We start from the raw sequence: 101593 nt of genomic DNA on the forward strand, positions 1-101593 counted from the left end.
TAAAGACACCGGCAGAGCGAACGGGCTTTGCATCCAAAAAGGATTTTTGCTGAACATGCGACACAGTTGCGATGTTTAGCTTCTGGTGCCACAGTTGCCTTTGCTGGCACAGACGAAAACTAATTTGAAAACATTTTAACACTTGTTTGGCCATTTTTGCACCGGTTTCCCTTACCCACCGCTTTAGGCATTATTAGTGGCTGGTGTTGTCGTTATTTTATTAGATTTCATTTTAGCTGCTACATTTACTTTTTGCCAGGCGTTATTAGAACGCACACAAACACCAAATTTCAGGCGGCTGCCTGGTTTTATATCGCAAAAACATTTGTTCAAATAACGAGCATAATAACAATAACAACAAGGCCGGCACCAGCAGCAACAGCATAAAATATGTATCCACTTTTATGGAGTTTTAATTTGTTTTGTCGCCGAGAACACTTCCGAAAAAGGAGGAGTGCACCGAAGTTGGTAATATCCGTTTCACGTTTTGGCGAAGCTAAAACACTCAAAAAGTGTAATTACCCAAATGGTGTTATAATTTAGATGTGTGTTGGGGGACGAATTGAAAGGGCTCGGCAAGAAAAGTTGAAGAAAGTTTGTCATGACGGCAGATTTTCCGATTTTTACCCAAAAGGGGGAAAATGCATGACAAAGTTTTGTAATGGTTGGGATTTGCGTTCTTGCATTTTAATCACAGCAATTTATTTTAATTTTTTCCCTTATTACAAATTTCACATGAAATCATGTTGGCATTTTGATTTTCTTGATTTAACATAAAAAAATAAAATTCCAATCAGTCTTTACAAGAACATTTGTTGTTTGCATTTATATGAAAGCCATTTCCAATTGCACTTACAAAAAAAAAAAGGAAAACCATTTCATTTAGTTAATATCAATTTCATTTATGAAAAATTGAGACATGATCTGTCATAATTTTATAACATATTTTTTTTAATTTGATATTGGATGTCAATTTATTTGCTCACTTAAAACAATTTCATCTGTTTTTTGTGTGAACTATCCTCTGGCAGATTTGCAAATAAATTACATTGAGGGATACGTGAGTGCAAGCTAAACTGAAATATGTTTTGTGAAATTCCGCCGAAAAATTGCGCAAACATTAAATTGGACAACATGTGCGCGCCTTTTGCTGTAGCTTTCGCAATAAATTTCACTGATTTACGAGAATGCGATGCGAACGAACAAGGGGGAAAATACGAGGAGGAAGCAAGGCACACGCTTAACTAACTATATAAATGTTGCAACTTCGCCCCATCTGGCTGCATATAAAATTATTTGTTGCACTTTAATAGTGCCAAAGTGGAGCGCTAAAACTTTGCCGCTCCCACTTTCTGGTACGCCATTTTACTTGCTATTTTTTCCCCTTTCCAAATGAATTGCACATTTGACATTTGCCAAAGCATTTGAATAATGCAACGGCCCCGGAGGCCTTTTTTTTGCAATGCCAACAGGTGTCCTCCAGCGAGTTTGTGGCCCGGTGGAAAGCTTTTAGCATCTGGAGGTATGCAAATCACCAGCTTCGCCACAAAGTTGCCAGCACTTTCAGTTTGGCGGAAGGAGAAAAGAACCTGTCATTAACCCCCCATTTTCACTCACCTCTGAAAAAGGAGCACCTTCCCAACTGAATTCTCGACCTTCTGCATTCTGGCCACGCCTTTTGTTGCAATCTTTGAAGCAAACTTTTCGCATTAGCTGCCGAGTTTGATACTCCAAAAACTATTATAGAAAAATATTTTTGTAACCCGAGTGCGGCTGCGGGTGGCAATTGGGGGGTTTTCTGTGGAAGGTTGCTATTCGATACTGCAGCTGACTAGTACATTCTATTGGTTTGCTGAGCGGTGCGTGCCGCCATGAAACAGTGGAGAAAGTTTTAAGGTCCACTAAGGAATTGGTTGCCAGAACGAGTTGATAAATATCCACAAAAAAAGAAATTGAAAGAGAAAAAATAAAAAACCCAAAAATAATAACATATAATCGAAAATAAAATTTATAAATAATAAATATAACTTATTTTGCTTGTAATCTTTAAAATGGAATTTAATATTGTATTGTGGCATTTTCTTAAAGTAAACCTTAAAACTAGGTTTCTAAAAACACAAGTATTTATGAACACAAATTTTGAAGTATATTTGCATGTACATATTCACCACTTCCTTTTTTCAAAACGCTTTCAATCCTCATGTGGAGCATGTCCTGGCAAACTTTCCTTTAAAATTGCCGAATGCTTTTCCTACTTTTCACGTCATCAGGGTATGTGCTGGATATAGTGTGTGTGTGTTTGGGTTGCATTATGTGTGCAGGAGCCGTCGTCGTCGACATCGTCTAGATTGGCACTCGATATTCGCAACTGCATTCCTGCAACGTCACCAGGCTTCCCCACTCTCCAAAACCTTTTTGTATTTTCAGCTTAGTTAACACAAAGGCATATTTACTCTACCCCCACAACCCGAAGCCAAAAAAAAATGAAAACCCGAAAAACTTACTTGCATAAAATTTGATAAATTCCGGCTGAGACTTTAGCATCTCCCGACTGAAGGCAAATCTAATAAAAAATACCATTCAAGGCTCGCCCTGTCTGTTGTGCCTCAGGCTTGACTGCGGTCAAAAGTTAAAAACTTTGAGTGCCATAGCTCTTGCTCGTCCAACTCTTTTCGGCCAACCGAGCAGAGTTCAAGTGGAGCATCCCAGCCTTTTGGCATTTTCTGGTAATTCCCAACATTTTGCATATGTTCATTGACCCCTTCTCCGTTCGTTCAATTACCTTTTAGGCTTCAAAATTCCTGTACATCTGGCCAAACATTTGCTTTTTGCTCTGCACCTTTATGCTGAAGGCTCACGACTGCCTTCCTGCTGAACCTGAACCAACTGTTGCCGTTCCCGTTTTCTGCGTTCTGTGTTCTGTGATATGTAACTTGTCAGAAGTTTGCTGACGTGCAGATTAAACGGCGAGTAGTCTGCCAGTAGCAGTGGAAACGCTACTGGAGCTTCTGGGATCATTTATCATAAGCTGCGTACTCGAAACATTTTGTTGACACTCCTGACGGCTTGCAGTTCATGGATAACGAATTTCGTGGGCGGCGAAAGGGCTAAGCCAACTTGTGAAATATTATTCAATTTTTTTCTCAGTCCTTAATTGGCACTGCGAAATATAAGAAATTGTCGAAGGGAAAAAGGTAACAATGTGGCACAATGTAGAATAGCTTTAACATTTAAATCATTTACCAAATAGTCATGAAAAGTTTTAAAATCCTACCATGGCTTCTGACCAAACTTAATACAACCATTTAACCACCAACCAGATCGACGCCCATTGTGGCTTACCACAGCTGCTGTGTTGGCCCATTTAGATCCATCTACGCGACCGCAACATGAAATGGTGGGAAGGATTAGTAAGTCTGTCCCTGCCGATGAACAGGGACATACATATGAGGCAGGACACCGGCTGTTCAACAGAGCATTACAAATCACAACAATCATGCGCGTTCAATTGCGCATATTGATTGTGAATATAACGCCCGCTGCTCGTGTTGATTGTGCACACAGGTCACATAACAGAGGTTGTGACCCATGGGGCAAATGCCACCGCTGCCGCCTCTCCTTTGGTTAACTAGCTCAAGTCCCCGGACGAGAGGCGTACTTTTGCCACTGACTGTGTCTTGTCATTTGTCTGCGTCGGCATCTGTGCGCTGGAGCTTGTGTTTTCTCCGTGGACACAAGGACAAGGGGTTCATCCGTCGCAGCTTGTTGCGCGGTTGTCCTAAGGTCGACCTTAGCCACATTCACCCGTCGTGCCACTCAGCGCTACAGAGACAAAAATACCACAAAAATATTTAATTGAATTGTTGATTTATAACAAAAAAGTACCTTTAAATATGAGTTCCTTTTCAAAGAAGTTTCCAATATATTTTGGATTTTAGCTGAAAATTTATTTTGGACCTAAACAACATCCTTAATTAATGTACTTTATCAAAAATAGATTAAGAGGATGATTTAACGTAACTAACCACATATAAATCTTTAATATTTTTCTCAGTGTATCCACCCAACTACTCAACGCTGTTTGTGTAATTGTGCGCACTCGGAACGACCTCGTTTGTCATTGTAAATTATGCGGTTTAATCGTTCGTGGGCCTAGTTCTGTCCTCTATCTGCCTCTTTAAAATAATATTTTCTGTTTCGCTTTAAGGCTGCCTGGAAGTCACTGTTAACCCACAATGAATATTCATATTGCTACCAGAACAAAACTTCTCGCAAACTACTCCTGTACTCCAGTGCAAATCACTCAGCTCACGGCCACAATTAAAATACATTTCATATATGCATGCAAAAAAATGCCGAAGAAACAATTATAGTTTTTTTTGCCTTTAAAGCCAATAAGGCCAAAACTGAATTTATAACAGAAAGTGAGTTAATTTAAAAAGGTCCACCGGAAAAAAGTATAAACAGAGTTAAAAGCGGATTAAGTTTTCTGCGAAGAAAGTGAGTAACTCTTTACGAAAGTAACTGGTCATATAAAATGGAAAATAATATATCATAAATATGGAAGATATGATTTATTGCAAATTTTATTAGGAAGAAAATCGCTATGCATATTTAAACCGCTTTCTAAATTAGGGCAATTTAATGGAAAATGAATTCCTTCTACAATTATAGAACGCCGCAACCTTCAACCTCCTTAAGTGAGCTTTGACTTTTCAGGAACGCATAGCAATGAATATTTGTGTTTATAAGCAGCGCAAACATTTACAAATGCTGAATAAAAATATATCAGAAAACAAGAAAGGAAGCAAGCTTCGAAGAGCGGAAGCTTGCACTCATCTCAGGTGTCGAGCTAAATGCACAAAGGCTAAACAATATTGAAGTAATGACGATTTCTCCACAAATTGTTCTATATTTTCATTATCTTATGTCAGCTATATGATAGAGTCCTCCGATTTTATTATCAAATCAATGAAACAAAATTATTTTTAGAGGTATGCCACTTCAAATTTTCAGCAAACCCATTTTTTAGAAATTTCCAAATTTTTCTTTGTATTAGACTTAATTAAAGTGTAGTCTTTAATGGAGTTTTCTGAGAGGGCCCTTTATGTTCCCCCTCGAGCCCTTAGAAATTTAGCATTGAAGATTTGACTAAAGCTTGTTACCATCTTTGTGTGGCAGCTTCCACTTTTCCGTTGATGGATTAATCTTTATCACATGTAAACAATTCACGTGCTGCGAGAGTTTGCCCTTGTTGTTGCCGCTGATGTTGCTTTTCAGCACTTTCCTTCTTTTTTTTCGCCAGGGTTCTGCGTTGCCGGGTTGCATCATAAAGTCATTTAAGCATATAAATTGCACTTTTATGCTCCGCGCCTGTCACACAAACACAATTACTCAGACACGTTCCACTAAAGCGGTAAGTGTGTGTGTGCAAGGACGAGGAAAAGGGGTTAGTGAAAAAGAAAACTCGCCTTACTGAGCTGAGCCTTTAAAGACACAAGCCCTAAAAAAACAGAGTTTTTCGGTACTTTTTTCCCTTCTTATATGCTATTTTTCCCAAAAATATTAAACGATATTTAAGAACTGGAACTGGAATTTAATTAAAATAAAAAAAAAATACACGACTTGACTTTGGAAGTTTAATATCTTCAATCGCATAACTTCAAGAGAAACACTTGTATACTTTGAATAATTTTGGAGTGTTTGCATAAACATTAACTAATTAATTTAATTTTCTCTGTAGTTCATGCACTATAAGGAATTGACCAAGTAATAATATGCCTAATGGCCATACATTGCGTATTTACATGGAGTCATTCGTATCTTCATCGCCGATGGCCTTAATTACACTTCTTCAGTGCTATTGTGAAAGCAACTTTTGGGGCATATTTCAGAGCTGCAGGGCTGTCCAAACAGCAATGGGCTAATTAACACATGGGCAGAGTGGGCGGTTTTATGGGGGCGTGGCATGGCTGCAACGACGGCAGTGAAAGCGGGAATTCCCCGGTGCCACAACAGGCCAGAGTTATGCATTAATAATGCAATCGCAAAGCAGCCCAAAAGCCAAAACGGGAGCAAGCTCATTTGGTGGCACACGCATCGCCGCAGGCTTTTGTCAGCCACTGTGTGCCGTTGTGTATGCGTTGCATACTTTTTCGAACAGGAGCAACAATAGCTGCAGATGGCAACAACAAATTATAATGCAATTGCAAATGCTCGTCGTTTGTTTCATTCTGTATGACTGTGTCCGTGTCCGAGTGCCTGTGCGTGGGTAAATTTATGCGTTCTCTCTGCATTTCCCGCATTGACATTTACTTGGGGTTATTACCAATGCCGGGGGCCGGTCGTTTCGCATAAATGCAAACCGGCAAGCTGAAAACTGAAAACTGCAATTGTTCCGAATAACAGTATTCATTCCGCACACCTTTCGCCCCTTGTCTCTCTACTGTCATTGTGGTTTTTGGCATTTTTCCGCCAATTGTTTTTGGGCCGGACATTCAACACTTTTGTTCGGTTTCTGTGGACAACCGCATCCTGCACAGCATTTCCCTCATCGATTTCAGACAACGAAGTCTTGATCTCTGCCATGGCTTTTAACTTTACTTTAAGCCAATAAGTGGTGCAGCAATTTGATATTTCCTTTTCCATTCCAGGCCTTAAAAAGGCTGACATAAAGATTCTGTAATGGCTTAAAAAAAATTTAAAGTTGAGAGGATTGTACTAAATTTTAAAAAATAAAACCCTATTGGAAGCATTTAGTATCACTTTATATTTCGTTTAGGGCTTAACCAGTTTTATTTTAAATATAGAAGGTTTTAGTAAGAGGAAAAGGAAAATGAGTTCCGCTTATGCAATTCAACTAATTCACAGTTTTATCAGAATTGTGAACACATTAAAGTGCAGTTTATTGCCTAAGATGTTTGTCGAGATATATTATGAAATATTGAATTGTGAAATGAAATTGAAATTGAATTTCGTTTCGAGCTCAACAAGTTTCATTTTAAATAAAGAATTGCTTATGCAATTCGACTAATTCACTAGTTATGTCAGAACTATGAACACTTTATAGTGCACTTTATTGCCTAAGATGTTTGGCGAGATTTCTTATGAAACACTGTATTGTAAAATAAAATTGTGAATTGCATTCATTTTCCTGCTTTCAAGTGTTGCCGAATCGACTGCACTTTATTTACCATTCCGCCCTGAATCCATAAACACTTCTCAGCAACTTGTTGCAATTACAATGCTGTTGATAGGAAAACTTTTAATCGGCTTAATGCATAGCGAAACTATATAACTAATTTTTCGGTAGGCAAACCGATAACAGCAACAAAACAGCCATGAGCAACCGAAATTCTGTGGTTCGAGCTCGATGGCACTCACACTCGCGTCTTCTATAAACCCATAAATACGTTCTGCAGATACAGTAAAGGTAACATTAATGACAACACATACATGGACAAAGAAGTGAAAGGAAAACATGACTTTTGAATAAAAAAATTAAAAACAAAAATAAAATAAAAAAAGTTAACACTTAGATATTACAACAAATTAAAAAAAAAAAACCAAAATAAGTTGATAAAAATTATTTTATTTTTCTTATGGTTTGAAAAAAATAAGCTACATGCGAAACTTCTATCAATCCTATTTGGTTGTCTACATCTGTATAATGATTCTCATCAGTGTCGCACTTAGCTGAATATGCATAAAACTGTAATGGTACATAATTTCAATGCCTGCACAAACTTTAATTAAAACGAGTTTGCCGAGCGGTAAACATCAGTGTCCCGGGCGACAACCACATACACACAGATACGCAACCTAACGGATACATAGATACCCTGCCATGCCGCTTGACACGAGGCTCCTAATGAAGTGCATGAATACCTTGACAAGATGGTGGAGCCACCCGAAATCCGTGCAGCAGTGTGTGTGTGTGTGTGGGTTTATGCTCCCCCGGTGTGTGCGTGCCCATAATCATTTTGATGGGCACGTAAAATTCAAACTAAAATCACTAGAGCGTTGGCAAACAACGACGCATCTGCCGAAGGCAAGGAAAAATACGGGAAAAAACACATCAAACCGAGCAGGAAACTAATATACAACATTTGCACGTGACTTTGATATTGAAAATGCTTAACACGACTCGAATATATGTGTGTGTACACAACAAAGCCAAACAGCAGGTCAACAACAACTGTAGCCCATTTCGGATGTTTAACCGGATTTATGTACAAACTTTTGTCTATTTTTAATAACATTTATTTTTATGGCTTTGCCGGAAGCTTTATGCCATTTACCTCCTTTAGCACAAGTCAATTTATGGCTCCCTACTTGTTGATACTTACTTCTACAATAGTTGTCTGCCATGACTTCACACAATACCGACATTAAAGTGTAAATAGTTTTGCTATTGATCAGAGAGCAAAAGGAAGAATAGTTTCTGCGAACGTGCTTGGAATTTCTGGCAGGAAAATGCTGACCTCAGCTATTGGGAAATTCCTTGACCTCAAACCTGAATTGAAAATCTATTGAGTTTCGTGGTTTGGCTTGCCCGGTGATTAAACGGAAACAATAAAGCCCGATGGCCGAGCTTTAACTTATAATAGCCGCAGCTGTGCGATAAGCTAATGCAATAATTAGGTAATTAATCATATCAGACACAGATACCCACACGCAATTGCCCATTAAGTCGGCCCACTCCGGCGCATAAGTCCTGAAACACAGGCGTTGGCACAAACGGCTAATTAAAGATAAACAAAACACTTTAAAAATAACAACGAGGCGGCGAAAAGAAGGGGATGCAAACCACTCAGAAACTTATGAAAATTGAAAAGAAAATATTTAATTAGAAACACGAGAGTGCAGACAGAAAATTAAACGCAAAACGTTTACCTGTTGAGGAGAACGGTAGAGCAAAAAAAATAAACCGCGAGCGAATATGAACGAGGCTAATGGAACTCATTGTTCGCCTTGCCGTGAAGAAATTTTATGGTAATGCAATAATAAGCCATTAAAATAGGCCGTAGATATTGTGTTCCAATAATGGATTTCTTCTTGCTTGTCTGTTTTAAAAAGGTCACTTAAATAAAACGTGTTCAAGAATCAGTAATTCACTTAAGATTATACAAAAAATGTGTTCTGCATAAGAACCTTTAATGTGATACAAAGAAAATTAAAAAATAGCATACAGTATTATATGAATTATTTTACATTCACTGTTAACATTTTTTTGTACAGAAAAAACTGGTACAGATGTTTAAGTTCCGAGAACGCCTGTAAAACTAAATAAACGCCAACGGTTCGCCTGACATACCAATTAGGCTAACACTCCTGATTATGAATAAATTGCAGCAATGAGCAGGGGAACGTGGCCGGGAGTAAAACGATAAAGCCAGACGGAGTGAGGATTATAGAAAACAAAAGAGGGCGCCGAGGTCCAAACAATTTAAAGCTCATCAATTCAGGACAAAGCAGCGCGTTGAAAACAATTGAGCAGTTAATGTTTGTTTACCCCACGTCCGCAGAATAAAATGTGAGCAAAATGAAAGCAGATACAAGAGGGAGGACTCGAGTGAATTTAAAGGAAAAAAAAACCATTGTCGACTTTGCTTTTTCTTTTGCTTCTTTATTTTTTATTTTTTTGGTAGGCATTTTTGCGGGCAACGTGCTGGCGGCCGAAACTTTTCATAATTGAAATAAATAAAATACAACCAAGACAAAATTGGAGAATATATTTTGGGTCCGCTGGGGAAAGCGCCCAAACGAAAGCGGCCATCTATGTTTGTGTATCAATGGAAACTCATTTATTCGGATATTTTATAAATAATGCGGATTCGTTTTATGCCCGCTGGACTCGTTTGGCCAGAAATTTAATCAAGCTTCGGCCAGGCGGGCGGCGCAAATAATTTTCGCAAATTCATTTACGCATTTTCATTCGCCGACTCGACTTACCGACCTAGTTCGATCCCCTACCCATCGCCTTTTTCTCCGCTGGCATGCAAAGCGTTTTTTAATCCCCGGCAACTTCTGGACGCCCGAACAAACGCATTGGCCAATTTGCGGCTAGCTGGAAAAGCTGGGAAAGCGGAGAAGAAAATCCGGGGGCGATGGGCAAAATGAATAAGTGAAACTGAAGGTTGAAGGCTGTGCCACAGCCCTGTGGCAGTTGCAGGACCGATGACGGCGAACATTGACAAATGGGGCGAGGCCACTGACCGGTTTACTCGGTCATCTATAAGTTCCAGCTGACGAGCAGAAAGTTGCTCAATTTGGGCCGTCCTTGCCAGAAGCCACGGCACTGTATTGACAATTATCATAATGAGTGCGAAGGCCGAAAGTATCAGTCGCAAGAAAAGTATACACATTTTAAATATTGATGAGGCAAGCGAAAGTAAATGAATAAGCACTTTTTTGTTAGCATATTTCGTTACCGTAATCTCGTCAAAGAAAATATTTATTTCATTCGAATGGACTTCATTAGAATCCCAGATTTACCAAGAATTTCTTTGGTGACACAAAAACACAAAAGCCATGCCAAAAAACGATGGCTTGTATGAATTTAAACAAGAAAAAGAAAAATTAATTAATTTGGATTTAAATTTTTGTAGGGAGACATGATTTTTCATGAATGCTTTTTGTATTTATTAACATAAACATTAAAAACAAACAGACAATTTTTAACTGATTTTCATTATTTACTACGTAAGCAAGTGCACCAAGTTTTATCATCTGACTTTTGACGTTCGCTTTGGACGGCCTTGTGGTTCTGTTTACTTCTTTTTTCATCGCAAATATTAAAATCGAACTGCGTATGCCGTGTTGAGGCTTGGACCTTTCCTATGAGGTATTGGCATACGAAACAGATTGTCATTATTATGACCAAAATGCAGCCAAGACAGACCAGTATAATGGGAATCTTCCACAATTCATCTTCTTGTATTATGTGTTTAGGCTTTATGTTCTTTTTAATAAAGCTATAGCACTCATCCGTGCTTATTAGACCATTATTTGCTTTGCGCAGAACTTTATAAGCTGTTTTGCTTGGGAAAAACTTTGAACGACTCTCGGCACAAATAGTATCCAGCCAATTTATGTTGTTTAGAATAGGAATCATTTTATATTTTTCAATTGGAAAATATAATATACAGTTTATTTGATTTTTTGGAACAAGGTTGATCTGATCCCAGTTATTTACAGTTTCTAATACTTTATGTTTACTTCGTTCTCTTTCTTTTTTGATTTACCAAACAGTGTTAGCAAATAAAATGTCTTTATTGAGGGACACCTTTTAACCCTTTTCGAGCCATTTAAAAAACACAAATTCCAATAGCCGGATAAACTCTCATAAATCCTGGCTTTAAACTTCTTGGCTTTTATAAAGTCCGGACCGAAAGGCAAAGGCAAATGTTTGCGATAAACTACCTGGGCAACTTAAAGCAAGAGTCGAGAGCATTCCCATGACTCTTAGCGACTGCTTGTTGGGTCTTTTGCCAACACAAACTAAGTATGTTGATCCAATCAGAGGGAACAGCGACAACCAATCGTCGCAACAGCCGCAAAAACCCGGGATTCGGTGAATATATTTTCCTTGGGATTTGCGGCGGTGGGTTTTAGATTCGGATTCGCATTCGGTTTAGTCGTCTGTCAACTGTCGTCAGTCTGTCGGTGGTTAAAGTTTCGACCTCTAACCCTTGGTTATTATCATATTGCCGGGACTGCAGCTCACGACTCGGTCTTACTTTTTATTTATTTTCATATTATTCGAGAGCCGCGCGCTTTGCTCTACTTTCAATAACTGTGAATAAAGCCGAATGAATGAACTGGCTAACCTTGCCGTCGGCTCAACGCGCGGTGTGGGTGGAAAATGAGGCGCTGGCTTTTGCCACTCTGCTTTGTGTTCGGTTTATTAAAATATACATTTTCCCTTTTTTCATTTGGCTTCCCATCTTCTATACAGAGCGTTCTATCTGGCCGTGTCCGTGCGTTTTTCCATGGCCCGCTCTTTACTCTTTAGCTTGGTAAATTTTGCAGAAAAAATATTCTCGTTTTCTTTTTGCACGACGCCGCAGGTCAAAATGTCAGCAAAAACTGGACAATATACTAGACGTTCCGTACAGTAATTACTCGCAAATGGAAACATATTTTAAGGAAAATTCCATGCTAACTATAAAAAGAGAAATGGTAATAGAATGAATCACAATATTACAAGTAATTTAACTCGCTTAAGAATTTTTAGTAGTAACGCTTTATATGCCTGGCTGTAAAAATAAAAAATTCTGTGTTCCACTAAGGGGAACAGTATCCCTTGTTTTGATTTCCAACTGACCTCTGTATATCTATGGTCGTTGATTTAATTTTTTCATTCATTTTGAGGCTTGCGGCTTTTGCATATTTCATGCGCATTTGCATGTTCTTTTTTTTGAGCCCGTTTCGCCCTCGAAGATTTATTTGTCAGATACGCTGTTGTATTTGATTTATGAAGGTGCCCCCATATCCTCCATCTGCCAGGTTTTCTGTTCACCGATAAGCCGGAGGCTTTGAGCTGCCCAGGAGAATTGTGTCAAGCCTCTGAGCTTCTAATTCTCCTCTCGGCCAGGATTCCCCCTCCGCCAACAATGACTGTTGTTCGTCGTGGTCCGTAGATTGTTCAGGATTCCCACCTGATTTGCGTGTCCACCTGTTCGTCGAGATGCCCGACAAAAGGCCACTGGATCCACTGCAGCCGGTTCTCTACATAGAACACTGTCGCTATCGACAGATATATAGGAAAAGGGCTCTGCATCTCCACTCCTCGCTGGCGGAAGCTCTGAGTGCCATCCAGCCAAAGGTTAAGCTCCAGCTAAGGATCAACGACAGAGGCCCTCCTCAGGATGGATCCTTTGAGGTGGCGATTGCACCGCACCCCACTGAAGATCCTTCGGGGCGCCAGAGTGTGTGGACGGGGCTGAGGAGAATGCCAAGTGCATCAAAGGTTCCACATGTGGATGACATCATCACCCCGGTTTGTTTCGCCTTGAAACTTAGGGACCCCCACAAGGAATCACATCGAAGGATGTTGACCAATCTACGGCACAACGAGGGCAGTCGGGCCAGGAGAAGGGAGTTCCACTAAATCTTTAAAGTTATTCCTGTTAAGACATTAACTGCAGTGAAAAAAAATTTTTTTTTTTTTTTAATTTCGTTAGCCAGCAGAAGCAAATGCTTATTAAACTGAATAAAGAACTTAAAGCAGATTTTTATTGGTTAAATAAAAGAACTTTGCAAATAAGGTAGATCATAACAGTCAGTGACCTTGCCTTATAAAATTTCTAGTCAAATGACATCTATCCTTTAATCCTAATTAGAGTCGTACCACTCAACCAAAAATAATTGACTGAGCTGAACTGAATTTCTGCTTTTCGCCCCAACGAGACCTTAATAAATTTGGCGTCAAAAGACCACCAAAAGGTCAAGATTCACCATCTTGTTAATGTGAAAGTTCATATCTAAATTTGGCTGACTGAATTTCGTTATTTCGCAGAAAGAGAACGCTAAGATAACACTAAAACCCGAAACTAATGAAAAGACAAACTGTGTGCCGGCGGAAAGTGGCACTTGGCTCAACTAAAGTGTGATGTGTAACTGCAGACTGGCGGCAGTTATGGTAGCGCCAAAAGATGCAAATGAAAATTCCAACAGGCAGTCCTGCTCCTCCCCCATCCCCCTTCCCCCTTCACCCTTCCCCACCTACCCCTCCTCCCCATTTTCCTACTCATTTTCGCCGGGGGAGTTGCCCGTTAAGATTTTCGCCTCGTTTCAGGGATCTTTGGAGGAGCGGCAGAAGCTCAAGTTGAGTGCTGCATTTCGGCTTCATTGCATCTCGGTGAGCACACAGTGAGCGAAAGAAGTCCTCGCCGGGGGAGAGGAAAATAGGGGAGGAGGGGGTTCGGAAAAGGACAACAAGGAGCGGTGCATTGGCAAAGGCAAAAAGCACAATAAATCCCCCTCCTTAAAGTAGTTGTGTAATATTTTCCTTGAGAAAGTATTTCGTTGGCTGTCGACCCGTCTTTTTGCCAAAGAGTCTGCTTTCGTGACTTAAGTTTTCAACACACGCATTGTACACACACAAGCACACACACGCAGAAGGAAACACACGCACACTCATTAAAGTTAGGAGCACATACAGTCAGCGAAGGATATGCGGAAACCGTGGTGACATTCAATTATTTTTAATTATGGGTTCTCTTATAAACCAACATATATGAATTATTTGTAATGCAAAATCAAAAAGTTGAACCTGTTATTTTCTGAAATAACATCAAATTAGCTTTTAAATTTATTTCTTAGTTTGAAAATGAATTACCCATGTTTCTTTATACAATATTATTTATATATCAAATATAGTGCATAATAAGCAAGCAAGGTGTATTTTAATTAAAAGAAATTCCGAAGAATTCTCGTTGAAAGGTTACTCAACCAAATAAAGATAATTAGCTTTCACCGCCCAACAGGCAATTAATTCAAAGGTAGAGGCATTTAAAAATTTCCAAGAACTTGCAAAATATTTTTCTGAGAACTCGTATTTGCAAAACTCTTCATTCACCAGCATCCACTGTGCACTCCACTGTGCGCCGTGTGAGTCCTGACAGGACGTGCTGGCCTGGTCCTGAAAGGCAGCATAAGTAGTGGAAAACGGCAGCATATTAATCTTGCTAACAACAACAGCTAAAACAATAGCAACAGGAAAGGCCGCGAAGACATTGCAGCAGTACTTGCACTCCTTTCTTTTTCCTTCCGGCAGCCAGCGGAACATGAAACTAAATCGTTTGTGAGCCCTTTTTTATTTTTGCACAAAGTAAATGAACTTCATTATAAGTAAAACGTCTCTGGAGTTGCTTTTCCCAGCTGCCGGCTGCCATTTGCTTTTGTTTTCTTTCAGTTTTGCATTTTTGGCTTTCGGTTTCAGTGTCAGTGTTGTTAACACAAATGGCGCATTTTGTTGGTGTCTGGCTGTTTTTGCCGTTGCCAAAAAAAACTGCTGCAGACTTTTGAGAAGATTGCGCGATTTTTGACAGCATAAGAATCACGTTTCGCTTAAAGTCTGAGCCATGATTTATGTCTGAATTACTGTTTTTATATTCTTAAAGCTTAATTTGTCGTATATCATATTAAAGTACATAATTTTAGGCCTTAAGGGCTCAACATCCTTTAATCTCGTTAACAATGAAGTTTCCAGCAGTGCTTGCCTTGTATTTTCTTTTTCTTTTCATATTCATTTATTTCTTCTGCCCTTTTAATCAACTTTGTGTCATTTACATTTTTGCCGCTACTGCAAATATTTAAAATGGAAGTGTAAAAAATGTAAGAACTGACAAAAGAATAGCTGTTTACGCACATTTTGCCAGTCAGAGCTAACACCCTTCACTTTGCTTGGACAGCAGCTCGTTTCCAGAGCCATGGAAAAAGTGCAGAGTGCATGTAAAATGATTTTAATCATATTTCAAATTGACATTGTCGTTGGCCCTGATGACATTCAATTAGTGAGCAACACTTTTTCGAGCTGTAGCAAACGATAAGTGATTGGTTTCTGGCTTGGACGTCTCTGCTCTTCGATTTTGTTACATTGCAAACGCTCTTTTTAGCTGACCCCATTAATCAATTTACAAAATCCTTGATGAGTGGTTATTATTCTTCTTGTTCATCTTTCAGCTTTATCCTTGCAAAATTAGTGATGATACACTCTTATCCTAGCATTTAATATATCTAGTGGATATTTTAGTTTGGAAACACTCTCTTAATTAAACAACTGCATGTATTTTCATTTTCAGTCCAATCACTGACCTCGCCATTTCAAAAAGTTAATTAAATTTTCTTCTCATATTTATTGATGTACGTTGAAAATAATACAGCAAAGCTCTGACTGCATTTTAAATAACTCAACAGTATTCGATTGTTGCTGGCTTCAATTTATATTTGCCAAATTTTTTTAAATGCGTGGCTGATGTGGAAAGTTTGAATAGGCTAATTGGCATTTTGTTTAAATAAATGTTTGTGTCAGTTTCAGTGCGCATTATTTGTCTGATATTGATATTATTTCGACTCCCCCGAATTTTATAATTAAAAGAGTTAGTGGTGATAAATGGCACAGGTAAGCTGCAGTTATAATACTGTTTTAATAGGCGTAATATATAGGCTTTGATGGTTTTGCAGTCATAATTTGCACTAACCGCTCATCAAGCTTAGCCAAAAGAGAACAAAAAGTAAAAGCACTGCGGCAGAGTCAATTTCGATATCAATTAAAAGGCAGAAGAGAATACGGAATATGGCTCGAATGCAAATTCCGTTTTTGACATTTTTCCAGACCAATTGTGGGCGGTTGGGTGTTGTCAAGGTGAGCGAAACGAAAAGGTCAATCGAACACTGCTGACGGGCTGACAAGTCTCGCAGTGCCTGGCAGTCAACCGTGAGTCCTTTCTGATGGCCAAGACATGTTCGGATGCATCGGAACCGCATGGGCTCGCCCTTAAATTGGAATCGCTCAGGTGAACCTGGAAAATATGGCATACACTGCAAAGTAAATATTCCCTTTCAATTAAGTTTTTATAAAGGGTTGAGTGCAATTTACATTTAAGTGTATACTTAAGGGTAAAATAATTTCTGGGTCAGTTACTAAATTAAGAGTAATTAATATTAATTGCTGGTTTTATGTGCGGTTCATAAATGTATGTGAAATTTGACTTAATATATGACCTACTAACAAAATAAATGTGTTTATTATTTAAATTAAAATTTTAAACTTCCTCATGCTTACAAAATCAGTATGATTTGCATGTACTATGATTAGCCTAGTCCGAATTTCCACAACTATGCTAATATGGTTACCAAGGCTTCTCAGCCTCTGGAGCTTCTGAATTGTTGTCAAAAAACCAGTCACATATAACAAGCAATCCCAACTCCAATCCCTTATCGCTGGGAGAGATGTGAGTCCCAAAGAGACACCCCACACACACACATCGCAAGCAACAACAACAACAACGAGGACTGGTCCTGTCCAAGTGTCATTCCGTGATGATCTATGGATGGGAACATAAATTTTGAGAGCTCAACTCTGGGGGCGTGACGGCAGCGACCAACGGACATCGATGCCACCGACGAGAATCGAATTGAAATTTGGAAATTTCAAAAGTGATTACAACTATACTCGGCTTTTTGGCTCGGCTGTTGGCGAATTTCAGGCGCTAAAAACTGATTGCCGGAAATGCCTGTAATTGGTTGCACATGCAACCACCAAAAGCGGGCGGTGTAGTTTCTGTATTTTGGGGGAAATGGAAGTGGTTTATTGCTGATTGGGTGGCCTCCACATGGGTATTGTGGCAGCAGCGGTTTCGTTGCAGTTTTTAGCATTATTGTTATTATTTTTGCGGCGAGGGCGGAGAGCGTTGGTTAATGATTTATGCATTCATTGTGCATAGAAATGGCAATGCAGTTGTGTGGGTGGAGAATGTGTGGAGTCGAAAAGGGGTCCTCTGCTAATTTAAATGCACATTTGGGGCACTTGCAGCAGCGGGCGATGTTTTTTGGGGGAGGATGTTTTTGGGTCGAGGTGGTGACATCGCATTGCAACCGCATTGCCGTCGACATCCTCCACTTCTGTGATTTATGCTGCTTTTCAGCCATTAGCCTAACATTCTTGTGCCGTTAACAGTGCAGACTTACCACTAACATGAAAAGAGCCAACAGAAACCTTTTGAAAAGAGCAAGCTGTGTCCTTCGTAAGAGTGAATTTCCCAAAGAGCGCACTCTGTTAGACAAAATTGTGTCTCTCTTAGCCACTGTTAGCCATTTTAAGAGCTTTTCCAGCTCTTTTGCCTTCAAATTTAACATGATTTAGTCGGCTGAGCTCTTCATTTGCAGCACAACATAAGGTTCGTTGGTCTGCTAGTTCCATAGGTCAGTAATTTTGGCTAAAAACAATAACAAAACCAAAGCACGTGATGCCATAAATCATTCGCTTTCGACCAGAGTTTTTCCTGTCCAGAAAACACAACTGCATTGAAATGCTGTAAGACCATTTTACCAAAAAGCAAAAGTAAATAGAAGTTACAGTTTGAAGTCACTTATGTTTTTAATGGCTTAGCATTTTTTAAAATAAATATTTTTCTTATATTTTTCTTACTCTGTTTTGTATCTCTTAGTTTTTTTATAGATAATTCTTATCCAAAATTTACAATCATGCTGCAGAATGCTCTTAATTATACTTCGATTTCATTCTGCTATTGTTCCGATAATGACTTAATCTAAAATATGATTTAACGGTTATGTCGTTGCCCCTTTTAAGTCACTTCCTGACCGAACAAAACACCCGAAATCCCAACGCAAACTAAAAGGCATTAAGAATTCAGCTCAGTCATCGAAAGATCTAAGCAAAAAGCCACCGACAAAGGGAATCAGGGAGTCAGAATGAAAAGTCCAAGAAAAACCCAAAAACAAAAGAAAAAAAGGATACTTTAAATCTGCTGTGTGTGTGTGTATGTGTGTGTGTGTGTGCGTTCTGGCTTTCGTATCCGTGTGATGCTCACGTTGCTATTTAAGATTCATTTAACTGCAAAACAATGGCAGCAAATGGCTGGGATAAGAGCAACGAATGTGAGATACTCTGAGTGAGGCTTTTGCCGCGGAAAAGTCAACTTTAGTGCACACGCCTAATCCACTTTGCCTGCAGTTTTTCCGGCGGGGTTTTCTAGTGTATAATAGCGGCACGACATGACATTGGCTTTGGCTTTGGTTGCTGGCTCTGGCTTTTGGCCGTTGTCGCCGCTGCAGTCGCGGCAAATTACGTGAATCAGCGAATTTGGCAGCAAGATACGGCCAACGATAGTGGCAACAAAAACAGTTACCGGCAGCCACATAACGACGCCGCGGCCAATTGCCGATTAGCATCACTTTTGGCCAAGGCAGAACGGTGAGGGAAACTCGTTCGGCAGCAAACAGCAGGGAGCGAAACAGGCAGGAACAGGAGCCACAGGATAAAGGGCCGAAGGATATGCGAAGCGGATATGCAATTGCAAAACAAAAGAAAACAACTTTGGCATGGGCAAAATGGAGGACGTGGCGTGACTGTAAGTGATTGTAAGTGAGTGAGAGTGTCTAATGAAGCCATCGTTGATGCCTAAACGAGATGAAGAACCCAAACACTGAGGGAAAACTCATTAATATGTATGAGGATTTCGAACAGAAAGTGTTGCCTACTTTTTAGGGCAGTCTTTGGTCTGTGTTTTCTTATCAAGTTGTATATTTAAAGAGAGTAACCAATTATGTCCTGTATTTTAAAATAATATATATTTTTGGTTTACGAATTAAATAATTTATTTTTCATTATTTTTAATTTTTAATTAAGGTTTTTCTTAAATATACATTTAGAGAAAACTGTTTCTGGAAATGTTCCTTTTTGTTGGGCATAATTTCTTCTCAGTGATTTTCCCCACTTTTCCTTACATTCATTCCAATTTTTTTTTGGCAAGTCTTTAAGAATGACAACCCAAGAGGGAAGCGGAACGTAGGCCAGGCGTAGACAAAAGGACATCGGCCAGGAGACAATGATGTCGCCAAAATCGTTGACGAGGATCTGCCATCGGGGGTGCCGAGCAAGGATTTGGAGGACTCAATGCCCGCCGCGACGAGTGTCAATATGAAAATGAATGCGTGTGGTTTTCCTTCTCGTTTTTATTTTTTTTCTTTTCCTGGCGCACCACCTCACTGGTAGTTCTATGTGTGGATATGAATTATTCATAAAATGGCAATGGCACTCTGAGCAGCGACAAGAACAAGAGCAAGTCGTGACGATGCCATTGGAATGTTTGTGGTCCCAAAAAAGGAGGAAAAAACACTTTTTTGTTGCTGTTTGGGTTGTCGGTTTTTTAATACCCTCTTTTCTGAATGTTGGAATTTTAATTTAATTCGATGCAAAACCATCAGCTGATCCAACAGAAAGATAAGCCCTTAAATTTAGATTTTCATATTTGTAATAATGTATATATTTACATGTATTAATATGTATTAAATTTAACATAAAGCAGGTAAGTTTTTGGTTCAAGCATGGTAGAGTATTTTGCAAATGAGTTTCCTTAAATCGCATTATGTCTCCTGATTTTTGCCGGCGCGACAAGTGCACAGCACGAGGCAACAACAATGAGCCGCCATTTGAGATGCCTTCCGCATAACACATACACCCACACATCCACCTTTATGCATATATGCAGGGGTGTGTGTGTGTGTGTCGGAAAACTATGCGACATAAAATGTTACGAGAATGGCGGAAAAGGCCAAGTTGTCGAGTCGCCGAGATGGCCGAGGCCTCTTTGTGGCAGGTTAAAACCAGCCAGGCACCCTCAACTTTAACCCCCATTTGGCAAAGTGAAATTAAGCGGGGATCTTGCTACAAACAACTCGCTATCTTTCAAGGAGATTGAGTTGCAGGTTGTTGAGCTGCACTCAGGAACCTTGGAGCCGTATTTAATCTTCCCCCTTGCAAATTTTACCTAAATCCGCAAGCTAATTAGCAAAATGGAAAAGCTTATAACGCCGTTTGCAAAACTTCTGTATGCTGCGTAAATCAAGTGCCTGGAAATGTGGGTGAAAAGGGAAAACTTACCTGATGTTTTCGGTAAAATTCTCGCTATCGACCCGAGATGAGAAATGGGAAAATATGCATTAAGGGCCACGTATTCGACAGCAACACAATCGTAGTCATCGTCGGCATTAGCGAGTTTCCCTTCTGGTTAACCCCCCCTTAACAGCTTAACCCCTTATCCACTTGAATCTGCTTGCATAACAACAACGACAAAATCCATAATATTTGCGCAATCAAATGAAGCTAAAAAAAATTAATCGAGCAGCGGCAGGAGGAAAAGGAAAAAAATCCCAACAAAAGCTGGCAAAAAAATTGCAAAAAAGTAAGGAAAAAATGAGTTGCGTGTGCTCTTTCTATATTTGCATATACATTTGCATATGCCTCTGAACAGTGGGTTAGAAAAGGATATTGGAAATATTTGTTTCAAAAAGAGATAAATGTCTTACATTTAAGAAATAAAAATTTAGATGGAACTTCATTAAAATCTATTATTAAATAGTATGTTGTGAAGTATATTCAAAATAAATATTAACTTGTTGAATTCTGAGAATTTTTTTTGATTTCCCACTGTTGCAGACATTCTTGCGTGGCTGCTGCGAATTTATATGTGTTTTGCGGGTTAGCATTGCAAATTCTCGTGACTTGGCTAGAGCTTATTCAAATGATCCGAAGAGTGTTTTGGCCAGATAGAGGAGGAAAACGAGAGCAGGGAAATGGCAGGGAATGTTGTACATTGTAGGCTCAACGATGAGTTGACTCAACCTTGAGAGTCAGCCTAGTAATTAGCTCAGTGCTCGAAATTATTGTGGCAATACATTGTGGTTCACCGAAACTTTTAAAACTATGTTCAGAATGCCTCTCGCTCCAAATTTAGGTAAGTATTCCACGCATTCACGCCCACTTTCTGCCTAAGCACACTTCATTTGCGCGGTAATAGTTATTTGCGGACAGTAAAAAACAAAAAGAACATAAAACAATTATAGTCCCGCCGCAGCGCCGCATAAAAAGGAGCGGAGCAAAAACCTTTGACAAATTTTAGTCGCTACTCCGTGGCAAGAGCTTTGCACTTAAGGACCCATACAGCCAGGAAAAACAGTCAGACCCTACATATTAACCAATTTGGTTTTAGAACTTGCTAAAAAATATTTAAAAAAAATAGATTTTTGGAACAACAGCGTAAAGTATTAAAGGTAAGAGGCAATCAGTTTGGCGTTTTAATAAAAAGCTTTTATTTAATTTTTTAATTTCTTTAATTTTGCAAGATACAATTTTGTTGCTTCTAGCTTATATTCCTCCAACATTTTTCGTAACTTTTCTCGAACGACTACTGTACTTTCCGAAGCCTTTTGTCGCGGCAAACAACAAACTGACTTGCTAATGAAAAGTTTATTGCTGCGGGGCTGTATGTACATAGATCCCTGGCCCTCCGAGGCTGGGATGGTCCGTCATGGACTGACATCTTGCGGCGTGGCTTGTCATGGAAATGGAATGGCTGCATGTATGCATACTTTTGCCCAGCCTCTCCTGTTTCGCATTGTTGTCGTCTGTTTAGTGCTAATATTATTTACACCAAAGTATACCGAGTGGGGAGGCAAATGACAAAGCGACATAGACGCATAAGCACTTTATGTGAATGACGCCCCCAGGCATAAACTAGAATTATAACGCACACACTCAGAGGCGATGTTATGGAGCCGGGAAAACAAAGAACTTTGCCGAGGGGCAAGACAGCCGCAAAAGTATGCAGCAACATTTTGTGAAACTATATTTTAAAGGCAAGCCAGCATAACGGCAACAGTCGGTGGCAGCATCAAATGAGCATTAGATATGGCCCAAAGCCAACCAAAACGAACCAAAGGGGTATTCAAGGAATTCTAAAAACCATTCTTTGTTTGTTTTCTTTGGTTTGCCTTTGCTGGCTTTTTCTGATTCGACGACGTGTTTGCGCAATAAACCTTGAAAAGTCATTAGAAATTTTTCAATTATGCAAAGAGAATAATAAACATAAAATCTTTTATGAAACTCACAGGTAGTGATGGATAAATCAAAGAAAAACCAGTTAGCTTTAATGCAATCAAATTTGAATAATCCAGCTTATTAAAAGCACTCAGCGTTTAAGCATCAAAATAAATAATTTAATTTTAAACATAAGTACGCTTTATGTGTTCAATAAGCAGCAAATCAGTTAGCAATCTTCTTAACATAATCAGGTAATCTTGAACGGATCTCACTTGATAAATGTTCTACCATTTTATATTTTGCCAATAACCAATAACCTTTTGCTCCATAAATCGCGCATCTCTAGCGAGTACACACCGACTTATGCCCCTGTTTGCTATCCTGTTCAGGTATTTTACGAGCTTTATATTGAAAAACAATAAAACCACCCATCGCACCAATTCACACACACGTACACACATGTGGCAAACAAATCCCACATCGCCCACATCCACGCCTACTGCTACTGCTTTTATAAATTTTTATTTTAATTTTATTTTTTTTGTTCGGCATGGCTTTTATGTATTTATGGGGTAACATGCAAATTGAAAAGGAACATGAGCAGCGACACGGAGATGCCTCAGCGAAAAATGATTACAGGCATTTGTGCTTCCCTCTCGTTTTATATTTTCTTATAATGCAATAAATAATTTTATTATGTGCCGAGACCAATAAACACATTTGGGGCAAACAAATAATCGAATACATGCAGATGCAAGGAGGTCTGGGCGAGATCCGCATATAAATCAAGGATATGCAAAGGGTGTCCTTACGCGAATTTCCATCTCCTCTATATTTCATTTCTTTATGAATCCAAGAAAAAAATAAAGCTGAATACCTAGTGCTCTAACATTAATTTTAAATGTTGTGGCAGTTTTTTTTAAAACATTAATAAATTTATAACACAAAGAAATTTATTGTCAACTACATAATTGTTTTACTCTTATAGACATGGTTTTTTAAGTTATTTACCAAAAAAAAAAAAAAAAAAAAATTGAGAATTTCTTATAATTTTTTCAAAATCGAAAGTTTAATTTTACTTGAAAGAGCATTTCCCGTTCACTTTGACCCATTATTACCCACTCAATCTTTTCATCTCACATTGACATTACGAAATGAGTTTTGCAATACTTTAGCAATTTTCACAGGCCCTCAAATGCAGACAACACAGACACAACGTATGAATGTGCGGTGGGGAGGCTACTTAGCCACGCCCCCTTAGCATGCTTTACGCCTACATGCCAGGCTGTAATGCTGGAAAATCCACAAAATCCTGTTAGCTTAAGCTCATTGGGTAACTGGCGAATAGAATGGGGAGTACGCAGATACGGAATGTGGGGTAACTTAACTGCAGATGGGTAAGAAATTTCCTCTTATGGCAGTACAAATGATATGCGTATTTAAATGGAATGGCAGTAGCTTATCCAACAAGGCTAAAAGGGGAACAAGAAAGCACCGAGCAAAGTCAAACTCAAAGTGGTAAGGTAAATTCAAGGAAAAGGCACGAGGTACAAAAAACTCAGAAAATATTCGAAATAAAGGAAAACATGAAGGATTTTTAAAGCCATAAAATGAGTTGGCTTATGAAGACTTAACCTTGTAATCGTTTAGCGCATGATAAAAATCTAAACAATTGGTGCCGAGAATGAAATTGTTTTTAAATCATCACATCTATCCTAAAAATCTAAGAGGATAAGCTCTGCAAACTCTAGAGGTATCGTATGCTGTACAAACAAAAGGTTTAGGATTTATATAATAATTTGTGTCGTTTGCCTTTTGAGATTGAGTCCTCACCCGTATTTAACTATAAGCCTCCGCATGAGTTACTTTTGAATTTCAGTTGGGGCCAGCCAAGCTCCTGAAACACACTCTTCATCGCCAACTCCGGCCCAAAATGGTAGACACTTTTTGGTCATAAAGCATAAATCTGCAACACAACAACAGCAGCCACCAAAAAAAACCAAACATAGAAAAAAATGGGAAACAACCCGGAGTGCAGTATAAGTTCAAGAGCTCAAAACGGGCTGGAAATATATCTATGTTCGTATTTCTGCTCGCCCGCCCATTCTGTCGCTCGTATAATGATGCCAAGTTATGTTGCCATGTGTTTTGTTTTGTTTGCTTCTGTTTGCCTGATGCACAATTTTTTCTCGTTCAATGTTTGCTAACTTGGGCCGATAGTCATAAATTCCGAGGCAACAAGAAATGTTTTTAAGTACGAATTGCTAGGAAGAGTATTTCATCCAAACATTTTTATTGAAACAAGATTATAAATAATAATAATAATAAGCTGGTTTTCGGTAAATATTACAGCAAATAAATAATTAATATTTGCAAGCCAAGAACTTTTAAGAACTAATAAATTAATAGAAATTTTAAGTTCTTAAATTAACTTTTGTATACATTTTGCTTGTGATTTCTTAAAATTTTGTTTCTGTTTGTCTCGATTTAATATTTATTTTCCTTTTGACCTCTTTTACATCACCCTATCATTTCTACAACATAAGCTTAAGCTGAACTTTTCTTGGAGAGGGTATTAGGCCTTCTGTTTTATTGGTAAAAATAAATTTCCCATTTTCGGGCAGATGCAAGTTCAGTTACCCGAGTTCAGTTGGCTCTTGGCAAGTGGGCCATAAAACATAAGCCGGTGGAGAAGACGCGAAAAGATGAGAACTCCACTAATAATTTTGGGCGTTTTTCGCTTCGTTTTACTTTTTTTTTTTTTTTTGTTCCAACCAGAGGCCACGCCCCCGCAATTTTATCGTCGGCCAAGGCATAAACTAAAAATTGAAAAAATTGGGCCCCCGCAAAGCAGCAAACTAGAAATAAAACGGAGGGCGGTGGGTGGCAATGGAAAAGTCCTGGGAACTGCCAAGAGATTTTTCCCGCCGTAATGATAATTCTGGTGGCTTTAGTTGCTCTTTTTTGGATTTGTTGTTGCTGCGGCTCGGACGTCGCCACAACAGCCGCAAAAGCCGCAGACAAACGGTGAGGAGGGGGTACCAGCTATCATGCATTTTTGGTTTATAAATTCAGTTTTGGTTTGCAAGCGTTCAGCCGGAAAATGCGAGAATTCCGGCCAACCAGACCGAAAGGAAATGCCGACGCATTTTTTGCGCTTATTTGTAGCATAAAAATTCAGTCTTAAGTTGTTGATAAAAACTTGTTTTTATTCAGGCTTGCAATTTGTTCGCCCATTAAAAGTGTATTGGTCAAAAAATTTTCTTTGGTTGTTGTGTTTGCCCCACTCTTTTAGTCTCGGCATGTCGGTCTCTGTTTGGCCAGTTTTAATTGGCCTTGTCTACTTTGTTGTGTGTTTGCAAAATGTTTGCATTAAATTAAATAATTAATTTGCAAAAGTCAAACAAGTGGTTTGCTTATATTTGCCCTGAACTTTACTTTGTAAATTTCAGTTAATTAGTTGGGGCTTCAACTGCTTTGATTTTAAATTGGCCCAAACATCCGACTAAGGTATACATACTTTTCCATTAATAAGAAGTGAGTAATTAGGTGTCGAAAACACAGCATTTGAGAATGAAACATTTTCTAGCTTAATTAAAGTTTTGTGTGTATACAAAATAAATCTGTGAGGGAACATCATGCAACAAACCTAATTAAATTCTTGTTTAATTATTCTTTATATTATTGTCTTGGAATTATAAGAAGAAAAGTATTTTATAAAAAGAAGAACACGATTCCAGCTCGTTCTTTACTTCACGGTGAAAACTTGAACGCGCTCTGCACTTTTTCATTTATACCTAACATTGCTTTCATTTTTTTCTGAAGTTGCACGGAATGGTTGGAAAATTCTGCTCACGCCGCTCAATTATGGCGCTAATATGCACTTGACAATGTAATGACATTTATTGAGCGGCATTGGCATTCCCTTCATGGTTGTCAAAAGGGGGGGCAAATGGCGAACGAGAATCCTTGGCGGACTGATTGAAAGTGTCAGAGTCGGGAATTCGGATTCAGCAGCCAGACATTTGTCGCAATGTGAAAGAATTCCTTGCATGGCGCCCTCCAGGCTTGAATAGCGTTAATTTCATGTTGCTGACAAGGCTTATTGACAGGAAATCGCTCGCTGTGGTGGTTGCATGGGTGGTTTTTTGGGTGGCTTTGGGTGGCTCTGGGCCAATCCGGCGATATTTGTCAATGGGCCACAAAAAGCGCGACATTTATTAATCAAACTGGGGAAGATTGCATCGCCTTAGGTCGCGTCTAATCAAACCATTTTCACATTTCCGAGCTGATTTTCTGCATCCCCCTGCAGCGCATCCAATTAAAATCTGTCCTTTGAGTCGGCAAGGCAAAGTTGCTATTTATCAATATGAGTGCAACGAGTGGGATCACAGCTTAATATGAATTTAAAAAAAAAAAAAACTTCCAGCTCACTAGGAGATGCGAATGATGAGCCTGAAAAATGTAAGCTAGTTAAATTATTTTGTAAAACACTTTGATCTTCAAATTACAAAAACGTTAAAACAATTTTTTGCCATGACCCCACAATTTTCTACTATACTTATTTGCTTATTAGTTTACTTACATTAGGGGAGGGTGGTCCCATACCGACCCCCTAAAAGGCAAAGGCGATAAAGGTGAGAAAAATCACTTTTTCAGTTCAGTTCAAAAATTTACTATGTAGAGGGATCAGTTTACTATACATCTAAATGATAAGTAAGTGCGTAGGTGCTTTGAAGCGTTAGATATTCAGGCAAATATAAAACTCTACTTTTTGGTCGTACTCAAAAGTAGTGGTCCGAAACCGACCCCCTATTTCTTAACAGAAAAATTTAATAACATAAAATAGAATTTAATGATTTTGACGTTTATTAGGAAATATATTGAAGGTTCTTTCCAGAAAATAAAAATTAATGTATGAAATAAAGGGCACTGTAGTCAATTGATGAAGTCTGAGTTGTCCTCTTTCTCATAGTAAGTTTTCGCGTTGTTTTCGCGTTGTTTTTCGAAAGCCGCTCGCTGATGACTGTCTCTTCGCTGTCTTCTGATGTTTTTGCTGTTTCTGTTACTTTTCTTTACTGAATCTTGTTTACTTTTTCATATTTTCCCTCAAAAATACGCTATGACATATTAAGCTGCCAATAAATGGGGGTCGGTTTCGGACCATCACCTAGCGGTCGGTTTCGGACCACCACGACCTTTTCTGATTAACTCCTCGGAATTAACTAAAGACGCAAAGAGCGATGTAATTCTAATTATGTGAGTGAAAGCTAGGACTATCAACGATCAGAAAAATTTACTCTCCGATTTTTATGCGGAGAAAAAAATTTAAGCTCAAGTTCAGTAAAGCTCAAAAATAAATGTCACAGGCGTTGAAACAAAACAAACGGAAAAATTGCAGTGAAACAAAATAAGTCAAAGTGGCTATCTATCTCCAAAATGTCTGTGTTATAACAGCTTTTCACTGAAGTTACCGACAATTCGGCTAGCATCGCCATCTCTGAGAAACATGGGGGGTCGGTATGGTACGACCGGTCGGTATGGGACCACCCTCCCCTACCTGTTTAAATTCATTATACCTCTTTAAAAAAAAGAACAGAGTGATACTCACACCCTGGAAAAAAATATTTATAGGTATGTACATATTTTCAACATTTCTAACAGCGAGTGCAATGTTTTAAAAACATTTTTGTCTGTCGATAAAATTGTTTTTCGTGTTGAATTTGGAACTGTGTTTGCAACAGTAGCCCCGCAGCCCTGTCAAGCTTATCTTTAATTTTGTATCTACACTAAAAAAAATTCTAAAATTTATGTTGTCAATTACCTTTATTTAAATGTTTAATCCATCATAAGCCACTAAGAAATTCAAAGCAATTTAAGCTCATGAAAATTTTATAATTCGTTTTTATTTTAATTACCCTAAAATGGATATATATATATGGAACAACATTTTACACGGATTTCTCCCTACATTCAAAAATGCAAACTATGTTAACGCCAATTTCTGCATATTTAGAACATTTTAAACAGGGGTTATTTTGCCGTGTTTAGGAATTGTATTTGCTTGTTTTCACGGGAATTTCCGCGTGGGCGAGGCGCGATAAGTGAAATCAGCAACGCTCGCAGCGACAAGCAAAACACGAACTACAAATTGTTTAACACAAATCGCACTGCCATTGTCCCATTGTGTGTCGCCTGTTACGGCTGTTTGGGTTACATTAGGTGTTAGCCCGCCCAAATGTGCAAGTGTCGGCCCGATAACAAACTGGAACATGTCGGTGACAAGTCCGAGGGAAAATGCGTGGCGACAGGTGCGCCAGTTGGTTAAATTACGATAAGGATGGGGGCCAGACTGGTGCTAATGTGCAGGCAGGTGGAAGGATTTGCGGCGGATTTGACATTGAACGAGAGCCGAAATGTAGGCAAAAGCTAATTGGGGATTTACTGTACAGCACTTGGATTGTGGTCTTCTTAAATATCAAATCGCGGTTACAAATCTTGACTCCAGTTATTAGGCTACATAAAATTAAATTAATGCCGGTAATTTAAGATGTAAAAGTTTTTTATTTAATTTACTTGTAAATAGTTGATAAATAACCTTTAATTTTTAGTATGCTTTCAACCCATCGAACTGACACTAAAATTCAATCCAACTTGGCAAAATTAATTAAGTATCTAAAACGCTTGACAAACTTTTGAGCCAACTTAACTTCGACATGAATTCGCACTTCATTACACAGCCAAGGCTGAATCTTTCGCTGGCAAAACCCAGGTTTTGGAGTGCCTGACTTGGAAAATGGGAAAATCCATCGGGCAATTGAGTGCTTTCCCTGACTGAGAAAACTTATCGCCTGGCAGAGTGTCAGGAACACCGCTGTCCACATTATCCGCACCGCTCCTTGATCTCCGTTGAATGATGTCTGCGTGTCACACTTTTGCCCAAAGTGCAATTACCTATTTGTGTCACGTGCAATTTCAAAGGAGCACCACCAACCGATCTGAGAGGTGGGCGTTTGGAAAGAGGCGTGGCAAGCCAGCCCAGCCCGTTCATGGGTATGCACATAAATAGTGAGTGCATCAAAGTCAGAGCGGTATTGCATGGCTGCTGCTGATTAGGGTACTGAAGCAGTTTGGCTGCGATTCGAGGCGGCAGCTACCACTGCAACAGCAACAGCTACAACAACAGCAACAGCTATTGCAACTGCAACTGCAGCAACAGCAGCAGCAGCAAAGCGACAACAGCAGCAACACCCCAATAGCCAACATCAGCAGCAGAGCCATTGTCAAAACATCAGGCAGGAGTTAAGCAAGTACACCAATAAAAAATACCCTTTCTTAAAATATATCTTTTATACAACTTCAAAAATTTTAAACTTGTTTTTTACTCGCTTGCAAAGAATATTAAATATTTTTTTTTAATAAAGAGAAAGAAGAAAAAAATAAAGAAAAAGTTGAAATTGCTAAATTTACTAAAACGTTCATATAAAATTCATAATAGTCAAACTTGCATTTATCTTTTTTATTCCTTTTAAGAATTTATTTAAAAAGTTTTAAAAGACTTTGTATATGTTTTTTTCAGTGCATTCGGAGGCAGGCCATCCTGTCACTTTCCCTTGCTCCTTCTTTGGCCGCAATGACGTGCCAATTGTGCAGCCACCAAACGCCAGTCCTCCTTGCTTCTTCTGGCTCCTCCTTGCACCCACCTTCTTCTGCCCCCTTCTCTCCATCGTCCCTGTCAACAGCAGGAGCTCCTCTTCCCCTCTTGCCCCCTTTCGCCTCCTTTCACCCCCTTTCACTCGCACTCAGACCCGATTCACTCCTTTCCCCCAATTCGTGGCTTAAATCACGTTAAGATTTCCAGCGCTACGACTTGGCATGTTTGCTCTCCCTGCCCATCCACATTGCATCTGCAAAATGCAAACATCTCACTGACTACAAATGTTCCCCGGCCACCCTCCCTCCCCCCAAAATCTCGCCCACCAACTTCACTTTTGAGGGGCGTGTCGTCAAGCGAATGTGACAATGATTTCAGCTTCTGCTCCAAATGTCGGTTTGCTGTGGCAAGCAAGACCAGGATTAACTGCACAACAAGATGGGCGTGGAAAGGGGTCATTTATAATTAAGTATCCATGTTTAACGAAAAATTAACTCTTCCTCACATTTAGTAAAAGAACTTTTGGTATATCATCCGAAATAATTCCAACAAGTATCACTAAGATTTTCCTTTTTTCCGCATTGATGTTTTTCAGATTTTACCTGGACTCCTAAATATTTAAAAAAAAACAACTTTTATTTGATGGGGGCTGTATATAATCTTGGGTATCCAGCTTAAAATTTACGTATTTATCCTTCCTTTTCAAATCCTATTTCGGCACTCACGTGAAAATATTTGGTACTTCAGTCAACTATGTACTTCCTACCAGGGGACAATTTTCGAGTCTGTTATAGCCACACGATTCCCGCCATAAACCACTCGAAACTCCAATATCTGCACTCGAACAGTGCAGCCTGACTGCGGTATTGAAAACGTGCAGCCCCTTTATAATAGCCAGATTTTCTTCCCGGCCCACGACAATAATATTTACGGCTTTTCGCCTAAATTCCAATTAAAATTGGATGGCTTAAAGTGCTCGCCTTGACTTTCTGCCACGACTTATTTTTACCATAGTGTTCGGGCTCGTCAGTGGTCGAAAAAAAAAGCGGAAAACAATATTCCGGCGATTTGAGCGCTTCTAAAAAATGGATAGGCCACCTTCGCATGTGTTGGCCACTGCCGAGCAATTAGAGTTCTACAGCGGCTGACCGCTAGAAATACACGAAAAAAATGCACATCAGGAAATAGAGCAGGGAAAAAAGCGGAAAAATGGAGGAAAACAGCATGAATGAAAGGAAAAATGCACAGCAAAGTAGAAAATCGCACAATCAAAACGAAACTGCTGACCAGCATCGATCTCTGACGACGACGACGAATCGGAATCGAAATCGGAATGGCAATGGCTATGGGAATCGGAATGGGTGTATGTACACTGGGAATAATACATACAATATATCCTAATTAGGTAAACGAATTAAAATATTTTTATGATTTATTTAAAACTTAGAAATGGATTTGTTTTAACATTTTTTAAGGATACTTAATTGAAGTTGTCGCCAAAAGTCTGAACTCAAAACCCACTCTAGCATAAGTTTTGATGTTTTTTTTGAATGGTTTGAATACATAGTTTAAACTTATTTTACAACGACTGTGCTATAATAATATAATATTATTATTATATTATATATTATATAATATTATATTAATATTAATATAAGTAACTGATATGATGAAAGCTTATCCTTCTGTGATTGAATAAATTCAAATTTAACCGATTGCTTCCAAGGAAAACAGTAATTAAAAATATGTAATAGTTAAGCAAGTAAATCTTTAAAATATATTTTGCACTGTGCAAAGAAATGGTAGCCGATTCTAGAGCGCTGTGGGCCATTAAAGTGTGGACGTTGTAGCCATCGGGAGCTGAAAAACGGGGAATTCGAAAAGGAGGCAAGGAGCTATCGGGTGAAACCCGCAGCCGCAGAGTCACCGACATGGTAAAAATTCATGTTTGCCAATGTGTCCTTCCAACGTTCGATTAGAGTGTGAGTGTGAGCGTGTGTCTCTGTGTGAGTGTGTGTGGTGTCCTTCTAACTTGTGGTGCGTTGTCCTATTTACGTTGTCGTACTTCATGCATTTCAATCACCAAACACAACACAATTTAAATATGCTGATTGGGTGGCTGAAATTTCGGTTGGTCGCCAGCCTCGCCAGGGACATTGTTTAAGCCCGATCCGCTGGGTTGAGGCCATCTTTAATTGGCTTTGACCATCTTTTTTTGTTGCTATATTCGCCCATCACTGCTGTTTCGGCGGTGGCCATAAATTTTGTTTATTGATGAGCTGCATTGCACCGCCACATGTGACATTGCTTAGCCGAAAATAATTTAATTAATTTTTGTTTGCGCTTTTCAGCTTAAATTCCTGTTGACATGCGAAATGGCTTTTTATAATTGGCTTACTTCGCTACGATGTTCGTGGTTTTCCTGTGCTCCTGTTCCATGAAAATATATGGTTAAAGTGCTTTCAAGCGTGCCGAATTTATTAGCTAATGGTGTTTATGGAATAAAGTAAGATCTGTGTGTAACTTATATTAAAAGTTACCTTAAAGGTACAATTAAAAACAAAAGTAACAAGAACAAAATTATTCTGGAATAAATTTCGAACTCCTGCATCGAACTCATAAGATAATCATTTAATAAGCTCTGAATTTCAATCAGCCTGAGACAAAGAAAATACTTATTGAGTAATCACACTAAATCCATCGAATCCGAATCCGATGAACTTTTTCCCGTTGGTAATAGAGAGTGATCCGAGTATACACCTCTGATTTCCCCCGACGATTGCAGAAGGGGTTGGAAGTTGGCGGAAAATTCAGTGGAGGCGTCGCCGAGCTAATCTGCTCGCTGTCAAAAGTCATTGGAACAATTCGAAATGACAACAAATATGGGAGTCGCGCAGAGATACAAAGCACCTACATCTGTATGGAGTACGAAATCTGCCAGGGGGCGGGTCTAGGGATTGGAAAAACTTGGAGCAAACGAGAAGCGAAAACTGCTGACAGTTGCATAAACAATAAAGGCAGACCCCCCCGAAAAAAAGCGAACCCAGCCAGCGAAACGAGCCAACGAATGCGGTCAACATCAAAAGAAAGGACACAGGAGGAAAAAAAAAAAAAAAAAAAAAAAAGTGGAAAGGAAAGAAAGGAAAGGGGTGAAATGGCGGAAGAAAGGGGCCGGCGAAAAGAAAGCGAAACGAAACTAGAACTATTACTGCTACTGCAACACACATGCAACGAGTGGCAAGTGTGGGACTGGCTTCCATAACATCCACCTACCGATTCCGCCCATCCACCTCTCATCTCCATGATGGCTAGAACAACAATGTGACATTTTTTCCGCTTTGACGACAATTTCCCTCGCGGCACAAACGGCAGCGGGAGCGAAGCTACAGCAACAGCAGCAATGCAACACCATCGCCATCGTCACTGCCGAAACTAAAGCTATATAGCTATGGCAACTTAACGATACAACGGGAGTGGAGGATCCCAAAAACAAAGAAGGAATTCCTGATCTCAAGTTATAGTTTCAAATACCCTTATGGTTTCGGCATTACTATATAAAAAATATATATTTGTCATCTATTTCTTACTATGTTTCATGCCTTAAAAAAGAATGTGGTATAAAAGCAAATGTACAATTAATAATATTTTTTTAGTTTGCTTAAAAAATAAATTCGTCTTATTTAATAAGCTTCAAATTATTATCATTTATGCTTAAAATATTTATGGTGCACTAATTCAGCATTCAGAACTATTTGTAACATATATTTCGATCTTGATCAATTAAGAAAATATTCGGCCATATGCAAAACTATTCAAAAGATATAATGCTCCAAGGAAGAGTAAGATAAAGGGAAGTCCAGAGATATAGTGGATGTATATCAACATGTGCAAGGAGCACTGGCAACAGGATTCGCAGGGCTCTTCATTTCAGCATTCCCTGCCTGCCTTTGCCCGTGGATCACAAAAGCACGAAATTGATTGTGTAAATAAGAAAACGAAAATGTCGTTAGTTTACGTTTTCCGCTGACAAGCTTTTGAAACTGGCCAAAACCCAAAACCCAGAACCCAGTACCCAGAGCACGGAAAAGGGGAAAACGGACTGGCGACTGGGAATGCAGTGGCAAATAAAAGCGAGATGATGCAGAGACCAAATGGCGTTGAGATAGACAAAGAGTGCGACGAAATTAAAAATGGAATTTACTCGTTAGTCGCATTTCCAGTTTATTGCCAACTGACTTTGATGCGAGGCATTATCGGTGAAAAATTGATAGCTGCCGCTCGAAAGGAATCTTAGCGATTGCAAACGGATAGAGTGGAAAATTGCACAAAAGCATTTTGCAAGAAGCATCGACAATTGGCTGACAGAGTCAATGAATGAGTCAAAAGTGTACAAAATGTTGAATAACCATTTTCCTTCTAGAAGCCTCCTTTTGATTTTAAATAATTCATCGAAGATTGTAAATTGACCTTGGCCACAAGTTAAAAGGCCAATACAAATGGCTGAAGAAACTATATGAAATACTCTAGAAGGTCTAAGGAAGAAAATAAACATTGAAAGTTTGGTGAGTGCGAAAAGCACCGGAAACAAAAGGAAATAGCAAGCAAATAATTTAACTATCCTTGTGGTGCTTTTCTAGCCGACTATCTTTGAATCCATTTTGAACCGACTATCGGTCAGTTGGCATTCCACTTGCCTTCCTAGGAAGTTAGGAAATGTGGTTGTGGACCTTTTTAAAATTCCAAAAGAGCGTTTCCGGTGTCGTTTTGCAGAAACACACAGAAGAAAAAAAGGCTTAAGACGATATTATTTTAATATTTGGGATGTCTGACTTAAAAAAAAAAAAAGTTAGTAAATTAAAATATTATTTATTTTTTATTTTACACTGTATTCCTATGTTAAAACTTAGGTTACAGGGAAGGGGAAACAGCCATAGCTGCTGGGGCAAAATTAAAATATTATATTATACAGTTTTATGGAAACCTAAAAACATTTTCATTTGTAGATGAAACTATTTTATAGATATTTCGAAATATTTTTATATTGTTTCAAAATTTTGCAAGCCATTTTTTTCTTTTAATTTTTTTAAGATATTTAAATGAAAGCTGAAAGTTTTTCTTTAGGCAGCTCACAACCCACGTTCTATTCCCTTTTGGCGCCACCAATTTCTGGCATCAGTTCAAAGACGCCTGTGCAGCATTTCCCCCTTGTTTCACACAATCCCCGCAGCCCCGCCTTGGGCTACTTATGCCCATCGCTGGCTTCCAAATTGAATGAAAGCACATTTTGATTGAAAAGGAAATTTACGGTGAACTTATATAGACTCGGACAGGAACCGCAACAGTTCGAAGGACTTGGGGCACCTCCTGCATAGTCGCTTCAACAGCCAATGTAGCGTTGGCCGTCGCACCTCCCGGCGGATTTATCAGTCAATGTTTGAAAATTAGTTAACGGGTGTGCCCCAAAGTTTTTTTGCACGCCAACTTGGCCAAGAAGTTCGTTTCGCCCACCAAAATATTTAAGGCTCAATGTCCAACGAAAAAGGAAAACAAGGCCAGGGATTTCTTTGGTTTCGTTTAATGTAAAACGGAAAACCTCAAGCGTTTGAAGTTTATGCCTGAAATTAATTTAAGGTTGGTCAGGAGAAAGTTTGGTAATTAACCTTGAAGAAATACGGATTTCAGCTAAATACAAATTTAATTTAATGTTATAGATCTAAAAACTTTATTTCACATAGATTAATTTAGATAGATTATGATTTTTGAATACATAGTGTTTTTAAAGCTACTATATAGACACAAGTTCCTTTATTTTTATAGTCACTACATTATGTTTTAGATTAATGCGTATAAGAATAGATTCATTTGATTACAATTATTTCTACTCGCTGTGCAATATATACTTTAACAAATTTTTATAAACTCGAAAGTAAAACTAAAGCTGTAATGGATTTGTTGTGCCCTCTGGTCCAGAAACCTTTTCATAGAAATTATAAAATCAAGGTATTAATTTTGGCTTGTATAAACTTTGTTTAGGAGTAATTAATTTGGGTAATATGTATAGTTCATAATTTGTATTTTAGGTACTTCTTGACATTCCTGACACATACAACGTATACTAAATATATATTTTTTGATTAATTGATACCATTCAAAGCACATTCATTGAGATATATTTGATCATATTTGCAAATATTTTGTGATTCTTGTTTGACAATCGTTTTCGACATTCTATCCTGCTTAAAACGTATCCCTGCAAGTTCCCTTATTCCAGTTAATTATATTTTTTAATAAATTGTCACTGCAACACACATGCAACGAGTGGCAAGTGTGGCAAGAACGGCCTGGACCGAAGCTTTTGCTTCAACCATGTTTCTACACAAAATTGCAAAAATGTGCTTTTCCCACTTTTACATTTACCCAATACATTTGTTTACCCAAGACAACCACCATCGCCGCCTCCACTTAGACACGAACCAAGTGCAGCCGGCAACTGTGGAAGCTAATTCTTACTGTTTCCACTTTTGGGCGTGTTAGCCAAATTGGTTGCCGGTTCCTGCAGTGGAACCCATTGGGCTGTAGCATTTTTAGCGCGGAAAATTTCTTCAAAAAATATTTTTTCCTCTGTACGGACCTCGGGGGAATTTCCAATCAAAGTGCGACCCAAAATTTCACTTGAACCTGCAATAAAAATTTTACGAAATTTCGTTAAAGTGATTATCTCAACTAATTTTTTTCATTTTAATATATATCAAATAATTTTTTTCTTACCCAACAAACCATCGTGGACCACGGTGAATTCCAATACACAATTTTTGAGCGTTTCCTTGGCCACATCAAAAGCAAGGGCTTCATTGAAAACTGGGTTGAGAGTGCCCCTTTGAACGCCCGTCTTGCGTTTCTTCATCTTTTTGCCACCAGGTCCAAGGAGAGTAACCTTTACATACGGATCCGAAGAATTCCGGGCATCGTCCACAATTCTCAGATTTCGAGCCTTAATCAAAACCACCATCAATCGTTCTGCAGATGGCAAGTAGGCCAAGGACACCATAATATCTCCCAGATCGACTTTCATATCTTGAGCAGAGGCAGAACTTAGTGGAGTCCAAAGTTTCAGTTGCTCACTCAAATCCAAATTGGCCAAGTGCAGCTTGGCTCCTCCAATGCAAACGTGACGGGAATAGGCATCAAAATCGTACAGCAAAATCTCCACAGTTCGTTTGTCAATTACTCCGGCTGTGACCTCAAAAACGAATTGTTCGTCGAAAACTGGAACAGGAATTATTTGTTAATTTCAAGCACTTTTTAAGTTATTTAAATATATAAAAATATTCACCTGGGTTCAGAGTTCTCTTGTGTATGCGCGTCTGCCAAAAATTCTTTTTATCCGGAAGCAACCTTACTTTAGCGTAGGGATCAGCAGTTCCGCTGAATTGCCTGGGCTGAAGATTTTGAGCCTCCAGGAGTCTAACATTTAGCAAACCTCCAACTGGATCGTAGCCAATGCTCACATGCAAATTACCACGAACTTCATTAAGGGAAACCGGATTAATGGTCTTTGGCTGAGAGTGCTGCAAAATAGTAGGAATTAGATATGAAAATAATATTTTAATTAAAAACTTCACCCTTTACTTACACTTCTATACAAGGTCATATCGATCTTCGTGTGATCCAATTTGGCATTCATGGAGGAAACTCTTGGGCGGCTGGGATGCATGGCGAGAACCACATGTTTATCCGATCTGGCAATGGGAACCGAGGTGGTTGAGCAGTAGGACAAGGTGTTGGACTTCAAACTGCCGGTGGGTGAGGTTGGAGTTGGTGGTGCCGACTCCTCGGTGGTGTTAGACACCTGTTGCTGGATGGCAGCCGTAGAGGTCACCGATGCGGGTACCCAAAAGGCCGGGTCATTGTCCTCGCTTTTTAGAGAGGTGGGGCTCAGGTTGCCGGCATTTCCACTGCCGAATTTCCCACGCGGCACCTCGTTTATGTTGTCCACATTGTAGCCCACGGCTCCAGCTACCAAAGCTTCCCTGCTGAAGTGAAAAGAAAACAATTGGACACATTTTATATACGGTTAGTACCACCTGGGGTGCCTGCCAATTTCGAATTTTTGTTGAAAAAATTTAAATTACCCTACACCGGTTCCGCATTTTCGCAACGAGAATTTACCCAATTTACGCTTCTTTCCTGCAGGTTATTATTGAGTTTGACAATAATAAAAAGTTGTTCATTTGCTCATTTTTATAGGATTACTTTTTAAATCGAATTTTAAGAGTATTTTTTTTCGTTTCAAAAGGCGATATTATACTCTTTGTTAAAGATTGACAAATTGTAGATAAAAGATAATAATTATGTTTCTAAGCTCTTACCTCTGCTGATCTTCATCCTTTTCGTTGGCCGACTCAAGGAGATTCTGCTCAAACCAATTTAGCCGATACCTTTTCGAGCAAGTGGTGTAGAGGGCTGCACCAACTGCTGAAACTACCAGAAAAGATACCGAGGCGTAGACGCCAATCTGGGCCAGCGAAATGTCCTCCTCACGTATGACAATGTCCATTTCTACTGTTATGGGTTAATCTGCAAGAAAAGAAATAAAGGGGCTGGGTCAAGGAATGCACCAAACTCCTCACACAAATCACATGAGATGCCAACGTGGGTCAATTACACGTCATGACCCCATATTGACATCCCACCACCTGGCTAATGACACCCAAACTAGCCATAAAACATTCATTAGCAAGTCAGAACCCTGGGTTGTGTGTGCTTGTTTGCCTCATAAATAAATCAAAGCTCGGCACCCCACGTCCGAAATTCATCTTCTCCGTTCGCAGGCTTTGTGGGTTATTAATTGAGCGGCTTAAGGCGGCTTGTGGGTTGAGGTTGGGGCACCGCAGAATCCTGACCAACGGCACGTGCTGACAGTTCCCCACCAGCTTCATGGGTGCCACCATGTGGATAATGAAGGGGGTGCGGGGCATTGTCTTTGTTAAGCCGCAGCCACACAAAATTGCCATAAAGGCGCCTCGGCCTCGGTTAGTTCGCAATTAGCCGAGCAAACTGCCAGGTGACCCTCATCCCAGGAGCACCTACAAAACCTACAAAACCACCAAATTACACCCACACTTGAAACAAAAATACAGAGGGTAAGTGTTTTTGCAGTACTTTTAACCACTGCGACAATTTTTGTACCTCTTTAAAGACAGCAAAATAAATCTATTTTCATTAAGGAAATATATAGTTTAAGCTATGCTTTTTGCGCTTGAATTAAGTCACACCTGATATCCGTTGAAGATAAAAACTACAACAAGAATTCCTTCATTTATTTGTTGCTATTCCTTTTCCTGTTTAGTTTTTTGCTGTGCAAAAGAAATGTAAAGAACGCAGTGAGCTGCCAACAAAATGAAGTAATTTCTGTTGGTGAAGCAAAAATTTATTACCGACTTGTTAATTAATTAGTATATTTATATTTGAAAGCCTCCTTTGGATGAGTCCCGCTTTTACTCTATTGCCTCAGAACCTTTCCCCAACCATCCGCACCCTTTTTTCTGCCCAATTTCGGCAAATTTACTTTTCGCTCATTATTTATTTACGGCCAACTTTTGTTTTGGGTCTACGCTTTCTTTTACGGCAATTGCACGAGGTGAGTGTGCGGGTCCAATTCCCTGTTTCCCTCATCCTCTTTAGAATTCTGGCGAAATCTTGGGGCAATGATTTATATGCCCTTATGTGCAAATAAGACAGTTCGAGGCTAAGTGAGCGAATTTTCTGGCCTTAATGTGGCTGCGCGGCAAATTTATGAAATTAGTTCTTGTTTAAACTTTGACAGTTGCGAAGATAAGCTGCTATCACATAATTCTTCTTAAACATAATGAATTAAATGCAAAGAAGAGGATCCACATTTAAGCGCTATAATGGACTTTGCAGTGGCATTTTTTGTTACCAGTCAATCGCCTGTAATCCTTGCGAAATATGGCAAAATGCCATCGAACTGATAGCGCCCACCTTGATGCCAGCTTTTGTGCCGCGTAAATCACACATAACCCAATCAATGTCAAATTGAGCTGATCGCACAGCCACGCCCCTCGTCATCAGTCAGTTATTCCGCCTCCATATCCTGTCAGTCATGTCCTGGCACTCGCTGCTGGCAAAAATGTTTGTCCCGGCACATGTTGCGATGTGACTTAAATGAAATGTCATACCCTTTTTAGAGTTTGGGGATTAAAGTTTTCAGTTGAATAGAAAGATGTACTTTTAATTAAATTGGCTCCTTCTAAGTAAGGCAGATAACCATGGCTGCTAAAATGATTCATTCAACGTTAATTTAAACTTTCAAATTATATCTCTCAAATAAAAGTTTCAGATGCAAAGTTGCTGCTAAGTAAATTATGAAAAGTGCATGTAATTTTTAAATGAAATCCTGAAAAAGACTGCACAATCAAAGCCACAAGCAAAAATCCCATCCTAGCTTGACTTCATAAAAAGCCCATTCATATCTGTTATCCAGTTGAAAGGCTTAGATGAGGTGAGGGTATTTTAAAGAATCCGTGCCACGCTTTTCACTCCGTTTTCCCCCTGAATTTCCCCGGTATTTGCCAACATGTATCATCCACACATGTGTGGGCTTGTGGGCATAGGGATTTATTGCTCCTGTCATAAATTTTAATACAAAAACCGCGCTTTGGCCCTTTTGGGCCGTCCGCCTGGCATTCGGTTGGCTTTGTAAATCATTTTGCGGCTTTTATCGTGCACATTTTCACTTTTCGCTGGAAAAGCTAGATAAGGCCGCACTACTTCCGCCTGCTTTTGGTTTGGTTTTTGTTGGCGTCGCAGCAAAGTCAAGGGCAGCAATGCGTCCCGCCAAGTTCCATAATATGTTGTCAGAGTGACTAAAATTAAGTTTATCTAATCGATAAAATCAACAGCATGGTTCATTGCCTGCCTGGGAAAACGGTGAGTGTGTGGGAACAGCGAATTCCTGTGATTTCACTCGACTTCAGCCGGCGATTTCATCATCCTCGCTTAAAAAATTAATAGATAAAGATGCCTTTCAGCGGTCGCAGCGCCTTTGAATGGCACAATTATGGCAAATTATGCTCATTAGTCTAATGAAGTGTTTTGTGACTCAAAGACCCGTGGAATGCCCCCAGTTGGCATTCCATATCCACGCCAAAACCACGCCCTGCTGTCTCTTACAAAAGAATGCGGACAATTGCAGTTGTCAGCAAAGTAAACACCCTATTATCCTGTTGCCGGGGAAGTTTTGTGATGTGAGGTCCGTCGGACAGTCAGATAAATCAAGAAACGAGAAGCAGTCATTAAGAAAATTCTTCTTTTAATCTCATTGGGAGAGGCTCTTTTTACGTGTTGAAAAAAATAACTTAAAGCTGGCTATGTATATTTTCCCACTATATTATTTTAGTAGATAGTTTCTTTTTAAAGCCAACTTGTTTTGATTGAGCGGAAACAGCTCTGCTCATGAAAACCAGCTTCATTAATGCACCAAACAAATTCCATTAAACTATCACTTTCCTGGATAATAGGAAGCACTCTGCTCATATCCTTCCTGCCTTCCGCCGGCATTGTTTGGCTTATCCTGCCGTAGAGTATTGCAAAAGCATTCGCCAAGTGCTGACTGCACACCTGTCCTGGCAACAGTAATTAGATTACGACACCGGGTCCACGAGGATGCGCGTGTTGCTTTCGTCCTCTATTTTGCTGGACAAAAGAGTGACAGAACAAAAAGGTGGACTTGTTTCCGTTGGTTTTCTCTCACCAAAAAAGCGTATTTATGTATTTAAAACAAAGAACTTGCAAGGATAATTAAACCAAAAAACCAACTCCAATTTAATACAACTTTGCTAATTTATGCGAATACTTTCTCGTTCTTTTTTTTTAGTTTTCATTGCAAATTGGTTTGCTTGTAGGCGAAAACTTATGAAGGCTTCCGCCAACCTGGAACACCTTCAACTCCTACCCTTGTTTAGTAAAGCACTAACTCATCTATTGCAGTTTTTATACTGGGTCCCCCCGACCTACAGATGGAAAAACCTTCGGTGTGCATAAACAAGCAGATGAAGTTTAGCCAACATACGCGGTCCGAGGGACACGATGGCCTCCAGAAGGCCGAGTTGACGGATGCGGAGGTCCTGGCCGTCAATAATCAGGCATCAGCAATTTGTAATACTCGGCGTAATGGCACAGTCGAGGTGCAAGTTTATCCACATCGGCAACATCATTATCATCTACTTTGTCCTTCGGCTGGGTCTTCGTAATGTGTCTGTTTTTGTTACTCGAGTTGATTATCCCCCACCAATGGCAGCTTCACTTGTTGTTGGCGTTGATGTTGTTTTTGTCCTCAATGTCAATGGAATCAGCGGGGCAAATTGGCGACTGACCCCATCGCAGTCTTGGCTAATTAGCCATCAATGAATATTTATGGCTTAGGATAGGGATAAAAGGGATAGAGACTGTAAGCAGTTGAGAGCTTTCTGGAATCAGTTGACAAACACAAACTGAGCGAGAAATGGAAAAGGTTACATTAAAAAGCTAAAAAGTTTTGTACCCAAGAATATTTAACTATTCAATCCTTCACATAGTTCTAAGCTTAAAAACTTTACAAAATTCAAAACTCTTAGGTCAACAAAAGAATTCCATTTAGAAGCCGATTCCCCACAATCCTTTCATTTTCATTTGAGCCCTGAATATGCGATAAAAGCTGAATAAAAGATCCCATTAAAATCAACAGCCATATGTCAATTCGCCACAGGCCATTAAGCCATGATACCCAACCAGTGGGACACAGAAAATATTGAAAATAAAAAAAAATATAAGAGAGAAAGACTGCAAAGGCAAGATAAACAGCAATTTAATAAAGTGACCCAGGGTTATGCGCCTCAGTCTAAGGGCGAGAGCATAAAAATAAACAATAAAACGCTCATTAAAACGCTGAAAATGCCCAAGGAGTAAACAACGGAAAATGTTTACATGCGAACTCAGGACTCAGGCGAAAAAAAAGAAAGAAAATAAATAATAAAGGAAAAAACATGTTCTGTCGTGGGTTACGGAAATAATAAGTGTGATATTAATACTCGTTCTTGGAACAAAAGGAAACCCAACCACACACACACACACACCCACATGGCGAACCCACAAAAAGGAGCCCACCCATTGGTGTGCCAGAGGCTAAGGAGCTGCCAATAACTCAACAAGTTAACAAACATGGCCGACTGTGAGCTCCTTTATGGCCTCGTCAATGTTGGATGCGGGTTCAGGCGACGTTTTTGCATTAAAAATGCATTAATCTTTGGACACGTGATAAATATTCATGGCTCCTCGGCACCCAGAGATGACTATAATAAATGCATTTCTTTACTGCAGCCTGTTGACTGACTGGCACGCAGTATCCCAAACAGAATGTTTGACGAAGGTCGCCAGTAAAGAGCTTCGCTCGGTAACGAAATGGAGGTCGGGGGTCACGGCCAAATGCGGGTGATTCAAGGACATGCTTGTTGTGTTTGAGTGGCTCACTGGCAACGTGGCCGAGTCCTAACTTCTCCACCTGGCCAAACAGCCCGCGGCAGAGAAATTTCGAACGAAATCCTTACTGCAAACGGAATGCGGAAAACTGCGGCGAAGGATCCCGCATATGTTCAAGTACACACATTCGCCAACGTTCTCGACTAATTAAATTCAAATACCTCCGCTTGGAGGAATTTATCACAGTCACTGCACACAGCGTTCCACGTGCCGTATACGCAATGCAATCACTTTAATCAGTAATCATCTGAAAAGTGGGTGAAAGGGAAACTCATTTTCCAAAACAAACAATTATAATGGATAAGACGTACATTGTTATAACTCAAATTAATCATATTAAACGATATTAAATGTGCAGTATCTTTAGATACTTGTATCGCATTTTTTGATAAAGGATTTATAAATTTAAGTTTAAAAAAAACCTAATCTTTACGTATCTTATTTTAATTTGATTCGTACTGACTGAAAAAGTTGTTGTTCAGCGAAAGTTAAACGCAATTCCCTAAGTAGACTAATTTTCTTTCAAAGAACATTACCATAATGTTTTTTGCCAACTCCTGTGAGAATACATGAAAAAATTGTACTTTCTCTCTCATCTCCGATTTCACAAAAATTTCACTTTGAATCTTTCTCGAGAAAAGGAAGCGGAACTCTTCACAAGAAAATTCTAAAGAAAATTCACCAACTTAACTTTCACAATAAAAGTTTGCCAGCTTATATTTCCTTCCTTCTCTAGAAAATCAATTTACTTGCTCAACAAGTTCGAATTACATTGGCTCAGCAGAAGCATTGTCCCATAAAGACAACAATCAGACATCAAAGCGATAAAACACATCAAATATGGAGTGGCTTGTTTTCCAAACGTGCCTTAACTATTTGTCAATTCATAACACAGAATTTGTATGCAAATTGAGTTCACAGAAATCAAACAGCTGTATCAGCACTTACCCGTTGAATATTCGAAAAACGGTGACACTGAGCCGAACAAAACTGTGCCAATAAGTTTCTGATTCAAATTGCTGCGTGCAATTTCTCGCAACAATATGTTTGCGAAATCCTTTTGGATGGTCCAACGTGGCGTATGCGCAATTTGCTCTACACCGAGCAGCGCATACTGTACGTATGTTTTGGGTCCTTAACGAGTTTTCGAAACAATTTCCTTATTAGCGGGCTTTCATTTATTTTTAATTCAATAATCCCCTGCGCACACTGGTCAATTATTTCAATAAATTCATCCAAGCGAAGAGATAAGTGGAAGCGGTTGAATTTTTCCTATTTGCTCACGCGCCTCAACAACTTGGTTGGAGCGTTGCTGAAACTCGACTGTGTTGTTGTTCACCAAAAATTACACGCAGTTCCCCGATGTCATGTTCCATCACACTCACACTTTCGCAAGCCAAAACACAGATGGGCCCATGGAAGCACACAAATGCAACTCGGAATCTTCGAGTCCTCAAAGGGCAAATTCAAAACATTTTTCCAAAGAAAAATTTTTTTAAAGCTTATAAATACGGTTCATTAATTCTCAAACTTTTAGTAATAGTTAATTATTTACTTTGGACCGGCTACTTTGGCCGAAATATATGCTACGGGCGGAAGTAAAAGCCAATTTTACACAAAAGCTTTCTAACGAGCAACAGCTGGCCCATTTTGTAAAAACGCCCGCCAAATCCCAAGCGGTTTGATTTTCAGAGCCTTGCCAGAAAACTCAAATTTTCACAAAGCTTTTCAGGATTACAGTTACTTATAGCGTTGCCACTTTGTTTTTTTTTTTTAATAATAATTTGATTTTTAAACAAAAATATTTTTCCAAAATATATGACCAAAAGTCAAAAGTTCAAAGCGCCAATTAAAATGAATTTAATACAAATTAATATATCACGATGAACTGCACTTTTAGACACAATCAGCAGAGGTATATTATATACATTTTTTTCCAAAAACAAAATTAGATTGTGGGAAAAAATCAAAGAGCGTGTAGTATTTTAATGACGTTGTGATGGCCTTGATTATGGCGTATTATAAGAATAATATTCGTATTATATATAATTCTTGGGAAATATTTTTGATTAATCTGCAATACTTACATTAAAAATAAATCACACCATATTTTACTAACTGAAATTCAAAGGGAATTAATGTAAAAGTTTTAATAATTGGGAAATCTTATGTATGAGTAATCTAAATTCCCTTTCTAGGTAGATTACAAATCGAAACATTTCCGACCGTGGACTTGACAGCACTTCTAGAGGTACATAAGTACTTGTAGTTTTCAGGCTTATCAAAAACATTTTGCAAAAATCCGGCACGAAATAATTTTTTCTTGTCACAATCGCGTCTACACTTTTTTAGACTATTTTAGAAGCACTAAATTCCCAAAAAAAATTGACTCATGATCTGATGTCACGTAAAACGAGAATGATAACCCAATATAAGGCGCTCACGTTGTGCACGAATTTTAATTTTTTATTTCTGTTCAGCTGTTCTTAGGCTGTTTTTCTTTGCTTTACTGATATTTGATACCATTGTATCTACTCAAGTTTTACCTCAAAGTCAAAGTCAAGTTACCTAACCCAGTTAAATAGCTCGAAGTACTTTCGATTACGACTGCGAACATTTTTTGCGGTTTTAGATTGAACATGATGATGCTGATCTTAACACTGAACCACTGCCATATAGAATTACCAATCGTTGTAAAAACCACGCATTAAACTTGAACTCAATTGAAAATAATAAATGTTCAACAACAATTAAATGACGTCTTTAGAAATCATTCAATAATATTTTGTTGTTTTTATTTCAAAAATATTTTTGTTGTATATGGCGTAGTTAAGACAATTCCCTAAGCTTTGCAAGATTTTTATTTTACAATACTAAGATGGGACTTTCTTTTGCGTTTTGCGTTTTGTCTGGCGCCCTTTTTAATGGTGAATTAAATAGACAGACAATTTCATCAGCCCTTTTCTTTCGTAAGATTGTCTGATTAAATATACTGACATTATAAGAAACACTTACTTTATTATAGTTCAAATAGTTCAAAAGCGTGTCATCAATTTATTCATTCCAATTTCAAGTTCAAAGTTGTATTCAGCGATAATATTGAAGTCATTATCTCTGTTCCCATTTAGAGCCTTCGCAAATTTAGAGCAAGCGTCAGAGGATCCAGACTAATTTTTGTTTTCAGTAGACTTTTAACGCGTTAAAATTGTTTTGAAAAATAAATACAGGCTATTAACCCAAAATTTATTTTGATTGCTGTAATGACTTGCGATCAAACGGTTCGAATACGTAATTGTTTCGCCCGATGCACGTTTGACTTGTGCCAATAAATCAATTGTAATGCTGATAAGCTCGTTAAACGATTCCCTTTTAAATAATTGTCGGCCCATTAAAATTGTAAGGTAAGTATTTAGCTCACAGAGCATCCAGTTCATAGAGAGTATAGAGCATCTTATGCTCATCTTCCCAAACATGCTAGAAAATTGAGTCACACGCATATGCGAGTGTCCAATAAAATAAATGTTACCCAATCTCCCAATCTCAGTGCACCGACTAGCCCTCCCATGAATATTGATACAAACAAGTTTGCCTATATGTTTATATAAATAAAAAACGATCTGGAATCACTTCGTTTTTCCAAACCCGAAGTCTTATCACCGGCGATCGGCTTTGGCGATCGATTCACGTGTCGTCATTTATAAAACGATTACAATCCAAGGCATGAATGACAATCCAGTGCCGGTGGCTGCACAAGACACACAAGACCCCAGAAAAACTGGAACTGAAACCGATCGAGCATAACTCAACTCGACTCCAGACAGTCTGAAGTGATCGTGCGGCATTACAAATCGTTGTATCAAATATTCGCAAAAGTGAAAGTAATTACTCGCAAAATGTCATCGGCGTTGTCGAACCTCTTGCAAACGCTGAGGATTGTGCCCTTGGGACACGGAAAATCCAGTAACCAAGTTGTGGTTGTTTCGAACCAAAAGGAGCGCCTAAAGCTGGAAGATCTGCCGGAAATTAGTTTGGAGGAGGTGGCCCAGCACGATAGCTTCGATGATTGTTGGGTGGTGATCTACGACAGAGTCTACGACGTCACCCACTTTTTGAGGGGATCATCCTGGCGGCGATGATGTGATAATGGATCACGCAGGACGAGATGCCACCATCGCCTTCCACGGAACAGGACATTCGAGCGACGCCATCGAGCTGATGAAGGATTTCCTGATCGGGCAACTTCCCACCAAGCAGCATATTTTTCGCACTGGCAAAAACAAGGTTTTGTCCCTGGGCATACCGGAATAATGTCAGCCGATCCCGCTTTGATCGCTCTCGCCGCCGTCCTCTACGTACTATTATGTCTATATGTCTATATGTTTTAGAGTATTCATCGATTTTGTGTCTAATTATAATCAGCTTTTTTCGCACTTGCAAAACGGCTTTTGCTTAATCATCAAAAACCATTCAGCAAACTATGTATATTTATATGGTGTTGTATACTTTTATCAAGACTTGAAACGGAACTAAGATTAAATTATTTTAATTGTGACTGCGTATTTTTAATATTCGCTGATTAAAAGTGGTTGGGTTGGAATTGTTTTAGGTTCTTGAAATATTAGAGAATTATTTCTAAAACAAATAATTGAATTTTGTAAATACGGATGGCTTAAATGTATTTTCTTTAAATACCTTTTCTTTTTCCATTAAAGGTAGCAACTTATCTAGTTTAATAATACTTTATTTGGTAATATTCATCTTACACATACTGGTTGACATCATGCAAATGCACAAATAAGAAATGCTTATGACAAAAATAAATATCACTTAACAGATTTTCACTTGGCTGCTCTGATAAGAGGCTCCTTTTCAACCTCCTTTCGTCTGACTAGTACACAACATTTTGGCGTTTTTCCAATTGACTTAAAAATATTGCTTGTTTATGGATTGCTTATCAGGAGAACCATTTTTTATATTTTTTTTTTGGTGTCTCAGACTCTTATTTAACTGCTGCTGGAGGGCGGTTCGTTGTGAGGTCCTTGGAGAAGGGCCTGCAATTTGGCAGCCGCTGGGAAGGCACCCAAATCCAGTGGTGCAGCTCCCGTGGTGCTTTGTATATAAGCCAGAAGTCTGAAATTTAAAAAGAATTTTTAATAATTTAATTTAGGTATGGTGGAACTTTGAGGTTGAACTACCCATCATTTTCTTCTTATTCTTACCTCCTTAATTCCTCCAATGCATTTTGCTGCATAAGAATATAGTTCTTGGCCAACAGCAAGGTGGCTATTTTCGACAGCTTCCTCACAGATGGTGAATGAGCATAGGGAATCACACTCCTCAGTTCATCCAGAGCATCATTTAAATCGTGCATCCTTCGTCTTTCCCTGGCATTTATATTCAACCTCACAGTTTTTCCTTGGCGATTTTTCTGCTTGCCGCTGTTTGAACCACTGCCACCGGCTGCACCACTGGACACAGCCACCGTGGTGGTACCACCGCTAATTGCAATGGCTGCAATAGCAGCTGCCGTGGGACTTAGTGGTTTTTCCGGAGCACTGGGTCCTGGTTTGTTCTCATCCGTCGGTGGCTGTTGCGGCATTCCCATTCCCTGGGCATAGAAGCCACCCAGACCCACCGATCCAAGTGGAGTTCGACGGCCGGGGACGCTCTGCGGTGGACTGGCGGCGGGTGCTGGATGCTGGGCGCCCAGCATATTGGCGGTGGGTGGTATCGGCATATGTCCATGGTTGGGAAGACCGGGAAAACCAAAAGCCAGGTTCGAGGGGTCCATTTCTGGTTAATTTTTTTTTTTTTTTTGAGTATTTCCAGCTCTGAAAAAATAATGTTGAAGGGATGTGTAATCTTTTAGAGTAGTCCTTGCATCTCAAAATGGTATCTTACAGGGTTGCAATGGGGATGCTTAAATGGGGGTGAAAACTCTCAGCTGTTTGGTGGCGCCAGCTGGCGGAATTTTAACAAACCACAAGCTTACCAAAGCTATTGATAGATGGAGCGTTAATATGTTTACAACCTGATAGTTTAAAAACTTTATATATGGAGGAAATTTGTTTAAAATAAAGACGTATTTAATTTAAAGTTTATTAATGAAGTAAATACTAAAAAAAATTAAGAAACAACATTTTTTAAATACACAAGGATTTAGATTTTGAAAATTTAATTAGCAATAGATGTGAAATGTTTGATTTTATTATAAAATTTTGTTAACTTTTAAATGTGTGGAGCTTTTAAGTAGTCAAATTTAAACAGATAATCAAATTGTTTCACTAATATGTTTAAATTCTTCGATGCCAAGCACTATATTTTAAGCCAAAGGTTATTAATTGTTTTGAAAATATTAAACCAGTCTTTTTCGAAGTTGATTATGTAAAAAATCGCCGCAACACTTTATTTATCAGGTTGTTTATTTATGGCACACTTTAAGGATTATTTATTTAAATTAACCACAAATCACAAGCTCGCTGATGTATGAAGGAGATGCAAGCACTCGAAAGAAATTGGGGATTTAAACATTTTTAAAAATCGCACGCACCACAAACCAGGAAAAAAATTAAAATGCGGCTGCTGTGACAGTGGATTCTGATTCTGATTCAGATCCTGAATCGCAATCGGATTCGATGCGCGAGTGTGAGGTGCCCGGCAACAACAGAGCCGACCGCGATTTTGTGGTGGGTTATAGTAGTCGCATAACGATTTTCCGATTTTTCACTCCTCGCTCTCTCTCCTTCTCTCACTAGCCCCGTCTCTCTCCGACTCGCCGGCGTCTGTGTCGATTATAAATTTTTTTGCCACCGACGCCACCGTCGCCGCTTGGTGTTAATCTCTTTCTGCAGAGGGAACATTATGTGGCACTATATAAAAATGTGGGTCGGGTGTTGACGCCGGTGGTTGACGTTTAGTGGTTGTGCTTCGCATAATGCAGCATCCCCACCAATACTTAAAGCAATACTATTACCAATACTCTCAAAGTTGAATGAGTCATAGTCGAAACACTTAAAAAAAACTTTTAATAAGTAGAAAAATGTATAAAAAACATGATCATGAACAAAAACTTTCAACGAATAAAATTGGCAACTCAAAATAAAAAAAGTTTTTAATGTTTAAATAAAAAATTGTTACGAGCTATAAATTGAATTGGAACGAACAACAATAAACTTTTTTTTTTAATTTATTTAAAAGATTAAGTAGATTTAATACCTATCATAATTAGCATTTTTAAGCATTGTGTTTTTTTCTTTTCAAAGACGATACATATTTTGGAATTTCCTTATTTGTTTGTTTATACACCATTTCTTTTGGTGTATAAACTTTTTAATGCCTTTGCCCTGGCTGTCCGAAAATTCATTTCTCTTGTTGTTCAGGATTTTTATCGTTTCGCTCCTTTTCAACCCCGATGCCCTGCGCCACCCCTCTAACCCCTCAATCCCCGCACCCCTCATCCCCCTGGCCAATTCCTTTGTCTGTGATTTCAATTTCCATTGAAACTGAATCTAATCACATGCTCACTGCCTGCTGATCCTGGTCCGCCTGCCTAGTCCTGGATTCCTGCCCTCCCCCCGTTGCCCTCGGGGGTTGTTGAACATGGAATACGGCCATAGCCCGTGCATCATAGCACATCGGCTATAAAGCATACAGCATAGCTCAGAGAACGCCGCATCTGCATGGCATTCTTTTCGGGAGCGAGTGTGTGCGTTTGAGAGTTGCCTGGAAATTATGGTATCGCATTGTTCAAAGTTGGAACAATGCCATAAATGGCACATGCCAAATATTTTCGTTGGCAAAGGCATACCCTAGAAAAAGGTATGGAAATGCTCGGGAAACCTTACTATATTCTATGCCAATCATATAATCAAGCTTATTCTCAAGCTGGTTCCAGTAATTGCACTTATATACTGGGCATATTTTGTGTAACTTCAAGGGATAGCATTTATTCGAAAGAAAAAATTTAATAAATTTGTTGTTTTAGAATCGAAATATTTTGTATAGTTTAAAAATTATTTTTATATATCTAACATACAATTTTTTTTACTTGTTTACTTAGGGGAATGTTGTCAGGGTTGGGCCATGTTTTGACCTATGTCCATAACTTCTGAACCAATGACAATTCAGAATAAGTTTTTACATTTTTGGAAAGGTACAAGCAAGAGGAAGTGTTCACCAAAAAAAGAGAACAAAAAAACAAAAACAAAAAAAGTTATAGGCGTTTGAAAAAAAAAAAAATGTAGTCAGCGTTGGGCCATGTAGTCAGGGTTGGGCCACCTTCAGAAAATCGTTGACAATATCGTAACGTGGTGGAATAAAATTGAATTCAGGTTTATCTGACATTATTTTGTTCATTTATTTAATTATTTGGGATTTTACAGTAAATAAAAAATTATTCAGAGTTGTTTTTTCGTTTGTAGCGAGAAACACTAAAGAAAAGATAAAAATGATTCATCTTCTTTCAATCCATCGAAATATTTTTTTAAGAAAATCTATTTAATTTATTTTGCATATTTTTGCTACTAAAAACTTAAATATTACAACAAAAATCGAAAATACACGAATAAAATGTAAAAATTATGATGGCCCAAGCCTGACTACACAAGTGGCCCAACCCTGACGACATGCGGTATTAATCTATTATGGTATGATATAGCCAAACTATATCTCACAATGAAACTATATCTTAGTATTTTGTAAAAAAATAACTATATAACGTATTTTTATGCTCACCTTGCGGATGACATGTTGTTTTCTTGTGATATTCACCTTTTTCGGCCAGGTAAAAAAAACTTTTTCGAGCACTTTTTCTTCACGGAGCAACGACGCGTAGAAGAATGAAATCCCGAAATAAGTAGTCACGTGGAAAGTTTCGAGTGACCGATAGAAGTTTCTAGACACCCACAAACAGATTGTTCTAGAACGAATATTCGAAATATTGAGATGGCCCGACCCTGACAACGGCCCAACCCTGACAACATTCCCCTACATATTATAAATGTGAACTGTTTGACGAACATAATTTTATTTATGATATTTAATAGGGTGCTTTGTTTTACGGTCCTGTCTAAACTACTAATTGCGTGTATTTTTTCGTTAGTGCTGTGCTGCTAAAAATTTAAAACTGTAAAAAAAGGCCAACATTAAATTTTTAAATAACTTAAAAAACATATATTGGAAAAAGCCGATCAGTAGAAAAGATCTTAAGATTATGCTTTCTTATTTCCCCTTTTTAAACAACAGCATAATATCTTAAGGGGACCTACATTCGTATTATCTAGCTGGAGACAAAGTTTAGAAGCTGTAGCTTAGCATCTCTATCCTTCTGTCAACTGCAATACCCACTAATGACTTTCCACACTTCAGCCATCGCAGGATATTTATGTATCAGTGGCTAAGTGTGTGTTTAGAGCTGCCTGCAGTCGTTTAGTCCATAGAATAAGTCAAACTATGAGCTCAGGCGACAGACCTAATGACTTCGCGCATTATAAATTTAATAATTTGCGCTGGCAACTTTTCCATTTTCCCCCTTTGTTTGCGCTTCCCTCGTTTCGTAGGGGAAAATTATTGTGTCAGATGTTCGGGGCAGCAGCCACCGTATGCCATTATTTTCAATGAAATCCGGAATCTGGACAGCCCCTCTAGGCAATGCACCATTTGCTCCGTGATTGTGAGAGTTTTTTTTTTCTTTTTCGGTTGGGCTCGGTTGTATTTGCAATCGCAGTGCACTCTCCCTTATTGTAATTGTTCTGGGACTAATTCAGTTTATATACAGCATTTACATTGCAATTTACGGCATTCGGGTCCGGCCACCAAAAAATTATTTCGACTTTTCAACCCCGGCCCGCTCGAATTTAAATTTTCGGTTTTTTCATTTTATGGCCACATTTTTATCAATCCATATACATATAGATGAGTATTTGTCGTTGGTATCCGGGTCCCCAGGTCCGGCAATGAGGAATTTCATTATAATTTGCATAATTTATGCGCGACCGTGATTTGCATAATTAAGATTTGTACATTTGTGCATGCCAGTCATCATTAGCTTAGGTTCCGCACTGCGGACCAATTGTAAATGGCCGGCCCAGGGATTTTTTGGCCTCGTACCTCGCGATTCGTCAAGGGGTTGCCAGGGGTTAATGTGTGGCCCTCGAACTATGTCACTAGTATGGTTTTAAATCGCATTATTCAAAGGGAGCTACAATTTTCAATTTGACAAAAAAAATAAATAATAATACTTAAGCAATAGAATAACCTTGGGATTTAATCTGTATACATTCAGGATACAATCTTTAGTTTTTAAATTTATATTCAGTCAACTTTTGTTCTGAATGGTTCCCAACACTAAATTTAATTTAAGGTAACTAAAAGTCGAATTCTTATGAAAAAGTCAACCCTCAATTGTTCGTTAGAGGAAATTACAAATGCAAAAGCGGAGAAACCCAAACGAAACCCCAATTTAATGTTCGGGTATGCGCAAATTAGACAAAACCATCGAATCCTTGGTTGTACGAGGCTTTGGCAAAACTAACGGCACTCCATGGGGCAATGTGAATCAATCATTAGCATTTTATTGTTGAAAAACCAATTTGGCACATTTATGAACCGGCTTTCGACCTTTCGGCCGGGCATCGTTGTTCTCTCTTCGGAGATTCAGTTGATTTTTGGGCTTTATGGCTTTCTAACCTTATTATCGATGGGCTTTCGTTGTATTGGCAATATTTATGGCAGCCCATGACTGTTGGCCTAATGATTCCCAAGCGTACAGTTTTCAAGGTAGCAGACTCGATCCCAAAGCCACAGGAACACACGCACACCACTCTTGGCAGTCCCATATTTTATTTCGTTATTTTTATTGGCAGACGTCAACGAAATACAAAAATGTGTCAATTGTACGCTGGGGAAATCGCTGCCGACTTGCGTTGGAAATAAGACCCGAATGAAGATATATTTATCGCTCATTTCCGGCTTGACAAGCTTGATGCGCTTTTGCCATTAGCCGAAACTTCTTCATGGCAAAGATAAACTTGGCCCATTTCGGCTAACAAAAAGAAAAAACGAGAAGCATTTAGAAGATTTCTTTTTATTGGTCTCAAAAAGCAGGGAAGATTTTATAAAAGTCGTGGGTGGAAACACGAAAATATTTCTATGAAATAAAAAAATTTACATCCCAGTATTGTTGTCTTTTTCCTTTAGCAAAATTTTATCAAAATTTAGTGCTATCTAGTTGCTATTCAAATTACAATAATAAATACATGTTTGTAAAGCAAATAGAGCTAATATTTACAGGCCAGTTGTTGAATACTAATAGCCCTTGTTTAGTTTAGTGCATAGCAACACGAAAAATATTTCTATGAAATAACAAAAATACATATCCCAGTATTGTTTTCTTTTTTCTGAAGCAAAATTTTATAAAAATTCAGTGCTATTTAGTAGCTTTTCAAAATACAATAATAAATACATGTTTGTAAAGCAAATATAACTAATACTTATAGGCCAGTTGCCTAGTTGTTTAGTTGCCCTTGATTAGCTTAAAATATTTTCCGCAATATGGTGTTAATATAAACATTTTTGGCAGCCGGAAATGTTGTTTAGATCGTTTTCTTTAACTGCAACCCCCGCTCAAAAACATCACACTCTAAATAATTACCAAATCCCACATAAAACGTGCCACGAAAAAGGGAAACTGTAACGCACAGAATTTGATTTCGCCATTTGATAGGATTTCTCATCCATTAGCCGAACTGAATGGATTGCGTCGAGCTTTTATTGATTACATCTAATGCTCATCATATGCGCTCTTCCAAGCCAACAAAAAAAAAAAGACGAAATAAGCAAAACCGAAAAAACAGAAAGCGAAATAATAATAATTTCAGACAAAGGGAAAAGCGTGCAATATTTTATCAAATTATGCGATGTATGCAACTTCCTCTGCAGAGCGAATCTTTAGCACCCCACTGCCCACCCGGGCGTACTTACAATTTATCAGCATCAAATGGAAACCAAACAGCGAGGGTGAACCTGAACCCGTGACTCGTCGAGGGGGTAAGAGCGGAGGGTTACGGGGGAATGGTTGGAGGGTAAGAGGGGTAAGAGGGGGGTGGTAAGCCAGCTACAAAACAACAATAACAGTGCCGGAGCAATACCAATTCGAATTAAAATGCTGCTGATGCTGGGACCGAGATGAGAATGAGGATGAGGATTCAGCACCACCCCCAAGGGTGGAAAAAGGGGTTGTTTGTCGGTTTCCCTTCGGCTCGTTTCTTTTGTTTTTTTTTTTTTTGTATTTTTGCTTTTTGCGCGCGCGTTGTTGCAAATGGATATGGAATGTTACACAAACAAAAAGGGAGTAGGGTGGCCGAGTGGAAGTCGAAAAAGAAGAGCTCGAATCAAAACCGAACACCGAACAGCGAACACTGAACACCGAAAGGAGAAACAGGATGGAACAAAAACACAAAAAACTTGCAGGCACGGACCAATACGCACAGGACACAGAAAGGACCACGCAACCAGGAACAACAAAGGGCCCAACGATAAGAGGGACGAGGACGAAGGACCAAGGGCTGTGGGTGGATCAGCCGGAGCAGGGTGCAAAGTGGCGGAGGGACAGGCTGGATGGACCCAACAATGCCCAAACACAGCTCGATAAATGCCGGCTGAGTCAGCTGTACAGGAAAAAAAAAAAAAACAAAAATAAAAACTAAAAAATAAATAGTAAACATTGAGGAACAGAAGTATTCGAAGCAAAAATATTTTTGTTTATAAAGATTATCTCCAAACAACCAAATTCTCCCTCAAAAGAATTGTTTTTTATATTATTTCCAAGGGGCATTTAAAACAAGAATCATATATGTTATTCTTCTAACACTTTTTGAACTTAAAAATATTGAATTTTATAAGAAAGTATAAATAAGTTCCAAATTATTTTAAATATATAATATTTGTAGAAATATTAAAACGATTAACTAAATAAATAAAACACAAAAAATTTATTGCAGAGTGCAACTACAAGTTAAAATAAATCTAGGTCTTCTAAAATTATTTTTTATATTCAATTCTATAAAAAAAAAATATTTTTCTCAGTGTACTGACCCCTAACCAGACTCTCTGTCGATGCTCTCTGCTATGACGACGCTGATGCTGATGCCCCTTGGTGCGTTTTGGGATTATGCGTCCTTCGGCAGCGTGGCACACGCATTTTTGATTATGCCCCTAACCAAAAGGCAGCCATGGTCTGCAATTACAATCGTAGTCCAGGTAACGCAGTCCGGGCAGAAGCCATTCGATATAGTACACTTATGTACACCCCCGGCACAATCTCCAACACCCCAGTCAGTCGACTTTTGTTCGGTTCCTGTTGCTGATTTTGATGAATTATGCACTCCCGACTCTGTTATCCTTGTTGCCGGGTGGAGGATGTTCGACGGCGGGATGACAGTCTGCAGCAAATGGCTGGGCTGCCTCTAATGATGTGTCCTTATTCCTAATGCTTTCAGCGCAGCACTCCGATTAGGCCAAACTCCCCATCTCCCAGCCAGGAGGTGTGTACCGCCGGGTGAGATTTCTGTGCCGAGATATTGAATAATGCATGGGTGAGGGAAACTCGATTCCCCGTTGAATTTCCTGCCTTCTGGCTTCCCATGGGAATATTTTCGAATTAGCTCTCGCAATCGAGCAGAACTTTAATTTGCACTTAAAACAAAACCAAGCCTTACATATGTGTTTGAAGTTACGTTTTGCTTAAATACATTACCACCAATACATTTCTCAAGTTCTTGCTTCAATGTTTAACATTTTGTTTGCTTAAAATCGTTGAAATTTGCAAAAGAAGTTACAGATTATTTTAATTTTTTTTTAAATAGGTGGCGTTTTTTTCTGCAGTGCAGCTCAGCTCTAAGCGAAGTCCACTCGAAATTGCTTTTTGATTCTCTGGCAGCATGAAACTCTAAAGTCCGATTGAGGATCACAGTGCGTCCATTAATGGTCAGCATGCAGCTGAGTCTCGACTTGACAGCGTTTTAGCCGGGGATTCATAACAAATTGTTGCGCTGACGTTGATTAGACGTGGGGCGAATCCACCCCAGCAACCACCAAAGCTACTCACAGTAGTGACCAGTGGATCAATACACTAAACAAAAAGCATTGAAAATAAATAAATATTTAAAATAATGAAAGGTCTTTAAATAACAAAAGAGAACTTGTTATCCAAGATTATATTTCCACAGCTCAAAACTCGAACTGTCTGCTTTAAATTTGGCTTCTGTTTAAAAAGTTAAGAATATTTATTTCCTCCGTTCAGTGCAGTAGTTCCCCTTGGTCGTTGTCCAACATCAGTCACATCTTCAATTGAATTGAGTGTACGTGTGTTCCTGACGGCCGGAGCCGCCTGAAATTTTGTTTAGTTTTCGTTTTTGCCATTTTCTTTTTTTTTTTTGGGTTTGAGGGGAACGCTGTTAATGACTGATTGTGCGTTTCTCAGCGTTTCACCAAATGGAATTTTGATTGCATCCGCTTACGTGCCACCTCCCTGGGAGATCATTAAGGGAATCCATCTTGGTCTAGTTAAATGTGTCACGTCAGCAATTATTTGGCCACATGAGGCATACAAACACGGAATTTTCTTCGCTTTTCGCTTTCTCCCATTTTTTTTTTTTTTTTTTTTGGGTTTTTGGGCGAAGAGAAAGGAAAAGACATCAAAATAATTTCGGCATTTATGCGCAATTTCTTGGGTTCCATTTTTGCATTTCGGATGATTCTCATTTATTTTATTGTGCAGTCGAGCGCATAAAATGTGCAATAATAAATGCTGACTGCCGACCGGCGACGACTTTGTCCTTCTACCGCTTCACCTCACCCATTCCTCATTCTGTTCGGACTTAAAACTTTATGTGCATATAACATTTTTTGCCCCACACTCCTGGCAGGACTTTCGGTCGGTTGGACGGATTTTTGGTCGCTGGCTGGCATCGTTAACATCATCAGTGAAGCAGTCAAATGCTAATAGCTGCCATTTCCTGCAGGTCCGGCATCGGAGAAAAGCGGAGCCGGGAGCGTTCAGGAAAATTATGCGCACAAGCGAAGTTGCGTTCTTCTCGGAGCTTCTCCTCACTAGTCGTTTTTTTTTATGTACATTCTTCTTCTGTGTGCTTTTCTCGGTTCACTCAGTTTGTTTGTAGCCTCCCCACTGATTATGCTTTGGCATCAGCAAAAAAAAAAAAAACCAAATACAAAATGAAAGAGAAAATACTGCAAAAGTGGGGAAAACTACAACGAAAATGTTGCATTTTCATTGTAAGTTCGCAAACGCCATTTACATTTTAGAATATGCAGCAAATTAAAACAGGAAGGAACTTTAACGAGGGGTGGAATATTTTAGAATCTCAAGTGAACTTTAAGATCATGACCAACAGTTTAGTTTATTGTGTTCTTCAACGAAATGCTCTTGCTATATTTTCAATATTTAAATAAAAAGCTGAGGCGCAAGTTTTCTTTAATAACCCATTTAAAACGTTAAGAGGGAATTTCCTACATGAACAGGGGTCGAAAACCCGACCATCTAGAAATGAAAAAACCCTGAATGCAGTTTGTCAAAAAAAGCGATAACAAATGTTTAGAGGTGTGTCACTTTGGAATCGGATAACATTTGGAAAAGGTATGGGTCCTGGGAATCCAGTTTTCGGCCACTTTTTCCAAACCATTGAAACGTACATTTCTTAAGAATCTCGAAGAAATACGATAAAAGCCATTAAATATTTTTCTAACAAATAACAAACCTTTAATAATCCAAAGCTATACAATTTAACCTTTTCACTTGAGTGGATAAAATTCAACAACTTGTTTCAAATTGTTTCTTTGTCAGCAATAAAACGCAATGACATAAATTATATAGCGAGAAGAAGTTTTTCCGAAATAAGCGAAACAAGAGCAAGCAATCATAATAATATTACTCCGGTTTTGTATGTCACTGATAGATTTAACAAGCCACAACACCCAGTCATGCAAAATGTTCGTGCAATAAAGAAATTCCACAAATCATTACGACACAACCGCAAAATACAAAACCCAGCGAAAACTTTTCGACGTTCGAGGAAAAGAGACAAGAGAATGACGACATAATGCCAACGTCAGTAGGGGAAAATTGAAGAAAAATAAGTTTTGCAAAAGGACACCTCCTCATCCTTGAATGTCGCTCTTTCTTTTCTTTTCGTCGTTCTTTGACAGCGGCAGATAAATTGAATCAAATGAGGAACGAGCGAAGATGTCGGGCAGCCAAACTTTGCATGCGTCGAAATTCAATTCTAATTAACATAAATTTTCACAAATGAATGTCAACCGCAAGAGGCAAAGTCGCAAAAAAGCGAAAGAAAATTCAATACTCAGGCTTTGTTTATGCGCGATGACTCTTTATAATATTTTAAAATAAGAAAATTCCTTACTCTGTTTAGCCATTTTTATTATCTTAAAATAGTTCAAATAATATTTATAATAATTTTATTAATCTTTTTACTTGATCGTGTGTCTTAACAATATTCCAAATATTGAAGTTCAAGAACTTCTGAATGTCATAACATAAACGTAATACCAGTCCACACGTACTCCCGGGCAACTTGTAATTTAATTTATGTAGCGAGGCAACTTTTTCAGCAGTCATAAGTTAAGCCGCCCTCCTCGAAGACCGAAAGACACACGCACACACATTTGACAACAGGTGTGGAGGAAGGGATCTGGCGCCCAGGAGTGTCCTTAATGCAAGGTCCCAACTTGATCCCGACTTGCTCGCACGTGTGTGGGTGAAACACAAAGTCTTTCCTGGATATCCTGGGTGTGGCATCTCGCCCACAGTTTCCGGCTTTTGCCGCACTTGCACTCCCGTTGCTTTCCCTTCCAGTTTTCCTGTCTGTTGCTGCCAGCTACTAATGAGCTCCACAACAAGCACAAATATTATTTGAGTGGAATTTATGTATTGGAGCGGGAAAAAGGGTCTTCGTTTGAATGGAATTCCAAGGCGGAATTCGGCAGGATTCCTCCTGCTGCGAGTATGCCAACTATTTCAATTAGTTTGCTATGCAACGGGATTAATTGAGCTTATTATTAGAAGATAAATAAAAAAGTATGCAAATATTTCGAGCTTACAACAGCATTTGCAGAAAAAGTTAAAAGCTTTTCCTCAATTTATTAATATGTAGGCAAATAACAAGCTTGTTAGAGCCAACCAGCATTCAACCATGGCTTGTTACGCATTAGTTGCTAACTACATAATTATGCAAATTTTAGGCATTTTCCAAATTAAATGTAACATAATATGAACTCTGAAACAGTAGTTTTAATTGCAATCGAGTATTAATTTACAGAATAGTTTAATAAAACCTTTACAGTTACAGAGTTATTGCAAGTTTATTACCTTTATTCAGAATCCTTGCAAAGAGCATAAAGCATTCGTTTAGAACCTTTCTTTGCAATATTTCTGTTTCGCCCTTCGCTTTGTTCTTGGGGCAAAAGTTGCCGGAAACGGAAATGGCATTTTGTGTTCTTCTCGAATTCGAAAAGGGACGAAACGGGACGGCGCTACAAAAAGTTGACTTAACTTTTCACTTGAAGTTGCCGAATAAACTTTAAATTAAGCAGTAGGAGCAGAAGGACGCGGTGCAGCGATGCAGATGCACATAGCACAGTAAGTCCTTTGGAGGCAGCAAATTTTGGCTGAGGCCGTCAGGACGAGGGATGTCCCTTTTTCCCAACGGTCGACGATAACGGAGCGGCGCATGTCAGGATCAGAATCAGGAAGCGCGGACGATATGCAAATTAGACACAAAATAATAGTGGAAAAAAAAGTGAAGGGAACAAAGTGCCGGCGAATGTAAATGGGAAAACAAAGTAAATTCAGCTCGAGTCCTCGAAGCCTCGAATCCTTGCACGTAGCACGCGGTGAAGGTGGTGGTGCGTTTGCGTTTCGCGTTTTCAATAATAAAGGGTGCATCTGGAGCAGCCCGGGTCCCTTGGCCATTTGATATGCACAGCGTCATAAATAATGTTCTCCGTTTAATTTCATTTCCATTTTACGATATGATATTCGGGCGAAGGACTTTGCCGGCTGCTGCCGCAGTGCCTCTGCACAAATTGACAGAATGGAAAGTGTGTAATAAAATTTCCAAATTGTATTTTTCTTTTGCGAAAGTTCTGCGCCGAGCGAAGCAGCATTTGATTTTATGATTTTTTGACAACAAACAGTTGGCAAGAACTATTGAAGAGAAGTTTCGCTCTTATATTGTTATTAAATTGAAAAAGTTTTCGTAATTGGGAAATATATTTACATAATTGTTGTTCAAGAATAACGCTTTGCAGATGGCAGCCAAACTTTAAAAGTCATGCAATTTAAAAATGTCTTACTTTATATAGAGACATTTATTTTCTATTTAAGTTTTATTTCCGTAATAAATAAATCAATGGCATTTAATAATCTTTTCCAAGTCAAATTATGTAACATCATACCAAACCCAATACAGGCTTATGTTTTATTTCTAGGAGCTTGCTAATTAAGTTCGGTTTAATCCTATTAAGTCTCGTAACCACACAAAATCAATTTGGCTTTAGTTCCTCACTCTTCAGTCGGATAATTGAGAATTTATTGTTGAAGGAAATCACTGGCTTGAGCGATAGTCGGAGTCATTTACAAAAGAACAAAGGAAACTGCAAGTGCAAGATGTCCTGTGCTCCAACTAATTTACGTGAAACGCATTAACAGCATAGCGATAAAAAAAAAAAAAGGGGAGGCCTTCGAGCTGAGAGGCTTAGGCCTAATGCCAGTTTATAAATACCAACTTGGAGCTAGGCCAGAACAGCCTGAAGATTTGCATGTCTGTGTTCGCATTTATTTATTGATTGATGCTGACGTGTGCGTGGGCAGCTAACAAAGGACCCAAGAGCTGGCCAAAAGGACGAACTGGTAGGGGAAACAACCACACCTTTGCCTTGGCAATAAACACAGCAAAAGCCTCGAGCTTAGCAGCAGTCACTCAACAAAGAGCACCGCCCATCTATCCCAGAACCGCATATATCTTCTATCTTCGCAGTTGCCATGACAGCGATTCAGCTTGGAGTGTGTTGTGGGCACTGACAAATAAATATAGTATCTCCTATATACATATCTTAATATTTGATAAAATTAATGCAACTAGATAAAATCAGTTTTTTATTTAAGTACATTTTAGATTTTAGTAAATGCATTCCCCCTATTTAACTAAACTACACAACTTTGTTACCTCCATTATTATTATTATTTAAAGCTCAAAGTTGAAATAAACATTTTCGTTTTTCCATACATTTTTTGTCAGTGCATTTATGGTGTTGTTATGTATGTGGCAGCAGTTGCTTAGCCATTGGTGATTTATGTCACAGTGCGGACAAAGCTGATGAAATGCGCCCACCTACCAACTTCCACATACCTGATGTCAGTCCGTCCATCTATCCTGTGTATTTGTCTGTCGCTTTGGAATACCTGCCATGGTAGCTCAAATTATTATTGCCAAGTGCACTCGGGCGTATACGCAATGCTTTTTTCCACTTGAGCATGCCAGTTGCAAAAACAATAACAATGCATGTCTATCATTTAAAGTCTAAGTAGGGCATGATTGTTTTTTTGAGAAAGGTTGTTACGCAAGCAAGAACAACAATATATAATATTTTACAAAGAAAATATTATAAGTGCTTTGCACGACAGCTTGATTTTTATTTGCATAAAAATAGTACAGACTCCGTATTTTGTTTCTTTTTTAGTACTCATAAGTTGTATAATTATTTTTCTCTTTGTTTTTAGAGTATCTTACCAATCGGATTGATAATTTGAACAAGCAACCACTGCCCAACTCATGTAGAGATTCATTTCTTGACTGGCTGCAAGCAACAATAGCAATTTGTGCTCCGACACACAATTGTGGATTATTCATTTGCAAAAGTTTTTCTCCGCACATCCCACATATATTTCCCCAGCCATTGTTCTTGTTGTCGCTGTTGTCAACGTGGATGTTGCTGCTGCACCGGCAACAGCAACAGTAGCAACAGCAACATCAACAACAGCAACAACAACAGGAAAAACAGCAGATGATGATGATGGCGATGTGTGCCGATGCTGCAGATGGGATTCCTGGCCCTCTGGCTGTTGTGATTCAGTTTTGCCATTTTCTGCGAATTAAGCCAATTTATATGCAGTCAGAGTACAAAGCATCATTGAGAAACGACAAGCAAAAAAAATAAAGAAAACTCAGCTATGGAAATTAATAATTGTTGTTCAACGATTTCTTTTTTAATAACTGTGAGGAATTTCGGAGAGCCTGCTGCCGCACTTCATTAGCGCACAAAATTCGCAATGTTCGGAAATTGTTTTCCATTAGTACAGGATGCACAAAGGGGGCTAAAGGGGTTAAGGGGGGATATTGTTGCTAAGCCTTTATGCATTTGATGGCTTTGTGATGGCAGCCTTGCCACATGTGGGCTGGCTTATGGGCAAAAAGTTTTTGCCCTCTCCAGCTCGTTAGACAAATTGAAAATGTTGCCGTCGATTGGCGCTTTTAGTTAAGCACAAAAGTTGTCCGTGTTAAAGAGTGAGAAAATTTTCTAATTGGGCTGAGACCAAAGCTGTAAATTTCTCATTCTCCCGTATAAATTTCTTCCCTTAAAAAGGAATTAGTTTGGCCACAGCCGGGAAGTCTGGAATTAAAGCTTTACTTTAACTTTTTGCAAAATCTTTTACCTATTGTTTAAATAAATGGTGGCTTGCAGTGCTTCAGAAAACCTATTTGGGGAAAATATTTAAGCCCGAATATGTATTCTCACAATGCCAGACTACTAAGCCATGCTCTTTTTTCGCCGCCTCATAAATCCTCAAAGCAAGCCAATTTAATATTCCTTGTATCTTTGCATCTCACAAACGCCAGCTGCCGGAGTCCTGCCTTGTTGCTCATAATTCAATATTTATTTGCGCATATTAAAAATACTTCTGCTATAGAGTTCAAACGGCAAACAGCGAGCCAGCAAATATATGAACAGAAACTTACTGAATAAATATTTTTGCAATAAAGAGCATAAACTTACACAGCTGTGTGCGTGTTTGCATGTCCAATAGAAAAGGGGGGAAAATGGCATGAGACTCGAGAACAGAGAGTGCACATGTCAGGGCCAAGATGGGGAATCTTTTGTATTCTTGACCAGGCTTATTTATTTTGTTGCATGTTTGCTCTGCTTAAGCAAAAGACAAACAAATGAATCTCAATTTTAAAACAAATTCTATTTACAGTGCCATTCAAGTGAAAATTGCACACTGCAAATAAACACTCATACACTCTTCTCTTAAATATTGTCTAAGCTTCAGTTGGCCACTCACTATCAGTTAAAGTTGTTTTAATACTGGGCGATGCTTTGGTAACCAGCTAACCTACAAAATTGTTACCTGACCGCATCTTGGCAGCCGACAAAATCTAATAAGCAAATGCCTGTCAACTGGTGTTGTACATATATACATACATAACACTCCTGGACATATCTTATCCTATATACCAGAGGGAAAAGAAATAAATGATATATATGAGAAGCCCTTCCACAGCAGGAAAACTTTTAGGGCCCCAAAAAACCAAAAAAAAAAAGGTTGACAGGCCACAACCAAGCCAACCAGCCAGCAGAGCACTCATCGATCCATTAAAACCCAAAGTCTGCACACGAAAACGAAAAATAGCAAATGGCAGCAGGAGCGGCAGATGAAGAAGTAGAAGCAGAAGCAGAAGCATCCCAAAAAGGACTCAAGGACTCGTAGGTGGATGCGGCATATTTGCAGCTGCGACCGCCGAACGACTGATGAGGTTAAGCTGTTGGGGCATGAGCACCAGGTAGTCAAGGTTGCCATGCCAACGAGTGTTTTTGCACTTGTGTGCGTGTTGCCCATACGCCATGTTGTGCGCAGACCGACAAGTGGGCCGATGGGCCGATGGGCCGACGGGCCGGGCTGTGGCAGCTATAAAAGCCGTTGCCATGTACAGCCCGCCGCAGAGATGCTTCGCCATTGCCGTTGCCAGGTAGCTCTTTATTCTATCCAATCCTATCCTTGCCTATCCTTAGCTATCCTTTCCCTTCCATTATCCTGTCATGGGTCCTGGGCGACTCTCAAGTGGTTGCCGGCTTCAACATTGTTTGCCCAGCTCTGTGCAAGTTGGCAAAACTGTTGGAAAAGGTAACATTTCAGTCGACCTGGGAACGAGATGTTCTATTGGACTGAGGAGCGAGCTCAAGTGCCAAACAAGATTTAAAGTTTGATTAGTTGTATAAAGAAAAACAGAGCGATTCGTGTTGCTTTATTAAAAAACTATTTAATTGTCAAAACTAAAAGATTACAATTTTCAAAAGAAAACTTTTAAAGGATTTCTATAAAGTTTTTTGTTAGTCCCAAAACTTCTTAAACATTTCTATTGGTTTTAAAATATTTGTGATGAACAATTTTCATTTTTATTTTATTGTAGATTGTAAATATACAAGCTTAGCAATGTTATATGCATTATTTTTTTGTTCGCCTTTCTTTATGTTACAACAAATGTAATTCTTTTTTTACAACCGGCAATTACCAAAAAAAAAGTATGAAGTTAGACCTACTTTTATATTAAAATCTTCCAATTTCTAGCAGTGTATGCAATGGCGCCTGCGCCATTTATCTCGCTGGAAAAAACATGGCTGCGCTCACGGCCAACACACACACACACACACACATATAGACGCACTGGTGCCGGCCCTACATTGCACCCATACACCCGCACACACCAGCTGAAGACAGACAAAGGCCATTTCCCCTTAACAAATGAGCAAATACACTCGCACACACACACACACAAACAGCAAGGCGGCCACCCATACATACACACACAGCAAGAGAGTGATTTCTACTCGGACGTGTTTTGCTCACAGTTGTGCAAACGATTTTCAACACATTTACAATTATTGTAAATGTGTGCAAAATTTCAGACCTTACACCCATACACCCAGCGCCCAGTGTATATATACATTGTGTGGGAGTGAGCCATAAGGGAGAGTCTATCTGTGTTTGTGTGCAAAGTGAACATTCGATTTTACCGGTTGTTGCTTTTTGCCGGTTTTTTACTACCACTGGGATGGAGGTCGATAGGGGGGAAGGGCGGAAGTTGGGCCAAAAACACTGGGTTGAGGGTGGCTTAAAGGAGGGGCAGCGACCCCAAGGGTTTGGGGCCATTCACAGTGTTTCCCTGAGTGTTTCTCCTCGTCGTTTTGGGCATTTGAATTCTCTGCGTTGGGGCTGCTTTTTGGGTCTATTTCCTATTCTCTTCATTTTTTGCTATGCCCCGATGTTTGCCTCTTGTCCTGTTTCGATTTCTGGCCAAAGCCACTTGGTCAAGTCGAGCCTTTGTTTGGAACGTTTCGCCTCTGGAGCAGCGGCGCTGGTCCATCACAGTCATCTATCTAACTGCTGGTCAGGTCCGGGACATCCCCACGGAAATACGTTTGCGGCATGCTGATGTCGAGCGATTTATTATGGCCAAGATAATGATGCTTCTACGAGGGACTTGCTTAGCTGGGAAAACGGAAAAAATTCTAGATTCAAAACTATGAAGTAAGTGACTAGACAACTTACTATGTTTGTTAAAGAGACTCACAGGGATATTTAATCACGATCTTGCCATATGTTAAATAAATTCCAAGGTATTTAAAGGAAAAACTTTTTTGGGCAGCATAGGGGCTCTATTACGAAAAGATAAGCAATCAGATGGATTGATTCTCAATCAGCAATAAATAATTTAAGAACATGCTGATTTATTTATAAATAATTTTCCACAGACATGTTGCTCTGCCAATCGATCTGTGCCTGTGTGTGTTCCGTGGGTGTGAAAGTGTGAGGACCTCCTCTCGATGTGGTCGTTGTTTCTGGCATACTAATGGCCGGCCAGACGCCATTGGAAACACCAATACAATGGCATTTCAATCGCTACGGCGATGGCCGCCATTGTTGTGGCCATTGCGCGTAACGTTTTCGCGTTGGAGTGGCGCGAAAACAACAAAAGCAGCAAAAAAAAAGCGCCGCATATAGAGAGACAAATTCATACACTCTGCAAATAATCGTTTAAATATTTGGGAAAAATATTTACAAAGCTTTGTATCTTTGTAGTAAAAAATAAGTTTATAAGTTCAAAATTTCAGTAGACGGTCAAACTTATATCATTAGCGAAAAAGCTTTATAAAGCTTATAATTTTTAAATACTATCATCTTTTGCATGACCTATTCTTCTTTTTAGTGTAAACTTCACATATAGCACTGCGATGGCAAATAACAAATACTCAGACAAGCAAATACAACGACAAAAAGCAGCATTGAGTCGACTAAATGAAATGAAATCAACATGGCCACCCCAAGGATACGAAAATGGAAATGCAACGTTGCCAATTTTTCGCAGAAAATTCGTTTTGCCTTTCATTTGCTTTGGCTGCCATGTGATATTGGTTGTCCCTCCTCTCCGACAGCCTCATTAAGCTTCGCAAAATTTAATTGCCGTGTTGCTGTCTCTTTTTTTAATCATTTGTAAATGAAAAATAAGCGTTTCATTGTCGTCCCTTTAACGGCAGTTTAACTATAGTTTTGTTGCTCGGCCTGGCACTTTCATTAAATTAAATTATTTTTGCAACGTTTTTGCGTGTTTTTGAAAGGCAATTAATAAAATTGAAATTGTCGAATTGCCGCAGCAGAACTTTTAGAAAAAAATGCAGCCTAGTTGCGGCAGTTAGTTGGCCAATTTTAATAAATTGAATTGTTGCATACAGAGCCAATATTACATACATTCTGCCAATTTGTAGTTGTTGTAAAAGCCTTTCATGAATTTTACTGGGTTGGTCTCTGGCAAATTGATTAAAAAATATCTATAAAAAGGCAGGAGTTTCAATGAACTGTTATATATATATATAATACATTTTACTTTGCAAATTAGTTTATTATAGGTGGAAATGAGCGAGGGGATACTTAAAACTATAACGTGGTAATGAAAAACGGAAAATTGTTTGTACAATAACAGCTTATGAAGTGGTTGAAAATGAAAAAAAAAAAAGAATGTAGCTTTTTGGCTCGCAAATGATACATTATGTGTAATTAACACAACATCAAACATTAAAACGTAATAAATTGTTAATTGTAAAGATGTAACTGCCCATATTTTCCAAAATTTCTTGACTAAAAATAAAATCTGAAAAAAATTTAAAGAATCGCAAACTTTATACTGAAAATGGTTAAGATTTTTTCGGTACTTTTTAGCTACACATGCAGCTCAGTTTTTTATTCTTCCCACCGGACTTCCGCCGATAATAAAATAATAATAAATTTCGGTATGAACTTTAGCGTCCAGACCGCGCAAGCCAGTCACATGTGAAAGACGATGTCGGCGTTGGCGTCACTGCTTTAATTTATAGCAAAATTGTGAAAAATATTCCCACACTGTTCGGTGTTTTCCTTCTATATTTCCAGCGGTCCGTGGCCAAGGCGTTGCCAACATTTTCTAGTATTTGCGCGCTCCAAAAACCACTTTTCATGCCCGTCAGTTGCAGCTGTTACTATAAAAGCGAACCGAGAGCCGACAGCCGGGGCCAATTCTTTTTGGCCCTCTCCCCAGCTGCCTTTGCCTGCTTTTCGTGCCTGTCTTTCTACTGAGTGGTAAAAAGGAAAATTTCCAACACCAAAACTAAAGGCATTTTTCCAGTGGCTGCCTTTGTCTACCGAACATTTGATAGAATTTTGTGCCGAAAGAGGGAAAAGCTTGTTATCACTCGGTGCCCACATCTGTCACCTTCTATAAATCAGCCAAGCACACATGCACTGCTGTTCATACATATATAGTCATTTTTATATAGCGGAAACGAGCGTCTTATATTGGGTGTGCATTTTGCGGCATTTGGAGACAGTGTCTTGGCCGCTTTTATTATTTTACAACTAATTCCCTTAATGGAAAACTGCACAATCATGTTAAGAAGAAATTGTTGTTGGAAATAAAGGAAGTGGTACATCTGCAAACTACAGACGGAGAAATTTATACTCTAAAATTTACTGCTATTTTAAACAATTAAATATCTTGAAGCTTAAGAGCTCACATATAAAATATTGTTCAAATGTTTTATAACTGCAAAGTATTTATTTATCCCCTTCAATAAAAAACAAACCTTTTAGGTTTCGAGTATTAAAAACACTTTTAAATGGCGAATGTATCGTTTAAACATTGCGGCTTGCAGGATCCACGTGGTTTTAATATGCAAATGCTAATGGATTGCGAATCCAGAAACAATCCGATGGCAAAGTAAACCAAGCCAGGGCTGGGAAAGAGTATGCCCGAGTGTTCCACATCCATTTGCTGAGGGATGGAAAACGGAGGTTGCCGCGTTTGAATTGCTCTTACGCATAAAATATTAGATGCTGCATTGCAATTGTTGCCTCCTTTCCATGTTGCGGGCGTTGCATTGTCTCTGGGCTTTCCTCCACAGCCTATATATTCCAGCATTTTCCTATATTTTCCGCCATTGTAGCAGCCAAACGAAGCCCATGCCTGCACCCTTGTCGCTTGTCTGTTGTTCGTGCTGTCGCATTATTCTTCCGCATTTGCTGCCACTTTTCTTTATCTCTACGGCAGCAGAAGCAGCAAAAGCAGGACTCAGAGTCCTTTTTGCCCTTTGGCCCCCTCTGCAGAATTCAATATCTCGTGTTACATTTCATTGCATGCACAGATTTATTGTAGCGTAATGGGAAACGCAGCTTGTTACTCGAAAGCTGTGCAAAAACTCCCACTTTTCCCCTCGTCGAATGTTATTAGAAATGGGGGTTACGAGATACATTTCGGTGTTTCTGCCAGTGCCCAGAACAATGTCGTAAGCCTTTTTAGCTTAGCTTGCAATTCTGCCTTTATTCGACTACTTTTAATGGCCACGGGCTGAACTTTTATGATTTCTTTTTCGGAGCTTTATTGGCTTTATTGTTTTGAGCCACACACATGCGTTGGGCTTACATTTTGATTGGGCCTTCCGCCTAATTTGATTGCCTTGAACATGTCTTATCCATTTATATGGCTTAATGGACTCAATCTGCTTTAATTGAAAAATCTACTTAGCCAACAGCTAGGAAAATTTATATTAATTTGCCAAATTACTTGCTTTGAAAGAAAATACATACATATTTATGGATGAAATTCAGTAGACTGTCTGAGTCAGACGGAAAATGGTAATTTTCTCTTATGCAAATATGCGATTTATTTTGTTGGAAAATTTTAGAGCTACATCAAAGAAGTTTCTCCTCCTGCCAATTTGAATTTGCTGCACGTCCTTTCGATTAAACCGAGAATTTATTCCGAAAAGTCTTCATTATTCGGGCCTGGCACACAGATTTCAAAAGGAATCTCCGCCTTCGCCCACACACTTGTAAGCCATCTTAATTATAGGCACATCGAAATGGGATACTTTTCACATGCAGCCAGAAAATGCAATATCCAGCATGCTTTATGTGCCTGTGTAGAATTTATATATTTTCAATTTCCGCTTTTATGAGTGTGCATTCTCATGCATGGCCAAATCAAATGGCCCCAGCACTCATAAACGGCAATAACCATGTTGGCTGTGTGCAGGGCTCCCCGGACTATGCAAACACTGTACTGTTCACTATGCACCCAGCACATATGCTGCCGGATTCCATTGGTTAGGGCTATCCAACCGCCAAAGACGAAGCCAGATCCTAAACCATTCTGCGATGGAATGGAAATGCATTGAACTGCTTATGCAAATGCCAATCAAAATGCGGTTGCCTTTGGGCGTGGGTGGGTTAAAGCGTACATAACGAGCGGGAATTCAGGGAAATGGGTTGGCAAATCCACCTCAATTGCCAGTCGAAAATTTTCAAAGTGTAGTACTTGGAAACTTTGTGTGGCCCAACTTCGATTTTGCCTTGCAATTGTTCGTAAAGTACTTTGATTAACCCAAAAGTCCTCCATTAAGATGAGTGTGCAAAACAGGGCTAAACCAACTTTATTAAAGTATTTTGCAAAATTGCTGAATAAATTGCTTGGTTAAAAAAAAAAAAAAACTATAATTTAACCTTTTCTTAACCCTTAATTTCCATACCACTGTAGTTCCACCGATTGCCTGAATACACAAAGCAATCATTTCACTTGCTTAAAGGATACAAGCCATCCGAAACTCATTCCTTTCGTAATCTTGCGAGTAATCTGCATTGAACAGTTATTAAGTTTTCACAACCCGAAACGAGAAGCCCATAAGGCGCAACATAAGCCAAAGCCATAGGATCCCCCAGGATCCCAGAGACACAAAGGACCGAGTCGAGTTGCCCGGGGGCCAAAAACAAACAGAACGAGAATGAGAACGAGAACAGAATAGTGGGCAAACCCCCAAATGCTTGAGCATTTTATGCATATGCGAAATGGGACGCACACGCCCGACTGCTCAGCGGGTCCTGCCAGTGGCAAGGAGCGGAAGGGAGCCAGGATTGGGATCTGTAAACTGAGAACTAAAACCGGAGACCGGCGACCCGGGAACCGGGGGAATCGGGGAGTCAGGGAACCGGGGAACCGAGAAGCGAAAAGCGAGGCAGCCTTCATTTTCATGCAAGCAAATTTGCATGCCAAAGCGGTAGGGCCCAAAGAAAAACAACAACAGCAACGACGGCTGCAGAAATCCCTCAGGCAGGCATGCATACACGTATAAGTGTGCATTTGTATGGGTGTGGGTGCAAATAAATGCACCGAAAGAAAATGAGTTGATTGCGAATTTGAGATTGCCAGAAATACAAATTGCTTTCCAACATAAAGTTAATTTTTCTGTTTTCAGAATTTTTATGAATAAAGCCAAGTAAAATTATTTTAAACATAAATAGTTTTGAGTTTTTGATTTATTTCCTAAAAATCTTTAATTAAAGAATCTTCACACCTATTAATCTGTTATCTTCAATTAAAATGTTTTCTAGCTTTTTAGAAGAATTACTGTTTGTCTGTTAGGCAATTTTACTCAATTTTTCACTTTCGACGTTTTTATAATCTGAATGTTTTATATAGTGTGATATCATTTCAAATTTTCATACCAGTGTAATAATGCAGGGATATGCGATGCTGAGAAGCGCGTGGAAAAGCGCAAAAACTGTTTTTAAAGAAGTGAACAAATTGCACGGATGTGTGTTGCAAATGCGTATGTGTACATTAGACGGTGTGTGGGTGTAGGTATGGGTGTGGCCCCGTGTGTGTAACTAAGTAAGGCTCTGGCATAACACCCATACCCATTTCATACATCACCCACTAAGTTCCGGCACTTTGGCAAGCATGCACATGTTATTTTTACATTTTTATAATCAGTTTGTTTAGGTTTTTTTTTTGGGTTTGCATTTTCGCAGAGATTTTTATGTAAGGGTAAAATATTTTCTAATAAATTTGCTTCTGCGCTTGCTCCTGCCTTTGTGCCCTTTAAGTAGGAAGCCCTCCGGAAGAATATTGCAAATTTTCTACTTACCAACTTTGTTGGTTCTCCTTCGCTTCTCATACCTTTGACAACTTAGAAGCTTGACAACGTCATTCGTTCGCTTTATGTGCGGGGTGGCAGGTGGAACGAAAAGGGGGCGAAGGTGCCACGCCCTCTTCCACCTGACGTAGTCCTTGCACGGTCGTAGATTCTCATCCCGTCTTGTCGCCCTGGCAGCTGCACTAAGCCCCTTCTAATGCATATTTGTGCGACGGCTTTTGCATGTAGCTGACGTTAAATTAATTTCCGCTAAAGAAATTATAATCCCGCTTCCTCGTCTCGCTTCGTTGAGCTTATTGGCATTTTTAAGATGCCATCCTCTAAGTTATGCGAGCGATTTAATAAAAATCTAAGGATAAAGGAGGACAGGCAAAGTCTTTACAATGGGTGGAGGAAACGCTTTCCGGAACTTTAAAAAGTGTTTGACTTTCTTAATTAATACAAGCTGTAGGTAGCATTTATCCTTTCTTGAGTTTTACAGTTTAACTAAAAGTTCCTCTTACAGTATTTAATTAAAGAGTTACGTTAAACCTCTTTCATGTTTGTAGGAATATATAAATGCAAACCATTTTTGAAGAGAATTTTTCTTAAAATAAAGCAATTCAATTTTGGCAAGCTTCATAGGTTTCTTTACATTTTTTATCTCGCTTAGTTGTTTTATTTATTTCATCTAATGCATTAGAGCACTTAATATTATTGGAATCTGACTTTATTAATGATATAATTAAGTTATTAATTTGCAGGGGCGCACAGAGGGGGGGCAAAAGGGGGCAATTTTCCCCGGGCCCCGGGCTTATGGGGCCCCGCGCGATATGATATATGATATATGATATATGTGATGATATGTAAGGATTGACAATCTCCCAAAATTGAATTTTTGCCCCAGGCCCCAGACTACCTCTGTGCGCCCGTGTTATTTTGTGTAATTTATTAAAAACTATGAAGTTTCACACAACAATTTTAGAATTTCCTTACTATATAAATTATGATATAAACTATTTGGACGAATAAATAAGTTTTATAAACATTATTCCCCTGCTTTGGTAAAATATTTCCCATTTCAAAATTGATTATATCGTTAAATTTAATCATAAATTGATAGACTGACTTTTCGAACACCTCAGCCTTATCCACTGTTTGAATCTACAATCATGGTTTTGACACTTTTACAATAGCACTTCATATCAATTATCTTCCTTGGATTTGAGTAATTTGTAGAACTGCGTTCGCTCTTGGCATTCACCGCGTGCCTTATGGTGGAAATACATATAGGCCTACAGTGGATACCAGGAGAAAAACGTACCAAATGATGGCGAACACTTGGGCTTTACTCATTGCATAACGTCGTCACAAAAGCTGGGCAAATATATCCAGGGGCGAGAATATCCTTGACCGAATCGGAACCGCATGAGGTCAGCAAACGAAAGTGAAACCCGACAGACGAACCGGTTTGAACTCTCACGTTTCCGAGAGTTTATTGTCTTCCGTTTTAATTTGGTTTTGTTTAAAAATTTATAACGTTGCAAAGGACCCGGAAGGGAGATCCGCTCGACACCAAAGTTACGATCGAACTGCCCGAATTGGCGAATGCGCTGCGATATAAGAACACCGATACCGGCCAGGTCCTTAAGTACTCACGATCGGGATGCGAGGCCCGTGACATTTAGGGGATGATCGGTAACAGGATCACGCTCGCGATCCTTTTCAGGGAGATCACAGGGCTAGAGAGAGAGAGTGAAAAGCACTACAGCTCTCTCTCTCCCCGGAGTTTAGGCCAGAAATCCGGTTTCGGTTCACTCTGGGTTATCCTGGCGGGCCAGCTGCCCGTGGGTTTCATTCACCGATTGTGTTTGTTATCCTTGCCGATTTTACGATTATGTTTAGCTGTGTGCGTATCTGAATCGGAGTCGTGTGTATCCTTTTGCGTTTCGTTTTGTTTTCTTTTTTTTTATAGCGCTGCCAATGCACTTTTTATATCCTGTTTATGCGCTCGTCTCCTTATTGAATGCGTACCGCGATTTACTCCCCGTCTCCAAAGGTGGCAGCTGTGAACCGGCAAAGGTGATTGAGCCCACGGATCTCGCGATGTCATTATGTTTACTGTCGCATATTGTCGGCTGGCAGTTAATAAGGCTTTCTGCTGATTGTAATACCTTGATAAATCTAAATTGTTGGGTTGGAAATCAAACGGAACACAAGCTTATTTTTTACAAATAATAAAAGCTCCGATAAAATCATTTTGTATAGTTTGCAGATTCTGATTAAATTCATAAGTAACCCTTGTTTAATAGTATGGGTATAATATAATTTTGGTTTTAATTTTCAATACGGGTATTAGCAAATATTGAAACCATCCATCTCAGTCTTTTTGCTAGCTAAAAATAAAATTTTAAATCAATTTCAATCGACAACAATTGATTTTTCCCGTCAAAAATCAAATAAATGTATTTCTGAAATGACAACATTTTTCCACAAATTAATATAACTTAAATATAATAAAAATAAATAAATAAAAATGGAACGTTTCTAAAACAAAAATATGTGTGGAAAGTCCTTCTACATAAAAAATAATCTAAAATTTGTTATCTCCAAATTTGTTTTCCTTTGATATATAATTTGTTCTAAAAAGATGAAAGCAATATGTCAATTTATTAATCTGCTGGCTTAATTTACTTAATATAGTTTCATCAATCATATTAGTAAGTAAAATATAGCGAGCAACTATAAATCAATATGTAATCGCTTTTCCGATCAATATCCCTTTTTCTAATGCACTCGCACACATCGAAACGGCGAATCAGTCATAGTAAAGTAAAGAAATCCTGCCTGCATCTGGAAAATGCACAACAGAGGAAAATCGCACAGAGGACAGGGGGTGGCTCAAAGGGAAGATGGGGATGGAAAAACAAGCGGCATTGTGTGCATTGTTGTCTTGCAGCAGCTGATCGGCGAACAGCGGAATATGGCAAGCTGAATAGGCCGTAAAGAAAACGGTGGCCCAACCCATGAACGTGGACCCGTGGCCCGTGACACACATTCACAAAGGGACAATAGGGTGAGGGAAAATCTGCCCCTGAGCGTTTTCCTGCATCGCATTTGGCGCCCAAAGCGGCAACAATGAAAATTGCATGCAATCAGCTGTGGAAAGTGCCAGCCAGCTGCCTCCGTGCCGATGAATGGAAAATAAAACAGCTGACAAACTCCCAGCAGCCTTGGCTATATTGATTTTTCCCTATGTCATCGCTGTAGCTATTTAAATTTCGCCTCGTCTGTCAGCGACACTTCATACTTTTTTGATGGCTATTTATCGATTGCCAACCGCCCTAGAATGCGCTTCATTGGGCACCGCAGATACAAAAATAAAATCTGAAACTTTAATGGTTGTTATACACAACGGGACAACGGATGCAATCATATTGTCAAAAAGTATGTAAGAATTCTACACCCTGCGAAATATGAGAACTATGCATTTTTTTTATAGAGAGCCAAATTTGGATCGTAGGTAGGTATCAAAATACTGCTTAAATCACAGAGCAATTATACTAAATCAATGTTAAATAAATCGAATAAAAACTTTTTCCCTTCTTTAAAAAAGCATCAACAATTCGGTAAAAAAAAAAGAACTTGAAAAGGTCTTCTTGAACACTCAAATATTCTGTTTAAAAAGAAATTGTGCAGCCTCGAATGTCCCACTATCTTTTCCATTATTCCATGATTTTTTTTTTCTTTTTGGCTTTTATGGCATTTATAAAGCGGTGTCCCCTGTCTGTTCTTCTGTCTGCCCCACTGTGATTCTATTTCAATGCCTGACAATTAGCCGCTTTTTTTGTAGTTGCTGCATCATCAACGCTGTCGCATTGCCGGCATATAAGCACTTATGCATGATTTTAATGTCAATGGTTTCACTTCTGCTTTACGTCCTCTTCGGGCTTTTATTGCCTCAGACAGGAGCAGGACACCCAGAGGAGCAATGTCTGAAAGGAAAGGATATTCACATATAAAGCAGCTTGTTTGCTGAGCAAAGAAGATGAAAGTGTTAAAGGTCATAGCACTTTTTTATAGATTTTTTTCTTGGCTTTATTTCAAGCATTTCAGCGAGTGTAAATATTTGCTGACTTGGCTTTGAAGGTTGCATTTTAAATTCGGTGAGCGTTGTTGTCTAAAAAAACTAGAAACAAGAAAACAAGAAAAAATGTGGTACGTAAAAGTCTTCATTAAAATGGATATACTTTCTTTCTGTATTTCAAACATTAGCATGTAAATGCAAGTTCGTTATTAAAAACTATTTCAGATTTAAGTGTTTTTCACAAGTTTTTTCTGAACTGCACTCACATAATCTTCTTTTAATCTCCCAACCGTTTTTAAGTCTTAAAGCTCACCATGAAAGGAAACGGAGCAAGAAAAAACTTTTAAAAAATGTTGTTAACAGCGAACTGAATGAAACTATTTTCTACATGACATAAAAGCCATTTGCTGCATTCGCACAAAGCTAAGTCCTAACAAGTGCAGACAACCAAAAAGAATTCGGACAAAAAAGGAACGCGAATGAACCCATAATGGCGAGGCACTCATAAAAACCAGCTCCCAGGAAAAAGGGCTGAAATACGTGCAAAAAAAAGGAGCCAACAAAATTTTACGCCAGCCGAGCGTAAGAGATAACGAAAACCCGACTGAATCAAGTTGTTTGTGTGTGCGGGATAATAAAACACGGGAATCTCGCATTTTATGCAAAGCACGTTTCACTCTTCTTTTTTTAATGCTAAGAAAAAAGTTCTTCAGCTTGGGAGACGAAGGCTGAAACACATAAAAATTTCATTTCCTTCCGCCAGGTTTAACCTGCCATAAATAATAGCATATATAAATATAGATCACAACAAAAAAATCCTTTTAAAATCAAGAATTAAATAGCGAAGAACTTGAACAAAATGATGAAATTTACGACTTAAAAAATTGTATGCTTGAATATATACATAAAACAAAACCAGCTGGTAAATTTTTAACAAGAGTTTCCTTCAGTATAAAACAAATTTTGTTTTCTAAGCCCTGTGAGTAACTCCAGAAAAAGTTACCTGAATCGGAACTTTAGACCAAATTTTTCGTCAGTGTACACTTCGCGAAAAAAGAAGCTGCTCCTACAAATCATCGGCAGTCGACGGGCACCCAAAACCCATCCAACCGTCCATCAAAACTCAGAGCTCGTCAGAAATTCGCGTTGCGAGAAAAAAGTTTTTTGGGTGCGGTCCTTGACATCGCGTACGACGCATGACACTCGCCTGTGTGTCGGTGTGTATTGGGGTGTGTGTGTGTGTTGGTCTGTCGGTGTGTGTGTGTGTGCTTGCGAGGATAGCCAGCATCCTGCGAGTGCTTGAGATTCGCAGGGTTGCCTGCCGTTTGTGGCTTCTCGTTTCGAATTCACGATGAACTCGATTTTACGACTGCCTGCCCGCCTGCTCCTTTTCCTCGAGAAGGACTCGGCGTTGCCGATGTCCTGTGCCGTCCTTGCTGGCCCTGCAGTTGCCGTAGTTTCAACACACGCCCACACAGGCCCCGGCTAAGGAATATTTGATGAGTTGTACAAATTCAGCTCGTTGAAACTTTTCTGTTTGCACTTTTCCGTTTCTGTTTTCCCTTGGTCGTACACTTGATTCCTTTCCCAGTCTGTGGGACAACATTTGATTTGTAATTTCAGCAGCAAATTGGGTTTGCCCAACCAACTTTTTTCTTTGGGTCATTAGAGATCTCTATTCCCAGGAACCCTAATTTTGTTGCATAAGTTCTTGGGATACCTTTTTAGGCATCTACGTGACGATTGCCCCAAGAAGTAAATCTTTACAAACTATTATACTATCTAAAAATATACATCTACATCTCAAGTGTTTTATATTCTTAGAAAACTTCGGACCTGAAGTTATTTTCTTTTTTATTTCAAAGCATGTTTCTAGTTAAAAACGTAATTCTTCTCAAACTTAAAATCATTTACATAAATTAAAAAAATACTTTGAATACGGTTGATTTATTATATAACAAATTTGTATACTCACTCAAAATATTAATGTTTCATCATTATTCTTTATCGTGGTTAAAGTTTCTTTATTTTTTTTTACATTGGGCAATAACAACAACGACAATAACGAAAATGACATTGACATCAAAGAACACATCAAAAATTTTTGCATGACATATAGAAGACGTATATTCCATTACAACATCAAGTACATACCCATGGAAATATTTTACATAACGCGCACACTTTCGAAAACAGCGTTAAAATCAATTACTGATTTGATCATTTAGTAGAGAGCTCTTGGCCATTTCCATTTTGGCATTGGGCCTTGACACTTTTTTATCAATTTATGTTTAATTTTTGGCACAGCATTATCACTTTTCGTTTCTTTTAATTCTGTATATATTTATTTAGGATGGTTTAAAAAATAGTGTGGCTGTCGAAATGGATGTTTCTTTATTGTTTGTCAGTGAGGCGAGTGTAATTTGAAATATATATTTTTTATGGTCTTTGTCTGAATGAAGCTTTTCTGGTCAGTGTGGGTCCTGGCGTTTTTTGGGTGTTAGTCGTTCGTTGTTCAGTGGTGTAGGAGGTCCTGGCAGGACTCAGTCTCTGCCACAGCTTCAGATTCAGCGTTCTCCTCGGCTGAGCGTGCTTTACGTGTAAGCGCAGCACCAAGCGCACTAGTTGACGCCTAAACGTCTACTACGAAATGCGTTTGTTGTAGCGAACCCCAATTTCGAAAAATTCCAAATGGCGGCACACTCACACTCTTGCACACACACACTCAAATACACACACACACACAGATGTATCCTGCGAGCAGAGCAGAGCAGCAGCTGCGCAGCAGCATCCTTCGTTCTCAGCCTCAGTCTCATTTCGCTGCTGGTGATTTATGTACAAAATGGCAAAAGGCAAAAACAAAATAATACAAAATACACTCACAGCATCCCACTCACATACACACACACGCACACAAACATACATGCAGACACAGACACAATCGTATACGCATATAAAAAACACACAGTGTACTGCTGCCGCCGTCGACTTAATCCCAATAGTGTCCTGTTCAGCGGGGTGGTGGCAAGCCCTCCCATCCTGCTACTCGTCCTGGGCCCGGGTCCTCTTTATTACATAGATACTTATATACTCCTCCTGATGCTGCCCATCGGTGTGCGTGAGTGTGTGTGTGAGGCTTGCATATACACAGGCAGACTGTTGCTGCCGGCTTTCGATTTGAGTGGAAGCTTCTTGGCAACGAGACTTACTCAATTTTTCGAGTGAAAAATTTTATAGAGCATTTGCCGGATTGTCGATTTAATGATTTTTTACAGAGTTTCATGAAAAACTTGAAAAGATTTTTATGTGTTTAAGAATGCTTGTTTATATATTAAGAAATTTCAAAAGTTTCAGAAGAACTTAAACATATTTATGTTAAATGTATATATTTGAGGTCAAGACCTTTGTTTATTTAAACATAATTTCTTTAGTTTTTTAAAAACCAATTTTAACTTTAAGTTGTTAGTGGGCTTAGCCAAAAAGAGTTATAAAAATAAATACTAGAAATACCTACTTTTTTTGCAAGATCCTTTAACCCCTTTGATATTGAGTTTAAACCTTTATCAAAGTGTATTTCAGCCTCTCTAAAAACCACAGCTTAAGCAACAAACTTCTGCCGAAGGCTTACTGCAAACAAGCACTCAAAAAAGAGCGCTTTGCCGAAACTCATACACATATTTACCGGGATAAAGCTGGAGAAACAGAGTAAAGTTTCTCTGATATCTCTGGGTTTTACCTCCAAACAGCAAGGTGAGAGCAAACTCTGCCAACAGAGATAACAGAAGCAACATCAACACACAAACAGCAGCAAAAGCAACAGCAGCAGTAAAAGCAAAGGCAAAAGCTACGGCAGCAGCATAATAAAAATCCATTTTTATAGTCCCGACAGAGGCTGCGGCTGTTGCCTGTGGGACGCACCGCAGGAAAACCAACCCCACTTCTCGATAAGAAAAAAATAACAGATTTTCTGGGAGGAATAAACGGGGAGTGGTTTTCAGGGTGATGTTGTTGATGCTTCAGCTGTGCGGTGGTTGTTCCCGAAAATGTTGGAAATTTTACTGCCTGTTCAAGCTTGGTTGTTGCCGGTGATGTTGCTACTGCAAACTGCTGATGTTGCAGATTCTGTTGCAGCTGATATTGTTGCTGCTGTAGCCGATGTTGCTGCTGCTCTTGTTGAAGTTGTTGCTAATTTTTATTTTTGATGCAGTGACTTATTTCTTACATTATATTCCTATTTAGCTTCTATTTTTAGTAAGAGATATTATAATACGTTTACCTTTACTTAGATATCTCCTTTGATGTTATTGCTGATGTTGCTTTCGCTGTTATTGTCGCTGTTGCTGCTGTTGACTTTAATGTTGCTGATGTTGCTTTTGGTGTTGCCGGTGTCGCTTTTGCTGCTAAGTGATTTTGAGGGAGCACATGGAATGTTGCCATATGCCGCCATTACCATCTATATGTATGTACATCGTTACATACTCTCTACTCTCTTTGTATGCTTGTGTGAGTGTTGTTTGCGTACTACGTTTGGTACAGTCGCTGCCAGCAGCAACAACATCGACTGCTGCGCCAACTGAGGCTGCGACTGCGGCTGAGACGCAAACGGCAGCAATAATGTCCGTCCAATCTGTCCAGACGAGCAGACTTTTGACTGTGCGGGGTAACCACTTTTTTGTGCTTCACATTGCTCAGCCATCTTGATGTTATTGTTGTTGTTGTTGCTTTTGGTGTTGCCCTTGTTTGATTGCAAGCGAACAGGGTGTTTTTTAATTATAGAGAGGGCTTTTAAAAATATATGGCTTAGAACTGGGATTGATAAATAAAATAACAATTTAATTAATGGATAATTAATTGATCATTCCATTTTGTAAATTGTTTTTTGGTCATTTTTGTTTCTTACATTTTTAAAAAAGTGGCATTTATCTTTTTTAAACCTATTTCATATGTTTTTTTTAATCTTTTATTTTTATGAATATGATACCAATATTTTACATATAACTTTTTAGACTTTTATATATTTATCATGTAAAAATAAAGTCACCCTGCACTTGGCTATTTTAAAGTTGAACAAGTGTGTAAGCACATAAACAGTGAAATGGAATTAAGTTTGCATAGCAAAAGAAAATAAACTGCTAAAATTATAATAACACGGCGAGCGGCGAACGGGGGACGACAAAAAATGGAAACTAGTGTAAAGCGGCAACAACAGAAACAGCAACAATAACACACCAAATTACACACACCCACACACGAACGCACACCTATACTATTAAAAGCGCACACGGACAGGCGACAAAGCTGAAAGAAACAAAACAGGAAAAAGAGAAAACTTGGTATGTAATTTATAATATCCTTTGTCCTCTGCCGGCTTTTGTCCGCTGTGTTTTGTGAAAAGTGAAAATGTGTCTGCGTGTGTGTGTGTGTAGTTTCGGTTTTTGTGTGTGAGGGAGCTTTTGTTTGTGTGTGTCAAATACTTTGGCCCAAACACACAGACACAGTTACAGATGCACCGACTTTGCAATGTCCCTCGCATTACTTTTAGCGTTGCTTTTTCGCCGTTTGCCGTTTGTGCTGGGCAAATAGTTAAAACTAAAATAAATTTAGTTGTTGTGAGCCAACACGCACACATACACGCTGGAAAGGAAGCGGACAAAAGATAGCGCGCGACGCCATCTTTGTACTGCTTCTTCGCCGGGCGCTGATAAGTATGCTATGCTTTTCGGGCTGCTACTTCTCTTTGGCGCTTGCACTGGAAAAAATAGAATTACGCTTTAAATAATTTATCGGGAAGAAACTCTCACAAAAAGCATTGCATTTTGTTTCAAAAACTTTACATTTTCTATATTCTATTTTTTTAAAAATATATATATTTTAATGGGATAAAAATTGTAGTTTTCTCTCGATTATTGTAGTGTTTTTCATCTGCTGCTCCACCCGCTGCACGAAATCTCATTATATTTGTTTTATTTTATTTGCTGCCACGTCTTCGTCGTTTGCAGCAGCTTCTTTGCTACTTGTGCTGCTTCGTTTTTGGCTTTTATGTCTATTTCCTATGCTTTTGGGCAAAAGTACTTCTCTGCGCACGTAACTAACTTCTTTGGCCGTTCGGCCACCAATCCCGTTAACTCATCTTGCGACAGGAGACCCGCCAACCACTCCAACTTTGGAGCGTCCCGGCATTGTCATCTACTTACTTACTACTTAATGCGTGCTTAGTTATTGTTTTAGTGTGGCCTTTTGTCTTGAAATTATTAACAATGGACGTTGCCAAGTGAAAGGTGCTTCTGTCTTTGGCGAAGGGATTTGGTTGGTGGGTTGATGGTGGTGGAGAAAGCGGAGGGGGAAAAGCGGTGGAAAACAAGAGCAGCGGTAATAGCATTTAATGCACCTGCCCAAACACACTCAAACCCACGCATACACACCTGCATTTAAGTTGCTTTGTTCTGCCAGGGCATTGTCTTCACTCACACAGACTCAAATCCCACCCACACACACTCCCGCACTCACACTAACAGCCAGCAACACAAACACTTCAGAGACACCATCATCATCATCATTATCGTCATCATCAGGGGCATGATTATTTTGATTGTAAGCGGCTTTATAAATGCTTCATTTTGCGTGTGTTTGTTCATTATTTATTTACTTTTAGTACCGCTTAATTTTCACTCTCTGCCGAACCACTTTTCCATCTTTCTTTCTCTCCGCAGAACACTAAGCTAATGATCTAATTTCATATTTATATCCAGCTTATTTCCATTAAAATGGTGGCGCATTTAAATATTGCATTTCGCATTACAACATGTAATATTTCATTTCCGTTTTTAGCTGTTGAATGGTTTTTGAAGCTGAGGAAATAAATGCTTAATATGTAAGTGGGAACTTGTATTTTGTTTTAAAAAATGTTTTACATTTATTTTGAATTTATATACTTATTGTTTAAGTAAGATTTTTAAGTCAAACGAATTTGAAAAATTACCAGAACATGAACGATTTTTTTTAGTCCAAGCCTTTTATAGGCAACAATGCCTAATACGTCAAAATCGGATTAGTAGTAGAGCCCCCATAGAAAATTATAAAAAAACAAAAGTGAACATCTCGTTGGTAATAGCAATAACCGCACTCTCGATTCAAGGCGACAAGATATCGATTTAGGAATCCAGGGGGCGAAAAGATGGACCAACAGACGAAATCCGCGGGTCGAGTTCGTAACACTTCGCTGAATTTGGAAAACCAGCTAATCGGCGGCAAATATCGGGTGGTGAGGCCAATAGGATCTGGTTCCTTCGGAGATATATATCTTGGATTGAGCCTGAAGGATGCCACTGAGGTGGCCATCAAGGTGGAGACGACCGACACCAAATATCCGCAGCTGATGTACGAGGCGAAGGTTTACGAACAGCTGATCCGCAGTCCAGGATTCCCAGCACTTCTTCACTATGGCAAGGAAAAGCAGTTCAATGCCATGGTGATAGAGCTTTTGGGTCCTTCCCTGGAGGAGCTCTTCAACGTTTGCAAGCGCCGATTCTCACTGAAAACCGTCATAATGCTAACCGACCAACTTCTAATGCGATTGGAGTGCGTTCATGACCACGGATTTATCCATCGGGACGTGAAACCCGATAACTTTCTTATGGGTCTGGGCAACCACTGCAGTAAGCTGTACCTCATTGATTTTGGTCTTTCCAAGAGGTACAGGGAACGCGAATCGGAGGTACATATCCCATATCGCAGGGATCGCAATCTTACGGGCACCGTTCGCTATGCCTCCATAAATGCCCAAATGGGAGTGGAGCAATCTCGACGCGATGATCTGGAATCCCTGTGCTACTGCGTCATGTACTTTAATCTGGGAAAATTACCCTGGCAGGGAATCACAGCTGTCAACAAGAAGCAAAAGTATGAAAGGATATTGGAGAAAAAGAATAGCGTTTCGATTTCAGAACTATGCAAAGGATTTCCCTCCGAGTTTTCTCTGTTTATGAGCTATGTTCGAAATCTTCGCTTCAAGGAACCTCCAGATTATGTTTACCTACGCCAACTTTTCCGCATACTCATGCGTTCTCTTAAATATGAAAACGATTCCATTTTCGATTGGACACAGCTGCAGCAGCAAAAGGAGCAGTTGCGCCGAAACAAGGAAAGGGAGCAGGAGGTGAATCGGGATCGAGATGTGGAGCGTCGCCGGGAAAAGGAGCGTCTTAGGCAGCGGGAACAGGATCATGTCCGCAGGACATCCACCCAACAAGCAGAACGATCCTTTGGACGCCTCACAAGCAGATTTGATCGCATTGGCGATGGAGCCAAACGAAAGTAAACAACTATCTGTATCATATATCAAAATTAGTTCCATTTAAAAGTTATGCGGTTCACGTTGGAATCCCAGTTTAGGTGGTTTTATTTTGCAAGTGGAAATTCAAGTGCCAACTCCAAGGGGATTTATCGGTTAAACAAATGATAAGCCGTACATATAAAACATATATTTTATATTGGATATTTGGCATTTTTCGAATTTTTATTAAAGTTTTTTTCTTGAAAGTTGTAATAACTATTGAGAAATACCTACTTATATTCAGCCAGCCTACTTACAGTGCTCATCTCATGTTGATTTATATTCCTATTCATCTTCACGTTAATTATGTAGCAGTTAACGCTTTACAAAATACTCCTTAGACACTCAAGTCAATTGAATAGTCCCTGGCCAAGGTTGTTCCCCTGGGAAGGCGTCTTTGTAAGTTTTCCATTAGGATGGAACCCCTCCCACGAAACCGGAACTCTGGCAACTTAATAAACTGTCAAATTGTCATGTAAACGGGACAAAGCTGCCAACCTAAAGTTTTTTACCTCTCAGCCAAATAGAAGGTGGGTTTACTTACGCTACTTATTTATTGAGTGGCGGCCAGAAGAAGAGTGGAGTAAAACATTCTCAAGTTATGCGAAAACAAAATAAATTTCATAGTAGTGAAAACCGCAAAAAAACATTTTATTAGTTTCTTCTCTTGTCCGTTTTTGTGGCAGCAAAAATAAGTGGAAAAGTTTCGTTTTATTTTCTATATATAGTCTTCCTGCGATGGCTTTGCTTAAAGACAGGGTCGCGACTTGGCACCTGGTGCCAAATTAAATTCCCCAGCTGCACAACTGAGACAGAGATGCAGACAGAGACAGAGATGGATAAAGAGAATGAGAGAGAGAGAGAGAGAGAGGAATGCTGGCTATGAAAGAAACGGAAATAAAACTACATGGCTATGACAGACTGGCAACTTCAATAATTTATGATGCAGCAGCCAAAGGAGAAAACAGCGCCGGAATCATTTTGCCATTTGGAGTAATTTTTCTTTTAGCACTCATCCTCCGATTTCCTCCTGTTGCGAAACTTTCCCGAGAAACAGAAAACATAATTAAGTGTTGTCTTGAGTTGGGTGCATAGTTGACATGACAAACAGTTGATTCACAAATAAAAAAAGGCGAACTGAATAACGTTTCGAAATCAGAAAATTGGGAATTCCCTTACAGAAAATAGTTGAAAATCCAGGAGAAGCGGTCGAGAACAATGTGGCTAATAAAGCGAACCAAATGGCAAAGTGGAGAACTGAATGCCAGACAATGTGGCTCCTTGGTGCTCCGTCTACAGCTTCCATCACCTTTCGCGTATCCTGGCAATGACAGTTGGCATGTCAGCATATGATAAATTGTTCAGCCGACAGGTGACTCGAATGTTATGGAAATTTCAAAGCCAGGACCTGGCAGCAGCTCTCCCCCTTCTACAGGGCAAACAGATACTTCGAGTCGGTAATGTAATTGCACATTTCGTTGTGTGAATGCTAAAAGAGGTGTTTATTTAATTTGCCGACTGAATGTGTCTACGTGAATGCCATCCGCCTGCTCAAAGTTTGTCCAATTTGATGTGACAATTTCCAGCATTTTGCACTCGAAAGGAAAATAGTTGGAAATGGCGTGGCGTCCATGGAATATAAATGGCCTGGACTTGAATGCAAATTTTCGAAGCCTTGCTAGATGTGAACTGAATGGAGTGACATTCCGAAGTTAAAATGCAAACTCGAATGCCTTCTGAAGGACCTTCAGCGAATGTGACGCCATTAAAAAGGGTAAAGTGACAAATATTAAAAATAACAACTCGGGAATCGCAATTCTTTCCGAATAAGTCAGAAAATTTCCCTTTAAAATGCATTTTCAAAAGTAAGAAATTTAAAAGTACCTTGTACGAAAATAATATTTTATTGCAAGTCCGCTCATAATATTTATGAAAAAGCAAAGTGGTTTTCAGCGTTCGTTGGCAAAGCTTTTGAAATCTGCTAAAATCCGCTTTAATCCATATTTGAACTATGTTCGTTGCCGTCGTTGGACATCCATTAGGAATTGTTGTGCCGCACAACCCACTTAATCCTTGCAAAGTGTTGTGCTGAAAAATTGCAAAACTAATCTATCGAACAGCCCTGGTCCTTTCGTCAACCGCATCCGCACAGGTAAACCATTAACATCAACAGTGAGCTGGTTAAATACAATGACGCAGAGGAGGTGGAAAGTTGTTGAAGCAGCCGTACTTTAGCAGCGTTTATTTTCAGCATTAACTAAAAACGTGGCAGCGAGATAATGGAAAGCCAAAAGCAAAGCCAGACACCGCAGCAGCAAAAGCAGCTCTTAACTTTTAGCGGTAGCCTCAAAGTTTCCACTCAAATAATTGCTTTTACTGGCACTAATAGATGGGGATTCCCAAAAGTGGGCGAAACACCCACACTCTGCCACTCCCCCTTTTTTTGAGCTGCCCCTCAAAAAGAGCTGCAGCATAATCCATTTGCCCAGATAAGTCGCAAACACGAACCGAAATGCCTCGATTCCCAGTTCCTTTTGTCGGGATCTTAACTTAACTTTGTTCTGTTTTTAGTTTCACATGCGCTCTGAATTATTTATCGGTTGTTTTGTGAACAGAACCGAAGTAATTATGTGCAACGCAGCGTATGCGCAATGTTAAGACACGGAAAAGACATGAAAATTAATTAGTTTACCAACAGCGATTGGTTGTCCGCAGGTGTTCTATAATCGATTTGCGGCTTACCTTTGAGTGCACACTAAAAGCAAATCCAGGCGAAATTAAAATTGATATTGACTAATGGAACGTTTATTAAAATTAATTTAAAATGTACATGTAGGTAAACCAATTCTTAGTGCTGTGATTGTAACTTTACTTGTCTTTTAAAATATTTTTCATAAAGCTTTGGATTTATTTTCCTTAAAAAGTATAAAAACTTATGCTTTAAAATATAATAAAACAAACAAAAGCCGCCTTGAAACAGTATCAGTTTAATTGTATCAGTCTGTCCATATTTGATATTATTTCGTGCTGTGCCGACACCACCCAAACAGATATTTCCTTAAGCAGATTTCATCGTCGATTGGTCGAAAATTGCACGAAATGAAATGAAAAACCCATCAAAGTGGTCGGAAAGGCTGAATGGGAGATCCCCGAAACGGAGCCTCCTGCTGTCTAAACAAAGGGCAGACTCAGCATGGGATGTACACACGAATCGAATGTCATTAAAGCGATGGCCCAGGGAGTCGAGGATGACTGACTGACTGTCTAAAAAATATAGGAATCGTTGGGCAGAGTGCGGAGGCATCATGTTGAGAGCTCATTAAAACGAATACGAATTTAATGGTACTTAAAGCGGAAATTGCCTGGCAAGTTTCCGCCATGGTGAGCACACAAGCAGCCGCAGCAACACACAGATACGGATTCGCCGAGGAGCGGTGCAGGAACTAAGCGGCAAAGCAAAGCTTAGCCAAGCCGATTCCATCCAGTTGCTTGCCAACTTAGATCGAAGTGCCAAGACAAGGAGCAGCAGCAACAAAGCTCTTACGAGCTGGAAAACTATTAGTGGCAACAGCATCAGCAGAAGGTAAACCATCCAATGCACACAGAAAGGAAAATGTTTTGAATACAAAAAAAAAATATAAGAGCCTTTTTCTGAAATTTTATAAATTTAATTGTAGTTATTTTTAAAGTGTTATTTTTTAAGTATCCTATTAACAAATAAAACATTAGATTTTTCATAATTTATCGTTATAATAAACAACAAAAGTCTTGAGCATGTAAGGGGTATCAAATTATAATCTAAAGACAGCATAAAAATACACATATTTTTTTTGGTGCAGAAAACACCTTTCTAACTCTGAAGCGAGCCAGACCAGGTGCTCACCTATGAGTGGCTCTTACTTTTAACTCGACTTATTCTCCTGCTACTTTTTTTGAGCAGAATGAAGCCATTGAACTGAGGAAAAAACAAAAGCAAAATGTAAGCAAAATCCTTTGTTAATTAAAACGCCCAAAAATTTGTAAAAGAGATACGAGGATGAAAAAATGCTACCCTTTGTTTACATTTGTAAAACGAACTTGCTATATTAATTTTTTCATTGCAGATTGTTATCTATTGTTACAACCGGCTACATTAAATGCATAAAAAGTATGAAGCCCAAGTCAAGCGTAAATTGGAATTCATTTAAAACTTGTTATATTTGCGCTTGTTGACTATAAACAAATTTTAATAAAGTTCAAAAAGAACGGCAAAACCTTTTAAACTTTTTTAGTAATACAAAAGTTATGAGTTTTTCTCGCATTTGTATTAAATAAATTTCAAATATTAAATATTGTATTTGCTTACCTAAAAATAATAAAAAAAAAACCTGTACTAAAAATAAAGAAAATTTATCAAAGAAAGGCAACAGTGTGTGAATACTGCGACGCCATTTTGAGAAGCACAAAAGTATGCTTTAATTGAATGTTTGTTAGCCCGACCCACAACATCCTTCTACTTCCTTCCACTCTCCTTTAGCACAGGCAACAAAATGTTTGAACATTTTCCGCACATATGCATGTCAGTGGCGCCCATAATGGCAATACCATTCCATGTACTTTGAGTTTTCAATTTCAGCTTTTTGCCAGCCGAATTGCCGAAACAGTGGGCGGTGGAAAGCATACAAGTGGGAGTGAGCAAATGGAGACTGTGTCCTAGGAGCTTTTTGCACCCATCTGCCTGAAGTTCTCATGCAAACATATCGAGTGTTTAAAGAATTTTTGATACCCATGTTTTAACCAAAAAAGGTTTTGATAAGAAAAAGATATTACGACAGAAAAGGGATCTTTCAAAGAAAATAAAACTACTTTTATTTTAACTTTAGTTTTTTTTTACTTTAAACTAGCGTTTATTTAAAATATAACTTTAATAAACAAAAACTCAAAGCTTATTAGTGTTTTTATATGTTCCTTTGCTTTTCATATATTTTCGAACAAGGTTTTTAAAACTAAGACCCTTTTACTCCCATTAAATCTGCAAAGACTGAGTATTAAAACGAAGCCATCATCAACTTTCCTGTGAGCATTACAGTTGAGGTTACCTGATAGCGCAGAGGTTGCTTTCTGCATAAGTCAGCCAAAAAACTTTCATCGATATGAAGCACGATTTTTGTTTCCAGCTGTAGCGTTTTGCTTGCCTAGGCAACTTTGGCTGCCAAATCAACGATATGAAATTTTCCGTTTGCCACAACATTGTATACATAGATTGATGGGGAACGAAAACCAAAATCAATCTTCCTACAGCAAACTAATACATACCAGTTTGAGTTTTTTTTTACAGATAGCGCGGCTTATGAACTAAACTTGCGAAGTAACACACAACACTGTTTTTAATTTAAAATCATTTTGGTCATTTCCAAGATAAAGCCTCTACCAAAAGACAAGAAATACACATGGCAACCTTCTTTTCAACGCACACACACACACACACTTCCAGGAATACAAGCGACTTTCAAGAGTACTTGGTTGCCAAAAAGTTAATAAAAATAAGTGCCTCTTGGCCATTGCCTAAGAGCCCTGGAGGAGATGAAGTCTGCGACCCGAACTCCATTCTGGCCATATGAAGTGCCCGGCCGACTTCGCTAGTTAGTGGCATTAGTAATTTAGATTGCTGGCGAATAACTTTTGCCGTTTCAGGCCAGCTGCAAACTGCTACCGGGTCCCTTCGTCCCGCCTTTATTTCCAACTTAAAGCCCAGGATAAGAAAATACCACAAGCTGGTATACAAGTAATAACAGTTTCGAATAGGAAGCCCTTGAAGGCAGTCGAGCGAAAATTTTTTATGCTACGCAGGATGTTGGCCAGCCATTGACAATAATTGTTGTTGTCTGTTGGCATATACACACACATACAAATATTAAGAGAAAAGTTAAAACTAGCCAAAAGCCAGGAAAAATCTCGTTAAAGTATGCAAATAAATAGGAGTTTTTGAATTGCCTCCTTGGGTACTTTTTGGGGACCGTCTCCTGTGGGAGAATATTTTGAAATTTTATAGTTGTTCGGAGGAACACTTTTGGAAGCAATACTAAAATGTTTGGGAACACAAAAGTTTTTGATGGTTTGACAAGCCAAACTAAATTATGGCAGGAAGTTTTAAGTAGCAATTTCAATTTTTGGGAATTTTAGAAAACTTCCAGTGAACTTCTTTTTCCTGATTTTTATGTTGCTGTGTATAAATATTTCTATACTGACATTCACAACGAGTTTTAATTTATGTTTCTTTATTTATTTAGAATATAAAATAAATGGTTAATGACTAATTTTACAAACTTCCTAACGTACTAAATTTATGTGTGATAAGTGTCACCAAAATGCGCAAAGGGGCGCAGGAATTTAATTTACTTAGAAAAAAATGTGCCAACCAGCGAAGAGTGCACAAGTCAGCAGCTAAGACCCGGTAATCGCATTTCTAATTAAGTGCGAATTTCTAGCACACGCAGCACCCTCTTCCTGTTGGAAATTGTGTTGTCGCCTAGTTTATTTCTTTTTTCACCGCTCACTTTTTTTTTTTTTTTTGTCCTTCGCCAGCTGAATTTAATTAAATTTCCACACTTCAAAGAGCTGGCAATGTGTAAAATGTCCTCAAACCCAGACCCAAAAACGTAAACGAGAAAATCCAACTTGAGCAAGAAATAGAAATGCTGTGCGTGCGGGGCTAAAGACGTGGAGGCGATGGGGAAAAATGGTTATAATAAAAAGGAAATCTTAATTTTTCGTCCTTCGTTATTTGCGCTTGAAGTCGGTTTCCTTCAGGTTACAAATTGTTGCAGCTTTCTAGTGAATTTCTGTTTTATTTTTTTTGCCTTTCATTCTTTTTGTGCTTTGTTGGCCTGCCTTAGCTTCCCTTACTAATTAATTTCGATTCATTGAGCACTTTTACAAGAAATTGCACACCCACTGGAGGCGTTGGTTGGTTTGCTTTATCTGGATACACAGAAAAAATCAGTTATATGTTTCCTTTTAACTTATTTGAAACAATGGGGAAGCAATTTCAGAATTTGTTGACCGCTCATTAAATTGAAAAACCTAGTTACCTTAGTAATTGAACATTTTCTATTTTACCATATTCATTTCATTTTTTTTTTTTTTTTTTTTTTGGTGTCGCAATGTATCTTCTACGTGACCCATTCCGAACCACTTGCCATAGCCAAACCCAAACCCAAGCCCAACCTCATTCGCATTCCAATTCCGATTGCCATTGCATTACGTTTCACCATGGCACGGCAGGTTCACTTCTGCCATTTTCCATTTTCCGTTTTCCCTTTTCCATTGCTTTTCCCTGCTTTCACTTGCAGCAGCTTCAAAGGCGGTCTCTGAATGCCTCGGCAAATGAGCGTTTCAAATTGTTGGCAACAAATTTGCTGCCATTGAAGAAATTGCTTTCAACTTCTAGGAAAAAACAATACAAAAAAAGTAGAGAGAGTAGAAAGCAAGACGAAGGATCCGTCTAATGTTAACAATGGTCCTCTGTAGGTGTTACTTGCCACTTTTCTATATCCTCTCGGCTTGTCGATGTGTCAATTAAATGGTTTTAATGTAATGCATGTGCTAGATGCTGGCATTAAGCTGAAAGTATACATATCGCAAGCTGGCAGGAATCTAACGAGCTTAGCACAATCGACTCAGACATTCGCTATCACAAGCTGACATTTCGAAAAGAAAATAGAAAAGAGGGAAAACCCGTGGACTCAATTGACAGGCTGATAAAAAATCAAACAGAAAAGCCGTGTAAATCAATTAAATTCATCTGAAGGGTCCCGGAACTGTTTACAACTTAATTTGATGTCAGCCCTCGATTTATCGAAAATCAAATTAAATGTCTGTATTCATCGAGCAATAAATAACCCAAACCAAATTTAAACTTGATTGGGATGAATATCTGAAGTATTTCAAGTTGTTAAATACAACTCTCCAATTTCCAAATTGAATTAAAGCAACACCGTGGCTTCAAATAATTCACCATAATTACGCGCTTTTATGATTATTTCAATTTCAGGGCCCAAATACCTTGCTCACACACCAACAGTTTCAGATGTTAGTTTCATTAGCAGGATTCGTATTTATTCTGGCAGAGAGTCCAAATTAGCAACCGTAATGTAATTACCATAAAGTTTGCTCTTCTCTTCACGAATATCTAATTATGTTCGCTCTCGCTCCACCCACGTAATACTTTCCCCCACTCAAACAACATTTTTCACATTTCCACACATTGTTTAATTTAAGTTTTTCGTTTTGCCTTAAATTTCAGGGAAAACCGAGCGAAAAAAATTTAAATAACTGGCATGCCAGCCGAACGTTTCATGAACGAAAATTGCTGGTCCAAAACTTTACATTAACCAGAAACCCCAAAAACCTCGGCCCCGAATCCACACCGGCATCCATGGAAAATATGCTGGCAATACGAGAATGTAATAAAAATGCAAAACCCCAAAAATACAAATTAAAATAAAGTAAAACCATACACACAAAGGGAACAACGAATTTTTAATACGCTTTTCAGCTTTGTAGTATGTTAACTAAATAAAAAATGTCCTTAAAAGGGAATAACTTGTATATGAACATTTGAAACATTTTATACACAATATGAATACATTGCATAACAGCAAAGTTATATTCTAATTTTTTAAAACTAAGAGTTTCAAAATTCCATCATGCTCTCACATGAAACAAAAGTATATGAGAAAGTGTAACGAAAAATCGGAAAAAGAACCGGCACCGCCTGCACAGAAAATGTATTAAATTTTTAGATGCTCATTAAAAAAATATTAAAATAAAATTTCTATGGTTACCGCTCGTCGAGCACCCACATACACACACCCACTCTTACACTAATAATGCCCACATGTATTGCGAAAAAAAGTGTAAAAAAAAGAACAAAATATAAAATAAAATAAAATAAAATGTGAAATTGTCTGTCTGATGGCAAAAACATGAGTTGGCCAAGCCCCCGACAGTTTTTGGGCTGCGAAGGGTGAACACGAGACCACATTAAAATTGGCATCACACAAACATCACACACACGCACACACATGCAACGGCATGTGCACATTAAAACAACGCCATGTTGTGCCGCCACCCACCGACCGCCGCCCACAAAAGGAATCGCAAGGGGGCACAACGAGGGCTGCTGGCTGAGGCAACGATATGTGAATATCAAGATTTAATTTAAAGTTAACTAAGTAAGATTAAGCCCTACCAACGCACACACATACACTCACTCGCACACACACTGGGGCACAAACAGACAACCATTTGCAGGGTGCAAGTGTGTAAGAAGAGGCGGGGGGTGGTGGTGGCGTGGCAAAAGGGGTGATGCTGGGTGGTTCTTTTCGGGGGTGGTGGCATGGGCTGGGTTCCTTGTATCAAGTAGAGCAGAAACTCTTAATAAAGCAATTGCCTCTGGCAGTCAAAAAGTAAACGTCGACGTTGTGCAGCAACGTGATTACAGGCGAAGGAGCAGCGGGGGGCAGCAACGGGGGGGGTGTGGGTGTGGGCGGTGGTTGCAAGGGTGGGGTGGCAGGGAAAATGGGCGGTGGGACTTACCTCGCCTTTCGGTCCAGGGCCACGACCCCCAGCAGGATGTATATGTGCCTGCATTCACACGCGTTCCCTTCTACACATTTAAAAAGATCTGTATTCTAATTTCAATTTATTTCGTAGGTAATACACTACATTAGAATATACAATACTTAATTAAATAACTGAATAAAATTTATACAAAATGATATTAAATAGGCATTTTATTAATAAAAATAATTGTTACATAGTTAAGTACCTGAATCTACTTCAAATATATGTATGTTATATAGGGGAAATATTTTGCATTTTCAATTATGATTATTTTACTTATTTGTGTTTAAGTGTCTTTGAGCGCATTTTAAATATTAAGAATAATTATAGTTGCTACCAAAATAATATCTCCCAATTATAAAAAGTAAGTATCAAAATTTTTTTTTTTTTTTTTTGAGTTTATGCTTTAATCCACTCCTTGATTGCGAGTGTGGTCTGCACTGGAACACCTTTTAAAGATTTTCCATTTTCCATTGCATTGCTTGCCATGACAAAGCGCATTTGAAGGCCGAGGGGGTGTCGAGGGTTAGGCGGTGGGTGCAGCAGCTGCAGATGAAACTTACTCACGCCCTGAAATATCAACTAACCAGAATACATAATATTATATTGAATAGAGCGAAAACACTAGAAGAAATGTGAAACGCCGGGCGAGGCGGACCATAACGAGACTATGAACTGAATTTAATTAGCTTTTTGAGTATGGATTGCAATGCACAGTGGGTGATACAACAACATTAATGCTTTAAAAATATTGTTTCTTAACTAAAAATATTGCAATCACAAATTTATAATAACTTTAAGTTATCAATACAGAATTTTATAAAATTTAGCTCTTGTGACTTTTACATTTTATCCCATTTATCTGCAATGTTTTCCACTGTAACTTTATGCTTGAACCAGAATCTCTGCAGCTAAAGGCAAATTACACAGCAGCATCATCAGCATCAGCATATTATTTGCAGCACCCAACCGAGACCACAAGTTGAACACATGAAGTGAATAGTGGAGTGCAACTTTAACAACCCGGACAACTTTGGGCATTAAAGGGCCAGCCGTTGCTGAAAAAAAATAAAAAACGAAATCTTTCTTTTGTTATTGTTTTGAGCCGAGGGGCAGAAATCTAAACTTAAACATAAACATAAAAGCGAGTTTCCCAAAATCTAGTTTTGCATTTCATAATCAGGCGGGGGTTGTGCAACCAGCACGAGTCGGTAAATTTGAAATATAAAAAATAAAGGGGATTGGGCAAGGGTTGTGCCGTCTGCATTTGATGATGCTGCCACTTTGAGGGGCAGAGAGGGTGGCGAATGGATGAATCGAACTGGTGACAGTTGTCAGATACATATAGTCGCATCGCCATGGGCCTTAATAGGGCTTGGATTACTCGATTGGGTCCGGGGATCGGGCTCATTCCGCCTTTCTTTCTACCGGAGCCCATGGCCTTTTGTGTCACGTCAAAGGGAAGTTTTTTATATGCTTTTCAATGCTTCGCGCTTCATAAAATTGTTGCCTTGGTAACGGGACAATTGGAAATGGTCAAGGCTTTAAACAGACTTAAATTTTATTCGTTTTTTATTCAGAGCTTTGCCCATCGGCCTGGTCTTTGATTAATGTTCCACATGAAAATGGTGAAAGGCCCCGAAAATTTACATGACAAAGTTAGTTCATTGAAAGTTTATGCATAAATTTAGCAACAAATATGACACACAGAATTAAAGGAAGAATATAATTTACTTGTCAGCACTTTTAATACATAAAATAACGTTCTAAAGAATAACGATAATAATTACATTAATTATTACTTATTTTTATACATAACTATTTTTACGTTGTTATTTTTCTTCATTTGTTATAAGTTTTACCTAATATAATATAGGGTATAAACCGTTTCTAATACCGAACAAAATATCTGAAAGATACACACAGGAACTGACGTACAAATTAAACATCCTTTCATAAAAAAGTCCTTTTTATGCTCTTTGTATTTCCGCTTGCGTAAGCAAATCAAACTTCGCAAATTATTGCCAACATTATGGATAATATGTTTATACATGGGTGCACCCGACTATGGGATAACTTTTAGGAAATGCAACGAAATGAATATTTAATCAAAATAAATAGCATTAATTTTCATATTTAATGAAGCAACACTTCATTTAAACCTGTTCTTTGGCGGAAAGGGCAGAATTCCCTTCACGTTGAGAGTGTGAGCTCGGCTCATTAATGCTGCATGGCGACCGGCTCATTATGAGGCCGAAATAAAAACACAAAGTACAAATCCAACAGCAACGAAACCAATTAAAAATAAAAATAAATACGGTGAAAGCATAATATACGAATAAAATCCATATACGCCCGGGAGCAATAAACGCTTACGCAATTTAATTGCGCACAAAATGGCTGCCAGGATATGCCAGACAAATGTACATGAAATAAAATAAAACGCCAAAAATCCCGTTTTTCAATAGAGCGATAATTAATATAAAATAAAGTCCGAGCGGGTAAAATAAAAAAGGATAAGCAGAGATGAGTGGGCTCAGATCGTATAATGAAATGTGGTTAAAAAACGGAAATTGCTGGTAATTGTTATGTTAAATCAACTTTAATGTTTCAGCGCTGCTTTAAGTTTTCTACTGGTCAACCTTAAGGCTTATTTGCTTGCTGTAATATTTGGATAATCCCGTGCAAATTTAATATTCCCGCTTGGCTCTGTGATAAATGTGCAAACATTTAATGGGCGCTGGCACAGATTTCAATTAAATAAATGCCTGGACTATTTAGTGCGTTCAATCCGCTTTTATAGGCGGCATTAGCCACGGCCCCAAGGCTTTCTGCTTATTAAGAAATATATATTTGCAGGGGAACAGGACCTTCTTTGTTGGCCTGAGGCGCCAGTGTGCAATGTTTTTCCTCATTTTCATATTGCTCTTTGCCGGCTCATCATAATATTGCCCCAGCCAGGACCAACGGCAGAAATGGGAGCAGGAGCTGCTGCCCCCAAAGGCCATTCTTCAGTGTCAAATCCTTGGCACACCCTCACCCCCCAATCCCCCTCCCCCTCCCCCACGTTTCCCCGCTCCTTAGAGGCATACACTTATAATGCGTGTCGCTCACATTTTATGAGCTGTCACAAAGCACAAGCAACCGGAGAGGCAAACCAGGAACAGGAACAAAACAACAAAAAAAATAGAAGAAAATATTACCAAAGAAGTGCGCACTCACGCAGCTGTGACCAGCATGGCAAATAAATGAAAAAAGTTGGGCAAATAAACAAAAAAGGGCAACATGCTCCAAAAATGTAGGTGGAAAAGTTATGCACTTACTCTTCGCCCCCATGAACAAAATACACTCCACCGACGAACCAACTGCGACTCTTATTTAATTAAATGTCAAATGCTGGCCGACAGTTCGTTTGATTTGAACAGCATTTGGCGGCTTTAGCCGAGTGGACCGACCATGGACATATTTGATTTATTCCATTTCGTTTGTCTGCTGGCATTAGAGACGAGCCGTAGCTGAAAAATTTTCATTTAATTTGATTTTCCTATTGGGGGAGGAGAGATTTCTATATCCATGACGAGCAGCAACAAATAGGTTCAATAGGTGGGAACCAAAACATATGACTTTAATTCGTCACTTTTAGACTGCTAAAGTCTTAATTTTGGTTTTTTTACATTCCTTAAATCAAGCCATTGACAATCCACTTATCTTTTTTTTGTTTCTAAAACACACATATCATTATTTTCGTAAACAAAATATTTATAGCACAGAAAATGTTGAGTTCTTATCTATATCCATATTTAATTGGCGTTATCAAAAACATTATAATAGAATTATATACTTTTTTAAATTTAGCTTCCAAAAACTTTTTGTAGCCCATACATTTAAATTTACGATTCGAACAAAAGAGCTTATTGTAAGCCTATATTTGTTGCTTACATATATTGAAATTTTTGACACAAACATCGCGCATACGCATAGTTGCCATGAAACCGATTATTTTCACTACGCCGTTTTGTCAGTAGATTGCTTTGGTCAGGCACGGATTTAATTACCAACTAATTAATTTTCCCGCCCCCAACCATATTGCAGACCCACTGATATGTCCGCGAATTAGTTTTCAATTTCGTTGTGAACAAATATTGCCTCCGGCAAGAACTCATATTCTGTGCAGTCAAAAATACATTTTGAAATGTGCACATTTTCCCTTTAATCCATTATTCGTACCATTTTACACGAAAAAGCACATGCAATATCCTCTGCAATTATAAACATGAATATGATTTTGTTTTCATTCGTATAATATTACTGCGACATTGTTTTTTTATACAGCTGCAGTTAGTTATTATTTTAATGGTTACAGTGAAATTCCTGTTAATTTGCACAAGGAGCAGTAAACTGTTTGAATTAATCTTGCTGCTGTGTGACTCCATTTAATTAACCACATTTGGCAAAGAACATACCGCAAACATGCTGCGAATTCAGTGACGGAACATCAAAGACATGTTCGGAAGCCCGGCATCTGCAATTACATTCCCCACACCCGCTAATTAGACATGCCTTGACATCTACAAATTATCAATAATGCACAGAAACTCCGGTTCTGGTCCGTTGGCTTTTCGGTTGATTAACCAAGGGGCGAACTCGCACCAAATGTTGCTTTAATTAACACTAAGCACTGAAGTCACATCCGATCGGGTCAAATCAATTCAATATAACATGTCCTTTATTCCATTCCGATTCTCGTTGCCTTCGTGCTTTGTAATTAGTGTAATGTACTGGTGGCCTGCAAATCGGAGATAAACCTTCGATTGGCAGGTGATTTTATTACGTTCGGAGTAATAGAGTTTAGCAGCTTATTCTTGACCACATAAACACAATTATAATTAATCTCAATAACATTTGGATTTTATTAAATTAATCAAATGATATTTAATTAAAATGTAAGCCTAAACCTCTTTATCGTTTCTGCACTATTGAAATTGAAGCTTAAAAAAGGTTTCACTAAACCGAATTAAAACACTTTATTTGTTCAAATTTTTCTAAAGATTTAATTGAAACGAGAAGCTTTTAAAATACGTCTATTTCTATATTTTTTTTTTAAATCTCTTTGGCAAATCCCAGGAATAAAACGTCAATCAACTGTGAAAATGTGAAACCAACTTTCATCTAATTGTTGAGTAAATAAAACTTTCTTGATATACAAAAGAAGAGGCCAGTAATTGCATTGTATTTGTGTAACAGCTCTGGCCAGGAAAAACCACAGCAAGTTGTTGCTTAGGCCTGCGGTGTCCTAAACAATTTTCCAAACTAATACCCCGCTGGGAGAAACCTGAGGAAAATGCGATGGAAAGCGGCCGGTTGGAGCATACGAAAAGCAATGAACGAAACGAAGCGGAGCAAAAAACCGAAATCCCCAAAATCCCTTGATTTATTTCTAATACTTATACACACTCATGTGTTGAGCGGAGAGGAGGGTGAGTCCAAAGAAATATCCTGGTAAATAGAGCAAGTGAAAAGTTCTCTCCCCCAAAGGAAAAAATAATGCAACAACAAGAGGGAAAACTTTAGCAGTTCCCTGAGGAACTAAATTGTGCCACCGGCGGTTTGTTTGCTTCCTTTCAACTTCAACATCCTGCTGCTCCTGCTGCTCCTGCTGCCTTTTTTCAAAGGCCTCCGAACCACTCAAGGATATGCGGCAAAAGGAGCGACCATGCAAAGTGAAGCTAAACGAAAGTGCCTCAATTTAAGTTGTAAGCTGATTTGCTAGGGCGTATCCAACCACGAATCTCTATATATGTATATATATATATATGTATGTGAGTGTGGCCATATATGTACAGCCAGGACGTGGGGCAGTGTATTCGCACATATGTGTATGTGTGTGAGATGCTGCCTTACTCATTGAAGTGGAAAAACTTTCTGGCTGGAGTAGCAACAGAAAATGCTTAAAATTAAGGCAAAACTTTGGCATGTATTCCCTTTTTCGGCGATGCCATTAGCGAGGGTCTCATACATTTCTAATGAAGTTGGGTGAGTTGGCAAAACAGGGTGAATACTCGTATTTGTGTCTTCATTGCCGGCTTTCTTGAAGGTTAAGTGAACACAGAAAATTATCGTTAAGCATTCTGATTACATAATGTGATTTGAACATGAGATTAATACATAACAAGGTCTTATAATCATGTAATTTATAAAAGGTTGAGTCACAAATAAAATTAAGTTTCAAATAAATTAAGTTAAAAAGGATACTAAAATAGCTCACTAACAAAAAGGTTA

The 101593-nt window shown here is 38.8% G+C and overlaps 6 protein-coding genes across 7 annotated transcripts; 3 read left to right on the forward strand and 3 right to left on the reverse strand.

The window, feature by feature from the left end:
- Window positions 1-10604: 10604 nt before the first annotated feature.
- LOC108100348 lies at window positions 10605-11158 on the reverse strand. The gene has a single exon (XM_017204180.2). The coding sequence runs from the start codon at window positions 11114-11116 to the stop codon at window positions 10694-10696; it is 423 nt and encodes a 140-aa protein (XP_017059669.1). The 5' UTR covers window positions 11117-11158; the 3' UTR covers window positions 10605-10693.
- Window positions 11159-12531: 1373 nt separating this feature from the next.
- On the forward strand, window positions 12532-13235 carry LOC108100342 (selenoprotein BthD). Its single transcript, XM_017204167.2, has one exon. The coding sequence runs from the start codon at window positions 12692-12694 to the stop codon at window positions 13112-13114; it is 423 nt and encodes a 140-aa protein (XP_017059656.1). The 5' UTR covers window positions 12532-12691; the 3' UTR covers window positions 13115-13235.
- A 22626-nt stretch (window positions 13236-35861) lies between these two features.
- On the reverse strand, window positions 35862-46793 carry LOC108090627 (synaptotagmin-5). Of its 2 annotated transcripts, none has more exons than XM_043209422.1 (6): window positions 46776-46793; window positions 38594-38801; window positions 37858-38257; window positions 37558-37792; window positions 36993-37490; window positions 35862-36902 (listed from the first exon to the last, which is right to left on the reverse strand). In XM_043209422.1, the coding sequence occupies exons 2-6, from the start codon at window positions 38779-38781 to the stop codon at window positions 36724-36726; spliced, it is 1500 nt and encodes a 499-aa protein (XP_043065357.1). In that variant the 5' UTR covers window positions 38782-38801; window positions 46776-46793; the 3' UTR covers window positions 35862-36723. The 2 variants fall into 2 exon arrangements, with proteins under 2 accessions (XP_043065357.1, XP_017044893.1); XM_017189404.2 differs by lacking the exon at window positions 46776-46793 and adding an exon at window positions 44709-45069 and having other exon boundaries at window positions 35863-36902.
- Window positions 46794-47479: 686 nt separating this feature from the next.
- Window positions 47480-48312, forward strand: LOC108090626 (cytochrome b5). Its single transcript, XM_017189403.2, is given in 2 exon segments — window positions 47480-47875; window positions 47877-48312. Coding segments are annotated over 2 exon segments (414 nt in total). The 5' UTR covers window positions 47480-47653; the 3' UTR covers window positions 48069-48312.
- A 173-nt stretch (window positions 48313-48485) lies between these two features.
- On the reverse strand, window positions 48486-50594 carry LOC108090625 (class E basic helix-loop-helix protein 22). The gene is made up of 3 exons (XM_017189402.2): window positions 50311-50594; window positions 48980-49591; window positions 48486-48890 (listed from the first exon to the last, which is right to left on the reverse strand). Exons 2-3 carry the CDS (start codon window positions 49549-49551, stop codon window positions 48764-48766), a joined length of 699 nt encoding a protein of 232 aa, XP_017044891.1. The 5' UTR covers window positions 49552-49591; window positions 50311-50594; the 3' UTR covers window positions 48486-48763.
- Window positions 50595-84382: 33788 nt separating this feature from the next.
- On the forward strand, window positions 84383-85761 carry LOC108090629 (casein kinase I). Its single transcript, XM_017189407.2, has one exon. It carries the CDS (start codon window positions 84551-84553, stop codon window positions 85691-85693), a length of 1143 nt encoding a protein of 380 aa, XP_017044896.1. The 5' UTR covers window positions 84383-84550; the 3' UTR covers window positions 85694-85761.
- The last annotated feature ends 15832 nt before the right edge of the window (window positions 85762-101593 follow it).

Source organism: Drosophila ficusphila, unplaced genomic scaffold (assembly GCF_018152265.1).
Source record: "Drosophila ficusphila isolate 14025-0441.05 unplaced genomic scaffold, ASM1815226v1 contig_127, whole genome shotgun sequence".
NCBI classification, from domain to species: Eukaryota; Metazoa; Arthropoda; class Insecta; order Diptera; family Drosophilidae; genus Drosophila; species Drosophila ficusphila.

Coding starts and splice junctions, on each gene's coding strand:
- LOC108100348 (XM_017204180.2), bottom strand. CDS start 11,116: ATGATTCCTATTCTAAACAACATAAATTGGCTGGATACTATTTGTGCC.
- LOC108100342 (XM_017204167.2), top strand. CDS start 12,692: ATGCCCGACAAAAGGCCACTGGATCCACTGCAGCCGGTTCTCTACATA.
- LOC108090627 (XM_043209422.1), bottom strand. CDS start 38,781: ATGGACATTGTCATACGTGAGGAGGACATTTCGCTGGCCCAGATTGGC. Junction 37,793..37,857: donor ATATGACCTTGTATAGAAGT/GTAAGTAAAGGG, acceptor ACTATTTTGCAG/CACTCTCAGCCAAAGACCAT. Junction 36,903..36,992: donor GGTCCACGATGGTTTGTTGG/GTAAGAAAAAAA, acceptor TTTTTATTGCAG/GTTCAAGTGAAATTTTGGGT.
- LOC108090629 (XM_017189407.2), top strand. CDS start 84,551: ATGGACCAACAGACGAAATCCGCGGGTCGAGTTCGTAACACTTCGCTG.
- LOC108090625 (XM_017189402.2), bottom strand. CDS start 49,551: ATGGACCCCTCGAACCTGGCTTTTGGTTTTCCCGGTCTTCCCAACCAT. Junction 48,891..48,979: donor GCATTGGAGGAATTAAGGAG/GTAAGAATAAGA, acceptor TTTAAATTTCAG/ACTTCTGGCTTATATACAAA.